Source organism: Mustela lutreola, chromosome 7 (assembly GCF_030435805.1).
Source record: "Mustela lutreola isolate mMusLut2 chromosome 7, mMusLut2.pri, whole genome shotgun sequence".
NCBI classification, from domain to species: Eukaryota; Metazoa; Chordata; class Mammalia; order Carnivora; family Mustelidae; genus Mustela; species Mustela lutreola.
Genome location: NC_081296.1, coordinates 40,481,533 through 40,603,428, shown reverse-complemented (window position 1 = coordinate 40,603,428; position 121,896 = coordinate 40,481,533). Strand labels below are relative to the sequence as shown.

The following is a 121,896-nucleotide window of genomic DNA, read 5'->3' as shown; positions in this document are numbered from 1 at the left end:
CCCTGTACCTGTCTCCTTTCTTCCTTGTCTTCCTCCAATGTATTCGCATTGACATGTCCTTGGCCTTCTTTTCTTTATCTTCATTTCCTTCTCATGGTATAGTCTCACAGTAAGTGCTGATGACCGTCAAGTTTACCTCTCCAGAGCTTCTCCTGGATTCCAGACTTATCCAGCCTCCTACCTGCCATCGCCACTTGGATATGTAATAGACATCTCATATTAAACATGTCCAACATGGACCCTCGATCTTCCCTAATCCCCCACCCTCATAACCTGCTTCACCCACAGCCTCCCTCATCTCCATATACAACTTCCAGGTGAGAAGATTATAACTGACTCTCTCACAGGTCATCTCAATCCATTGGGCATTTTTATTGGTTCAACCTTCAAAATATATCCAGAATTGGGGATGCCTGGGTGGGGACTCAGTTGGCTTGGCATCTGCCTTTGGCTCAGGTCATGATCCTAGGGCGCTAGAATTGAGTCCCAGGTGGGGATCCTTGCTCAGTGGGGAGCCTGCTTCTCCCCCTGCTTGTGCTCTCTGCCCCTTTGACAAATAAATAAAATCTTAAAGAAAAAAAAAGGTATATTCAGAATCGCATCACTTCTCTGCTGCTACTACCCTGGTCTGGTCACCATTGTCTCTTGCCCAGACTACAGCAAAACCGTGGTATGATTTCCCATATCCCTCCAAAGAGCTAGAAGCCCTCACAATATCCAACAGGCACTGCCTGATCGAGATCCCCGCTCTACCTTCCATCCTTCAGGCCATCTCTATCCTTCGTCCTTTATTCCATTCTGTTCCAGCCACCCCGGCATTTTTCACTTCTGAATCTTTCTCCTTTAGGAACAATCATCAGTTTCGAGGAGTCCAAACTGTGCCTGGCACTTAGGAGGCACCCAGTAAATATCTAGTGAATGAACAATGAATGTTCTTAATCACAAGATCTCGTCGTGTTGCTTGATTCTCCCTGTTTTCAGTGAAGCTCTTTACCACTTCACTGGTTATAGGACATGTTTATCTAAATCTCAATTTTGGACAGCATTGGCCAGACTTTTTTTTTTTTTTTAAGATTTTATTTATTTATTTGACAGAGAGACATCACAAGTAGCTAGAGCAGGAGGCAGAGAGAGAGGGGGAAGCAGGCTCCCTGCCGAGCAGAGAGCCCGATAGAGGGCTCGATCCCAGGAACCCTGAGATCATGACCCGAGCTGAAGGCAGAGGCTTAACACACTGAGCCAACCGGATGCCCCATGGATGGCATTGACTAGACTTTTGAGTGTTTTGGTTTTTGATTTAGAACGCAGTGCTCCTACAATACTAGGAATATGGACATCGAAAACAAAAAAACGAAATGAAACAAAACCAAACCCCTATAGGGATCATGTCTGAAACCTTGATTCTACCTTAGAGTCTTGTTTCCACCTGGCTCTCTAAACCATGCTTGTTCCGACTTGAATCAGAAACGAAATGGGAAAGATGTAATTCTGAAAGTTCACATGAAATCACCATGACTTTGTAAATGCTTGACTTTTGCGACTATTCATGTTCTTCGAACTGAAACCAGAAGGTCAATGAATCCTTTGTTTAAAATGGCATTAAGCTAAATCCCTTGTGTAAGAATTGTTTTCATTCAGAAAACTCAGTCACTTTGATTATCCCATAAATCAACACAGGTCGGGCCCTTGCCTGATGAAACCATGTAACTACTGCTCGCTACTGCTCGAGAACACGGGCCTGTAATTCCACAGGTGTGTTGAAACCCAGCAAGGGACCACTCTGAATCTCTAGACATGGTTATGTCTTATCTAATCCTTTCAATATTTTAGGGAAAAAGAGAAGATACAGAGAAAATGCAAAGCCTAACACAAGATGGTCTGTTACCATCTTGGTATCATTTTGCCCTGATACCAAAAATACATTAGAGTCAGCATAATTCAAAGAGCTCCCTTTCTATTCCACTTACTGGGCTCATGTGGGGGTGGGAGGACAATCATCTCAGACCAAGTGATGCTCTGAGATCTCAATGTTACCCTTGCCAGACCTGCTCGCGGGAACACTGATGGTCTTAGAAGGTTTCATACTAGCTGAGTTTAGTGATGTGTTGGAGCGACCTCACAAGAGCTGACCAGTCAATTTCAGAGGAAATTTGAGGCGGTTGATGTCACATTGCTGTCTCTCCATGCGAGAGTATTTACACATGGAAATTGACAGTTACTATAACTCAGGGTTTCCTCCACTGACCACCAGGAAAAAACATCAGGTACTACGAAACATCGTACCAGTACATCACTGGGTGAATTTGTTTTTCAACCGACTTGGTTGTGTCAGCAGGGGTTTCTAAATTTCCTTTTTTCCATTTTGGACTTTTTCTCTGAAGTATTTTAACTTTCTATAGCCAATCATTTAAAGGTCTTTTTAAGTTTTGGCTTTATAGTTTTGGTTTTCTTTTTCCCCAAGCAAATTATTTACAAGTGTGAATCCCTTATTAGGCTCTGGTCTATGACGACATGGCATGATTATAATGACTGACTCTCTGATCTGCCCCTTCTCTAATAGTGATATAATTTAGCCTATGTAAACTTCAGCATCATCATTCATAAAACTGGATTAATGGTGCATCATGCTTGTTTACTGGCGGCGAGGATTAAGAGAAATAACACATGTAAAGAACTCTGCACTGTGCTTGGTACATGATAATAACTCAAAAACTTTTAGTTACCGTATTATCACGGTGGTAATAGTACATTGTGCAATGGGGTGCCTACACACACAAGAGTGCTTTGGTGAACAAATATTTAGATCAATCCCTGTCTAGCTTAGGAATACAAATTAACCAATGTTTGCTGCTTGCTAGTTTAGATATTGGGGATCCCTATGTCAGCTGATCCCTTTGCTGGTAGAAAGACATCAGTTGAGAAATTATCATCATACTCTCAAAATCACGTGGGGGATTCCATAGATCAGCAGACCAATTTGGTATTTCAGAGCTATAAGACTGAAAAATATTGGCTACTTTATGCCTTCTTCTCCTCAAACATCCAAAAGCCTGGTTTCGTCATTACCCATCTTCCTTTTAACTGATGATCATAATTCTTGAGAAAACAGAAGCAATCTAGTTGAGACCTTCTTCTTTGCCTTCCACTGACTATACCAACCTATGTGCATCTGACCCTATATTTTCTGCTTTTTCTCGTGTTAGTAGAGATGAGGTGTCCAACCTCCTAGCTAAAGAATCACACACCCGTTTTCATCTTCTTAAGGTCTTAACTCCTAACATGTCTCTCTTTTCTGATGGCTCAGTCCTTCCCCTGGGCTGGCTCGTTCCCCTCCCAGCCTCCAAAAAAGTTTTAGTAGCTCCCACCTTAAAATGCAAAGCCTTCTACAGATTTCTGGCCTCTTTCTAGCTACTATCCCCATTTCTCTGCTTGCCTTCACACCATATTGGTCATAGTCTTCACCTCATTCCCTTCCATTCTCTCTGAACCCAGTTTCCTCAGCCTTCTGTCCCCCAAACCGACGGAAGCTGTTTTGTCACTAGCGGCATTCATGAGGCCAAACCCAATGATCGCTCATCTGTCTTCGTGCTTGTCCATCTTTCAGCGGTATTCAGCAGGACTCGACTTTGAAAAACCGCCTTCCCCTGGCTGTTGCTGGACCACGCTCTGGGTCTCTGGCTGCCCTCAAGCCATCCCTTCTCCATCTCCTAGGCAGTGCCTTCTCCTCTGATTCTTTTCTAAATGTTGCAGGACCCACATCTTGGTCCTTGATCCTCTTCTTCTGTAATAGATCTCACTTTGTCCCATGGCTTTAAGCTCCATGCAATTGCCCATGATTCCCAAGACTGTGTCTCTAGTTCAATCTTTCCAATGAGTTTCCCTCTTGTTCTTTAGGCCACATATGTAATATCTCCATTCTTGGCTCCTCAATGGGCCGCTCCAACCACCATGACCAAACCCTTGACTTTTCCTTCAAAACAAGGCTCCCAATATCATCCCCGCCCTGCAAACAGTATTTCCACATGTCTAGTTGCTTGATGTCTCCCTCTCCATACCCAGTCTACCAGCAAATCACATTCATTTCTAGTCTGTATCCCTGTTTATGCCTTCCTGCTTTCCCTTTTAGTCATTTGGGATCCATTCTTTCCCTACAAGCAGGAAGATTTTTTTCAGTATCTAAGTAAGATCCATCATCCCCTGTCTCCTTAGCTTCCTAGTAGAAAAACTTAACGAACTTCCTATAAGAAAACAATCCAAAAACTCTTACTCTGGCCTACAGTTCCTACTCGTGTTGGCGCCGGGCCGCCTCTCCAAACTCTGGTTCATATTTTTTTCCCATCATGCTTCATCCAACTTGGCCTTCCTGACGCTCCTCCCCTTGGGGCTTTTGCCTTTGTTCTTTGTCTGCTGTGAGCGTTCTGCTTCCACATCTGAACTTGGCAGGGTCCTTTCCGTCATTCCGACCTTAGCTCAGTCACTTCTCCACAGATAATTTCCTTGAGCACCCATCTACAGTAGCTTGTTCTCTAGCACATTCCTTCCGCCCACTATCTGCATTTATCTTGCTTATGTATTGGTTTACTTTGTCTCCTTCCCACCACTCTTGCTGGACTCCAGCTCCGTGAGAGTAAGCAGGTGCTTTGTCTCTCATTAGGCTTCCCCCAGGACTGCCTCTCACATCACCTGTGATGAACCAGCGACTGCTGTGTGACTGAGTGAACATTCTGGACACCCACAAAGGCATTTCTAAATACTATAACAGGAAGGATTGTTGAAGAGCCAGTCTGCTAGGTTGCTCACTGCCCTACGTAGAAAGCCATACCCATGGGAGAAATCTGTGGTAGAATGCAACATCGGGAAAACTTTACCTCGATGGAGAACTTGCTGCGCCTTTTCCTTTTCCAGGATTAAAACCATCACAGATTGTTCCCTGTTTTGTTTTGCCCTGGCTTTTAGGAACCCGAAAGCCAAATTTCAGACTTAAGGAGGCAATAATAGTTGTTCTAACAGTAAACATAAATTCTCCCTTCCTCAGATTCATTTCCTACTTTTGTTATGGGAAGTATAGTATTGACATTTGTTGTAATTCACTTCAATTTCTTTCTGGAGAGGTGGGATTTAAACAAAAGCAGGTGGGGTGCCTGGGTGGCTCAGGTGCTAAGCCTCTGCCTTCGGCTCAGGTCATGATCCCAGGGTCCTGGATTGAGCCCCACATGAGGCTCCCTGCTCAGCAGGAAGCCTGCTTCTCCCTCTCCCACTCCCCCTACTTGTGTTCCCTCTCTCACTGTCTCTCTCTGTCAAATAAATGATTAAAATATTAAAAAAAAATAAACAAATCATGTAAAGTGTTAATATTCCTGCATAAACTGGGTAGTGTTGACCAGGATGGTGGAGTAGTGAATGGGGGCTTTCTCATGATGAATCTTTTAAAAAAATATATAATTTTATTTAAACCAATTAATTAATATATAGTGTATTATTAGTTTCAGAGGTGGAATTCAGTGACTCAACATGTAACACCCAGTGCTTATTCCATCATGTGCCCTCCTTAATGCCCATCATCCAGTTACCCCAACTCCTACCCCCTCCCCTCCAGCAGCCCTCAGTTTGTTTCCTATGATTAAGAGTCTCTTATGGGGGCACCTGGGTGGCTCAGTGGGTTAAAGCCTCTGCCTTCGGCTCAGGTCATGATCCCAGAGTCCTGGGATCGAGCCCCGTGTTGGGATCTCTGCTCAGTAGGGAGCCTGCTTCCCCTCCTTCTCCCTCTGCCTGCCTCTCTGCCTGCTTGTGATCTCTGTCTGTCAAATAAATAAATAAATAAATAAATATTTTTTTAAAAAAAAGAGTCTTTATGGTTTTTCTCCCTCTCTGATTTCATCTTATTTTTATTTTTCCCTCCCCTCCCATATGATCCTCTGTTTTGTTTTTTAAATTCCGCATATGAGTAAAATCTATGATAATTGTCTTTCTTTGGTTGACTTAGTTCACTCAGCAAAATATCCTCTAATTCCATCCACATCATTGCAAATGGTTAAGATTTCTTTTCTTTTCTTTTTTTTTTTTTTTGATGGCTGAGTAATAGTCCATTGTACCCCCAATGTTTATAGTAGCAATATCCACAATGGCCAAACTATGGAAAGAGCCCCCGTGTCCATCAACAGATGACTGGCTCTAAGTGCCGATGTGAGAGTGTGAGCAGGTGATCTGCCATGATTCATATTCGGGAATTCCCCAAGGTTACTTCGGTTAGGGTTCACTTGCCTAATAAGAGCCCAGCCCACTGGATGTTAGGGCTTTCAGGCTTATTTGCATTTGGTGACCTGATAAATGTCACTTTGGAGTTATAAGCCAAGGAGTTGATGGATCTTGGGAGTTTATTTTTCTCCCAGAGCTCCCCGTCTCAGTAGTGGAAGAAACATGCTTTTTAGCTTAGCTTTAAAATGCAGTGCCTTGATGTGTGGCAAATTCATGGACCACACCCTCTAAGGTTCAAAGGAACCACTCTTAATTGTTGTTTAGGATAGGGATGGTTTTGAAGTTTGTGAAGCATAATCCATACATGTTTCTCCCTAGCATGGCCGAATTAAAACATAACTCTTTTGAAGTCCAGAATGTGTTGGTATTTTAGTTTATTAGTTATTTTATATCTTTTGGTTGTGGCAACAACATTCATAAAATGGAAAGCATGCATCGATCAATTATTACTGAATATATTTTAATGCTTGTTCTAAACAATTATAGACAATGTAAAGAATATATATGTGACTTATCCATGAGAGTAGGATAGTGGACGAATCTCTCTGAATAAAATATGCTTTTAAAATAACCCCTAATGGCTTTTAAGCAATGTAGAATAATGATGTTTGTACAACATCATTAAAAATTTTTTTCTTGGGGCGCCTGGGTGGCTCAGTGGGTTAAGCTTCTGCCTTCGGCTCAGGTCATGATCTCAGGGTCCTGGGATGGAGCCCCGCATGGGGCTTTCTGCTCAGCAGGGAGACTGCTTCCTCCTCTCTCTCTGCCTGCCTTTCTGCCTACTTGTGATTTCTGTCTGTCAAATAAATTAAAAAAAAATTTTTTTCTCAAATCAGCATTGTAGTTAAATACTATTGCCAATTTGATACAGATTATATTTTCATTTTTATGATAATGTAAACACTGATGCAAGTAGTTTTAAAGAAGGGGCATGCAGGAAAATTTTTTCACCAGCTCCTGTTTTCTAGAAAGTAAAAGTCTGACTCTTCTGGTAACCAAATCCTCACTGGATTTATTATCCATAATTTATTTATTTATGGATTTATTTATCCATAAATCCTGTGTGATATTGTGCAAGGAACTAATTTTTGAGATTAACCCTTTAAAATACACATTTTATCTACACTTATATGGATTTAATTTTTTACAAAAAAATCAGGACTTACATAGAGATATAGTGAATTATAAAGACATTTTATGAAATAATTCCAAGTGGTACATTAAAATATATAATATACAATATTATGTAACACAAAACACAATACATATTATAAGTTGTGTTTACATACAACTTTGTTAGAACATATACATATCCAGTATGTTGCCTGTAGCCTTTCTTTTGTCATAATTTAGACCACTGTAGTCAACAGTAATTTTAACTTAAGTGACAACATGATCATTATTAAATGTGCATCATAGGGGTGCCTGGGGGGCTCAGTTGGTTGGGTGTATCTGCCTTTGGCTCAGGTCATGATCCCACAGTCCTGGGATCGAGCCCCACATAGTACTGGGCTCTGCTCAGTGAGGAGCCTGCTTTTCTCTCTGCCCCTCCTCCCTGCTTGTGTGCAAGTTCTCTCTCTCTCTCTGTCAAGTAAATAAATGGAATAATGGAATCTTAAAAAAAAAAAAAAAAGCACATCATAAATCTCGGGTCATTTACCAAGTGCATTTGAACATGAGATTTATCTTGACTTACTTTGTCTGCAATGTTCTTTCATTAGGATGAGTAGCAAAGATTGGCATGTAGTAACTGGTGATATACTAGTCACATAATTTAACAGTGATTTAGGCTATTCAATGAAGAGTATTTACTAATACCTGGCCAGAATTTTAAAGATTTTATTTATTTTATTTATTTATTTGACAGAGAGAGATCACAAGTAGGCAGAGAGAGAGAGAGAGAGGAGGAAGCAGGCTCCCCGCCGAGCAGAGTGCCCGATGCGGGACTCGATCCCAGGACCCTGAGATCATGACCTGAGCCGAAGGCAGCGGCTTAACCCACTGAGCCACCCAGGTGCCCACCTTGCAAGAATTTTAAAAGTCCCCCTGGAGATCTGGAAGAGGGAAATTTTAAGGAGGACAAGTAAAACTTTCATTTAAAGTCTACAAAGATTTTCTTTAATTGCCATATTTTCAACTCAAAAGCAAGAAGCCTTTCTACTCTATTTACTCAGGAGTGCTGGAATCTCTGGAGTCTTTTGTCTCATTGTTTGTGTGTATCCTGGTATCCTAGTTAAGATAACAAAACTCCAAGGTCCAGGAAAGTTTTCTATGGACTCAGAGAGTTACTGATCCCTGAACCAAATTCCTTACATTTATCTGGGCTCCAGGATGAGTGATACTGCTTTAAAAGATGCAATCAAAAGCTTCTCCCTTTGAACCATGTACACGCTGGGCCATCGATCTCGTTAACGTGAGAAGCCAATGGTATTCTCATTCTCTAGAAGCCAATGGTATTTCTAGAGTTTGTGTAATCAAGACTTACTAACAAAAGTTTATTTTCAGCAAATGAAACAGGTTGGTCCTTTTAAAAAAATGTGTATATATTAAACCTGAATTCAAGGAAATAACTGGGTGTCTTAACTGTTTTTACGTGTAAGCGCAATTACAGGGAGGAAGTTCCTGACCGTGCCACTCCCTGCTTTTTGCTCCCTCTTTCATTTATGAAACCAAGGGCATATTTGGTGTGTCACAGGTCGAAGGCACTCTGTAAAATGCCACAGAGGACAGAGAGAGAAAGAAAGAGAGAGAGAGAGAGATGGAAAGCAGCCCTCTTTGGGAGATCGCTAGCAGGCTTAAGATCTCTAGAGCAGGGCGCCTGGGTGGCTCAGTGGGTTGAGCTGCTGCCTTCGGCTCAGGTCATGATCTCAGGGTCCTGGGATCGAGTCCCGCATCGGGCTCTCTGCTCAGCAGGGAGCCTGCTTCCCTTCCTCTCTCTCTGCCTGCCTCTCCATCTACTTGTGATTTCTCTCTGTCAAATAAATAAATAAAATCTTAAAAAAAAAAAAAAGATCTCTAGAGCAGAGCACAGAACAACTCTCCATGGGAGAAATTAGAGAAGGTTCTTTAAGAGGGATTGACCTCCCTGGAAGTTTTTAAGCTGAGTAAGAAAACGCACACAAGTGTCAATGGGGCAGAAGCTATCCTTGTTCCCACTTTTCTTCTTCCCACTCTAGTTTTCCAGGATGGAGTCATTGGAGAGCTCACTAGAAATGCAGATGGGTTTTAAATGAGTGCCAAAGATGACCTATTTATTTTTTAAAAGCTCTTATGCAATGTGTTTTAGTTTTGGATGTGGCAAGACACGAGGGTGTGAGAATTGCCTTAGGCCTCACATTCCTGGGGCTGCAGTAGGAGTTGTGGCTGGGGGTGCCCTTCCTCATGACCCCAAGGCCACACGTGGCTCTGGCAGCTATCGTCCTGGCATCTGAGCTGGGAGACAATGGCTCCCTCCAAGGAATTATTGACGGGCTTTGTTGGCCGGGTTCCCTGGGCTACCAGCAATGGTGGGAAGCTCTGCAAATGAAGAGGGAAGTCATTGGACACGGGTTTCCTATCTGGGGCTTGTCTGGAAGATCTTCCTGTTTCAAAAGTCATCTTTTTATGTGTGTCAGTTCTTTATTTCTTCTAAGGAATGGTCTTTGTCATCTTGTTGCCATTATCATCAGATTATTATGAGTGAGCATCTCCTGACTGTGCTCTCTTACCTGCTCTGGCTGGTCCCCTGGGTATCTTCTTCCCCACTGGTGTTCCTTCTCATCTGTGCACTCACTGAAGCTCCATCCAGCCTCAGGCACCATCCCTTCATGAACACTTATTTCCTGCTCTTTTCCTTCCCTGAATACCATCCGTATCTGCAGTCTTATTCTGTGGGTCCATAAGTAGTCTTTCTTCAATTGAACCCTGTTCCCCAGTCTAGAGCACAAGTTCTTTGACAACAGGGACCAAGGGCCAGAGGTGGTAAGGAAATTAACTTTTGCCCTTTCATATTATTTGAGATTTCTTTACATTGTGCATGTATAACCTATTAAAATAATTTTTTAAATTTCATTTCCCTTACTGGTTTCATAAATTATAATACATAAACAACAACAAAAAAACCCTTTCATACAGATTCAGTATGGTAACAAATAAAAATCCATGTAGGCTGGTAAGTGCCTTTGGCTCTTCAGGGAAGATAAAAATAAATAATTGTGATAATAGTTAATGAAACCAAACCAAACCTGTCTGGCTGAATGCTAAGAATAGTGGCTTTACTTCATGTGGGGGCTTCCAGATCAATATAAAAAGCCCTACTCCATATTCAAACCTCTGCTATTTACTTAGCTGTTCTCAAATGGGAACAAGCAGACATCAGCTATCAAGTTTCTAGCCTGGAAAAATCCACAAAGGCCTCTGGACACAGACACCATGAGGACATCATGCAGACAGTTCATAAAAATAACTTGCCCAACATTTTTGGAAACTGATGCAAGCTGGACTTGTGGTTCTGTCTGTTTCCTTGACTTTAGGCAGTAACAACAGAAAAGAAGCCAGTTACCAGGGCTATGAGAACTTGGGTGTTGCAGAAGATAGCTGGTACTCACAACAGGGGGAGTACCAGTCCTGTGTCACATGAATGCATGGAAAAATCAACCATAATTCACGTGAAAAAAAAAAGCATCAGTTCATTCAGACATATTTATTGAGCACTTACTATACGCTAAGGATTGAAGGAAATTCAAACATATGTCAGTTATTTCCTGGTTTAAAGGAGTTTGACATCTAGTAGTGAAATAACGCTTGTTCAGAACTTATGTATTAGTTTCCCATGAGATGTACAATTTAGCCATTTGGAAAATGGAGACATCGCTTTCAGTGGAGTGATCAGAAGAGGCTCTATTAGAAAGAAGGGCACTTTGAACAGATGTATGATTAAAGAGAGCTTTTTATTTAAGTATAATGTACACACATAAAAGTATACCTAGAAAGGCTATAGGCGAACTAAGTTTTCACAGAATGAACACACTAGTTCCATAACCAGCACTCTAGTTGTGTAACCACATGGACTATTATCGTACTCCAGGAGCCTTCTTCCAATCCTTCTGGGAGGGAGTAGGATTTTGTTAGATGAATGTAGATAGAATGTTAGTGAAGAAGACCTCATAGGATGTGGAAACTGAAAGGCAGGACCCATGTTTGAAGAATGGCTGGAAGAGTAGTTTGTTTGGATTGCCAGCTGGAGAACAGGGTTGGGTCCATGTTGTAGAGCCTTAAATGCCAAGCAAAGGAGTTGGATTTTATTAAATGCTAAAAGTTTTTGAGCAAGGGAGGAATATTTTGTAAGACTTTTAATGATGACTGGTAATTTACTGGTGATGGGAGAGGTGAATCTGGAGGTTGGGTGGCTGGTTGGGAAATTTCTGTAATATCCAGATATGGGATAATTTTGGCCCTGCAGTGGTAGGTGAGGACAGAGACACAACTGTCCACAGGTGCTATAAAGTGCCACCAAAACCTAAAGGAATGTGCATCTTGAGGAAGAAGGAGGAGTCAAGAAAATTTCCTTCCATAGAACTAAGCAAGACAAAATTTAATAATTTTCTCAAGTAGTTCGTTGTTATTTACTTTTTTGTTAAGGACTACCACAGTCTTTGAATGCTGCTTCTCCAAGAAAGCTCTGAAAAAAATTTTTTTACAGTATTTATTTATTTATCCATTTTAGAAAGAGAGAGAGAACGCGCAAGCATGAGTAGGGAGAGAGGCACACAGAGAGGAACAGGAGTAGACTCCCTGCTAAGCATGGAGCCCCACACCTGGCCAGATCCCCCAACCCTGAAATCAAAACCCAAGGGGAAATCAAGAGTCAGTTTTTAACTGACTGAGCCACCCTGGTGCCCCATTTACAGTATTTAAATAAAACCGTGAGTTACTCTAAGGAAACTCCAAAGAAAGCAAATTACCTTCCAGACAAAGAGCATCCATTGTTAGTCAGAAACATGGACTGTTCCCTTTTCAAATGGGTGCATGTTAGAATAAATATTTTGCTGTGAAAAACTGACTCCAGCCAAGACTTCTGAAGATGTCATTTTATTTTTTAATATTTATTTATTTATTTAAGATTTTATTTATTTATTTGACAGAGATCGCAAGTAGATGGAGAGGCAGGCAGAGAGAGACAGAGAGAGGGAAGCAGGCTCCCTGCTGAGCAGAGAGCCCGATGCGGGACTCGATCCCAGGACCCTGAGATCATGACCTGAGCCGAAGGCTTAACCCACTGAGCCACCCAGGTGCCCTGAAGATGTCATTTTAAAAGCAAATTGTTGGGTGTTGCTCATCCTTCTTTTAAATGATTCTTAATTATCCAAATTTCTGCATAGGATGAATTAACTAATTAGCTTTAATGTATTTCTACAGAAAATGAAAAATTTCTGGAAGAAAAGGCCATGATATGTTTTCCTTTGACAACTTTTTATCACTTTGGCTATGTGGATCATTTAAAAATATATATAAGTTAAAGTATCAAATTAGGCTTTGCTTCTTCCATCAGGTCTTCCTTGAACCCCTTAGACTAGAGAACTTGGCTATCTATGTTGTCTCCTAGCAACTGGGGCAAACTGCATACTTTAGTGATATTACCTGTTTTGTCTTACTCAGTAGGTCCGAAGCTTCCTGGATGCAAAGGACATAGGGTTATCATTTTTCCTCTGGTAACTAGCAATGCATGGTACTCCTTAAACATAGGTGTAGGTTGAATGAATGAATGGATTGGATTGTCTATTTCAAAGAGCTGCCATGATGAAACAAAATGAGATGAAGTCTGTACAGACTGCTATTAAAAGGCATCTAATAGGTATTATTAGTTAATACTCTTTTGGGGGGCAGGGCAATTATAGCTTAAGAATCAAGAAATATATTACTCTCCGAGTTAATTTATAAACTTTTAGCTGAAATGATATTATTGAAAGCCTAGATTCTCATTGAAAGACCACACTTTTTTTTTTTTTTTTTGAGGCTTATAAATTAATTCAGCAGCTTAAGTAGGGAATATTACAGCAGAGAGGGAGGATCAAGTGGGAAAGCAAAGAAGTATAGCAGACTGTGACCGTATGGAAAGCGCTAGATCTTGTTTCCTCTTCTGTCTGGCACAGCACAAAGGGCTCCAGGTATACTTTTTTGTTAAGATTTTGTCTTTCTCTCTCTCTTTTTTAAACCACTGTCTTTACCATTATGTTTTATTGATGCTCTCCCCGTCCCTCCATATCATCTCTTTCTCTCCAAAGCAGCGGGTTTTTCACTCATCAAGTAATTATTGATGATCTAATATTTACTGTAGCGTTTTTCAAAATACGTTCTTCGTTGTTTTTCCATAGCGCCAGCGCCTTATTCCTTAGAGGCTGCTGTTTGTTTCCGGAGTTTTTGATGCGTGCCGTCTCCAGGCACGGGGATCTGTCGGCGAATGGAAGGGAAGTTGAGAGCTGTCGTGTGTCCTTCCCGACACCGCAAGAGAGGAAGGGAACTGATCTTGGGAAAGAGCACGTGGGGAGGAGGGAGGTGGGTACGGCCAAGACGACAGCCGGCTTTGCCTGGACCCCATGCTCTCTTTCGACCTGAGGCTCTATCGCTAAAGCAGGATGGCACCAGTGCCCTGGAGCCTGGCTCTCGCTACGTCCCAGCCGCCGCCGCTCACCGAAGTCACTCGCGCAGCCTAAATTCAGAACTTTTCCTCCCGCAGGGAGAGGAAGGGTGTTATTAAGTTTGAAAGGGAAGTCCCGCCCTCTTCCCGGATTCTGACTGGTCGGGGCCGGCCCCACCCCCTCCAGGGCCGCGGCAGGATTGGCTGTGGAAGGGGAGTCCCGTCGCCGGCGGGGGAGCGGTGGGCAGCCTGGAGCCCCCAGGTGGCAGGTGGGGCCGGGACCGCCGGCGCCGCCTCCTCCGCCTTCCTGAGGGCTAGCAGCCCGCGCACTTGAAGGTTCGCGCGCGGCAGAGGCGCGCTGCGCCGCCGGGAGCCGGACTGCGAAGACTTGGCCATGAAGAGTCTGAAGTCCCGCCTGAGGAGGCAGGACGCGTCCGGCCCCGCGTCGTCTGGCGCCGCCGCCACCGCCAGCGCGGTGAGTCCCGCGGCCTCTGCGCGTCCCGGGTTGCCGGCGCTGCCTTCCCGAGAGTCGGGGGGTCGTGTGCTCGGAAGCGCGCGCAGCTCTCCTCAGCTTGCCTTCGGCCGTCCCGCTCCGTCTCCCGGGGACTCCTTCCTCCGGCCGGGGCCGGGGGTCGGCGCGGAGACCCTGGGGACCCTCCCAGTCGCCGGCCCGGCGCAGCACCCGCCCCTCTCCCCACGGTCTCCGAGCTCCCGGGAGAAACCCCGGCGCTCTGCGGGCCAGTGGGCCCCCTCCGCCATCCCGGCTTTCTGCGCTCCCCCCTGCGCCCTGCGACCCCGGCTCTTCGCCTCGCCCGGTGTTGGCCCGGCTGCCCACGCGCGCTCTGCCTGGCCAGGCCGGCGGGGGCCAGACGGGGGAGTCGCACCCCGCAGTCCGGGTGCGCCGGGCAGCGGACCCCGCGCCGGCCCGCGGCTCTCCGCACCCTCTGTGGGCCCGGGACTCGGAGGCTGGTGGCGCCGGGGCGGGCGGGGGGGCGGGTGTCGTCGTGTGCGGGCTGCCTTCGCCGTATCACTGGGGAAGTTTGATTTCTGACGGAGGCAGGCGGAATCGGGTGGCGATCCTGGAAGCGGAGGTGAAACTGGGGAGTTTGGTTGTCCTTTGAGGCCGAGTTTCACCTGTGGGACAGATCCGTGCGGGACAGGCATTCGCTGGTTCGTCTGCAGCCTGGCCTCCGTGTGTGCACGCTAAGGAGCACTCAGGGCCTCTCTTTCGTTGGCAGGAGATCAGAAATCTTGAGAAACAGCCTGACTACAGATGCTGGGGATTTAGATAATTTGGCAAGTCAGAAGAATAGCAATGTCATCAGCATTCTATAGTATTAAACGTTACTTAACAAGTCGTGAAGGGTCAGAAACGCCAATGAGATGTGATGCTCAAACTGCCCAGTTCCCCTGGGGAGTAATTAAAAAGGACCTTTATAATTAACGAAGTTTACCAAATGATTATATGTGCTTTTTATGAGAATACTAATTAATCTGCTTTTGGTTAGGAGTTAATTCAGAATTGTGGCTTACTCAATTCTGACTTTCTGGGATGATTTTACTTAGACTTAACAGGAAATTGTGGCAAAACTAGGCTCCTTAATTTCCAGTTAAAAAAAAAAGAGAGTTGTAGGTGGCATGATATTTGATGATTTGATGTTGATTAATAAAGCATGAAATTAATTTATAAGCATATAGGAGAGATTATTTTGTTTCACATTGTTTTTTAGATAATAATTGACAAATGTCGTTTAGTGTGTGAGAGGTCATTGTGGTTGAGTTAATAAAGATTCAGCTTTTTTGTAGTACAGGTTGTGTTTCATTTTTATAAAAGATAGCTTTTTTATATTTATTTGCTGTATTTTCCCATTTTCTTTGGCTTGCACTACAGATCCACATTCCACCTAGAGATTTTTATACCTTAATTTTATCCTGTTTTCTAGAAATGCAGAGTATTTTTTATTGCTATTATCAGCATGCCTGTTTGCATTGTATACATTTGGAACATTAAGTGCATCTCCCTCAACTTAAATCTTAGCACTTACTTAACTGAGCATTCTTTTTCTTAAAATAGCATAAAAATAAAGAGAAATACATAGTATAAAAAGGTAGAACCTGTCGGCTTAGAAAACATGAACATCTGTTTAAGTTAAATACTAGAATAAATTTTGGGAAAAATATTTAAATGAAAATAATTGAGTTGATGACTAATAAAACCAAACCAAGGTAGAATAAAGTGAATGTACAGGAGAAGTAGGTTCCTTTTGCTTTCAATCCATACCATAATCCCTAATGTCAGATTTGGTCACATGTGTATGTACTGTTGGTGTTACCAGTTGCTTGCCTCTTCCTCCAGGGAGAGTTTAGCATATGCAAGCCAATAGGAATGTAAATATTCACCCTTTATTAGAATGGTAGCACACTGTACTTGTTGTTCTATATCCTTTTTTAAAACTGTAAATAATTAGGCCCATTCAGAGCATCTCCCTTCAAATCCTGCTGTAATATACAATGATGAATAAGCCTGTGTGTATTTCAAGTGTGTGTGTGTGTGTGTGTGTGTGTGTGTGTCTGTGTCATAAAAGTGGAATTGCTCCGTTAAAGGATGTGGCACATTTGCAAACCTGAAGAATGCTGTTAAATTTCCTTCATCATGTACCCCATGTGTGAGAAATTACTTTTTCCATGCTTGTAAGACCCCACTGCATGTTCTTTTTTTTCATTAACAGTTTATCCTTTCCATTTTTCTGTTGGGTTGCTGATTTTTAAAAATTCATTTGTATGTACTCTATATGAAGGCAATTACTCATTTTGATATGAATAGTATGTTTTCTTAATTGGTTATTTGTCTTATGACTTTGTTTATGGTGGCTTTTGCTATGCAGAAAGTGGTTATTTTTATGCAATTGAATTTGTCATCCCTCTGTGACTTGTATTTACATAGTATCTTGATCTTTCTACTCTTCGATATTAAAAAGCAAAAAATTCTACCTAGTTTCTTTTAGTTTTTTAATTTGTTTCATTTTTTTTTTAACATTTAAGTTAAATGTTTGATCCATATAGAATCTATTCTGATATAAGTTAAGGGGCATATATCTTGCTTTTTTTTTCCTCCCCATGATTACTGAATTTGAATCTTAAAGCAGTCATTTTAATTATCATGGAAATAATCACAATATGCTCCCCACAACTTTGATTTGAGGACAAAAATCTTAGATGTGTATTTCATAAATATTTTTTCTTGTTTAAGCTTATGTATCTGAAAGAGATGCGTTAGCAATAGACCGATGTATATATTTTATAGTATGTGAAATACAGAATCTTAACATGCTAAATTATATGTAGGAAAAAATCATTTAAAATAGTCTGAATACTATCATAGTTTAGAGCTCACGCAACAGAAGTTATGCTTATACACATATATATAAGTGTAGTTCATAATTATCAACTGTGGGTAAAATACAGTTGAGAATTTGTCCTATACTAGCTGAATCTGGAGATAGCTGCCTCTTTTAATCATAAAATAAGACTATTTTGTTGTTGACATTTATCTTAATTACTAAATTGGAGCTTCAGATTTCTGAAAGGGGTAATTAAATGACTGTAAATGCCATTTCAAATCTAGTCAATTATATGTGCAATTATATGTACAATTATATGTGCAGTGAGAATAGGCTATTCCGTTTTCACCTAGTTCAGACTAGGAAAATTGAGTAATTAAAATTAAGGGGGTGTATTTCAAGAACTAGTAGATGTACTGCAAACAAATATTGTAAGCAGACACTTAAACGGTCCCTACACTTAACATTTGTAGTGGAGGAAACCCTTGATTGTTAGTTATCTCTGATATGGGAGACTGTGGTTATTTTTGCTGCCATTTCTCTAGGCTGCTCTGACTTTGGAACATGAATTCTGTAAATGAGCAACCAAATATGTACAAAAGCATCTTGTTAATGTTTCAGGACCCTGAAAAAATATTGCTTTTTCTAAAAACATTTAGAGTTACAAATATAGCAACTGAAAAATATCTTCAAAAAAATTTCTTTGGTTCCCACTAAGAACAGAAGTTTGAGATGTTTGGGGTGCCTGAATGGCTCGGTTGGTCAAATGTCCTACTCTTGATTTTGGCTCAGGTCATGATCTCAGGGTCATGAGATGGAGCCTTGCATTGGGCTCCCCGCTAAGTGAGATGCTCTCTGTCCCAACCCCTCACCCTGCCTTCTCAGGCACTCACATGTTTTCTCTCAAATAAATAAATAAATCTTTAAGAAAAAATAGAAGTTTGAGATGTTTAGAAAGCATAAAGGATTATGTTTTGTCTTAGTTGTGGTTTTGAAAATGAGGGTTTTGTGTTTCCCTCTTAGGGTTTGGAGTATGTTTGATAAGATGTTAATATAACAGTGATTTTGGGGTAATATAAATAAGATCACAGATCATTATGTTTAAACTCATGATACTTAATTGAGCACTGTTTACTCAATTTAATTAAAGCTGATGCCAACCTTTGATTAAAATGTTTAACTTAAAATTTTATTCAGACAGTTTCCTAGAGTTACCCCTTCCTTGTATTTCTTGTGTTCTTGAAGGAAGATCGCAGTAAAGAAGACCTGTATTTATACTTTTGATGTCAACCCAGGTCATCATGGTGATTTGAATTGCTGAATTTTATTATAATACCAAAGCAGAATGTTTGAGTTGCTTTGGTACATCTTTTGGTACACGATGGGGCCAATAATTTAAATGATGAGCAATTAATAATTTAAATTCTTTATTTTTATTATTATTTTAGATTTATTTATTTATTTGACAGAGAGAGAGATAGACAGAGATCACAATTAGGCAGAGAGGCAGGTAGAGAGAGAGGGGGAAGCAGGCTCCCTGCCAAGCAGAGAGCCCAATGTGAAGTTTGTTCCCAGGACCCTGAGATCATGAGCTGAGCCAAAGGCAGAGGCTTAACCCACTGAGCCACTCAGGTGCCCCAACAATTTAAATTCTTTAAATAAGAGTGTTACAGTGATTATATATCTGTACATATTCTGAAATTTAAAGTGATTACTTCAGGAATTGGACCTAGGTAAGCAGTAACCTTATTTAATTTGGAAAACATTTATGGAAAACATAATTTGGACTTAAGAGTGAATTAATAATTAGATCCTTTGTTAAGAAATAGATAATTCCAAGTTGGAAGCAGAAAATGTGCAAATTGAGCCTGGAATCTTTTGTTCCCCTTGAAAGCAAAGAGACTGTCAAAGATTAGGACTTAGGAGTCAACTTGAAGAGGTTCCCACTTGACCCATGATGGGACAGTTCCATCAACAGTAAGGATAATATGACAGTGTATCAAAATCTTGAAATCTGTGATTTCGTAATTATGATTAGAAAAACAGGAGGAAGTTGTCACTTTTGGAGGATGCTAGAGAGCTGATGTATTCTTTTAAGAACCAGAAAATAAAGACAAAGAAAGAGGTATGCTTTTCCTCAGGCTAACCAAGAATTTGATGAGAGAAGTTCCTCTTTTATGCAGGGTGTTTTATTCCAGCTAAGAGAAAAAGGGAGATGGAATTAGTATATCACAATTTTACACCTTCTAATGAATTGATGGATCTAGGGCAGAGACAGTGATTACAATTGGCTACTAATGTCTCAAAAAGAAAGAAAACCAGATGTAATTTATCTCCTGATGGAAATATTCATTACTGCCTATGAATATAGTCTTGCCAAAAGAATCAAACCTGAATATGACAGGCTTCTAGATCTTTCCTCCATTTAATAGAAAATGTAGGGATGGAGGAACAATGGGATGCAATGAGCGTAATTATGATCGTGGGAAATGCTTGGAACAAATGGCCTAGTTTCTTCAAAAATAAATTATAAGAAGAAAAAAATGGGGGAGAAATCTAGAGATTAAAAGAGACTTAGGGGCGCCTGGGTGGCTCAGTGGGTTAAGCTGCTGCCTTCGGCTCAGGTCATGATCTCAGGGTCCTGGGATCGAGTCCCACATCCGGCTATCTGCTCAGCAGGGAGCCTGCTTCCTCTTCTCTCTCTGCCTGCCTCTCTGCCTACTTGTGATCTCTGTCTGTTAAATAAATAAATAAAATATTAAAAAAAAAAAAAGAGAGACTTAGGAGGGCGCCTAGGTGGCTCAGTGGGTTAAGCCACTGCCTTTGGCTTGGGTCATGATCTCAGGGTCCTGGGATCGAGTCCCGCATCGGGCTCTCTGCTCAGCAGGGGGCCTGCTTCCCTTCCTCTCTATCTGCCTGCTTCTCTGCCTACTTGTGATCTCTGTCTGTCAAATAAATAAATAAAATCTTAAAAAAAAAAAAGAGACTTAGGAGACATATTGATTATAATGATAGACTTCATTTAGATCTTGATTAATAATAAAAATAGGGGCACCTGGATGACTTAGTCTGTTAAGCATCTGCTCAGGTCATGACCTCAGGGTCCTGGGATTGAGCCCCACATAGGGCTCCCTGCTCAGGGGAAGATCAGCTTCTCTCTCTTCCTCTGGGTAATGTGGTCGTATGTTTGCAAAGTGTTTTTATCTTTAAGAGAAACATTTAGAAGTGTACTATCTACAGATGAAATGATGTGAAGTGGGATTTGTTTCCAAATAATCTGTGAGTGAGCGGGTAGGAGAAGAGAGTAGGGGGTACAAGTTGAAATGGGATTGGTCATGAATTAATTGTTGTAGTTGGCTGGTTCATGACACTATCGTATTTACTTTTTGTGATGCTACTGTATATTCTATATATTCTAAAGTTTCTATCATAAGAAAAATCTAGTCATAGCCTTCAACTTTTAAGAGAGCTAAACAAAAAATAATAATACCTTATATTAAAACCATCGATAGAGGTGTATATAAATTGCTGTGGGAGCACAGATGTGTAGGGTGGGGTCAGGGAAGAGGCTGGAAGGTGAAGGTGAGTCTGGGCCAGATGGGCAGTCTGAAGGGCTTTCCAGGCAAGAGAACAGCCAAGTGCAGCGTGGTGTGGAGCTGTGAAATTAGAGTGCTCTGAGGGAGCACCAGATTTGGAAAGGAGCTTTGGTGTTTTGGTAGGGGGTGGTGCAGATGAGGTATGGACGAGAATTTGGATGGGGCAGCTGGGGCAGCTGGGTGAAATAGTTAAAAGGAAGGCTTTGCCTTTTTTTTTTTTTTTTAAAGATTTTATTTATTTATTTGACAGACAGAGATTACAAGTAGAGAGAGAGAGAGAGAGAGGGAGGGGGGAGCAGGCTCACTGCTGAGCAGAGAGCTGGATGCGGGACTCGATTCCAGGACCCTGAGATCATGACCTGAGCCATAGGCAGAAGCTTTAACCCAGTAAGCCTCCCAGGCGCCCCACCTTTTAGTTTTTTTAACTTGAGTTAAAAGTTTGGATTCCTCGACAAGTTTAAATCCTTGTTCAGAGAGATTTCTAATTGGAGCGGGTAAAGTTTCATCTGAAGAAGTTATTCTGTTGATGAGGTAACAAGTTCACCCTTTTCCCCTTCCCCCTAGAATTAGCTAATAGCCAGCAACATGATTATCAGCCCTGTTTAATTTATAGTGAAATGCTTGGTAAAGAAATCTACATCCAAGAATTTTGGACTTAAACATTATAACTCATGTATTTTATCTCTATCATAATGGAGGATTTAAGTATCCTGTTAGGAATCATGCAAACATTTGCCCAGACATCTAAGGAATGTAACAAATGGTTGAAAATTTCCACCTGCCCGAGCTTATTTATGCAAGAGCAATCAAATTGATTTCTGTAGGGAATTTAATTTGCCAAAAAATGTTGATTGAAATGTACTTACTGAAATTGTAAATAGAAAGGTGGACTAATATATGCTTATTGCCTCATTTTCCTAAATCATAAAATAACTAAATGCTTTATATATGTCTAGCTTAAATATATAACACAAAAATATAGGAATAAATTTACCTGTTGTCCCCAAAACGATTTCCTCTTTTGTATTTTTGTTAGCCTCAGAAATCTTGGCTATTAATGACGTTGACTAATTTATTCCTGAATGATATAGTCTCCAAAATGATGTGCAAATGATGAACTGATATAGTTGAGTTACTAAAGCTCTGGCAAAAGATGCGATATGATGAACTGTAATTACACAATCGAATCAGACCTGCTAAGTGCCCTTGAGAGAGAGTAGGTATGTGACTGAACCCGTCAAGGTAAATGGCTGTCTATTGTTTTAAAAATCTGGCCCCACCCTCCAAAGGGCATACATGGTCAGGGTAGAAAACAAAATATAGTTGAAGATAAAGAATAAAACATGTCCCCATGCCATATCATAAACCACTGCTTATGCTATTTTTAAATTTTCCAGATTGCCTCTTTGTTGTTCAATCAGCATTTAATTACCTTGATGCTATAGTAATGATACATGTATAATTTATTGAATCATATTTGATTCTAATAACCCCCATATTTAAAATTATAAGTCATTTGAAATGATTGGAGCAGATGTAAATGTCCCATTAGGAATACTAAGTAAATGCTAGTGAATTACTTGAAAAGAAGTTAGTTATAAGAAATCCAAGTGCCCATAGCCAATATTTATTGAGCATGTATGCCCCAGCATTGTTGCAAGTGCTTTACCTTAGCTTACTTAAACCTCACAGCAGCCCTAAGAAGTCAGTACCATTGCCATCATTTTATAGACATTTTATAGATAAATAGTTTACTTGCCTCAGGTGCCATACCTAATAAGTGGAGATCAGGTAGCTCGATCCTGGAACCCATGTTTTTAACTATTGTGAAATGGTAGAATTTCAAATGTAAAACTATGACATTTGTTCTTATATTGTTTATTGTCTTATATTCTTGAGCTATATACTAAAGAAAATTGGAGGGAGGAGTGTTTAGGGGGAAGGGAGGCATTTTATGTTAAGTCTCGAAACCAATTTGTGTTCCTTCCAGCACTGTATACAGTTGTTGCATTCACTACACCTTTCCAGTAATATGATTTAGAACATATTCGTCAACTTGATTGGAAAAATAATACAGCTTTAACAAAATACAGCTTTAATTTGTGTTTTTGATTTCTAGGCAGTGTGGACATACATCTCTATGCTTATTGCCACTTTTACTTCTTGTTTTAGGAACTGTTTGTGTTTGACCATTTTTTCCTTTTGATGCCTTGTTCTTGTTGATCTCTGGGCGTTATATCTTAATTTTTGCTACTTGGCTTATTATAGCTTTGAGGGTAGTGTGTGTCTCACTATAGCTGTGTTGCTGACACCTTCCCTTGTATTCCAGTTTTTGTTTTATGTACTTAATTTTGTGATAATTGGTACATTAAGACTGTTGGCTATTTTATATTCACTGTGGAGTGTAAATAATGGTATAAAAGTCCTTAATTTGTCCCATTAAACTTTTGTCTTGAATTCTACTTTGTCATATTATCTGTGATATTCTTACCCGTTTTGCTTTTTTGATTTTGTGTGTGTGTGTATTTGCCCAACACAGTATCCTACAGTTCTTGGTTTTATTTATTTTTATTTTTTTAATTTTTATTTTTTAAAGATTTTATTTATTTATTTGACAGAGAGAGATGACAAGCAGGCAGAGAGGCAGGCAGAGAGAGAGGAGGAAGCAGGCTCCCTGCTGAGCAGAGAGCCCGATTTGGGGCTCGATCCCAGGACCCTGGGATCATGACCCGAGCAGAAGACAGCGGCTTAACCCACTGAGCCACCCAGGCGTCCCCAGTTCTTGGTTTTAAATATTTAGGAGGATGTATGGGTGAAACCAGTGCTGAGAATCCAGTAGAACTGAAAAGTGGGCTTACTGTCTGGAGATGTGCACGTACAAGTGCGTACCATGGGGTATATACTTTTTTTTTGCGGGGGGATGATATGTTTTTAATATTAACCTTATTGATAATGTTGTCAGGATTTGACATTACCTCTGTGATAAGGTTTTCCCATTCAGGTGCACAAATAATTATTTTTTTCAATCTCAGTGACTTTTGGTTCATTTTTTTTTTTTTAACCAGATTGTGAAATAATTAGAGGGAAGAGGGGAAGGATATGTACATCATGCTTTCTAAACTAAAAAAGTGAGTGTATAATTTTTCTTCTAGCTTGTTTTTGTTATTCCATGATTTTCTCATCTGCAGGGTACTTACCTTGTACAGAGGTTGGGGGTCCTTGAAAAGAGTCTCCCGTGGAGAAGCCTAATTGGTATAGTTGGGTTCTAGTGAGGGTATCACACACTGATCTTTTTAGCCCTGTAAGGGAGGAAAAGCCCACAAACACTTGCTGATTTACATGTGAGAGATATTTTTAATGAGAGCTCTTTTTATGATTCATCTCTTTTTTTAAATGTTGGATTCTTTTTAAAAATTAACATTTTATTTTTAAAAAAAAACTTTATGAAACAGAAACAACATTTGTGGTAGTGGCTAAGTAGATAAAGGTGGAAAATGGAGTGTTTCCTCAGCCTTAGAAAAGCCAAATTGTGGGCCAAAGAATGTCCATTCATAGCTCCTGCAGCCCTGCCTGGGGCAGAATGGAGGGGGGGGCAGGGTGTCAGGTCACTTGGGTCTGAGTCTTGCTGCCCCTTTGTGACCTTAGGCAAGTTACTGAAATTTGTTTCCTCATTTGGAAAATGGGATTAATAATTATAGTTAAGAACTCAGTAAATGTTATTTCTCTTTATTACTAACTGAAAAATCTCACTAAGGGTCTTTCCACTTTTATCCTTCATAACCAGATGAACCACAGTCTTTCCTGATCTTTTCCTTTCCCATTTCCAAAGTCTCTACAAGAGACTTTTAGATTAAGATCTTCAAAAGACTATCTACTCTAGCCTCTTGCGCAAGAGGTGTCTCTACTTTTCATTTGTTAAAAAAAAAAAAAGTTTCTTGAAAGCCTAGGCTGAGCAGGAGGGAATGAGAAGCAGTGGAAGACAAGAGGCTCAAAGTATGGTGGGGGAGTTCTATAAACAGGTAATACAAAGTCATAACTGATGTGACAGGGGACTGTTCCAGTCTCCGGCTGAGGAGTTGGTGAAGGTGATTTTGTTTTTGTTTTTAAATAGGATGAGTTGCTGTTGCTGTTTTTTTAAAAAAGTTGAGGGGAGATTCACAGAATGTAAAATTATTTATTTTATTTATTTTAAATTTATTTTAAAAAAATATTTAATTTATTTATTTGACAGAGAGAGGGCATAAGCAGTGGGGAGGGGTGGAGAGAGAGGGAGAAGCAGAGCAAGGACCCCCATGCAGGGATTCGATCCCAGGTCCCTGGGATTATGACCTGAAGCCAAAGGCAGGTGCTTAATTGACTGAGCCACCTTTAGTGCCCCTAAAATTAATCATTTTAAAGTGAACAGTTCAGTGGCATATAGCATGTTCACAGTGTTATGTAACTGCCATCTCTGTCCAGATTTAGAACATTCTCATCACCCCAGAAGGAAACCCTGTACCCATTAAGAAGTTGCCTGTGTGATCCGGGAAAGGATGAAACTGCTCTCCCAGGCAACAGCAATAGCAAAGGCATGAAGTGAAGAGCCCTGAGTTGGGGGAGAGGGTAGTTGGTTTGCAGCTTAGCATTGGTGAACCCTAGAATAATAGGCAAGGGGATGGAGTAGGAGATAGGAGGGGAGATTGGGGCTAAATCTTAGAATGGCTTAAAATATGCCATATTTTCAGAGTGTTGAACTTTGTCCTGTGTGTTCAGAAGTTGGGAATCACAGGATCAAAGGTCTTCTGGGTTGATTACTTGGTAGCTCTGTTCAGGATCTTGAAGGGGTCAAGCTTGGCCCAGATGGCTGGTGTATGAGGCTGCTACCATAGTTAGGCAGGAATTCGTGAGGGCCAGAATCATTCTGCAAGGGACAGAGAGGAGGGCACCATGAGAGAAACTGGAATATGAGCCCCAGAGAAGTTGTGACTTGTGAAAGTCACACATGGTCAACAGATTAGAGCCCCTGCCTGCTGGCCCTGAGCCAGCCCCACTGAGCGCCCGGGGTGTGCTGCAGTGTTGCGGAGGTGCAGTCCCTGGCTAGAGGTAATTGTGTTCTAGAACACCACCTGTGTCTTCTTGTATGCTAGCACGTTAGCCTTGTTTTCATGTGACTTGCTGTATAACCAGGTTGGATGTGTAGCTCAATGTTCTGATGGTGTTGCTTGCAAAAATATTTCTGAAAGTTTAACTTACATTGCTAATAATCATAAACACAGATGTTGAGTATATATCGAATTTGTTTTCTCCAACTTTTATGAAAAATTGAAATAGAAAATTAGAAAGAATAGCACAGTGAACTAGGATCTGCCTGCTCAATTTCAGTATTCTGCCACGAAGTAAATATTTTCCTGTTTGTGGAATGATTCTTTTTCTTTTCTTTTTTTTTTTTTTTTTTAAAGATTTTTTAATTTATTGGACAGAGAGAGACACAGAGAGGGAACACAAGCAGGGAGAGGGAGAAGCAGACTCCTTGCCCAGCAGGGAGCCTGATGCAGGGCTCCATCCCAGGACCCTGGGATCATGACCTGAGCAGAATGCAGACGCTTAATGACTGAGCCACCCATGTGCCCCAGATTTTTTTTTTAAATTCCCTTTATAGGGAATGATAATTTGTTGAAATTCTTAATTAAATAATTATTAAGTCATTAGAATTGAAGAATGCACATTTTTAAAAAATCATATATTCTTTAAGTATTTACTGTATCCCAGACCCTGCATTGCCTATGGAATGTAAACACAAAATTCATAATCATATTCAAGCTTATTTGGAGTTTTTCTTCAGTTCCTTTTCTCTAAGCTTAACTATCACCTGGAATGATATTTTTTAAGAACATAATACCATTTTTGGGTGGACAGTAGCTTATTGAAATACTTAAATTCTTGTATGAACATGTAAATTACTAATGTGTCCAATATTTTATTTGACTACTAAATAAATATTCTAGTTTAGAATATTAGTTATATGGCCTTTTTTTTTTTTTTGTATTTCTTGTAGCTTTGGGTTTTTTTATTGGTCTATTTCATAAGAATTTTTATAAAAATCAGTGCTTTTCTTTGACAAATTATTCTATGATTTTACTTTTCCTTATGTAAATAAAAAATGTCATGCAATTTTAGAAACATCTTCCATTTTAGTGTCCACACCATTTAAGTAGAGATATTCCTAGGCAAAAGATCGGGAATAACAAGATGTCAGAAAATCTTGGTTTGAGTCCAGGCACTGTTATTGAAAAACTCTGTGACCTTGGGCAAATTAGGTTTTTTTTTTTAAGATTTTATTTGTCAGAGAGAGAGAGAGAGCACGCAGCAGGAGAGAGCACAAGCAGGGGGAGTGGCAGGCAAAGGGAGAAGCAGGCTCCCCCTGGGATCATGACCTGAGCCACCCATGCATTCCCTTGGGCAAATTACTTTTAAGTTTCAATTCTTTCTCTTGTTAGATGGGGATAATTTTACTTGCCTTTCTACCCTACCAGAGATTTTAAGTACTAAAAAAGAATGAAAACCTTTTGGAAGCTGTAGAACAATATAAATGGAAATGTAAGCAGTGGTTATTATTTGTCAGTTAAAATATTACATTAGTGTTTGTTAGGTGTCCCTAAAGTTGTAGCCAATTCTGAAAATGCAGAAGATGTTGCTCACATCTTGATGAGATGAAGAGTCAACTGTATTCTTTATTTGTAGAATGCAAAGATCTTCTGAATTCTAATTTGAATCGCTTTTCCTATTTATTGCATGAGTGGAGAATAAGAAGAGTACAACTTTTGTTTTGTACAAAGGAGTTTTGAGTTGGTTATCTGAATAACACACTTAACAGGGAAAAATCTTTGTAAGTTTACAAAAGTTTGCCTATTTTTCCGCACTGAACTTTCATTGTAGAGCAGCACAATGAATGAGAACCTTGCAAGCTGTAGAAAACATGACACTTGTGCATTTGATAAGAGGTTAAGCTATGTCTAGTATTTTATATTCATGGCTGTTAGGAGCTTCTTATTCTGTGGTGTCATTCACAGCTATCAATGTGTTCTTTCTACTGGTTAGTATCAATAGGGAGAATCCTGGCTTATTTTGCTGGAAACCAGTCTTTGGAATTCTGTTGAGAGACACTCTACTTGTATATTTGCCACTGTGTAAGTTACAATTACTCTGAGACTTAAAGTTTAAGCAAAAATCAGTTCTACCAATATTTAACAGACTTTTTTTTTTGGTCTCAACACTTTAATTGCCTGTACTCATTTTCCTGTGACTCCTAAGGACAGTTACCCAGCCTCTTGCAGACTGCCCCACCTTGGGTCCACTGTCAACCTCCTGGCAGGCTGCGGGCAATTTTTAGCTCAAGAGCAGCTGAGATTTAGAAAGACTTCTTTTCCCTGGCAAGGAGGGTGAATTTTCTGAAGGCTAACAAACATATTTATGATCTGTTACATTGTACTTGCATTCAACACATATTTATTTATTTAGCTCCTACTGTATGCAGGTTCTTTTCTTTTTCCTTCCTTCCCTTCTTGCTTGCCTGCCTGCCTCTCTTCCTTCTTCTTCTTCTTCTTCCTCTTTCTTTTCTTCCTTTCTTTCTCCCCTCTTCTTTTTTCTCCTCTTTTCCCCTTCCTCCTCTGTCACTAGATTTTTGTGTTGGGGATGGGAACGGTCTTATACCAAAATCAGTTAGCTGACTCTAGCCTGATCCTTAGTTATATCCTTAGTCCTAGGTATTTTTTTTTTAAGATTTTATTTATTTATTTGACATTAGAGAGAGATCACAAGTAGGCAGGGAGGCAGGCAGAGAGAGAGGGGGAAGCAGGCTCCCCGCCCAGCAGAGAGCCCGATGTGGGGCTCCATCCCAGGACCCTGAGATCATGACCTGAGCTGAAGGCAGAGGCCCAACCACTGAGCCACCCAGGCACCCCCTTAGTCCTAGTTTTTAATGAATTTTTGTGGAATAATCAGCATATGAGCTGGTTTTTCTTTTCTTTCTTTCTTTCTTTTTTGTTTTTTAAGAGATTTATTTATTTATTTGACAGAGAGATAAGAGATCACAAGTAGGCAGGGAGGCAGACAAAGAGAGAGGGGGAAGCAGGCTCTCTGCTGAGCAGAGAGCCCGATGCAGGGCTTGTTCTCAGGACCCCCAGATCATGACCTGAGCCGAAGCCTTAACCCACTGAGTGAGCCACCCACGCGCCCCTGGTTTTTCTTTTGGCTCGTTTTCCTCCTCTAATCTTTATATCTAGAATGAAACTGGAGTTTTGTGTTGTAGAAATTGCCACTGGATTCAGAGTTCTTTGCTTCTCATTTCCCAGGCATTCATTATGATTTGTCACTTAAGTGGCACTAACCTTTATTTCCATTTTTATGGTTCTTTATTTCCTAAATTTCAACCTCTTGTTGGATTAGAACATTGACCCCCCAAAAGGTGACAGTTTTGCAAAAACATCTTTCTGTTTTTAAACCAGGAGAAAATTCAGTTTTTTTTTTTTATTTAACCAATTTAAAAATCTGTATTATTTTATTTTCTCTCCAAGTTTTAAAATAACCTTCACTTTATTTCTTTAATGCATTTAAATAATTGATTTGTAGCATTTTAGAATTGGAAAGGACCCTAAAGGTTTTCTGGTCCAGTGGCAAAATTCCCTTCTAGCTTTTCAGGCACAACCCACGGTTGGAAGTACATTTTCTATTGTGGTACAGAGATGTGGTAGACAGAATTCTAAAAATGACTACCTGTGAACCCCCTCCCCCAACCCAGGACTTTGGCTATGATGAGATAATATGCCTATGATTATGTTGCTACATGGCAAAAGAGATATTGCAGATGTAATTTAAGGTTGAAATCACTTGACTTTGAGGTAGCCAATAAAGGAGATTATCCAAGTGGACCTATTCTAATCACATGAACCCTTTAAAAACAGATTTTTCCCTGACAGCAGAACTGAAAGAGAGGTTTAAAGGACAAGAGAGGTTTGTTATGGTTGCTGGCTTGAGGGTGTATGGGCTGTGGGAGAAGGAATGCCAGTGGCCTTCAGGAACTGGGGGAAAGAGGCTCTGGTGTGACAGCCAGCAAGAAAATGGGTGCCTCAGTCCCGCAGTGGTAGGGAGCCGAATTCCACCAACAACTTGAATGAGCCTCGGGAAGCAAATTCATCCCCAGGTAGGAGCCCAGACTGGCCGACCTGGCTGGCACCTTGATTTGTGAGACCCTAAACAAGGAATCTAGTCGGTCCCACTTAGACTTCTAACCTACACAAACGTGAAGTGATAAATAAGTGTTGTTTTAAAGCCTCTTAAGTTTGTGGTGTATTTTTACACAGTAGTAGAAGACTACTATGCAAGATCATTTTGCAACCATATGAAGAAGTTGTGTGGAAGAGATGGAATTCTTGTTAAGAGAAAAAATCAGAATAAAAAAATATAGTTACAGCCTGATAATAATGATATAAAACATTCACTTGGGAAGAGACCAGCAGGGGATATGCAAAGATGATCGTTACGAATTTTGACATTTTTATTTTCCATTTTTTGTCATGTTACTTTTTGTAATTAAAATAGTTTTATCTTATTAGAATTTATAGTAAATCTATGTAAAACTAGGAGCTTAATTTTATTTGGGAATTGATTACTGGAGCATGCAATTCATGGGCCTGAAAGACTTACTGGCAAGTGTTACATGTGAAAAAGTTCTGAATGTTCCTCCTAATTTTGCTTAATTATCAAATACCACGAAGCTCATTGGTAGCAAGACCCCTTGTTATTTCCTGACATTTACCATATCACTCATCTCTTGAGGAAGTAGCTTTTGGTGGCCCCTCTTGTATTGATGAGGAGAATGCACAGGCCAGCATGTTTTTTAAAGAGTTTCTGAGTAGAGGTCTAGGAATGGCCCCTGGAAAGATAGATTTAAAACTGTCATGTATGGCCTTTAAGATAAAGATGTGAAAGGACTCCCCCTTATTATTACTCATCTTCAAGCCACTTTAAGTCCTTCAGCCTTATTAAAGTTAAAGCGTTATTTAATGCAAGGAGTCCTGTAAGTTAAACTCTTATGTCAGAGTGTTTTCTAGATACACACTGAGCAAGTAGAACAGCAGTTTTCTTAATTGCCTAGATCTAATTACATTCCTGCTGTGCAACTATTCTGAGGGCATGGGAAAGATGAGTCACAAAAGAGGAAGGAACTCCACTTAGGACCCAGAATAAAGATTTTTGGGTGTGGTGTGTTTGGGTGTACTCCCCAAGACAAATGAAGTGTCTCATTTAACACAATGAAGCTCTCCTGGAGAGTTTTTGTTGTTTTTGGGTCTGACCTGTAAGATAAAACTTTCCTGTGTCTGCTCCTGACTGCTGAGCAGGGTTGATCCTTCACAAAAAGGATAACAGGGGAAGGAATGCTGTTGCCTCACGAAGGTGAAACTGTATCCTCTTAAGTTTTTCTTAAATCACACTGGTTTCTTAAAACTAGCATTGCTAACCACATGGGATTCTATTGCTTTTCATTGTTCCGGGGTGATACCATTGATTCAATTAAATGGCAATGACTGGAAAAAATGATGAAAATGATAACATTTCAATTTGAAGCGTGAATACACATGGTTAACAATGATAAACCACTTTAATTTTTTATTTTTTAAAGATTTTATTTATTTGTTTGAGAGAGACAGAGAATGTGAGCAAGGGGGAAGGGCAGAGGGAGAAGAATCAGCAATTTCCCCGCTGAGCAGGGAGCCCAGCAGACCTGACAATGCAGTTCCTGATGTCACAGGCTCATCCCAGGACCTTGAGATCGTGACCTGAGCTGAAGGCAGAGGCTTAACTGACTGAGCCAACCAGGCACCCCTGTAAACCACTTTTAAACACCAGGCCAACTTGGTAAAGGACAGTTCTAGAAACTTCCTGGAATGCCTGATTTTTCCACCTTCATAATTTCAAAATATTTAAGTGGTCCGATTATATGCTTGTCGGTGACCCTTTCTGCTGAATTTCCCCATCCTTGTTTGGTATCATCATTCTAAACAGGCTAAGCAGACCTCGTGGTTCTTTGAGGGGACACAGATGGTAAGATGAGTAGGGTGTAAGTGTCATGGCTTAGTACAGGACAGACCTTGGGGATGTGGGAATCAGGGTGCTGTTTTCTGCTAAGTGCAGTTCCTGCTGGACTGGAGGTCAAATTAAAACAACAGGCTCTTGCCTCATATTTTTGGCTCATCTTCTACTTCTAAGAATGAGTCTTTCCTTAAATTGGTACCCTAAACAATTTCTCCCCAAACCCTAGTCCTGGCTTTGCCCATTGATGCATCATGGGAGTAGCAAGTTATCCTATCTTCTTTTCTTTTCTCTGGAGGAGAAACTCTTCTCTTTGCTCAGAGAATCTGCACTGAGGTTCTTGTATATATGGTTTTTGTATATATGACTTGGTTGGTTCTTGTATATGTGATAGCTCTGCCAATGCTATCACAGATTTATACTTTAATTTAAGAGCGTATTCAGCTGACAAAGATTTGCAAGATTTTTTAACGCAGCTCAAGTAGTTTGGTTTATATATATCATTTTAGCAATGCAAGTATTGTGAAAACAGTTTAGATCAGTAAGTATTTCATGACCGACTGCTAGCTTTTCTAATACATTGTTTGGGTTTGTCTCTTTTTTAATTGTCAAGGCGATACTTTGAGTTGTTGTGCTTGCTTTTTAAATGAATACACTCTGTTTCTGTAATTTATTACAGAACCTTTCTGTGGTGTGTTTCACATCTGTAACTGGCACTGGACTGAGAGGTGGAATTGGGAGGTGCATTGCCATTGTCGCGAAATGGGAAGAGGAGTAGACGTGAGACGTAGTTCTGAGACAGAATTTTGAAGGTTGGGAGAGAAACAACACGATTGATTGATTGTTCTTCAAAGAAACAAATAAGAATCATCCTGGGGCTTAGATGTGCATTACATACCAAATTCTAGAGTATTAGTTTAGTTTAACTGCTGACACAATTATTTTTCGTATTGATTTTAACAACATGTTAATGTTTTTGGTTAAATTATATAAGTTAGCAGGAATCTATCATCAATGGACTTTTGAATGTTTAATATGTAGCCCCTTGAAAGTTGGTATATATCTTACATATCTATAAGGTTTGCATTTTTAGAATCACTTGAATAGCCTTTTAAAGCAAAATTAGTTTATTGGCAAATATAGACCATATTATCTTTACCTTAATTCATCTCCTTATAGCAGTGGTTCTCAACTGCAGGCAGTTTTGTTTTCTTGGGCACATTTTGCAAAATCTGGGTTGGTTGTTGTAACTTGGGGGGTACTACTGATGTCTAGTGTAGATGCCAGGGAGTCTGCTAAACATTGTATAATGTGGAGGATAGCCCCTCCACAACAGAAACTTCTGAGGTTCCGAATGTCAGTAGTGCCAAGTCATAACAAAGTATAATTTATGTCATCCTTTGCATTTTCCATTATTCTGCCATCTTAGGTGAAGTGGATTTTTTTTAAAAAGTGCTCTTACAATATTTGATAGATTGATTAGAAAAAGGGCCCCTTGCATCCACACTCTGCAATGTGGCGGTTTTCCTGTCTCTTGATTCTAGGTTGTGCTTTACTTTGGACAATAGAAAGTGTTGGAAATGATGTTAAGTCTGCTCTCAAAAGATCTTTCGTGCTTCTGTTCTCTCTTATGAACAAGGCCATGCCGGACTGCTAGTTAGCAGTTGCTCCTGTTACCCCGACAGTCAGCAGGCCGATCACCCGACCTGGGAAAGATGCCATCCTAGACCACCCAGCCCCCAGCCAGCCAATGTGGGCAGTTGGTAGTAGATGCACACATAGTCCTGAGATCCCTCAGTATGGCCCAGCACAGCGCAACTGCCCAGGTGACCTGTAGACTCGTGAGCAATAACAAATGGAGCTGTTTTAAATCACTGTATTTTGGTTTTGCAGCAAGAGAAAACTGATACTTTATGATAGAGTAATGCTTTTGTGGGGGAATGGACATACTTGCTTTTTTGTCTAATTATTACTAATCCCAGGCAGAGGGCTTGTTAAAAAAGCCTTGATATGGGGTTGTATTTGTTGTCTTCATGTTTTAAAAACAGGAAAGCCATTACGATTGGAGTCAGGTGAGCAAAAGGGAGAAAGTGGAAAGAGATTAAATCAGTGATCTCTTGGTATCTGGATCATGTTTGGGTAATGGTTTCTGAATGTATTTGGATTCCAGTCTGAAGAATTCAGCAGGGCAGGGTTTTTTGTTTGCTTGCTTGTCCGCAGAACATCCATATGTTGGGTTTTTTTTGCTGCCTAATTATCATTTTTAGGTTCAATATTTGTGGTGAGAATATAAACTACTAAGGGGTTTTAAACGTGATCTGACTTGTTTTAAAAATGATTCTGACTCTTGTGTGGAGAATAACTGTGGGGAGCAGGGGACAAGGGTGGAACTGAGGAGACCAATTAGTAGATTATCGTAATCCAGTCCAGGATGCAGAAAGACACTAGAAAAAATGTAATCTGTAATAGGTCCCATTGCCATTGATTAATCTAAATTAATTTTTTACTAGGCTATTTTTAAAACTTTTTTGCATCTTATACATACTGTCACTTGAGAAATAATGCAATTAAAAAATTATTCTATTAGAATAATGTACTCCTTGGTCTTTTTAAAAACTCATCTTTCCCCAGCACATTAATGACAAGTTCAGGAGGTGTGTGAGAAGGGAAGGCTAAATTGCATTGTGAGGCTCTGTTATTATCTGTATTATTGGAAAAGCTTAAGCAAATTATTTATTTGTAGTAGCTGGCCTCTAAATGTGGCTTGGTTCTCTGTTTAAGGACTGTGGACTGTGGCTTTTTTTTTCTCTTTTTTTTAAAGTAAAAGGCTGTGATTGAGGTACAAAAGATATTCTTTTAAAAGATCCAGACATCTTCTATATAACAAAATTATTATATTTCATAAATATATATAAGCAAATAGACTAAAAGGTGTTTTTAAATATAGAAGAAATATAAAAACTGAAAAAAACTTACTAGAAGGACTCTAACATAAAATTTAAGATTTTGACCTCAAGAAAAACACCATTTTTCTTCTCTAATGTAGACATTTATAAGACTCCGTATGAAACATCTCACTCTTCTTAATCTGTTCATGATACAAGAGTGGTTCTCAAATAGGCTACTGCTAGCATTCAAAAGGGACAACCTTCCAAGACATTGTGCCTCAGACACTTAGGAGACCACCGATTCAAATTAGTCTGCCGACTCTGAAGAGTAATGATTTTAAATCACCACAACTATTCTGGATCTCAGATCTCAGATCTCAGATCTGCTCATTATAAAACATTTTCCACATCCTTGAAATTCAGAGAAAGAAAATAATGTCTGTGAGACAATTGTGAGATACCTCTCACAATACCTAAGAGTATCACTCATCAGCATTTGGTAACCAGTGAGCTGAAACTCTTGTGACACACAGTGCCTAGCCCTGCCATTAGCAAAGTTCATGTGCTCTGTCACCATCAGCCAAAAGCTTACAAGCGGAAGCATTTGTTAACTACAATTAGAATAATCACCCCAAGGGGCACCTGGGTGACTCAGTTGAGCATCAGGTTTTTGGCTGATTTTGGCTCAGGTCCTGATCTAAGTCCCAAGTTGGGCTCCACACTCAGAGCAGAGTCTGCTTGAAATTCTCTTCCTCTTCCTCTCCCCCTGCTTGAATATGCATGTGCTCTCTCTCTTCCAATAAATAAAAGAATAATCACCTCATTTTAAGTAAGTACAGTCCCTTTGTTAAGATGATAATAAAGATAATTAAGATAAAGATAATAAAGCAGACTAATAAAGATATTGACAATGAAGATATTGAAGCTCCATTTCTCAAGTACAGAAAATATTATTTGAAGACCTTTGATTATGTTGGCATTCTTTTTTTTTTTTTTTAAGATTTTATTTATTTATTTGACAGATAAAGATCACAAGTAAGCAGAGAGGCAGGCAGAGAAAAAGAGAGGAGGAAGCAGGCTCCCTCTGAGCAGACAGCCTGATGTGGGGCTCAATCCCAGGACCCTGGGATCATGACCTGAGCTGAAGGCAGAGGCTTTAACCCATTGAGCCACCCAGGTGCCCCTATGTTGGCATTGTATTAAAATGAGTACAAAATATTTTAATTCCAGTTGTATAATAAAATATAATTTTTAGAATAATTCACTATAAGAATTTGACAATAAAAACAAAATAGTTAAAATATCCTACCAAATATGGAAACTACTTATTACTTCATGCCATATTTAAATTATTCTTCTTAGCTGTTTAGTGGAATGATATAAAATAGAATGTGAAACACTCAAAATTACTTTTAATAGTTGTTAAATATTTTTAAAACATGAAAATTAACTAATTTAGAAATTTGGCAATTTCTTTCAAACCCCAAAGCAGAGGTGTTTCCCATAAAGGTATCTCTCAGTACAATATTAGTATTATGATCCACCCAACATTAAATTTTAAAATCAATTTAGAATACCTGAAATAACAAAGATAGTAAAACTAAAGCATTTGTTATTTGCTCCTTTTAAAAATTTTTGTTTTCTCTGATCATGGAAAATTATAAATCTTTAGAAATTATCATTTAGACTTTTCAAGATGTCCAAAATATATTTATTATGTGCAAAAAGCAAGTTGGAGGATGGTCCATTAGTATAATCCCTGTTTGATTAGTGGATTTTTTTTTTTTGAAGGTTTTATTTATTTGTCAGAGAGAGAGAGGAAGCACAAGCAGGGGAAGTGGCAAGCAGATTCAAAGATGCTGAGTTACACCTCAAGTTCACTGTGGTGTTAAGTGTCATCTTATTAATGTATACAAGGAGAACTAAATAGCTGACCAGTGGACTGACTACTTCCATCCAGTCTGTCCCTAATCAGGAAGCAAGTTTACCCCTGCAAATATTCAAGCCATGGTGTTTTGATGACTAGAAGGAGTGCTAAGATTGATTAATCCATATTCGCCATGGGAATAGCCACATCCACACCAGGTTTTTACCATTCCTGGACTCAATGATTCCCTGAGGTCTTGTTTCTGTTAATCTGAGATATATTTTAAAATTTAATTTCCTTTAATATAACAAGGGAAGCAATTAATTTCTGGATTTTCTACGTATAATGGGCTTGTGGGGAAGAAAATAACTACTTTGCAGTTATAGGATGTACTAACAACCCTCTATCTCTCTCTGCCTGCCTCTCCGTCTACTTGTGATCTCTCTTTGTCAAGTAAATAAATAAAATCTTAAAAAAAAAAAAAAAGTAAAACTGCCAGGGCCACCTGGGTGGCTCAGTCATTTAAGCATCTGCGTTAGGCTCAGGTCATGATCCCAGGGTCCTGGCATTGAGTCCCACGGCAGGTTCTCTGCTCAGTGGGGAGTCTGCTTCTCCCTTTCCCACTATGCCTGCTGTGTTCCCTCTCTGTCAAATAAATAAAATAAAAGTTAAACTGTCAGTTATTTTATCAGCAAAAATGAGTTTATTTGAGGATAGTGGAGAATTACAATTTAGGGTAAGCAAACTGTTGCAAAACCACAGGGAAGTCCTGATAATCAAGGAGAGGAACACTTTCATAAAGGAAAGGGTTGGGGGCAGTTAGAAGGGCCGTTATAAACAAAAAGTCCATTGGAGTAAAGTGGAGCTTGGTGTATGGTGGCTTTTCATGAGTTGTGACTCTCACTGGCTGGCTGGGACCTGAGGAAAACTTCCCCCTCCTGTTGAGGTAGTAAAGTAGTAGCTAATAGTACTGATGTGCAAGTGTGTCTTTTGCTGTTGGGTCTGCAGTTTGAGGAGTGGTAGAGCCTGAGAGCTTCCCTTCGGACTTCCTGACTCTGTTTTAGTGAGCTTTCTCTTTATTAATTTTCACCAAATAAGTCTATCAAATAAAGATTTTAATCTGAGAAATGTATTGCAAACTCGTTGCCTGGTTTGGACTTTCCAGATTTTATTTTTTGGCTTGGTGTAAATGAATAGAGGAAAAAGCCATTTGGGGCCAAAATTTACCATATATACTTGGGAATACTTACTATATAAAAAAAGAATATAATCTGTAAAAGGGTCAAACTCTTCAAGGCAATTGTAGGTACACCTTGGTTTAAAAGAGTGCAGTATCCCTACTTACCAAAGAAACCACGAAGTACACCTGTTAGGTTATTGTTAGCTCTAGGAATTCATTTACCACAGGTTTCCTTGAAAAATGAAACTCCCTAGTACAGTATGAAACACTTAGTTTCAGACACATTTCAGTTGCATAGTTGTTACAAAAAACAAACCACACACATTAAAGTTTTTAAAAATTTGAGTTCGAAGTATTAATTAAGACTGTCATATATTAGGTTTCTATGTCCTTAAAGATTCCCCTCTTGGAAGGACACAACTTTTTCTGAGTGTATGTGTATTTTCTATCAGCTACCCTGACCTAAAAAGCAATACAAAGCCAAATATTTGTAAATATTATCTATATGGTCACCTTCTATCTGAAGTAGTTAGGTTTAGAAAGAATTCTCTAATTTCAGTATCTGTTAATTTCAGTGTCTTTAGTCACTCAACAGATACTTAATTGCCTACTTAATGCAGAGAAGTGACTAGGTTGTGAGGACACAGTGCTCTTGAGGAACATGTAGACAGACGAATGGGGGAGACCTTATTACAATGCTCACACACTTACATATCAAGCTACCACTCTACGTGATAAGCTCTATGAAGGAGAGGTATTCCAGAATACATAACAAGGAAGGCCTGACTTGGAAGTCAGAGAAAGTTTCTCTGAAAAAGCTGAGCTTTTCAGAGAAAACCTAAAAAACCAGGTTATTGTTAAGTAGCATAGGGGAAGGGAAGGGTGTTCTCAGGTACGTTGTGAGAGTACTCGGTACTTCTGAAGAACTCCCTCTGAAAAGAGATTGGAGGGCTGGAGAGAGAATATCCAACTTCAATAATTATACTTCAGAGGTCAACAGGGGCCAGACCATGAAGAATATTTGAGATCATGTTAAGGACTTTGATCTTGAGAGCAACAGGAAGTTTTTAAAAAGTCTTAGGTACAGTAAGTTTATATTATGAAAGTAGACCTGTTCGAATTCTTTAGTACTTACTCTTTCTAACCATAGCTGAGCACCTTGGTGGTGATAGAAGTAGTTGTTGTAGTTGTAGTTGTAGTAGTAGTAGTGGTAGTAATACTTAACTGCCACTTATCTTGCACTTACTCTGTTTCAGTACTTCGGAGCAACCCAAGGCATAAATATATTAACTCTATTTTTCTAACTAGTGAGGTGGTTGATCTTTTACAGATGAGCATACTGAAGTTCAGAAGGTTTAAGTAATTTGACCAAGGTCATTAGCAAATAAGTGATCAAGCTAGGAACTCAGTCCAGGGTTTTCTGATGCCAAATCCCTGTTGGCTGATAGGAATTCACTCAAAAATTGTCCACTGTACACTTTCTCGCCAAACAGTACATTCAGACAGGTTTTTAGTGTTTTTAACAATGATTAATTAATGCTTCTTTTCCTTCGATTTTTCACACTTATTTGCAAAGAAAAAAAGCTTTTAGTTGCCAGCAGAGGGAGCCAGAAAGGTTGATACTTTAATAAAGATTTGGAATTCTCCAAGTTAGGAGTATTCACTCATAAGCTATTCTGTTGAATTCCTATTAAGAATAATTGTTTATACGAAATATGTATATAATATGTTCTCATTTTGATTTTAAAAGTAAATGTGTATCGTGTATTGAGAAGTATGAAGAGACGTAAGAAAATATAGTTATTTATCTCTTAGTAGTGGTTTTGCTAGGTTATCGTTTCTTATTTTCCACCTTTTTGGGGGGCATACATATTAGTTATCTAGTTTTTCTACAATGAACGTGTATTATGTAGCAAGAAATAACTCTTATTTGTGGTTTATTTGAGCAGTGTAGGGGCTATAAATGGTTTTTAAAGTGTTTTTTTTTAGTCTAAGATGCATCACTCATTTTAATGCATTATTAATTTACCTGGGAAATCTTTTTCTTATTGACAAGGTAAATTTAGGCCATTACTTATCTGAATCTTTAAAATTCTGAATTACTATAGCCTAAATTTAAGAAAATGTACCAAGTAAAAATAAAAAATGTATTGTTTTAGACTCCTGGTTGTCACACTAATAAGAATATTATAGAGTATAAAAGAAAACAATTCATCATCAATAATATTTAATAGAATTCAGATTTAGAACTGAGTTTATGGTATCAGCTTTCTCTTGCATCTATCTTATAGAATTAGTAAAAAGTATAAAACCCAGTTATCACTTCAGTGGAATGATTACTAAATAATATGTTCCTTTAATTGAAGTTTAAAATTAGTTAGTCTTGGAATTTGAATTTTAACTCTGCCACTTAATAGTTATTTAATGTTGGCAAGTTACTGAACCTCCCTAGGTTTCTTTTGCTTTATATGGGAAATGAAGATGGTAGTAAAATTCTTTTTTTATTATAGTTGAGGACTATGTGAAGTGTTTATTATTAACAATGAGTGTTAATTTATCAGGTTTGCAACTTTAGTTTTATTTTTGCCACAACCTTACTTCCAGCAACTAAACGGAATTGCTTTATCCTCTATAGAATCCATATTTACCCATACCGTATTTACCCATACGATGTCATAGAAACATCGATCCATCATGAACTGTACTCACCTACAACTGCAGGTGTCTCATACTATCGTCACCTACCAAAATAATAGCCATGCATCTCATATTTCTTTTTCTCTTACTTTTTTTTTTTTTTTTAAAGAAAGAGGCCTTTCTTTCTTTCTTTTTTTTTTTTTTTTAAGATTTTTATTTATTTATTTGACAGAGAGAGTTCACAGTAGACAGATAGGCAGGCAGAGAGAGAGAGAAGGAAGCAGGCTCCCTGCTGAGAAGGGATCCCGATGCGGGACTGGATCCCAGGATCCTGAGATCATGACCTGAGCCGAAGGCAGCGGCTTAACCCACTGAGCCACCCAGGCGCCCTTACCTTTTTGTTTCATTCAATTTCTGTACTAACCAGCTTTCCTGCACAAACAACGCACAAATTTTGGTGATTTATAACAATATTACATTACACGTAGCCTTTGAGCTACCTGTACAGAGCGGTTCGCTCCCCTCCACACGTTTTCATTCAGAGACCCAGACTGAAGGAGCAGCCTCTGTCTGGATCTGCCATTTGCATGGTAGTGAGAACTCAGAGGGCTGGCTGCAACCAGCCCGTGATGGTCGTTGTGATTTAAGTGATGGCTCTTAAAGCCTTTGCTCAGGTGTGCAGTGCGTCATGACTGCCAAAGCATGTTACGTGACTGGGCTCTGAGCAGGGAGGCATAGGGACAGATACTCTTCCCACTGGAAGTGAAAACAAGTTCTAAATCAGAGGCAGGAGTGTGGAAGCCTCTTCCAAGGATGGGGTTGGTAAAAAGTGAACAATAATGTCACCTACCATGATTTGTCTTCTTCATCACAAATGCCAACTGTCTTCTCTTCTGCTTACAAAATATATTTTTCCCTTTGTCATGGGAAATACCTCAAGAATTCTTTCACTCACATTACTTTTGAAGTCTAGAACCTCATTAGAATTTGTATGTCTTTTATGTATATAGATTTCCTTGATCCAGAAACCAGTTATCTTCTACTCTCTATCTTTCCAACATAACAGTGATGGAACAGTGTTGGGACATTGACAGTAAACATTTCTGTAAAGAAGTGGGAAGGAGGGAGACACCCAGCAGTCACTGGGTCCCTGATATTTAATTGTAAAAGTCCTGTTGGGTAAATATAATGAGGACTCCTTTTCTTGGCAGTAGGGGATGCTCCTTGATTTTGCGCTGGTTATGCTCCTGTGTATAGCCCCCTAGTCCATTGTTTTCCATGGCTCTCGACCATGCCCTTTGTAGGTGTTTCCTTTAATATATCATCCTTCTCTGTATTTGAATAGAGTATTGAAGGGTATGCTCTTGTTGGCTGGAGAATGAGGTAAGGGTTGAACAGCTTTTCCTGGCCTGCTTCTTACCTATAGAAACCTGGAGACCCAAATAGGATCTAGAAGAGTAACAGACTCAGCCCAGGCTGGGTTGTTTTAGAAGCTGCTTTATGTCTTTTATTTTATTTATTTATTTATTTATTTTAACTATTTTGTTGAGTCAGACCCATGTGCTAATTACTATATCCTTGATTCTTTGGCATATAACTTATTCTCTAGACTTCAATACAGCTATCTTGAGCTTATTAGGCTTCTGTGGGACCACATCCTTAGTCTCTTCCTGTGGGGAGTCCTCTTCCAAGCCATTTTGTTTCATTGAAAGGGTTTACTGGGTGAAAGGAAAACACTTGTTTCCTTTCCTCACTATTCACTGAATGGTTCTTTTGTACTTCAAGTGTGTATGTTTTTTCCACACCAAGCAATTCCCCAGTTCTCTGTGAGAATCAACCTGGTGTTCTGTAGTTTAACTTAATCTTAATACTGACTACCTAGAGTTACCTCAGACCCCACAGGTTAAGGGCTCAGCCCTACAAGACTGTCCCCCTCAAACTTCGGACGCCAATCACAAGTCCAGTCTTTTCACCAAGTTATTTCATTTTTTACATGTTAAACAGTTTCATTTACCACTACATGATGTGGTTTGCCATTTGCCAACCTCCAATAACCGTTCCTTGCTATCCATCACCCAGCTTTGAAGCCCACATCACATATTTTTATTATTTTTGGTCGTGGTAGGTTGTTAAGGTTACACCCTGCTTCTGGTGGCAATGTCTGCAGGGTTCAGCTTTGTTGCAGTAATTACAACTGTGGTTTTTCAAAATAACAAATTTACATTTCCTACTATATGTTGTAGACTGTGTGTAAGCTCTGTAGAAGCAGCCTGTGGCTCCCCTCCAGAACCAAGGCTAAAGGAAAAGCCCTTATAATAGCCCTTAGCTATTATAGCTATTATGCTAGTCTCTTGACTGAATCAAGAAGGCTGGCACAAACTTGGATTATTGCTTCAAGTTTTTGCTTAGAGGTGATATGTATCACATCTGTTCACATTCTGTTGGCCAAATCATATCTCCTAGGTGATCCCCAAGTCAATAACCTAGGGATGGCCATTCTTTCTCTATGAGATGATACACAAATCACACATCTACATAGGGAGAGATACATAAATATATATGTGTGTGTGTATAATAATAATCTTGCAAGGAAACAGGAATGAATAGTTTCAATAATAATAATACAGTCTACCACAATTTAATTCCGGATGATGGACAAAAGATCAGAATTCTATATTTTAAATTTAGTCGTATATTACTTTAATATACTGTATCTGGGTTCTCCAGAGAAATAGAGCTAGTAAGAGATACTTGTTTATGTATCTATATCTATCTGTCTATATGAGAGATATTTATTTACTGTAAGGAATTAACTTACACAATTGTGGGGGCTAGAAAATCCAAAATTTTGTAAGGCAGGGGGGCAGGCTAGGAACTCACGCAGGATTTCTATGTTACAGTCAATGAGACAGAATGGCTTCTTGTCAGGGACTCTTTAGCTCTTAAGGTTTTAAAGCGATTGCTTAAGGCCTATCCACATTATCAAGGATAATCTCCTTTAACTCAAGTCAACAGATTTTAGAGGTCAGTCACATCTACAGACTACTTTCCTGGCAACATCTGGGTTCATGTTTGACAAAACAATGGGCACCATAGCTGAGCCATGATGATACAGAATTTACTGTCCATATATACGTAGTGCTATTTTGCAGATAGTAGAATATGAACACAGTGTTCTCTCTTATTGTAAAGGACAAACAAATTAGCTTGATCATAGCTAATAAACGCAGTATGTTTTGGCTGAAGATAATTGAGCACCGAAAACAGGGCTTGGCAAACTATGGCCCACTGCTTGTTTTTAGAAGTAAAGTTTTATTGGAGCACAACCGTGCTTATTCTTTATATACTGTCTATGGCTGTTTTACTCTATAATGGCTGAGTTGAGTAGTTAAAATAGAGACCGTATGGCCTGCAAATTCTAAAATATTTACTATCCAGTCCTTCACAGAAAATGTTGGCCAACGCTTAATATATAGAAGTGTTTGTCAGTCATTAATATTGGGGTTCCTGTTTTGTCATGGCCTACTCCTAGTGCAGTGTCTCTGTTCAAGGATAAGTATATTCTCATTAAACACTACAGTAGCAATATTTTATTGTTTAAAGTCACAGACTTTATTAGATTCATAAAAATTAGTGGTTTCTTTTTTTTTTAAAATATTTTATTTATTTATTTGACAGAGATCACAAGTAGGTAGAGAGGCAGGCAAAGAGAGAGAGAGGAGGAAGCAGGCTCCCCGCTGAGCAGAGAGCCCAATGTGGGGCTCGATCCCAGGTCCCCAAGATCATGACCCGAGCTGAAGGCAGAGGCTTTAACCCACTGAGCCACCCAGGCGCCCCAAAAATTAGTGGTTTCTTAATTTTTATTGCATAGCCATTCAGATTTTCTTTTAGATCACATGTAGATTTAGTTTTTATGGCTAAAATGCATATGAATGCTGTTAGTTTAAATGAATGCTGGTGTATCTTTGGGAATGGAAAGTACTTTTTGTACAAAATTTTATCAGTTTCATATTACTATAATTACAGATTTCAATGTATCTATTTTCTTTTAAGGTGGTAGAAAGGTATATTAGTGTGCTTAACTCATCCCCTTTTCCAATTAGTTATTTTTATTTTTCATGCTCTTTTTTAAGATAATGGGTAAAAAAATACTATTTCTCAACTTGACTGCTTTTGTATACTATCAATAAAATTGAATTAGACTACAAGATATATTTGTTTCCAAACCAAAGAAGAAATTGCAGCTTTAGTTAGTGGAGAGAGCATAAGCCCTGGCGTCAGACAGCCCTAGGTTTAAATCTAGTGGCTTAAAACAACAGCTACTTTATTTGCTGTTTACTGCATGGGTCAGCAATTTGAGCTGGGCTCTGTTGCATGGTTGTTCCGCTGGTCTTCTCTGGAATTACTCATGCGGCTGTTGTCTTTTGGAAGCTCCTCTAGGGGTTGGTTGGTCTAAAATGGCCATACTGATATATCTGGCATATTATGCTAGCCAGCACTGCTAGCGTCATGGTTGGGTGACTGGGATCCTGCTCTCTCAAGATCTCTGGTGCTCTAGGATAGCTTATTCATGCCGTGCTGGTAGTATGTCCAGATGGGGAGCTACAAGATCTCTTGAGACCTAGATTCAGAAGTCTTATAAGGTCTTATGCCACATCCTATCTGTCAAAATAATTTACAAGTCCAGCTCAGATTTAAGGGATGAAGAAATAAATACTATCTCTTGATGGGAAGCATGGCAAGGTCACATGGCACAAAGATGGGCTTATAGGTGTTAAAGGAATGAGTACTGGTGGGGGGCACCTGTCTGGGTGGCTCAGTCAGTTAAGCATCTCTCAGGCCATGATTCCAGGATCCTGGGATCAAACCCCACATTGGGCTCTCCACTCAGCAGGGAGTCTGCTTCTCTTTCTCCTGCTTCTCCTGCTTGTGCTCTCTCTCTTTCTCTGTCAAATAAATGAATCCTTAAAAAATAAAATAAATAAATAAATAGTAGCTGCACAATTCACCACTGTAAACTACTTAGTTTCTTTATGCCCAATTTGGAAAGAAATAACAATAGACTAGAAAAAAACAGTATGACTTGAGTTCTTCTTAAAGTTTAACAATTATGTATATATAATGCACTTAGAAGTATTTCTGAAACAATTTTGAAGTTGAATCTTTAATTTAAATATTGTGCTTTTTATTATTTATGTAAGTATTATGAAAGTAATTATTACCTTGGCTATGTATTTTTAACATGGGAGACATTTATTAAGACTCAAAGGAAGGATATCCTCTGTAAAATAAGTGTGTACGAGGAGTTGGACTTTTGTATAGAACTGTTTTATTCATTCAGTAAGTAAAAAAGAAAGCAATTAACTTCTGATGTGTTTGCAAAACCACACATTTTCCTAAAACCCTCTGTGTGTTTATATTTCTCATTTTAGATTTTAAAAATATTGGCCTGTAGTGTAAGGTTTCTATCAGGTTACTTCTTGAAGAGTCTTTTGAGTATTTGCAACATATTTTTGTTTAGCTAATGTTTCCTTACAAAGCCAAGAAAAAAATAGCCAAGTGAACAAAAAAATAGCTCTTATTTTTCATTGCGGTCAAATCTCATGAGAGGCTTTTTTATAAGTGTATCTGTTTTGCTCTTGACTTTGTTAGGAATAAACACAGAATGCTTTCTAAATCTGTCCTGTTTTGAGAGAAAAAATATATATATATTTATCTCAAAACAGGACAGATATATATATATATATATATATATATATATATATATATATATATATATAATCTATCAGACATTGGTGAAAACGTTTGTTAAAACTCACCAGAAGTATTACTCTGTTCATTGGTTGTGTGTAGGTTTGGGTAGGAGTCATAATAGACCTTCCTAATAAACCTTATATTTAAATAATTTCACTCCTGGCACTTAGGCACTTAAAGAACTCTAATTTGAATACATTTTTCTATAACATTGTCTAGGGACAAAGTTTACTTTTCCCAAATAACCACTTGGTTAACATTTTAAATCTACTTCTGCAGCTTGAAAGCTCTATTCTTGTATGATAAACATCATTTATTGTGTTTAAGATCTGCATTTATTTGGAATTTAATGCTTCTGCTAGTGAGGGAGGGTAAAATAAATGATATTACAAAATGAATGATACTTAATAAAATCAGAGAGGTGATATCCTGTCTGTATTTGTCATAAACTCTTTTGGGTGCCTAGACAAGTTTAGTAAAGGGACATTTGTTATAGGAACTTGTTAGAGGAATTTGTTAAGGAACCCCTGCAATAGGGAGGGGTATTTATACAGCAGACTAGAATAGGCCCAAACCTGGTGGTCAAGAAATCTTATCAAAGCAGTGCTTGCTAAATCTTTCTTCTCCAGTTCTTCAAAGATTTTTTTCCCCTTCAGATTTCATACCCACCTTCAGTTCTGAAGATGTTAGATTTATTATTTAAATAGTAATAATAACATTATTACTACCTTTTTGGTCTCCATGGTATTTTTATGAGAGAAATTCCATTAAAGAAAGATTTCGCTTGTTACTGTCTTGGTCAGAAATGTGCTCAATGGCTTATAATTTTCCCTTTCCCTTATTTGTTTCACTGAGTCCTAAGTACATACTTCCAGTGGTGCAGTGGCAGGCTTGAGAGAGAAAGAAAAGCGGATGGGGCATAATTAAATAAAGATTAAAGAAAAATGAGAAAGGGAAGAGAGAGGGGCCAGGGATAGAGATGCTGGATGGATGTACAGCTTTTGTTTTTCTGGTTTATTTTAACATTCTTTGCTTCTTCTATTACGTAAGCTCTAATTTGCAGGTTATATAAGGCGGGGGTGGGTGATAAATAACCTTTGGACCACATGGAATGAGGGAAATATTTTTAATTATCACCAATCCAATGAACTGTAGAACAGTTCTTAATTGTGCAGCCTAATCTGTAAGGAATGTTTATGCTTTGTGAGCTTTGCTTTCTGCTGTTTGCTCAGTTTTCAGCTGCGGCAGAGCTTGTCTTGGGTTTAGTAACCAGGATTGTTGATAATTGTAGAGTACTATCAGTGCCTGTTCATTGGTTCAATTAGGTATTTAGGGCAGTTTGCCTAAACGTACATGTTGTTTAGTTTATATTTAGGATTTTTTTTTCCAACTGGAGAAGACTTTATTTAGTTGCCCCTATGTTCTTTTTATTTGAGGAGACTTATCTTGTAGATGTGATTGTGAAATCCTATTTTTGGAGGTGCTGTCATTCCTTTTATGGTGGATTTTTTAGTGTAGTTCATTGCCAGGTTTGTTCAGCTCTCTAGCTCTGATGTGGGCGAGGTGGATTTTAATATCTATGATGTTAAAATAATTGATTAATCTTATAAACATTTCAAGGCTAGTTGAGATTTAGCTGGTTATTTTTAAATTCTTGGAAGTGAAAAAAAAATAGTAAGCTGGGATGAATTTTTCTTTTTAGTCTTGATTCTAAAGTGGCCAGAAGATCCCTATGAAAAAGAATGGTCTTTTGAAAAATGTGTAAGACACGTGGGGAAACCTACTTTTAAGTTTGGTGGTACCTGCCCTCACCTCCCTCATCTCATTCTGTGATCCTTTGTACTCATTATATGTCAACTATGTTGGCCTTCTTCCAAATATGCTAAACTGCTTTCACTAGTTGATGCCTCCATCTGAGATGGAAATTCTCACAGGCCGGCTGCTACTTTTCATTTGAATCCCGTCATCAATATCACCTTCTCACAACTTTGGGGTTACCAGTCTATCCACTCTAATCAATCGCCAGCATTCCATCATATCTCCCCCTCTGTTCTCACCGGATACTTTCTGGGTTTCCTTAATTGCTTACCTTATCTTATCCTATTAGAACATCAAATTCCATTAGAAGAGAGCCTCTGGTAGTTTAAGGCTTTGATGGTTGTGATGGTTTTACGGGTGTATACTTATCCTCAAACTCACTGAGTTTATGCATTAAATATGTAGAGCTTTTTGCACTTCAGTCATGCTTCGATAAAGTGGTTTTTTAAAAAAAGAGACTTAGGCTGGCTTATTCACTGCTGTATCCCTCGTGCCATTCATGACATGTAGTGGGTGCTTCTAAAAGTTTAGATATGCAAATGTGGAATTTTTCATCCTTTTTATTTTTTTATTTTTTGCTATGAAGGACATCTAAACCTATGTTTAAAATACACTTGCATTTTTACATCAAAAATTTATTTTCAGGTGATTAGAGAAGTGGAAACGACATAATTAATGGAAAGCACTGGACAAGAGGTTGTAATAATAGGATTCTCGAATTATTCTGCAACTAATTATAATGGACAAAATTTCACTAGGAGTAGTGATTCAGTATCTGCATTTACAACATGAGAAACAGTGTTCACGTTTTCATGTGATGAGGCTGAAGAGATTTGTAGGGGCAACACTGCTCAGGAAGTCATAGACTCCATTAAGGAATTTTGTCTTTGTCCTACAAGAATAGAAAAGTGCTGAAGCATATTAAGTGGGGTGGGACAGTGTACATGGAAGGGAGTGCTAGTGGTACTGGTATGACTAGGTTTACATTTCAGAAAAGCCACTCTGGCTACAGTGTAGAGAATATAGAGAAGGGTTAGAATGAATATGGCCAGACCCGTTCAACACTGTGGTCGTCCTGGTGAGAAATGCTGCTAACTTGAAGTAGGATAATAATGGTGTACATGACAGTGAGCTGTGGGGTTTGAGCAATAATGGGGAATTGAAATCACCAGGATTTGGTGATGGAAGACCAAGGGGATGGAAGGTATTAAGACTTGATTTTTAGATTTCTGTCTTATATAACTAGATAGATCATGTCTTTGTTTGATGCATTACTGCAGTTTAGAATACGATCAGATTTCAGGAGGATCCCTTTCTGCATAGATGCTCAGTAAATTTTTATTGAACAACTAAATTATCCAGTCCTCTGGCAGTTCTCCAGTACTTGTTTTCTAAACCGTATAAAAGACAACAATATCTTGCTACTTCTTTTTATGTTATGGGCTTTTTATTTTGGGGTTCATGGACTCCATATTTGTAGGGAGATCAGTGAACTCTGAAAATAAATGTGAATTTTTCCAAGTATGTGCTTATATATAATTAAAGAAGGATTCATTGCTTCCATCAGATTCTTAAAGGGGTCCATGACACCAAAATTATTAAGTATTTTTGTTAAATAATTAGATATTTTGACTCCTCTTGGTTTTAAACAATTTTCTTTGAAAGTTTTACTGTTATCCTGTATATTTCTCTTTGGAATAATCAATAAAAAGTTGCCTTTAGGTTAAAATGGGCCATCAGTCATTTTGACTGTAATCTATCGAGTCTACCTCTTAAATATAAGTATTTTATGTGGATTTGCATATATTTTAAAGTCTCCTTGATTATTAACATCTATAAATTTCTTCTCAGGAGACCTTCTATCCTAAATATTGAGTCAATGAGGCAACTGTTGGATTCAATGTAGGTTTAAGACAAATCTTGATTAGATCTTCTATAGAATAGAGATTAGAGATTAATATACAGCATTTTTAATAATGGTCTTTCTGCATGGTGGAATTATACGTTCTGTATTTTAACATACAAACTGAAGTGTATTATATATTTGCTACACTGGAAGTGTATTACTTTTATAGCATTTTAAACATTTTATAATTTTCAAAAAAGGTATGAATTTACAATTGATATTAATATGAGGGAGTCATTATCAAAACTTTTAAGTGACTTCCTTTATGTTGATTTGGAGTTTAAAGTTACCATCCCATTAGGTCTAGAAAGCAAAATAACTACTTGTGTTAGAATGTCCTGTGTATTCTCTAGAAACAGCTGTATTTTTACATTTACTGTATATATTTTGGCTTTCTGTGTTCTGAGTTTGATGAATATCTTTTTTTTTTTTCAAAAGACTGCATGCAGTCCCTGATTTTAGAAGGGTATTTATTGTAATATCCAATAAACATTAGTGCTCCTTAAAAAACTTATTGCTTCTTTTTAGAATGCTTCCATTTGATATCACAGGGCTTATCTTGTTAGCATATGCCTGTGGAGTCATTAAAGTATGTTAAAATGTTAATAGTTTTAATCCAGAGAGGATGTGCTGCATTTCCTGCCATATCAATGAGTCTGCAAAGGGCATTGGTGTTTAAGCAATATAATGTAATATAGATTACAAATTTATACGCCAACCAGATTTATCAGACCCTGTATCAAGTGTGTGAAATATATAGAAGTTGAGAGAATAACTTACTATAATGAATCCAGATGAACCTATAACTCAGCTGGAACAGTCAAGCTATAGCTAATCTTGTTTGGTCTATACCCTCACTGCCTTTTTTTTTTTTAAAGATTTTATTTATTTATTTGACAGACAGAGATCACAAGTAGGCAGAGAGAGAGGAGGAAACAGGCTCTCAGCGGAGCAGAGAGCCTGATGTGGGGCTCGATCCCAGGACTCTGAGACCATGACCTGAGCTGAAGGCAGAGGCTTAACTCAGGCACCCCCCTCACTGCCTTTTTTTTTTTTTTTAAGATTTTATTTATTATTTGAGAGAGAGCATGAGCGAGGAGAAGGTCAGAGGGAGAAGCAGACTCCCTATGGAGCTGGGAGCCCGATGCGGGACTCGATCCCGGGACTCCGGGATCATGACCTGAGCCGAAGGCAGCCGTCCAACCAACTGAGCCACCCAGGCGTACCCCCCTCACTGCCTTTTTAAAAAAAGATATTAATTATGTTATTGTGAGAGATTACATTTCTTTCATTTTATTATTTCTATTTTTAATTGTGCTAAAAAACAGGTACAGTTTACCATTTCACCCACTTTCAAGTGTATAGTTCAGTAGTGTTAAGTATATTCACATTATTGTGTAATTGGTCTCCAGAATTTTTTCATCTTGCAAATCTGAAAAGCTATTTCCATTAAACAATAACTCTTCACTTCCCTCTTCCTCCAGCTCCTGGTTATCACCATTTTACTTCCTTTATTTTACCACATTATGATTTGACTATTTCAGATACCTCATGTAAGTGAAACTATACAGTATTTGTCTTTTGGGGGACTGGTCTGTTTCATTTAGCATAATATCCTCATGATTTATCCATATCATAGCATGTGACAGGATTTCCTTCCATTTTATAGCTGAATAATGTTCCATTGCATGTGTATATCACATTTTGTTTATCTTTTCATTCATCAGCAGACATTTGTGTTACTTCCACATCTTGTCTATTGTGAATAATGCTGTTGTGAACATCACTGGACAGATCCCTCTCTGACTTTGCATTAATCATGTACTAGTTCCATTTTAAATTTTTAAAAATTTTTTGAGGAAATGCCATCCTGTTTTCTGTTGTAGCTACACCATTTTTCGTTCCCACCAACAGTGCACAGGGGCCCCACTTTCTCCACATTTTTGTCAACACTTACTGTTTTCTGTTTTTTGATAGTTATTCTCATTATGTGAAGTGATAGCTCATGATTTTGATTTGCATTTCCTTAATGATTACTCATGTTGAGCATCTTTTTGTATGTTTGTTGGTCATCTGTGTATTATCCTTGGGGAAATGTCTATTCAAGTCATTTGGCAATTTTTAATTGGGTTATTTGTTTCTTTGTTACTGAGTTATAAGGGTTCTTCATATACTCTGCGTATTAGCCCTGTATGTAACATAATTTGCAAATATTTTCTCCCATTCCATAGTTCGCCCTTGCACTAATTTATTGGTTGTGTCCTTTGGTGTACAGAAGTTTTTGTTTTGATGTACAGAAGTTTTTAAGTTCAGTGTAATCCCATTTGTCTGTCTGATTTTGCTTTTGGTGTCCTATGTTAAAAAATCATTGTCAAATCCAGTGTCATGAAGTTTCCTCTCTATAATTTCTTTTAACAGCTTTGTGGTCACATCTTAAATTTAGGTCTTAATCATTTTAAGTTAATTTTTGTATATGGTGTAAGATAAGGGGCCTAACTTCATTATTTTGCATGTGGATATCCAGTTTCCCCGGCACCATTAGTTGAAGAAACTCTCTTCCCCAGTGAGTAGCCTTACAACCTTGAAGATCATTCGACAACATACATGAGGGTTTATTTCAATAGTTCTCTATTTTGTTTCATTGGTCTATGTATCTGTCTTTATCCCAGTACTGCACTTGTTTTGATTACTGTAGCTTTATAATATGTTTTGAAATCATTAGTATGAGACCTCCAATTTCGGTTTTCTTTTTCAAGATTATTTGGCTATTTGAGTTCCCTTGAGATTCATATGAATTTTAAGATGTTTTCTGTTTCTGCAAAAAAAAAAAAAAAACAACAACAAAAAAACACAAAGGCATTGGAATTTTGCCAGGGATTATATTTAATCTGTAGATTGCTCTGGGTAGTTTTGATATCTTAACAGTATGAAGTCTTACAAGCCACGAACACTACCTTTCCATTTATATGTGCATTCTCTAGTTTCTTTCAGCAATGTTTTGTAGTTTTCAGTGTACAGATCTTTCACCTCCTTGATTATTTGTTTTTAATGATTGTATTTTTAAAAATATTTTTATTTATTCAGAGAGAGAGAGCACATGAGAGTGCACAAGCAGGGAGTGACAGAGGGAAAAGGAGAAGCAGGCTCCCTGCTGAGCTGGGAGCCAGTTGTGGGGCTCAATCCCAGGACTCTGGGATCATGACCTGAGCCAAAGGCAGAAGCTTAACCAACTGTACCACCCATGTGCCTCAAATTATTGTATTCTTTTTAATGTTACTCTAAGTGGAAATGTTATCTTAATTTCGTTTTTGGGTTGTTCACTTTTAGTCATAGGAACACAGTTGATTTTCTGTGTGTTGATTTTGTATCTTGAAACTTTGCTGAATTTGTTTATTCTAACAATTCTTTTTCTTGTGGAAATTTTTTTGGGTGTTTTTACATACAAGATCATGTCATCTACAAACAGAGATAATTTTACTTCTTTCTTTCTAGTTTTTATAAAATTTCCTTTTTTGTTTTGCCTAAGTGCTCTGGCTGGGACTTCCAAAACTGTGAATAAATGTGGTGAGAATGGGAAAAGCTGATCTTAGAGGAAAAGCTTGCTTCTTTCACCACTAAGTTGTCAGCTTTTCATATATGGCTTTTTAAAGCCCATATATGGGCTTTTCATATATGGCCCTTATATGTTCAAGTGGTTTCCTTCTATTTCCAGTTTGTTGAATGTTTTTATCATGAAAGATGTTTGAATCTTATCTAATGCTTTTTCAGCATCAAATGAGATGCTCATGTGGTTTCTGTCCTTAATTCTGTTAATGCGGTGTATTACATTAATCAGTTTTCATATGTTGAACCATCCTTGCATTCCAGGAATAAACCCCACTTGGTCATGGTGTATAATCCTTATAATGTGCTATTTAGAGGAAAGCAAACTGCACCCCGACCTCCCTCTCAGAGAGAAGCCTCAGTCTGTTCCCCTTTAGGTGCTGCAAGCACTTAAGTTCGCCCTTGGAGAACTCACCTCGCTGGGAGAGCACGTTTCTAGTGACGGTCCCTGGAGACGCAGGAACTCCTGCTTGTACCCAAAACCACAACAGCGGTGGCTGTCTGGGCAGCTCTGGACCTCCAGAGAGGTTCCAAGCAGTGATGGCACACTGAGATTTTCCCGCTGGCCTGGTCTGGGAGTGCCTGGTCTTCCTGGGTCCGAGGGCACTGGGCTGGCGCCTCTGCGCACCTCTCTCAGGGGAGGGTGGGGCACGCACTTCTCAGGCTCTGATAGCACTGCATGGCACGCGTGTGGAGACTGCAAAAAGGCTATGCTTCTGCTGTCTGGCGAGGCTCCCAGCCCCTCACTAGACCCAACGATCTCTTAGGCACTCTGGCAGTTCAGGGACCAAGACCTGGTTTCTCCACTGCACTCTCTCTGGCTCAGCTCCAGGGGTGGCTGTCCTGGGTCCGGGGACTTAAGCCCCTAACTGCCCCGATTCCCACAATTTCCCCTTGTGATTTTTTGCTCTTTTTGAGCGCTTTCAGCCAGACTCCAAGTTAATGCTGGTCCCCAGACGCAGGGCACTCTTGTATTGGAGTATTACTTTCCTATGGATCGCCTCTCGTGGCTCCCTCCCCCTTTTGTTTATCTTCCGATATCAGTCCCATGTTCCCACTCCGCTTTACCTACCCACTGGCATCTTCTGCCCCCGTAGAGATCCAGACGTGTATAATTCTGATCTCAGGCTGATTTCTTGGGTGATTGGAGTTTTTTGGTGGGTAATCAGCTCACTTTAGGGTACAGGTTGAAATGGCGCCTCCTCCTACTTCCCCGCCATCTTGTCTCCCCTCTATAATGTGCTGTTGAATTCAGTCAGCCCTCTGATTGTTTTGATTCTTTTTGAAGCAAAAAGCAGACATAAGCAGTAAGCTGGTAAATAAACATGATACGATGGCAGATACTGATGGGTATTATGAAGAGAAGTAAAACAGGGCAAGAAGGTTAAGAGTGGTAGGACCAGGGGCACCTTGCTGGCTCAGTCAGTAGAGCATGCAGTTCTTGATCTTGGGGTCATGAGTTCAAGCCCATGTGGGGTGTGGAGTTTAAAAAAAGTGGTAGGAGTAGAGTAAGGCTAGGGTTGTTTAGATATGAAGTTTGGGAAGCCTCCTGAGGAAATGTCTTTTTAGAAAGTGAGAGAAGAATCTGTAGGCAGGGGGACAGTAAAATGGGACTTCGAGCTTTTGAGAAATAGCTAGCAAGGAGGGTGTGAGAGTAGGAACAGGAGATTGTGACAGAGAATGGAGAGGCTCAGGAGGACGACAGTAGAGGAGGGCACATAAATCCTGTCTTCCTGAAGCTTAACATGCACAGTTGCTTACATGTTTTTATTACTTGTTACAGATTTCCTCCTTTTTATTTCCTTTGCAGTCCTATTTCTAGATAGAATGTGCTTGCTTTGTTAACCTAAGGACAGGGCCCAAGTTTCATCCCAGATTTCCTCTGTAGAAGAGTGAAATAGAGTGGAGTCTTAAGGTCTAGCCAAGACTCCATTGTGATGTCTAATGTGATTTGGGGAAAAAAAATAATTGTCTCAATATATTATGGTGTATGAACTTACATATTTTATAATTAGAATATGTGCCTAATATTATAAAGTTAGTAGGAAGTGGATTGAAGTGGATGAAGTTCATAACAGTTTTTAACTGGCGGCATGATCTATATAGTATAGCAGTTAACCTCCTTCCTATAAACACTTGTGTTGGAATGTTTTGCATTGCCATGAAACAGTTTTCCCAAATTCGTCTTTTTGGAGGAAGTATAAATTACTGTCATGCTACCATGGTAACAGAAGGTAAGAAACAGCCTGGAACTCACAGATGTTTGTTGTTTTCCTTGATAATGGAAGGAACTTTGGTACAAGTATTGTTGAACGTCATAAAGAATGTAAAGTGGTCTGCTTTGTCCCCAAATGGAGTTGTATTTACAGTCTGGCCCAGTGTTCAATATGCATTTGCCTCCTTTAGTAAAAATCTGCTTATTTTTTTTGTAATTCCTAAATCCAGATAATTTGATTTTCAACTGATAAAATACTTACTTGTCATATCAGCCAGGGCGCTAAACTTAGAAATTAAGAGTAGTAAGTTAAATTTAAAATTTGTTGAAAGTATTCATCATAACACAGTCTACTTAGTGTCTTGGCAGTGCCTCTGGCTCTTCTCATTTCTCATGTTAGGAGACAGACTGGCAGCGGTTGTAAACTGAAACCTGGTTGTATGCAGCAAGCCTGATAGGACTATGAAGGAAAATGGAGAAAATTTGAAAACATTACTCTGTGTGTGTGTGTGCGTGTGTGTGTTAAATTAGGGTATGACACATTTGCTTAAAATAGCATTTTGTATTCTGTTTATCAAAGCAATTATAACTTCATGATAGATCCTAAGACTGAAACTGGTTTTAAACACCGTCTTGTGGAATAGCCAAATTTGCCTCTTAACAGTATTGTCATAACGTCACTCGATGTATAAGAAGCACGTTTTACAATGTGTTCTGAGTCGTTTGTCTCCTGTAGACCTGAAATCTATTACTCAGAGGAGAAGCATGCGTTTACAGTATATTCTTAGCTGCCCCTCTCTATCACTCAGCTGTCAAGGCCTATGGAATCTGAAATAGAACCTGACCAATGGGAGGCTGTCTCCGCACTGTTTACGGGAGGATTCGGAGGTGGACGCTTTTGTCATGCACAGCAGCCTCTGTGTTGCAGTGTTGAGGCAGCAGGATGTAGAGGGCTGGTCAGCTTTTCCAGTGGAGTCCGTGAGGGGGACAGCTTCAGAGAAAGACAGCTTCTAAACATTAAGAAATCAGAGGAGTTACAGTACCTGACTTGGGGCTGCTCCATAAGGAAGATAATCTTCAAGCGTTATGAAGGCGGAGAAGGATCCTGAAGACGAAGAAAATATCGCTAGAGATCCAAGCTAAGTGTAGCCCAGCATGAAGACTGTGGAACAGGAAGATTTGTAAAACGAGGGACGGAGTCACTGGTTAGGAGTTTGTCTGAGGGCGTGCTTTGTGAGCCACAGAGCTTTGTAACTTAATGCCCAGTAGTTTGCTGCTCGCAACCAGAGACTAAATCCTGTCTATGATGAACTGTTGGTTTTCTTGTGCTCCCAAGAACAGAGTAGGTATCCCTGCTGTCTAGTGTCATGAAGGACTTGCGCTTGGGCTTTCTGAGCTGTATTTTTGTAAAATGTACTGCTGTTTAATTAATTTTAGTCTCTCTGCCTTCTCTTCTTTCTGATGTATTTGATGAGCAGCAGATTGGGGTTAGTGATAGCAAACGACAGTTCTTGTTTCTTTTTCTGGGGTTTTAGAAAGCACACAATAGAATCTTAGTAATTGAGCAGTATTTCTGTTAACTGACAGTGGACAGGAATGGAAAACGGTGCTTGGTGAAGTGGAACTGAAAAATCCCATGATAATATGAGACTTGCTTTAGGCTTTTACAGGTTTTTTTCCCCTTGTTTTAGAGAGCTCCTTTCTCCAGCTGGCGTTTTACTTGGAAATAAAGTTGAGGTGGTTTTAACTGCAAGGATAAACTAATCAATTTCAAGCAAGTATCTCTGTGTTAAACAGGACTTAATCCCTAAGGCATTTGAAAACCTAAGTCTTATCTTAAGCCTGCTTCTATGCCACTCCCCAATTTAGAGTCTGTAAACTGTTTTGTTTTAAAGCTAAAGAAGGGGGGATGCCTCAAATGTAGTTGAGTCTTTGAGCCAGTAAATAGGCCTAGTCTCCATGCTGACAATTTGAGCTTTTCAAGTTAGAATGAAGTGGGCTCATCTCCAAATTTAACTAATTTGGAGACAACGATGCTGAAGTCTTTGTAGGTATTTGAACTGGATTCCATGGAAACATTGCTTTTCAGAAGTAGGTTAAAATTTTAATGTATCTATCTTTTTTCATATTCAATTTTCATACTTATTTTCACTTCAAGTATTTAATGAAGACACTGCTTACTTAGCTAGAAAGTTGGTGTTTTGTGTTGCTGTTTGAAGGGGAGAGGTAATAGAAAGTTAATCCCACTGATCAGACAGAGGATATGCTTCATATAACAGATTCATTTCTTTTCTCCCTCAGAGGTTCGTTTTGCTATTTGTGGACACAAGAATTGCTTTGTAAGTTTCAGTGAAAAATAGGTACATCTTTCTTTGTTCTAGAAATAGTACTGGGCTTAGTACAGAATTTAGCAATAAGTTTACATATATTTTAAAAGGCTAAAACCTTAACATGGTTAAATAGTGTGTATTTTAGTTCTGGGTTCTACATTTCCGCCTACTAAGAAAAAAATCCAAGTTATTGGCCTTAAAATGTCTTGCATATGTTTTCTCCAAAGTTAAAAATAACCTTGATACGGGGCGCCTGGGTGGCTCAGTGGGTTGGGCCGCTGCCTTCGGCTCAGGTCATGGTCTCGGGGTCCTGGGATCGAGTCCCACATCCGGCTCTCTGCTCCAAGGGGAGCCTGCTTCCTTCTCTCTCTCTGCCTGCCTCTCTGCCTACTTGTGATCTCTCTCTGTCGAATGAATAAATAAAATCTTTAAAAAAAAAAAATAACCTTGATACAATTAAAATATATATTATGTGGTACATCCTCCTATTTAAAAAATTGCCTTTGATCTTCCTCTTAAAACATGTACTGAGTTTTTATTAAAACCAAAAATCTTTTTTAAACAAAAACAATGTATGTTGAAAGTAAAAAAGAAGGAAGAAAATGAAAGTCACCTGAAATCCTATTGTCTTAGGGATTTTAAAATAGTTAATACTTTAGAGTCTTTGTTTTTTCTATGTAGAGGTTTCTTTTTATCCTAGTGTATAAGATTAATGAATTGCTTCCTCTGTTGAGACAGAGACAGAGTATATGTGAATGTAGGTAAGTGTCTAATTTGCCTCCATAAATATATTTCCAACAGTACTTTTTAAGCAGGCTGTGTGAGTCTGTGGATGTCTTAAAATGTGTACAGAATTCCATTGCATCTAAGGTCTTGGAAGATAGGTGACCACAGCCAAATATGAAAGCAGGAGGTAGAGACTAGGAGAACTGATTTTGGAAATCACTGGAAAGCACACTGATTTTGGAAATCATGAGAAGTCTTGGTTGGGTTTGGCTGCTGAGGTCTTTTAACATCCCTGGAGTCTTGACTTTTCCCATCTGTTAAATGGGGATGATGATTTTAGTTCACTGGGGTCGTTTGGTTGATTCCTGCCTGGCACAGATTGGTGTTCAACAATTACTAATTTCTTTTTTCTGAAGGCAAAGAAAACAGAGAACATGAGAAACGTGCTTTTTCTCAAAATTAGACCTTAAAATATTTCTTGAAGGTCATGTTCTTTGGAGAGGCTCTTCTCATGAAATGTGGGATGCAGTGGAGATTGAGTGATGTTTTATGCAGTACTGCTCTCCGTTCTCTTTTCCTTCCTTCTTGAGAAAGTCTTAAATATAGTATAGAGAGTAGGCCATGTTTATATATGTTTTTCCTTTTTGTAGCATGCAGCAGATTGGAACAAATATGATGACCGATTGATGAAAGCGGCGGAGAGGGGAGATGTAGAAAAAGTTTCCTCAATCCTTGCTAAAAAGGGCACCAATCCAGGCAAACTAGATGTGGAAGGCAGATCTGCGTAAGTATTACTGATGACAATTCCCTCAAGGGAATTTGGGTAGACCCTTGGGACACAAGTGAAATTTGTGAATTGTGGCTGTCAAGGTATCAACTTAAAAAGGCTTTATCAAAACCCATGCTATAAAATCCTTCAAACATCGCTTTCAAACATTATGGACTAATAATTTGTTCTCAGTGTTTAAGAGATTTTCAATCTAGAGAGAATACTAAAATATTACCCAGTGGTCTAGTTGTTTAGTCTGAACTCCCAATCTGTTTTTATATTTGGGTCATTATTTTAAGTGAGAATGTTCAGAACAGAAAGGGAGGCAGAACAACTAGAGTGGCTTAGGGAAACATAGGTTGTGATCTCATCCTTTGGTTTTTGGGTCACTGAGAAGGACTACTGGCTTGTTTCCCTGTTTAGCTTTTCTCCCACCCCTCCCCATCTTCTTCCCTTCCCTTCCTGTTGAGGATGGGTTAAAGGGGAGGTGTACATTCTGTTACTGCCCTCTGTGATTACAGCGGTTAAAACCTTATCTGGGAAACCTTCCAAAGTTAGAGGTTAAAAGTCTCATTTCCTAAAGTTCCTCTCAGTCTTGCACGAGTTTATTTAGAATATTATAACTGGAAACCAGATACTAAATATAGAAATGAATATTAGGAAGTGGATAGTTAATGTTTAATGTAGATCACTACCTTAGGATGCTTAAATATTCAAGTATAGGAAAAAGAGCAAAGCATGACATAAAAATCAAGTAGCTTTTAATACCAATAAAGTTTGAAAAGTTCAAATTTTTTAATACTGTTTCAATTTTTTCAAATGGTTGATTTGATAGCCACAGAAACATTGCTTCAGTCCTGCTCCTGTTTTTGCTAAACTTTGAGCTATTTCTGTAAGGCTCACAGTATAAGCAGTGACACTTTAATATCTAAAAGTGACTTTATTTTTTGTGTTTCTTTTTTTACCAAACGTCAAGATGTTAGAAGATGAAGGAAATCTTTGGGATGAAAATCGTCAGTGAAACCTTATTTCTTCAGTTCCGCCCAACCATGCTTTGAATGTTTTGAGTGAACAGTTGCTTGAGTTACTGTTCATATTTTTTCAATCTGAGATTCAGTTTTGAGTGAAATTATTTGTATTAATGGTCAGAGTTATAAAAATCTGGAATAATTTGATGAACTGTGAACTTCAGTTTGTTAAGACGTATGAGTAGTATTAGTCTCTGAGGTTTTCACTATAGGAAATAGAATTCTTTTAGGATTCATGGGATAAGATATTTTCCTTTTGCTACTCACACACAGACTGTATTCTTCCTTAATTAGAGCATTTTGTATTTAGTCAAGTATGGGACATGTTACAAACACTTTCTTTTAGTTCAAATGACTTTTGGTTTGTTTTAGTTCTGAAATTTAAGACAGAAGTAATATGTGCTTCTTGACCTCGATCCAGTTTCAAAAATGAAATATTTGAAGCCTGGCCAGAGCACTGCAAGGATTTGTTTTCTTCCCTGTTCACCTCTCTCCTGGGGAATAGCCCATTGCCAAAGCAAAACAGGGCAGATTCACCAGGAATCCCCACTGCCACTTGGAAAGCCGGTTACCAATTCCTGTCTCGCCATCCCCTCAGGCTGTCAGAAGTGCTCTTTGGCATCCCAGCTGTTTTCTCTGGAATCAGCAAATGTTCCTCGGCAAAAAATGGCTTCAGATACCAAGCTTACCTCTCAGGGCCTCTTTCCCTCCCCGTGTCCTGGCCTAGTGGTTTTTCACTGTCTTAGCTCACTGATACCTTCCAACATATGTCTTACAGTTTACGTGGCTCTTCTCATTGTTGTCAGAAATCGTCCACATTACCTGGATTTCGTATTATGGAAGCAGTAACATGCGTCTAGTTTAAAAAAAGACAAAGTTGACTTTTTAAATTAAAAACGAGTATTTCTGTAAAGTAGTTTTTCAGATTTCCTTTACAGCTCTTTGCATACACTGTAGTGATCGATAACATCTTCCTTCTGAAGTCTGCTATTTATATCACATCCGCATTAATAATGTATTGTAGATGTGTTGTGATTTCTGCCCTTTAGGACAACATCAGCGTAATGTTGATTTATTTTGAAGAAAAATGTCTTCCAAATTTTTGGAGCTAAGAAAGGGAAACAAGCAAACAAAAAAATGTTCCCTCCAAGATTGTGAAACCTTTACTTGAAGAATATTACCATTTCTCAGAAGGTTCTAACAGTGTATGGCATAGTATAATTAATGTAATTCCATACTTTGGTGTCACAGAGATCAATACCCTTAGCCTTACAGCAATTTAATTCCACTCTAAGAAGAACTTTCTTGGTTCCTATGAACATAATTATTCCTTTTATTAGAAGCATCTCTGTTTCTCTAATTCAACCTATACACAAACCTCCTTTATTTTACTTAGTAGTGCTTGGTCTCTGGTTTGCATTTACATCCGTCATAATACGAGTAGAGATACATGGCCAAGTGTTGTAATATCTGGAAATGAATTTGCAACCTAGCTCCAGATTTTGTCTCTAAGCATTCAGATATTCAAATATTTGAGGGCCCATCATCTGTCTGGTACGTAGATTGGTCTGGGAATATAGTAGGAAGCAAAACAGGCAAAAATCCCTGCTTTCACTGAGTGTAGAGTTGAGTGGGAAGAGACTGGTACACTTATAAAGATAATAAATCTTGAATTTATATATCATTTTGAAAATATGTGTTTCGATATAGAATAGTAAAGGCAGGGATTGGAAAAGTTGGAATACTATGGTTTCAGGAAATGGGGAAATGTAAAAATTTTAAACAGGATGTTTAGGGAAGACCCCTCTTGAAAGTGTGATACAGAGTTTGTCTGTATCTAGGCCGCTTGCCGAGCACTTGTATATCCTTTATCTCCTGGCATCTTCATAGTGGTTATTGTACTTGGTTACGGGTCAGTTGTATTTTGACCTGTGGTCAGCATCCTTTGTCGGCAAGCGCTCCTCTCCTGTCCTTACTTAACAGTTTGGATTTGGTGGCGTATAGTCAGTCGGTCACTGTCCATTCTTAGGGCACACAAAATATTTCTGTAAATGTTTGTTGATTAATAAAGTATTAAATGATCAAAGAAACAGTGGGATATTTTCTCTTGTATCTTGAATACCTGATGGCTTAAAGTCGGTTTTTTAAGCAGGCTTTTCTTGCCTTATTAGGAAGTTTGTCATGGCTGTGTGTGCAAAACTTCACCTACTCATACAGGTCTATGAACAAAGGGGAAGAATTAGGTGGCAGTTGTGGCTACTTTGGGGGAAGAGGACACCAGCTCCTCCACGGCTTTCCAAGTATAGCTTAGTTTGTTGTTTTGAAGGCTTTTCCATGTGAATTCTAAAGAGAAGGGACAAGTGTTTGATCTGTGTTTGGCCTTAGCGTTCTGCTCTAACTTCATTTGTTGTGGCAGTTTCGGTATACTTGAAACGAAGCAAAATGATCTGGTAGAAGTTTTTCAGTGCATTCCAGCATTGATGCCTGTACTACCGAGTACTAATAAGCTATAGAGTTAGTGGTATTATTGTATAAATTTTCTTTTATTACGACTGTTGCACATTGGAACATTCCATTGGTTATAAGGAGGTATTTCTGGAGAGTATTGACTCCTTATGTAAATTTGGGTTAAAATTAATTTTTCAGCAATAAGGGATAGGTTTCTTTTTTCTAGTAGAAAATACATAGATATTTTATGTAGATTTTAAAATATGTGTGTGTGTGTGTGTGTGTTGAATAAAAGGTGACATTCTGTAACATTTAAGTCGATGTTTCATAGTTTCTGTGGCATAACATATATTTTCTTTTTGTTCAGCTTCCATGTTGTGGCCTCCAAGGGGAATCTTGAATGTTTGAATGCCATCCTTATGCATGGAGTTGACATTGCCACCAGCGACACTGCAGGTCAGTTGCTGCCATAGTCAGTTATTAAACAGAAAAGGAGGACAAGCCTTATCCACTGCCAGCGTTTTTCAGACCGAACTGTGATTTAGAGAGAGACACCCTCAATTTTCTGTTTTTTAAAATGGTTTAGAAAACCATCATTGTTGGTCTCGGAGAGGTAAAGCACAGGGAATTGAGACAGGATTGCTGATCTGATGAGTATTTGGAGACCTGAGGTCCAGTGCTCGTCTTCGTAATATTATAGGATCCTAAAGTCTCAAGAGTTAGAAGAACCTGTAGGGGCCATTTAGTTTGTACTAATATACTCTTGACTCTATGAATCCTTGCTGTCATAATGTTGTTCGGTATTTGGTTGGACATTTCTCATGATGGGAACCTAATTGCTTTGCAACAGCGACGGCACGACCGAGAACGATGATAGCAAGAAGAGCGGACATGGCACATGGCACTCTGCCGAGCACTTTACACACACTAACTCCCTGTCTCCCCATACCATCGCAATGAGGCTGCGAGGCCCTGAGTCAACTATTTAGTAACTGGCCCGGGGTCCTTCAGTAGATGCAATGCAGTCGGAGTCTGTGTCCTCACCCAGGATGCTTTTTACAAGGAGATCTGTTCTGTGTTTGGTTAGCTCTTATTTGTAAAAAAATTATTTTTTTGTAGGCAGTTTTAAGTCTCTTTCTTACTATGCCTTCTCCTTAAACTTAGTTGTACCATGTCTGGCTTTTAAAATCTTACAGTGTATAAGTTTGTCTGCACAGCACCAGATAGACCTCTTCAGTTCTTGTGCTGGTTTTCTTAGGATAACCATTCTCAGTTCTCTTGACAGCTTCTTTCTCTGCAGTTCTGCTTTGTTATTCAATCAAGTATAGGCGGTGACCTAGAACCAGAATTTCCTTAACAACTTTAATATTTTATCCTGAGATTCCGTATAGAGACAAATAATGAACACATTACAATAAAACCAGCACTGTGTTTAGAAATGGAAGGGAGGCAGAGGAAAAGAGAGATCTCAGTGAGGAGAATCTTTACCTAAAGGTCTATCAAGTTTTGTATTGAAGACCAAACTATCTGCCACCTTTGAAGGAGGAACAAAAGCATATGTTAATTACTGGGACTACTGGGTGGCTCAGATGGTTAAGCATCTACTCTCAGCTCAGGTCATGATCCCAGAGTCTTGGGATCAAGTCCCACAACCTGCTCCTTGCTCAGCAAGGAGGCTGCTTCTCCCTCTGCCTGCTGCTTCCCCTGCTTGTGGGCTCTCTCTCTGACAAATAAATAAAATCTTAAAAAAAAAAAAAAAGAATATGTAAATTACTTACCAAAGCATTCCATTGATGTAGAGGAATATTTATAGAAATTTTGGACTAACCATATACCTCTTTAGACTTTATTTATTTGTTGTTCTGATTCTAATTTAAACAAGTATCTACCTTATTTTTTGTCTGTATTTTTTCTGCTCTGGATATTTTTGCCGAGTAACTTTTGCCCTCCCTCCTTCAGTGCAGATCAAGCTTAAATGCTTTCCCAGGCACAGCAGACATCATTTTGTATGCTGCAGCCTGACATACTGTGCCTAAAGTCTTTGTCTTCTGTTTTTGCTATTGTTTAGTTATATTTGTATTTGCCTTGTTTTACTGTTTTTGTCTTTAGTGTTGTCCTTTCCTGAGGACAAGGACCTTGTCTTATTTGCTGTAATATTGTCTATTATAATCCAGAGGTGGATATTCAATAATAATTTGATAAAAAAATTTATATTTATATATTTTATCTAAACTCCTTCATTTGCTAACAGTATGAAAGTATATTGAAAGTAATCATATTTCAAGTAAGCGTGGTTTTGGTTTTGAGGTATTTATGACTCAGGTCTTACCTGATAGGCACCTTGGGTGTAATTCATAGTGTTGTACTTTAGATTTGATATTCGTTTTTTTTACTGCATTATCTCAAGTGGCTGGATTTGGGTTTGGCTAAGGAAATACCCCACCGGATGTTTTTATGTGACCCATTGTGTTGAACACCAGGGACTGTTCCTACCATCCTACTCCATACTCTCTCTTACTTTGCATGTAAATGATAGTTTTCTTCATCACTTTTCACAGTCAGTAGCAAATTGAAACATGAAATCATTACATCTGACTTATTTGTAACTAGAGAATGTTTAGGTATGGATGAATGTGTTATACCTGTACTTGGTTAAAAAGGCTTGGCCTTGGGGCACCTGGGTGGCTCAGTGGGTTAAGCCTCTGCCTTCGGCTCAGGTCATGATCTCAGGGTCCTGGGATGGAGCCCTGCATCGGGCTCTCTGCTCAGCGGGGAGCTTGCTTCCTCCTCTGTCTCTGCCTGCCTCTCTGCCTACTTGTGGTCTCTGTCTGTCAAATAAAGAAATAAAATCTTTTTTTTTTTTAAAGATTTTATTTATTTAACAGAGAGAAATCACAAGTAGGCAGAGAGGCAGGCAGAGAGAGAGAGAGAGGAGGAAGCAGGCTCCCTGCAGAGCAGAGAGCCCGACGTGGGTCTCGATCCCAGGACCCTGGGATCATGACCTGAGCCGAAGGCAGAGGCTTTAACCTACTGAGCCACCCAGGCGCCCCAAGAAATAAAATCTTAAAAAAAAAAAATAAAAAACAAAAAGGCTTGGCCTCACTGCTGTTTGTTCTAGAACCTGGTTGGTCAGTACACAGAAGTGATCAGATCCAGGAAAACTTAATCCACTTATCAAAACTCATATAAAACCTAGTGAAGGTTGGAAGTTGAAGTCGGTGTATTCCTTCACCTAGGATGAACAGAATACAAATGACTTCTCTTCTAGCAAAAGGGTCTGTCAGTGAAGTCAGATCATTTTTTGAGAGGTTTGAGAAGTGAGAAGAAAGTTAAGAGCATGAAACATTGAAAGATGGAATGGCCCTTTTATCTCTCACTATCCAATGAGATGTATGCATGAAGAAATACAATTAGGAGAAACCATGTTTGGAGGTAGAATGTTGCCTGCAACTTTACCTTTTTCAGTGTTCACAGTTAACTTTTCTGATGATTTGTTTCCTTTAAAATGGCACATTTTAATACACATTATATTTGAATGAGTTGTCTGATTTTCAGAGACACAGTGATCTTTGAATTTAAGTTGAAAATTAGTTTCTTTGACTTACCTCTCTTAACTTCCTGTATTTTAGCGTCCACACTGACTGTTTAGAAATATTATGAGAAATCTAGGTATCTTTCTTGCTCTCCAGTTCCCATTCTCTTTTTCTCCTCTTCCTCTCTCTCCTTCCTATTTTTCCTGGTTGACTTTAATTACTTACTCTGTCCCAGGCACTGCTCTAGGTATTGGAGATAGAGTGGTGAATAAGACAAAGTTCTTGCTCTTTATGGGTTTGTAGATTTAATTTTTCTTCCCACCTTCATTGTTTTGGTGTTTACATTATCTCATACTACAATATCAACCTGAGTGAAAGCATGCTTACAAATTAAGTATCTTGTCAACTAATCTTGAAAAAATGAATCACATTTCTATGGAAAATTTGCTTGTGAAGAAAATAACTGTTCACATATGTCTTAAATTATTATTATTTTTTAATAGGAAGAAATGCTCTTCACCTGGCTGCGAAATACGGGCATGCATTGTGTCTACAAAAACTTCTACAGGTAGTAAAAGTGGTTAATACTTTGTCTTTACTATTTTGACTGTTAATAATGTGTTTTCAGTGTGTTTTTGGAATTTGAGATCAAAGAAAATAGTAGGTTAATTCTGACTGTTAGCTTACATAATTTCTTTTCCATCATTTGTGAAAGAATGTGAACAATAAAAAGCAAAAACTCTGAGGGAAGTGAATCGCATAACTCACTGTATTAAAAATAAATAACAAAGGCTTGACCTTCCTGTTGACATTAGCAGGAGACTGGAATTTTCTGTTGTCTGGTCTATGACATAAAGTGATACGGAATAGGAGCTATATATTTCTCTCTAAACATCAGTCACTTAGACTACATGATATGATATCAATACCTCTAGTTAAACTTGTAGTCAGGCAGCCACAGAATTCTTTGAACTAGTGGACTGAAGAAAGTTTTCAGTTAAAGGGTCCAGTCCTCCATTTCTAGAAACATTGTTACCACTAAGTTTCATAGCAGAACTCATTTGTTTTTCCTGATTCAGTTGTTCAAATTTTAACTCTTGTTGAGAAAAAAACCCCAAACAATAACAGTTTCTACATCCCATGCTATTATAATGTACCATATGGTTTCCGGTTTGGTGGAAAACTTGAATTTACAGTATAATGTTATTAGATTTGTTTCATGTCAAAATATTTAGTGGCTTGTCTAGTAGTCCTTAGGTTTTTTGATAAATGGAATATTTTAAGATTAAATAACAGCTGTTCATCTGAGTCTAGTTGTTTAACTTTAAAACTCTCCCAGCTAAGTTTCTGTGTTTTAACAGTACAATTGTCCCACTGAACACGTAGATCTTCAGGGAAGAACCGCTCTTCACGATGCAGGTAAGTGAGGGTTTTACTGGGATATAGCCAGTATTTGTTAAAACGGCTCGGCATTGAAATTCATTTCCAAGTTTTAATATGCATACATTTGTATTCATGGAGAAACAGAATATTACAAAGTTTTTGTATACATGAATATGAAATTTATTTGATTGTACAGCTTAAAAAGATTCATTCAGCCAAGGCTGGTTTGCTAGATCCTAGAAGTCCAGAGATAAACACACATGATCCTGCTCTCAAGGAAGTTCTAAGCACTGTGTCATTGTGGGGATTGGGTGCGGGGGAGGGAGGGAGGGATGTGGTAGGAGAAATGGGAAGATGATTTTTTTTCCTTAAAAATTACATTTACCTAATTAACATGTCTGAACATCATTTTTCTCATCTGCAAAATAAAGTTAATACTACTGCAGTAAGTGGTTTATAATTAAATTATAAATAGTGCCTGGCATGTCATAATTTCTTAATTAATGGTGGTGGTAGCTGTTGGGTTAGGCCTTGGTGCTAAATTTCATATCACTGTTATGTGCTGTATTTAAAAAAAATTATATTCGTAATTTCATAGATTTTATTGATCATACTTGTGTATTTAAATTTATCTGCATTATTCTTCAGTGGTCTTAATGACAAAAGTTAGATATTAAGTGTTTTTGGACTATACCACTGTCTGACCTCTGGCCTGACTCTTCTTAGTCTGACATTCCTACTGTTTACTGGAAAGCCAAAGTAAAATAGTTACCCTCTTTTGTCATGTTTATGGAATATCTGAAGTAAATAAAAGCGGTCTTCATTAAAAATGGAATAGACTGCAAATTTCCTTCAAACTTCGGGACCTTAATTTATTTCAGCTTTTTTCTTTTTATGTTTTACGTGCTTTTGTGATAGTTTAATTTTTTACACAAGTGTTTTTTGTTGTTGTTGTTTGTTTGTTTGTTTTGTATAAAGTGGTGGTATTTGCAAAGTATTTTCATATGCATTGTTGTTTGGGCCTCACAATGACCCCCAGTGTGGTTTTTGTGTTTGAGGAGAAATGCCTTATCCCTTGTTCTCTATGGGCCCTAGCTCTGCCTTCTGGGAGGTTCTTACTTGTCCATTATTCTCTAAGGTCACAGGTAAATTGAATGGCAAACAAGCATGTCCTCTGTAGAGGGAGCTTAAGGACTGGAACAATCATGAGTGTTAGCAAGGACCTTCTGGGACCTTGCGTAGTACAGTTCCCATAAAACCTTTGTCGGCTTTCTGGTTTATTTGTTGCCAGCTATTTCCATTTGTCCATCTCCAAAGTTACTTCCTGGACATGAAGTTCTTAACCATCCTTTAGTTCTCGTTCTTGTTTGTAGAGTCATGACTCTGCCTCGTTTAATGGCTGCCGCCTCACAGCCATCTGAAATAATACTTTTGAATGGGATTATAATGTCCTTACCATGATATTTATTCCAAGACTAAATTTTTTTTTTTCTCCTTGGTGGGAGAAAAGTTGTGACCAACAATAGTGGTATATCTTGCTGTTTGACACAGAGAAGCAGTTGGCTTCCCCACATCTCTGAGGTCCCAAATATATGTGTTCATAAACTGGCTAATTCTTGCTTGACCTGTCTCTTTCTTACCAGACCTTGCTGAAAGTAAGCAACTGCCAATGTGCACTAAATTTTTGGCTGTTTTCTATGGTTTCACCTTGAAAGGCTTCATCGTCAAATGGTACACCTAAATAATGATCGATGATATAGCTCTTTCAAATGTTTTGCCATAGTGTGAGAAAAATCACAAGATTTCTAGCCTGAAATATGTTTAGTCACTACTTAGTTCCCAACCACTAAATCAGTGCCGTATGATTTACAGATTTATTGTAACAGCACCGAACTCCTGATAGCAGTTTTGTCTCCGCTAGAGATAAGACTAGGCTTCTGTGACAAAGACATTATAAAAGAATACTGGCTTAACAAACCCCACAGGATTGCTTTCTTTCCTGTCGTAGTCCCAGTGTTCAGAGGGGCTTGTGCCTCTGCTCCCTGTGGCCATTCAGGGACCAAGATTCCTTCCATTTTTCCGTTCTGCCTTAAGCTAGGGTGTTGTGCTCATCTTTAAGGCTGAAGCTGAAGCACTTCTGTTTTCCTGCTCACAGGAAGGGGAAAAATCATGGAGAAATGTATAAACCATTCTTTTAAGCCCTAGAGTCAGAAGGTAGCACACATCTCTCCTGTCACATTCCACTGGTGAGATTTAATGCACATGGTCATGCCTGCATGCAAGCATGCAAGGGAGTCTGGGAACTGGGGTCTCCAAGTGAGCCTCCAGTTCCCCCCACCCCCACGTTCGTTACCATGGAAGAAAGGGTGACCACGCTTGGGTGAATGGCTGCCACTCTCCACCATAGCACCTTTAATGCTGACTTTACTAGTTCAATATATTGTAGCTCTGGAATTTATTATGCTTTACATTGTTTCATTCTTATTTTCAATTGGGCCAGAATGGCTGTTAGTTTTAGAATTCCTGGATTAATGTATTCAGTTTCAGTTTATCTTTTTTTAAAAAACTATATTTTATGTAAAAGACTTGTTGGATTAAAGACAGCAGAAATGAAAATTTACTTGATTTTCTTATGTGTATTTTGTTTTAGACTGTGAAATATATCACACACACACACACACACACACACACACAAGAATGCTGACTTCGTCAGTACTTTTGTGGCTAATAATCTAGTCTTAACTCATAATAAATACTCACAGGAAGTATTTGTTAATAATAATATAAAAACTTTTAATAAAAACTCGTGAGGAGTTGAAACACAATCCTATTTTATGATGTTAACAATAATCTTTTTCCTAATACAAATATGAACTCTAGTGTTGGTTGGAAAAAAAGCATTGTGTCGTTTTACAATATAATTTTCAGCAAAATGACCCTGCTTTGCATCATCAAAGGCAGACATTGAAATCTATGAACTATATGAGTCAAACCTTTTTTACTGTGACTCTTCTATAAAGACCTGAATATGATTCATTAAAAAAAGAAAAAAATTGAGCTAACCCTTCAAGGATCAAGTCAGTTGTAGCCACATTTAAGAATATATTCTAGGGGCGCCTGGGTGGCTCAGTGGTTTAAACCTCTGCCTTTGGCTCAGGTCATGATCTCAGGGTCCTGGGATCGAGCCCCACATTGGGCTCTCTGCTCAGCCGGGAGCCTGCTTCCCCCTCTCTCTCTGCCTGCCTCTCTGCCTACTTGTGATCTCTCTCTGTCTATCAAATAAATAAATAAAAATCTTTAAAAAAATATTCTAAGTAGAAAATTTAAATTTCATTTTTATTTCTATGTTTACACTTAGGGTAGAAGTATATTGTCTTCTTTACAGGTGACAATATTCGTTGGTCCCAATAAATTGTACATTTATAAAATGATCTGGTCTAACCCATTTTCTACAATAGGTACTTAAAATGCTAAACTAAGAAGTGGATGATGTGAAGCTTGGTAGTTTAGAAATTGTAGAACTTATGCCTTATATGGATGTAGCAAAGCACCATGTGTCTTACCAACAGATGTTCACCATTTATCATTTTCCTTTGCTCCTCAAAGCCATGGCAGACTGTCCTTCCAGCATACAGCTGCTTTGTGACCATGGGGCCTCCGTGAATGCCAAAGATGTGGTGAGTCCGTGTATGTTTATTGTCATTTCAACTCGTGTATTCAAACTTTTATGTTTTAGGAGATTTGTTGTCTTAACCTTGTTTTATTTTTCTTGTTGCTTAGGATGGGCGGACACCACTGGTTCTGGCTACTCAGATGTGTAGGCCAACAATATGTCAACTGCTGATAGATAGAGGAGCAGAGATTAATTCCAGAGACAAACAGAACAGGTAATTCTTTTATCACAGCTCTACAGACACCAGCTGGATTCACAGTGACTCTGAAATTCTGCCGCTGTGACTTGTCTTTTCCATCCCCCTTTGGATCTTTCTTTTCTTGGAATTAGCACCCACTTCTTTTTTTCTTTCCCTTTCGTTTTTCCCCAGAGTCTGATGAAGGAAGAAAAGGAAAATAGGGTAAATGTGGAATACAAGCAGTGATTAGAGCCTGTCTTCAGGTCAGAAAACCGAAGAAAGGAATTATATCCCAGTTATTTATTTTAAAGCTTTAAAGCAATCTTTAGTGAAAAATGGGCTCAGATAAGATAATGAGGGAGAACAATAAAAAATCACACCTACGGTCTGCTTCTTTGTTAGTCAGTCTTTTGGGAGTAAATGTTCTTGGGTGTCCTGGAGCTTGATGTTTTTTCCGTTTTTCCATATAGACTTTCTCCATGTGTTGGTTCTGCTTACCCTGCCCAGGCATAGTGCTGTCTCCTTCTCTGGAGCCAAGTTCATTGCCACACCCTGAGGTTCCCTACATTTTTGTTACTTCTGTGTTCATGTCATTTTAGTTGGTGCGCACTAATACTTTTCTGTCTGTAACTCTCTCCTTCCCTCCTCCAGGTCCAGTGTATCGTGGTGCTGCTATTACAATTTTCATGTTCATGGTCCTGGTGTTTCCAACAGTGATGTATCTGAAATACATCCTATCCCCAAGTTGGAGCATTATAATAATTCATAACAAATTTTTGGGATTTTGTAAATGATTCCTAGTAAAACTGTTGGTTTCTTCTGACTTAATTTTATTCTTCTAAACATGTATCCTTTTTTTTTTTTGTAGTTCACTGGAAGTAAATAGGTATAATAAAAGTCTTCAGATGTCAGATTTTATAGCTCTACTTGTTTTTATTGTTTAGACCTCTCAAAGGAGGAAATTCTTAAGCAATTAAGTCATTAATGTGATTATTAAGGAAGTGGCTTTGTTACATTACTTTGTTTTTGCAAATACTATAATCTGGTTTCAACCATTACTAAGAAAATTGGGTTTAAAAATAAAGTTTAGGATCAGAGAGGGATGATCTGGTTGTTCCATGTATAATTCCTCATTTTTTTTAAAGATCCTATATTTTCTCAAGCACTTTGGAATGGCACGCGCGCGCGCACACACACACACATACACACACACATACACACACACATATACACATACATGATGAGGTAGGACAACGTGTATTAAATAGGCTAGGTAACAGATAACTTTAAAAATAAATTTAAAATTTGGAATTCCTGGGTGGCCCAGTCGGTTGAATATCTGACTCTTGGTTTCAACTCAGGTTATAATCTCAGTGTCATGAGATCGAATACTGTATCTGGCTCTGTACTCAGCATGGAATCTGTTTAAGACTCTTTTTCCCTCTCCCACTGTCCATTCCCCCACCTTCCAACTCATGCTCCTTTTCTCTCAAATTCAAAATCTTAAATATAAGAAGAAATGAAAAATAAATTAAAACTCTGTATTTTTTTCCTGGTCTTACTTATAACATTTTTTTCTCTAATAAAAAAAACTTTGTTGGTGGTTCCCGGTGTTTATAAAATTGTATTCCAGCAACTATTGGGAAGTATAAAAGAGAAATAGGATATGCATAGAATAAAAGCAAGGATCCATTTTCTTATGAAATCCAATATTCACAAAGACTGCATTAGGTATAGGATAAGTCACTTCATTTCATGAGGTATTTTTTGGTTTCCAGCAGTAAAAATAGGAATGGAACAAAATAATTTCAAAGTTCCTTCTAAATTTCCATGATGACTCAAGTGTTTAATTGCGTTATTGCTATTTGTTAAGTGTTTCAGTGCTGATGATCCTGCCAAGGCATAATAAACCAGTGGTCCATGATAATGGGGATAGTTAAGGTTGATGGAGGAGGCAGGTTTTATTTATTTATTTATTTTTAAAGATTTTATTTATTTATTCAACAGAGAGAGATCACAAGTAGGCAGAGAGGCAGGCAGAGAGAGAGAAGAGGAAGCAGGCTCCCACCAAGGCGAGAGCCCGATGCGGGGCTCGATCCCATGACGCCAGGATCATGACCTGAGCCGAAGGCAGAGGCTTTAACACTCTGAGCCACCCAAGCGCCCCTGGAGGAGGCAGGTTTTAAAATGAAGTGTGAAGATATGAAGATATGAATGTCTCCAGTTAGGAGAAGGAAAGCTCTTTTAAGGAGATTAATCAGAACTGGAATCTGATTCTTGTTTTGGAGTGGAAGGGATTGGTTGAAGAGGTTTACATGATGAGGTTTGTTCATGAAGGACTTGAATAGTTTGGGTTTATAGCTGTAGGTTTTGAGCAGATGGAGTAACAGTATCAGTGATGGGAGAATATTGTGGTAATTTACTTGTAGAACACAGAAGGACTGGAGTAAAGGAGGTTAGTTTGGTAGTAGAAGTAACACGTGTCTATAAGTGATGCCAGATTTTTAGCTCTACAAACTAAGAAAGCAAATGTTTTATAAATATGATAAAGTTAAACTTTAAGATAAAAATAGGAAATAAAATCTGTATAACAACTATTACTTTTTTTTTTTTTAAGATTATATTTATTTATTTGACAGAGAGATCACAAGTAGGCAGAGAGGCAGGTAGAGAGAGAGGAGGAAGCAGGCTCCCAGCCAAGCAGAGAGCCTGATGCGGGACTTGATCCCAGGACCCTGGGATTATGACCCCAGCCAAAGGCAGAGGCTTAACCCACTGAGCCACCCAGTGGCCCAACAACTATGACTTTTTAAAGTAATATCTATTTAAGAAGGGGCCTCTGGAATATTTCTGGAGTATTTTCTTGGGTCTTTCTCAACATCTTTTATGCTTCTGTCTTCCCTCTTAGAACTGCTCTCATGCTAGGCTGCGAGTATGGTTGTAAAGATGCTGTAGAAGTCTTACTTAAAAATGGTGCTGATGTCAGCCTGCTGGATGCCCTGGGCCATGACTGTTCTTACTATGCAAGAATCGGGGACAATCTGGACATTCTAACTTTATTGAAGACTGCGTCGGAAAATACCAACAAAGGTAGATAGCAAAGTAGCTAGAAAAGTCTAGCTTAATAAAGAACAGCTTTTAAAGACTCAGACCGTGGAACTGCAGGTTTTAAGAAGCAAAGCAGTCCTTAATGCTACACATCATTGGTCTTTCTCCCTCTGTGCTGTGGCTTTGTGTATTTGCATTAGTCACTTTGAGGCAGTGCCTGTTGTGTATGTTTGCTAGTTTATCAAGTAGACCCTGTTGTACTATGGAGTAGGTTAAGGAATGAGGAGAAAGAGCCCAATCAAGTGTGTTTTATTAATATATATATAAAAATATATATGTATATATACATATATATATAAAAATATATACATATATATTTTTATATATAAATATAATATATAATATATATAATATATATATTATATATAATATATAATATAATATATATAATATAAATATAATATATATTTTTATATATAATTAAAAATATATACATATATATTTTTATATATATATAAAACACACTTATATATACACTTATATAAAACACACTTTATATATATATAAATATATATGTATATATTTATATATGTAAATATATTTATATATATTTATATAAATAAATACGTATATATATTTATAAATAAATAAATATATATATACATATATATTTTTATATATATATATTTTTTTGGATGAGGAGGAGTGTAGTACTTAGCTTTGATACAAAATTTTAAAGAAAGAATCATTGTTTGAACATGTGTATAAAATATTCAATCAGTATTTATCAAATACTTGTATCAAGTATTTTTCTGTGTTTATTAAGGAGAAATATCCTTCCAGTCTTTTCCCTATGCAGGAAGGAATATCCTTGTCTTCACCCTATGCGGGAAATTGAGGTCACTTGTAGTGAGCTGCAGATTACTTTTTGTGTAATAGATTTTGAAGTGTTTTCCCTCATAGATAAACATTTTGTGTAAAATTTTTATTAATGTATGAAATTCCATATATTTAATTGAATTAAGCAATTTTCTGTACATTCATTTAAGTTGTTTACAGTTTTTGCTAATATACATAACAATTTCGTGACTGTCATGATGTGTAAATATTTTAGCGTTTTTTTATTATAGTCTTAGGATCAACTCCTAGAAATTGAATCCTATATTTCAGGATATACCCATTTCTTTAAGCTTTTGGTATATATTGACAAACTGCCGTCTGTTAGGAGTGTTTAAAATTTTCTATTTTGCAACTGCTTACCCTTCTAGCATTGAATATTATCCATCTGGATGTAAACATAACAAAAAAAAAATTTTGCAGTTTGATAGGTAAAAATAGGTCACTGTCATTTTAAATGTAGAGCAGTTAAGCTTTAGAGGGAGCTTTAAAACTGATTTCTTTAGTGACTCAATTATATAGTTAGAGAATTCATAATCTGTTATCTATCCAAGGTAACCTGCTGTTTTACTGTTCCCCCCCCTCCTCTCTTTCTCTCTCTTTAAATCTTTAGGGAGAGAACTTTGGAAGAAAGGACCATCTTTACAGCAGGTAGATCTTAATTTTAATTTTTTAAAAATTATATATATTGTGCAATTTCAGTAAAGAGTTTACAGATTAATGATTATACGCAGCTGTTTCAAATTTAAGTGCATGTTGTTCTCTTTGCTCAGTTAATCCTGCCCATGTAGTACCCAGGTATTAAGATCCTGAGGCTTTGATGCAATCCCTCAGCATGAGACAGTGGACCTCAATGACATCCAGTAGGAAATATCCTCCTGATTGCTGGCCTTGAGCCTCCAGCACTTTCAAATATGAGATATGGTACCTTGTTGACATTCTTCAACGATTAATTTTAGCCCAGTAGATCATAAACATAAACATTTCTCCCTTATTAATAGAGCGTAATGTTTACTGTTATAGGAAAATTCTTCCAGTGCCTTATGAAATGAAGAGAACAGAGTTCAAAACTGATTATATATTGTGATTTCAATACTGCTGTTATGATTTTGCTTTCTTTGTACTTTTTCCACCTTGTTGGTAGGACCTCAAAAAAAACCGCAGTATATGAAAGAATTCATACTTTGCCGTAACTTTGTTATCAAATCACTATTTAACCCTGGTTTTGTGTTCCAGTCTCAGTAAATATCTTATTGTTTCCCCCTAATCTCTTCAGGTTAGCGTAAGTGGGGCTGGTTTTCTGCACTGTCACCATCTTGCTCAAGAGCTAGCGTAGTAGGCACCTTTCCTCTTCTGTTGGCTGTTCCCTTCCAGGCTTTCAGCTTTTCTCTAGTGAGAGGAACCTGAGCCCTTCCAAACCCTGAGGAGAGTAATCAGGTACCTGCTGAGAAATTCTGACCATCATCCTCTCTGCACATCATTTCCTTGACCTCTCACCGGAATCTGAAAGCTATATGAAAGCATGTTTTCCTCTCCAGTCCATCAGAATTAAGTAATACATTCATGCATGGGTCATGTCTGCCATCACTTTACCTTTCTATCTGGAGCAGCCGTTTGTACCTTCTCTCCTGTTCCTCAGATGATCTAAGTAGGAGTAGAGTGGATAAAAATGCACTCCGTAATGTCTGTACCAGCAGACTTATATGGGAGCAGAGAAAGTGATTTCTGAAATATACACATATTTAAAATAAAGAATTATTGAATATTAATGTGAGAATGGTAATCTGCTTAGGGCTCTAGGAGTTTTCTAAATGAATACACAGAGTTAATATTCTGCTAGGAACAGTAAAACTCAATATTTCCATTCTTTGTTGAATACATTTTAAAATAGCTACCGTAGATAGCATTTGTTCCTGTGCTAAGGGACATAGAGTCCCTGTTATCAAGAAGAGTACAGTATAGTTTTAAAAATAAGACTTATTCAGTTGTTTGCTTGACAGACCTCTCTGGGGCACCTACAATATGCCAATTACTATTCTAGGTGCTGGGGAATCATAGTGTACAAAGTTCCTGTCTCATGTTGCTCCCAGCCTGGTGAGCGAAATGAACAATAAACAGATGCTAATATTTAGTATCATAGCATCTGCTTTGAAGAAAAGTGGAACAGGATTAGGGGATGAAGAGAGGAGAGGGCGGGAAGCTATTTTAGATGGCGTGGTCAGCAAAGGCCTCTCTCAGGAAGTGACATTTGAGCAGAGGCATGAAGGAAGCGAGAAGGGAGCCACAGGGCTCTGTAGAGGAAGCCTTAGTGGGCAGAGGGAAGGACAGGTGCCAACCCCCTGATGCAGGAGTGTGTTTAACACATCCAGGGGGCATTAGAAGGACAGCATGGAGGAGTGATGTGCGCATGACCGAGGAGGAGAGGCAGGTGAGGGAAACATCTGCCCGATGATGAAAGACCCTCTAGAGGGAAGATGGGGATGAAGGTAGAATGAGGAAATGGATCAGATCCCACACAAAGAACAGTCCTTTGCTGGAAGGAATGAAGCTAGAAATGTAGTTTGGGCCAAGTTGTGGGTATGGAATATCCTCCTAATAGGACCTTTCCTTTCTAATTCTAAATCCAAACTGATTAGAATAACAGTTAAAACAAGACTAAATAAATAATGTAAAACATAAAAAAAATTTTCTTGGAAAAGTAAAGTGGTAGTTTTTTTTTTTTTAAAGCTCTCAGAGAGACCATAGGTTTTTAAATTATTATGTAGAAGTAAAGGTCAGTTTGGCCAAAAAAAAGTTAAATACTCTCTTGCTTATTGATTGTGTTATGGTTTTATTAAAGCAAATCTTCAGGCTGGCATAAGGTTTCAAAGCAGTAAGTGTACAAAACAAGTCGTTTAGAGGATTGAACCAAGTCGTTTAGAGGATTGTCTGTCTTCCTGACCACATACTTTGATATTTTATCAGTGGTTAAAGAAATAAATGATTTCCGTATCTCTTTTCAACATTACTGTAATTCCCCGTCCTTTTTAAGTACTAGATTTTTCCTTTGGGGATGGTTGCTGATGTCTTATAGTGCAACTCTAGATTTGTGTTTAGTATAAATTCTACTTTCCAAATCTTGGGGACTTTAGTAAAAATAAATGTTTAACAGTTGGGATTTTAAATTTGATTATGTCTTCGTATTTTTAAATAAATCATACTTGATTTATTTAAAACCTATAATCAAAGATGCGCTTCACTTGGAGTTCCAAGTGCAAACACTGCCACCTTGTGTTGTATACAGTAAAATGTCATGTTGGATAAGCCGCACATCCCTAACTGGATATGTTGCCTACTGAGGAAAAGTATTTCTGTATTTTCATACTTGCTAACCCGTGTTCTCTTATATGTTTCACCAAAGCGAAATTTGCCATACATACTAGATGAAGTAAATATGAAGTCAAGCCAGAGGGAGCATCGAAACATTCAGGTAAAAAAAAAATTAGTATCCTCTTTGTAAAGAATTACTGTGTTGTTTGTAGTGGGGTTGGGTGGGAAGAGGAGCATGAAATGGGGAAATGAACAGGGGAAGGAAGGGCAGCCTGCTATGTTTTGTGATTCTGTTTTCTTGCCCAGTCCCTTCCAAAAGAATTGACTTTTGTTAGGAATGTTTGGGATATATTATCTTACAGAAATGATTGTTTTAATATGTATTAGGAAGGAAATAATTAAACAACTTTACATAACTTTCTGTTGATTTAAATCTGTTTGGGGCCATAAATCCTAAATTTGTATTCATTTTAGAAAACAAGTATTGGGATGAAAAATGATGATTACTAATGTAAATAAATGTGTTTAGTTTAATACAACTTTTTTTTATTTTGATAAAGAAAAATCATTTTGTTTAACCATATAATGTTCTATGTTAATCAGAGTGTTCAGAAAATAATTCTTATGTGGATTATGTGGGAGGAAGATTCCATAACTGAATGGTTTATTTTATGACTAAAACACATTAAAATACAAGTTGTAAAAAAAAACAAAAACAACAACAAAAAACAAGTTGTATAGCAGTTTTCCATATGATAAGACAAAAGCATTTTATTTGGGGTTTTATAGTTTATTGTTTATATAACTGTAAAAGAACTCTCAATTGGAGCCTTAAAGACTTCATCAGAGCATGGAAATAATTAGTGGAGCGAAAGCATTAGAACCCAGTCATAAACTTGAGAGGTGTTAAGCAAAAGTTAAAATGGCATATTCTTCTGCTATTTTCTATTTCCAGGTAATTTATTTATTTTGTTAGAATCATGGTGCTTTGCTGTCTTGTATATACTCATATTAATTAGATAAGAGGACCATAACCTTCTGCAGGCACACCTTGGAGATAGCGCAGTTCAGTTCCAGGTCATTGCAATAAAGCGAGTATTGTAGCAAAGCAAATACAGTAAAGTGAGTCAAATGAATTTTTTGGTTTCCCAGTACATGTAAAAGTTATATTTGCATTATACTGTAGTCTTTTTGTTGTTTTTGTTGTTAAGATTTTTATTTATTTACTTGAGAGGGAGAGAGAGAGAGAGAGAGAGAGAGAGATAGAACACCAGCCAGGGGGAGAGGCAGAGGGAGGCACAGACTCCCTGCTGAGCAGGGAGCCCAATATGAGGCTGTAGCCCAGGGCCCTGGGATTCATGATCTGAGCTGAAGGCAGACGTTTGACTGACTGAGCCACCCAGGTGCCCCTATACTGTAGTCTGTTAAGTGTGTAATAGCATTATATCTTAAAAAAAAAAGAAAGAAAGAAAGAAAGAGAAAAGAAAGAAAGAAAGAAAAGAAAGAAGGAAAGAAAAGGAAGAAAGAAAGAAAGAAAGAAAGAAAGAACGAACGAACCCCACTGTGTATACCTTAGATTAAAAATACTTTATTGCTAGGGTGCCTGTCTGGCTCAGTCAGAAGAGCATGTGACTGTTGATCTCGGGGTTGTGAGTTCAAGCCCTACGTTGGGTGTATAGATTACCTAAATAAATATTTTTTAAAAGAGAAAAAAATTAAATAAAAATACTTTATTGCTAAGAAGTGCTAGCCGTTATGGGAGTTTTCAGTGAGTTGTCATCTTTTTACTGGGCAGGCGTCTTGCCTTGATGTTGATGGTTGCTGACTGATGAGGGTGGTGAGTTGTTGAAGGTTGGGAAGTCTGTGGCAGTTTCTTAGAGTAAGATAGCAAGGAGTTTTGCCACAGCGATGAACTCTTCCTTTAACAAAAGTTTTCTTGGTAGCATTTTCCCCAAAGTAGAATTCCTTTCAAAACTGCAGCCAATCCTCTCAAACCCTGCTGCTGCCCTATCAACTAACTTTATGTCATATTCTAAATCCTTTGTCACCATTTCAATAATCTAATAGTGTCTTCACCAGAAATAGATTCCATTTCAAGAAACCACTGTCTTTGCTCATCTGTAAAAAGCAGCTCCTCAATCATTCGTTGTATCATGGAGTAGCTAGCAGTTCAGTTCCATCTGCAGGCTCCACTTCCTTTTTTTTTTTTTTTAAATAATTTTTCAAGTTTTTTTTTAATAAACATACGATGTATTATTAGCCCCAGCGGTACAGGTCTGTGAATCGCCAGGTTTCCACACTTCACAGCACTCATCATAGCACATACTTTCCCAAATGTCCATACCCCCACCACCCTCTTCCTATCCCCCTCCCCCCTGCCACCCTCAGTTTGTTTTGTGACATTAAGAGTCTCTTACAGGCTCCACTTCTCTAATTCCAGTTTTCTTGCTATCTCCACCACATCTGCAGTTACTTCCACCGCTGAAGCCTGGAGCCCCTCAAAGTCCTCCATGAGGGTTGGAGAACACTTCCTTCCAACTCTCGTTAATGTTAGTATTTTGACCTCTTCCCATGAATCAATAAATGTTCTTAGTGGCACCTAGAATGGTGAATCCTTTCCAGAAGGTTTTCAGTTTCCTTTGCTCAGATCCATCAGAAGAATCTCCTGCAAGGCAGCCATACAAAATGTATTTCTTAAATAGTAAGCCTTGAAAGTTGAAATTACTCCTTGATCCATGGGCTGCAAGGTGGATATTGGGTTAGCAGCCTTCACAGAATTCATAGAAGAGAGTTAGGGCCTTGTTCTGGATGAGGCTTTGGCTTAAGGGCATGTCGTGGCTGGTTTGATCTTCTATCCAGACACCTAAAACTTTCTCTGTTTTGGCCATCAGTTGGTTTTGCTTTCTCATCATTCATGTGATTGCTGGGGTAGCACTTTGAGCTTCCTTCAAGAACTTTTCCTTTGCATTCAGAACTTGACTGACTGGTAAAAGAGGCCTAGCTTTTGGCTTTTTTTAGTTCGAGACATGCCTTCCTGACTAAGCTTAATCATTTTTAGCTTTTGATTTAAGGTGAGAGACGAGTGACTCTTCCTTTCTCTTGAACACATAGAAGCTATTGTAGAATTGTTAGTTGGTCTAATTTCAATGCCATGTGTCACAGGGAATGGGGGCCTGAGGAGAGGGAGAGAGATAGGGGAATGGCCAGTGGGTAGAGCAGTCACACTGCTGGTTATTTACTGGTTAAGTTTGCCGTCTTTCATGGGCGCAGTTCATGGTGCCCCTAAGAAAGTTACTGTAGTGTCAGCAAGGGTCACTGATCACAGGTCACCATAATAAACAGAATAGTAAAAAAGTTTCAGAAATTTTGAGAGTTACCAAAATATGACAGAGATACAAAGTAAGTGAAAGCTGGTAGAGAAATGATGCTGATAGGCTAGCTCAATGCAGGGTTGCCACAGACCTTCAATTGGTGAAAAAACATAGTATTTGCGAAGTGTAGGAAAGCAGAGTGCAATAAAATGAGTATGCCTGTATATTATTTCTGATCTATCAATTTTAAGCCATTAACTATTTAAGCCACAATATATTGTGTCTTTGGACTTAAGGTATATATAGGTTTTATATAGGTATATAGGTATATATCTGACCATGATAGTGAACTGCTTTTGAAAATTTCTTCCATAAGAATTGCTCTTTTAAGGCTGTTCTGGCACCTGTTATCTTTACTGTTTAAGGATCTGGAGATTGAAAATGAAGATTTGAAAGATAGGTTGAGAAAAATTCAGCAAGAACAGAGAATATTACTGGATAAAGTCAATGGTTTACAACTACAGCTGAATGAGGTAAATAATCTACATAATATAAAAAAAATTAAAAAAATGTTTTACCACCAATAATCATCATTGAAAACAAATCATTAATGATCGCCTGCCACATCAGGTCATGGTGCTAGATGCAAAAGGAGGTACAATGAGGTCATTGTCCTTCAGAAAAGTTCTGTCTCCCTGGGATCTTCACATGAAATTTGGAGTGTCACATGTAGGAACAGAGATTACTGGCGGTGTATGGTAATAGCAAAGCGCTGACCTATGGTTGGGGGCCTTGGGATTGGAGAGAGAGGAGTTGATAATGGATGGGTTCTCAGAAGAATCGAAGTGCTTCTTAACCTGGTCAGTGAGAAGAATGAGTGATGGCTCAGACCACAGAGCTGGTCATTCAGAGACATTTTCTCCTCACCTCTTTGTTCTCAATCTTAAAGATATGTGCTGGCCTTTTACAAAGATACTCGCTGAGCTCATGCCTTTCAAAATTAAGCTTTGCATAATGAAAATACATTTCTTCTTTTTAAATTTAGGAAGTAATGGTTGCTGACGATCTGGAAAGTGAGGTAGGCTGATAAATTTTACTTTAAAGCTATAAAATGCTATGTCAATTGAAGATGACATTGCAGTAGAGTTTTGAGTCCCGTGTTGAGATGGGGGTGAGGATTCGATTTCTGGTTATTGCTTAAAGGAAAAAAAGAAACCTACATGTGACTATAAAAATACGTTTTTAGGGATAGTAACATAGGTCATCTTTTTTTTTTTTTTTTTTTTTTTTAAAGATTTTATTTATTTATTTGACAGAGAGAGATCACAAGTAGACAGAGAGGCAGGCAGAGAGAGAGAGAGAGGAGGAAGCAGGCTCCCTGCTGAGCAAAGAGCCCGATGTGGGGCTCGATCCCAGGACCCTGAGATCACGACCTGAGCCGAAGGCAGCGGCTTAACCCACTGAGCCACCCAGGCGCCCCAACATAGGTCATCTTAAGCATTTTGTTGTTATTGCCTCTGAATGCCTCATTTTCTCTGAAACTTCTAACAAAAAGATATAAAATTCTAAACATTGTAAATAAAATGTCTGAAAATAATAAGATTTGAAACATGCAGAAATGTGAATTTTTCATAGTGTTTTTATATATTTTATATTTTATTGTATATTTGTAGAAACTTTCGACTCTGCTAATAGTTAAAAATCCTAAAAAATCAAAGTTATTCTAATTCACATTTTCTGAAACATATTTTTAACCTAGTTGCAAGTGATTTTGCTCTGTATTTATTCCTTTCCATTTCAGAAAGAAAAGCTGAAGTCCCTTTTGGTGGCTAAAGAAAAGCAACATGAAGAAAGCCTAAGAACTATTGAGACTCTGAAAAATAGATTTAAATATTTTGAGGTATAGAAAGCTTAAATAAATTCTTTCATATAACATATAATGGGCAGTGGAAGGAGCTTGGAGCCAGACTTGAATTTGAATGATCGCTTTCTTCTTTATTGTATGACCTCAGGCAGTTTATTTAAAGTCTCTGAGCTTGCTGCCGCTTTTGCAAAATGGGGATGATTGTCCCTTTCCCCACAGAGCTGTTGCAAAGGTTAAAGGACACCACTGAAACTGACCTGCATGGGTCTGGCATTCCATACCTGTTTCTCTTCCCTGGCTTTCCTCTTTGTCCATTTTATCTTTACAAAACTTCACACTCGTACCTTTGAATTTGCAATGTGTATGATGGTGAAAAGAACAAAGCCTCATAAATGAATAATATATTTCTAGGATTATCTCAGAAAGAATTTTGTGTATCTTTTCATTAGTTATGACACTTAAGGTTGAGCGTAGTGTAGTGTGTCAGTGTGATTCAGTTCATAAGCTCAGCTTTGGTTGGATAAGTTAGGACTTAGTTTTTCCAAAGTCATGGTATTTTTAAGTTTTTATTGAAATACAGTGTACATTATAAAGCACACATGTTAAAGTGTATATGTTGAAAAATTTTCATAAGTCAGACACACCATGATCAAGAAATACAACATCCTGGTACCTAGAAACCTCCTGACACTTGCTTCCTGTCACAACCCACACTCCCAGCACCGATGGTGACCACTCAACTGATTTTTACCTGCAGAGGTTTGTTTTGCAAGGCCATAATATATATTTCATATCATTGGCGCCACTGAAAGGTGGCTGATACAGTGTGAATCTTTTTTTTTTTTTTTTAAAGATTTTATTTATTTATTTGACAGAGAGAGATCACAAGTAGGCAGAGAGGCAGGCAGAGAGAGAGGAAGGGAAGCAGGCTCCCCGCTGAGCAGAAAGCCAGATGCGGGGCTCGATCCAGGACCCTGGGATCATGACCTGAGCTGAAGGCAGAGGCTTTAACCCACTGAGCCACCCAGGTGCCCACAGTGTGAATCTTTTATCTTTACTGGGGAGTATAACCCCAAAGTACGTGATGGAAGCAGTTTTTTTCCTTTGGAGATGAAAAACGTGTGCAGCTGTGAAAAAAATTCAGAATTAGACAAAAAACTGATCTGTGGTGATGGAGGTCAGAGTAGAGGCCACCCTTTGGTGAGGGGTTACCGACGAGAGGCATGAAGAAGTGTCTGAGGGCACTGGGAATGTTCTCTGTCTTCATCTGGGTTGTGATGACATGGGGTATACATATGCGGACACTTACTGCAATGTACATGTAACATTCATGTACTTTACTGCAGGCGAGTGAGTTTTGCGTTGATGCATGTTCACACTGATATGACTAAATTCTGAAGATTATTCAGAAATACACATTTATAAACTAATGAACTAGTGGAGTGGCTTCTGTCTTTCATGTCTGAAGATGTTTGTTTTTAAGGTTAATAGTGAAACTAGTAATAGCTAACGTTTCGTAGCCTTGCCCATTTGCCAGGAAACGGCCCTGTTTACTATACACGCATTTCATAAACACATCAATCCTGTATGGTGTATCTTACTGTTATCTTCACTTTGTGAGTGAAGAGACGGAGGCCCAGAGCAGTCTACCCATGTGGTGCTCTATAAATAGGAAGTGGCAGGACCAGAACTTGAACGCAGGCAGTCTGACTAGTTTTATGCTCAGAGTAGCTTGAATGAGAAAATACAGATATGCATATGGGATTTTTGAAGTGTCCGCCAAAGTTGGGATACGTGAAATTGGGTACTTTTATGTATTACTTTTCTGCTAAGAGTGGGCTCTCACATCTTAAGAATAAAAAATTTTTTTTGAAGATTTTATTTATTTACTTGACAGATCACAAGTAGGCAGAGAGGCAGGCAGAGAGAGAGAGAGGAGGAAGCAGGCTCCCCATGGAGCAGAGAGCTGGGTGCAGGGCTCCATCCCAGGACCCTGAGATCATGACCTGAGCTGAAGGCAGAGGCTTTAACCCACTGAGCCACCCAGGTGCCCCAAGACTAAAATTGTTTTCTGTAGCTTTCAACAAACTTTCAGCCAAGTCTATAACTTTGAATGAGGTTATAGTATATTGTAGAAAAATAACATGTTTTTTCTTATAAAAACAACACATTTATTTTAGGAAGCCGAGAAAATGTAGTTAAACTAAAAGCAGAAAATAAACACACCTATAATGCCAGCACTCTTAGCCCCTGACTGATCTCCTTTGACAACTTCCTTTGTGCATAGCTAGTGATACATACACATTCAACAGGTGGGAATATTGTTTTATAACTTTCTACATATTTGCTAATGGGGACATTTTCTCCAGTCGATACATATTCATTTTGATGAATTTTTATACTAGAAATGAGTTTTTTACTTTCAAGAAGAAAATTGGAGGGTGCACTTTATATGTGACCCAATATTTATGAAAGTGGCCATTAAAACTAAAAATGCATTATTTATAAGTATTGAGTACTCACTCCCGTATCATCTCAACGTGCTAAAAATTCCTCATAAGCTGCCAACAGAAATACTGCCTTATGTGTAATATATAGCATATAGGCAGTTCCCTTATGTTTATAGGGAAAATATAGGCTAATATGGGTACTTTAGAATGAAGCTGATTTTGTGTTACAACTCATCTGTCCCTGTTTGAGTAATCTACTAAAGGTAATAAACCCAAACCAAGTTTTTTGAACTCCTTATGTATGATGTAGGCCTCCCCTGACCCATACATGTAGAAGCCAATTTAGCAACTATTGCAAGCTCTTGTATTCAATATTACATAGAACAAAGAGCTTAACTAAATTTGCAGACATTTTTCCGTACCCTTTGGTGTGCTGTGGATTAGTTGGGGTGGCATTAATTTAGTCACAGAACTGTGGACCGTTTTTATTTTGGTCACCTCTATGAGTCTGACATACAGCTCTTAGTACTAATCCACATAGATACACAAACATGAACTACATCTGCCCAGCTTTTCTTAGAAACTGAAAATCGCTGACGCACAATGGGGCATTAGTTTCAAGTGTACTACATAGTAATGTGACAACTCCGTGCATTATACTATGCTCACCACAAGTGTAGCTACCACCATACAATGCCACTCCAATACTCTTGACTGCTTCCCTATACTGTAGCCTTTATCCCCATGATTGATTCGTTCCATACCTAGAAGCCTGTATCTCCACTCTTCTTCATCTGTTTTACCTGTTCTCCTACCTCCTCTCCTCTGGCAACCGTAAGATTGTTCTCTGTATTTATGGGTCTTCTTCTGCTTTTTGTTTGTTCGTTCACTTTTTTGTTTTGGGATTTCACATAGGAGTGAAATCACACGGTATTTGTCTTTCTCTGTCTGATTTATTTCACTTAGCATAATACCTTGAGGTCCATCCATGTTTAGCAAATGGCAACATCTCATCATTTCTTACAGCTAATATTTCTTTGTGTGTATGTGTGTGTACACCACATCTTTTTTTTTTTTTTTAAAGATTTTATTTATTTGACAGAGAGAGATCACATGTAGATGGAGAGGCAGCAGAGAGAGAGAGAGAGAGGGGGAAGCAGGCTCCCTGCTGAGCAGAGAGCCCGATGTGGGACTCGATCCCAGGACCCTGAGATCATGACCTGAGCCGAAGGCAGCGGCTTAACCCACTGAGCCACCCAGGCGCCCCACACCACATCTTCTTTATTCTCTCTTTTCTTGATGGGCACTTGGGCTGCTCCCATATCTTGGCTGTTGTAAATAGTGCTGCTGTAAACACAGGGGCTTATATATTTTCTCGAATTAGTGTTTCTGTTTTCTTTGGGTAAATTACCCAATAGTGGAGTTACTGGATCATATGGTATTTCTAAATTTTTCAAGGATCCTCCATGCTGTTTTCCACAGTGGCTTCGGAAAATTTACATTCCTACCAGTAGTGCACAGGGTTCCTTTTTCTCCACATTCTTGCCAACACTCGTTTTTTCTTGTCTTTCTGATACTAGCCATTATGACAGGTATGAGGTGATATCTCATTGTTATTTCAATTGTATTTCCCTGATGATTAGTGATGTAGAGTGTCTTTACATGTGATGGCCATCTGTATGCCTTCTTTGTAGAAATGTCTATTCAGATCTTTTGCCCACTTTTTAATTGGATTATTTTGGGGGAGTGTGTTTAAGTTCTTCCTATATTTTGGATATTAATTCATTATCAGATATATGATTTATAGATATCAACTCCCATTCACTAGATGGTCTTTATATGGTTTTCTTTGCTCTGCAAAGGGTTTTTGTTTTGATGTGGTCCCAGCAATTTATTTTTGCTTTTGTTTCCTTTGCCAGAAGAGACCTATCTAGAAAACTATTTCTATGGCCCATGTCAAATAGGTTATGGCCTATTCTTTTCTACCAGTTTTATGGTTTCACATGTCATATTTAGGTCTTTAATCCATTCTGAGTTTATTTTTGTGTATGGTGTAAGAAATGGTTCAGTTTCTTTTTCTTTCTTTCTTTCTTTTTTTTTTTTTTTGCATTTAGCTGTCCCGTTTTCCCAACATGATTTGTTAGAGACTGTCTTTTCTCCTTTATATACTCTTGCCTCCTTCGTCGTAAATTAATTGACTATATAAGCTTGGGCTTATTTCTGGGCTCTCTGTTCTGTCTATGTGTCTGTTTTTCTGCCGTCCCTGTACTGTTTTGATTACTATAGCTTCATAGTGTATCCTGAAATCTGGGGTTGTGATCCCTTCAGCTTTATTCTTTCTAAAGATTGCTTGGGCTATTTGGGGTCTTTGTGTTTCCATTCAAAATTTACTATTATTCTAGTTCTTTGACAAGTGCTTTGGTATTTTGATACAGATTGCATTTGATAGGGAAGCCATTTTCTTCCTTTTGAGGTAAAGAAGCAGTGAAGAGTGTGTATTGAAAGTTGTTTCAGTTCATTTGGGGCTCACTTTTTTTGTTTGTTTGTTTGTTTTTTGTTTTGAGCAGAAAAGTTTTTCCTTGAACCACTTGGCTGCTTTTATTAAAATGCTCAGTGAAGTATTTTATTCCCAACTGGTCTCTCGAATTGTCATCAATGCTGTGTCTTTTTATGGTTTCAAGTAGAGTCATACTCAGGAGAAACAAGTAATCTTGAAATGTGACTTTAATAATTGGATCATTTAAGAGCTAAAATAGATACAGAATTTAACAAAATGAAGCAATATTCATCGTAAATTTATGCTTCTGATTTCAGACCGATCATTTAGGATCAGGAAGTCATTTCAGTAACCGTAAGTACAAAAGCATAGATTATCATTACCATTCACCCAGTTAAAACAAAGAAGAATGTTTATACCTATTCATTTTGTCTAACTGTATATGACATTCTTGCCACTCAATTTCAACTGCTTGTGTGTTATACCTCAACATACGGGAGTAGGAAGAGGTAATGATACTACTGTAGCCTCTAGCATAACATCCGGTAATGCTGAGGCTCTGATTTTCCCTAGCCACTTGTATTTTTAAGTTGTATCTTATATGAGTTACCAAACTTACCTTGTTCATGAGTTGACATTTATTTTGTGATATTTGGGGCTTGTCTTTTATGAAAAGAAACATAACTTCTGATTTGGAGAAATCTTTGGATATAGTTTCAATGCAGGGAGGCATCTAAAAATTAGAAGTTACATAAACACTTATTTCTTAGTTATTTTAAGACTGTGTAATTAATATTAACTTTTATGTATTATTTGCTAATTCTAAATAATTCCTCTAGAAAATCCATTTTTTTTCCTTCCCAGGAAATATTAAATTATCCTCAAGCTCATTTATCCTATAAATATAAAGAACACCATTTTTATTTTGACTGATTATAAGATACATTTTATAATAATCATATAGCTTATGTAATCTAACAGTCTTACATATTTCTAAAAACCAACTTAGTATCTATTTAGAAGAATATGGGTACTTTCCTTATATATGTAGAAATAATAATGAAAAACGGGAATATTTTAGAACAAGGATAATTTTATGTTGTAACTCATGCCTTTGTTTGACTACTAGAGGAGAGATAATAACACCAAATCAATTCTTAGCCTACTTTGGTATGGGTATTTAAGTTAAGATATCATTTATTTGGATTTATGTAGGAAAAGAAGATATGCTTCTCAAACAGGGTCAAATGTACATGGCAGATTCACAGGTAATTGTTTTTTAATGTAAAAATATTTATTAAAAACATTTGTGCCTTTTTAAAAAGAGGAAAACAGCATTCTATATTAGTACATATACATTGAATAAGGTTTTCATTATCAAAGAAAAGTTGTTGGTGGTGTTCTGAGTTTAATAAAAGCAGATATTACTGTTTCTAGTGCCCTCTAGAGTGTTTCTGATGACAGTAGCTTAAATAAGAGATTTGAATTACAATTTCATTGTCTTGGATAGTAAGCCTGTATTTATTAACAGTGATTGGTTACCTCTTCATATTTGCCCATATAGAGGGGAAGACAGGTTATGAATAACTCAGAAGTAATTTTTTTGGCTTTGAAATGTATTTTTCCTTATGTTCAAATATCTGTTTTATGTGTTGGAAATTTACCTCAAAATAAGAAAACCTTCCAAGAGATAGTGTTGTCTGATTTTCTTGCTGATATCCTTCTCATCTTTACTTTCCAGGAGATAGAAGTTTGCATTTTTAGCACCTCCCGTGGACTGAAGACATAAATATTTGGGCTTTTGTTTTTATTTTTATTTTTTTAAAGATTTTATTTATTTATTTGATAGACAGAGATCACAAGCCAGCAGAGAGAGAGGAGGAAGCAGGCTTACTGCTGAGCAGAGAGCCCGATGCGGGGCTCGATCCCAGGACCCTGGGATCATGACCTGAGCCGAAGGCAGAGGCTTTACCCCACTGAGCCACCCAGGTGCCCCAATATTTGGACTTTTAAAGGCTTTTTTAACCTTCTGTTATTGATAGGCAGAATGAGTTAGCCTTTGTGATGTCTTAAGATCACTTTAAGCTGCAGGGACACCTGGGTGGCTAAGTCAGTTAAGTATCTGCCTCAGCTCAGGTCATGATCCCCAGGGTCCTGGAATCAAGCCCCATATCGGGCTTCCTGCTCTGTGGAGAGCCTCCTTCTTCCTCTCCCTCTGCCTGCCACTCCCCCTACTTGTGTGCACTCTTTCTCTCAAATAAATAAGTACAATATTTAAAAAAAAAAAAAAGGATCATTTTAAGCTGGAAACTTCTAAGATTCTAGGTTGAGAAAATGGATATCATCTGAAAAGTATTTAAGATTAGATAAATATTTGATTATAATAAAAAAAGTCTGGAAATTGTAAAGATGTATAAGTAATTGGTAAATTTTTGCAGTTTTAGTCTAAAGATCATTGGCAAATTGAAAGATAATTTAGAAGCAGAGAGGCCGGGAAATTCTTCCTTGTTGTTAATTTTCTTTCTTGACCCTGGGGAAGGCAGTATAGATTTAACTAAACAACAGTGAAACCTGCTTATTAAAATAGTGGAATGTGTGCACAGCACATAGGTTTTATCAATGAGTTAGTAGCTGTAAGGGGCCCTTACTGTGATAGGCTGTATGGGAAAAAATAAAATTGTTGAATTTAGTGTTTCGTGCTTATATGTTCTGTTTATGAACTATTTCATGAGAAGTTTAATTATACTTTTTTGTGTCAACTCTTAGTGGAGGGAATGAGATGTCAGTCAGATTTTGTACTAAGATCATATGCTAAGTTCTCATTCACCCTACTTGACTGAAGAAGACTTGGTTTCATTTTTGTAAGCTAATATTCTCTTGACAACTCATACTAGCTGTGCTGCTTATTTTGGTGGTATTTTTATAACTTAGAGAACATTACATTGGAGTTAACGAGGATATTCAGAAATTATATATCTTATTAGAAGTTATATAATGTATCATTCTGTGAAATAATTTGCAGATTTAAAATTGTAATACTTGTTTTGATTCGAGGGTTCTGATGACTTTGTTCAGAATTGAAAGTTCTAAGCACATTATGTGCCATAAAGCATAGAAATAATAATGAGTTTTGATAAAGTTGTTATCACTTGTGGGTAGTTACTGTGTATGGAGAAAGGAAGAGGAAGTAGTCCCCAGAGGTCACAACTATTTACCTTCTTTGTTCTGACAGAAATACTTAAAATGAACAGACTCTCTAAGTATCACTGCTTGAGAGCATATGAAGGGACTCATACCCAGAATCACTACTGTAGTTTTCCAGGGTGCTGGTCTGAAAACCCCTTGACTGCTGATGATGTAGGAACTTTGTAAGTTTGGCAGTTAAGTCGTTGTCTTCTTTAGGCTTTTGTGATTAGTATCTTTTTTTTGGTTTCCCTTTTCAGTGTACTTCCCCAGGGGTCCCAGCCTACATGCAGAGCAGGTCCATGTTAAGACCACTGGAGCTGTCATTAACCAATCAAACCTCATATTCTGAAAATGACATTTTAAAGAAAGAGTTAGAGGCAATGAGAACTTTCTGTGAATCGGCAAAACAAGACCGCCTCAAGCTGCAGAATGAGCTGGCGCACAAGGTGGCCGAGTGCAAGGCGTTAGCGCTGGAGTGCGAACGGGTCAAGGCGGACTCCGATGAGCAGATAAAGCAGTTGGAAGACGCCTTGAAGGACGTGCAGAAGAGAATGTATGACTCCGAAGGTAAAGTAAAACAGATGCAGACGCACTTTCTTGCCCTTAAGGAGCACCTGACAAGTGAAGGAACCACAGGGAGCCACAGGCTGACGGAGGGGCTGAAGGACCAGCTGAAGGACATGAAGGCGAAGTACGAGGGCGCATCCGCTGAAGTGGGGAAATTGCGAAACCAAATCAAACAAAATGAGCTGGTAGTGGAACAGTTGAGGAGGGACGAAGGCAGGCTGGTGGAAGAGAATAAGCGCTTACAGAAGGAACTCAGTACGTGTGAAATGGAGCGAGACCAGAAAGGAAGGAGGGTCGCCGAGGCGGAAGGCCAGGTGAAAGAACTCTTAGCCAAGTTGGCCCTCTCGGTTCCGACGGAAAAATTTGAAAGCATGAAGAGCTTGTTGTCAAGCGAAGTAAACGAGAAGGTGAAGAAAATAGGAGAGGCAGAAAGAGAGTATGAAAAGTCACTTACAGAAATCAGACAGTTGAAGAGAGAGCTTGAGAATTGTAAGGCCAAACTTGCTCAGCACATCAAGCCAGAGGAGCACGAGCAGCTCAGAAGCAGACTGGAGCAGAGAGCAGGAGAGCTGGCGAAGAAGGTCACCGAACTCACGTCAAAAAATCAGATGTTGCAAAGGGACATTGAAAAGGTTTATCTGGAGAACAAGGCCCTCAACCAGCAAGTCCAGAACTTAACAAGTGAAATGAAAAGTCATTACGTTCCTCTACAAGTCAGCGAAGAGATGAAAAAGTCACATGATATCACTGTTGATGAGCTGAAGAAACAGCTTTTAGATGTAACACAAAAATACGCAGACAGGAAGCTGGAAATGGAGAAGTTGCTGATGGAAAATGACAGTTTAAGTAAGAATGTTAGCCGCCTGGAAACCATGTTTGTGCCTCCCGAGAAGCACCAAAAAGAGGTCTCGGCTCTGAAATCCAGTGTCGCTGACCTCAAACAACAGCTGTCCGAACTGAATAAGAGGAGCGGTGAAGACCGAGAGAAAATAAATGCACTCGTGTCTGAAAACACTAACCTGAAAAAGACCCTGAGTACCCAGTATGTGCCGGCTAAAACCTATGAGGAGGTGAAAACCGCGTTGAATGGCACAGTGGATAAGGCCAACAGAGAGTTATTAGACACGAAGAAAAAACTCGAAGATCTCAATCAGGAATTTGTAAAAACTAAAGGTGAGAATGAAATCCTCAAAAGAAACCTGGAAAACACTCAGAGCCAAATAAAAGCCGAGTATATCAGCCTCCGAGAGCATGAGGAGAAGATGAGTGCCGTAAACCAGAGCCTGCAGAGAGTACAGGATGACAGCACGGAAATACTGGCCAACTACAGAAAGGGCCAAGACGAGATTGTGACCCTGCATGCCGAAATCGAAGCCCAGAAGAAGGAACTTGACACGATACAGGAATGCATTAAGCTCAAATACGCTCCAATCGTCAGCTTCGAAGAGTGTGAGAGAAAATTTAAAGCAGCAGAGAAAGAACTAAAAGAACAGCTCTCAGAGCAGACGCAAAAATACCACGTCAGGGAAGAAGAGGCCAAGAAGTGCAAGCACGAGAATGACAAGCTGAAGAAGGAGATATGCGCTCTTCAGAAGGATTTAAAGGATAAGAACGTTCTCGTTGAGAACTCTCATGGCACAGAGAGAGCACTGAACAGGAAAGCAGAAGAGCTAAACAAACAGTTGAAAGACCTGTTACAGAAGTACACGGAGGTGAAGACTGAGAAGGAGAAGCTGGTGGACGAGAATACCAGACAGGCTTCGGAGCTTCTTACCGCCCAGACCCTTCTGCAGAAGCAGCATGTTCCCCTGGAGCAGGTTGAGGCCCTGAAAAAATCTCTTAACGGCACCATCGAGCATCTGAGGGAGGAACTGAAGACTAAGCAGAGGTGTTACGAGAAAGAGCAGCAGACGGTGGCCAATCTGCGTCAGCTGCTAGAGAACCAAAAGAACTCTTCGGTGCCCCTGGCAGAGCATTTGCGGATTAAGGAAGCATTTGAGAAGGAAGTGGGCATCATGAAGGCCAGCCTGAGGGAGAAGGAAGAGGAGAGCCAAAACAAAACGGAAGAGGTCTCCAAACTCCAGTCTGAGGTTCAGAACACTAAACAAGCATTAAAAAAGCTAGAGACGAGAGAGGTGGTAGATTTGTCTAAATACAAAGCAACAAAAAGTGATTTGGAGACCCAGATTTCCAGCCTCAATGAAAAACTGGCCAATCTGAATAGAAAGTACGAGGAAGCCTGCGAGGAGGTGCTGCAGGCCCAAAAGAAGCAACTTTGTGCCAAAGATGAGAAGGAATTACTACATTTCAGCATCGAGCAAGAAATCAAGGATCAGCAGGAGCGGTGCGATAAGTCCTTGACCACAATCGCAGAGTTACAGAAAAGAATACAGGAATCTGCCAAACAGATTGAAGCGAAAGATAATAAGGTAGGCTACGAGGCGTGTGCATGGCTTGGCGTTGGCAGATCCCAGGGCAGAGCTGCCGGAGTGGGACAGGGCCCTTTACCGCAGCATCCCACGGGATGGGGTTACAAAAGTATTCACTACGGGACCACTAAATGCCACCTTTCCGGTTAGACTGCTGGTGTGCAAAGAAATTCAGGATTGAAAGAAAAGTCAAATCATACAGGCAAAGCTTTTCTCCTTTGGTTTCCTCAACTCGTAGAGCCAAGAATTGAGGAAAGATGGGGAGACTCCAGATTCCTGGGCTTCATAAGCGAGTGGTCAGTGCAATGGGTTTTAGAATATGGAAGGGTGATGAGAGAGAGGAGGAAGAAAGCTGTTTCGGGGCTCCGAGAAACGAAGGACATGGGGGAGCACCCCAGACTTGATCTTGGCACTCACTCATACCAATAACCGAGCCCTCCAGTTCCTTGCACAGTCTGTCCTCGTGTCTTTCCACACCCTGGTCTCCTCACCCAGAATGCCCTGCCCCTCATGCCTGCCGAGTTAAGTCCTGTACATTCCTTCATGCCCACTTCAACATGTGTCCTCCTTCCTGAAGCCTTCACTGTCCTATCTAGCCTCCAGTAAACTGTTCCCCTCCCAAAATGCATGGTTTCTGTTAGTGCTGCCATCCACTTCAAATGTCTCAATTATTGAGTTATGTGCTTGATCGTCTCAACCAGCTTATAAGCTCAGGTTTGTAACTTACCTTTTCTTCTTTCATTCTCATGCTACAATCTACAGAACAGGTGCCCAACAATATTTTTGAAACTGGTAGTTGGCGTGAAGTGTATATTGTGAAGACGAGAAATCAGGGTGCATTTGGATGCATTTTTATCAGTTCAGTAAATAACTATTGAATGCCTTCTATGTGCAGGGTGCCGTGGTGAGTTCTAGGGGTACAGTGACACCCGAGAGCAGACACATCCCAGCCCACCTCCTTGGAGAAGTGCCAGTACTAACCTGACCTATCTGCTCCGATGACCCAGAATTTAAATGCCCTCCGCTTATTCAGAAGGATGTTACAAATGTACATTGAATAATTACAAAAGCAAGTTTTTAATAACTATTTAACATTTTTGCCACTTATTTGAGCTTATACTACATACCAGGCATGTATTTATGATTGCATTTGATTTTCTTAACTATGAAAGAACTTCTCCCCTTTCATTGATAAAGGAACTAAAGCTCAGAGAAAGAAAGGAAACTGACCAAACTCACACAGCTAATCACTAACAGATCAGGCTGATCTTAAATAAAGCCTTTGCTCTCTCCACTGGTCTGAAGAGCCTCCTGATTTTTCCCCCCCTTTTTAAGATGAAGTAGTCTAAAATCATATGTTCTTGACACAAACCAGGGACATGAGTTAGTGCTGAACTTAAATGAGCCATGCTGTCTTTTCAAACTTTGTTGGAGGCAGTGCCCCATAAGTTCCTGTTCAGATGACCTAGAAGATAATCTATAGACTTTCATAAGTACTTAAGTATTATCTAAGAATAAAAAGACTAAGGTCACAGTCCAATCTTAGGATATATATTTATTCTTAATTTGGTAATGCGTTTATAAGGAATTTATTGAGAGGAATTTAATGAAAAAAACCTGTATAGTTTATGTACTATTGATCATAATATTGACAATATCCATTCCTCAATTTTCTGGTCTATAAAGATAAATTGTGTGCCTCAAGGAGGGATTTTTGTGTAAAGGTGTTCATTAGAATCGAATAAGTGAATAATACAGGTTTCTCCCATGCCTTTTTTCTTTCTTTATAAGATAACAGAACTGCTCAATGACGTGGAAAGACTCAAGCAGGCACTCAGTGGCCTTTCACAGCTCACGTCCCCAAGCGGGGGCCCCAGCAAGAGGCAGAGCCAGCTGGTCGACACCCTGCAGCAGCAAGTGAAGTCCCTGCAGCAGCAGCTGGCTGTGAGTAGCCTGCCCTTGGAGCCTTCATGCCCGCATGTGCAGGTTCACATTAGTTGGTAAAAGTTTATTTAGAAGGCACATTAATTTGTGGCTATGCTCAGGTCCAGGAAGGTAATCACGTTTGCTCAGAGTTACTTGTACTAGTAGTAGATGTGCTGCCTTTGATATGCCAGACATGGCCCTGAACACTTTACATACTTTGACCTTGATCTTTATCACAGCCCTACAACAATGCCATTTGTCCTCCATACTGGGAAATCACTGCCTTAGCTGACATCTCATGCCAGAGTTATGTTTGTGGCAAAACTGCCAAGCCTGTTGAGAAGCAAGTGGATGAGTTTGGATTCTCTTTTATACGGAATGAAGTTTCTCCTGAGGTTTTTGAGCCAAAAGTGATATGAGCGAAGAGCTACCTTAATTTCAGGAGCATGAAAAGAAATAAAATTTAGAGGCAGGGAGACAAAATGGGAAGCTTTTGCAATAATCCGATGTAGAAGTTAGTAGGTATCTGGATGATCTGGTGGCATGAGATGTCAGCTAAGGCAGTGATTTCCCAGTACGGAGGACAAGTGGCATTGCTTTCACTAGGTTCCCACACATTGATTAGGAAAGTCTATGTTACTGTTATGCTACAAGGTTTTGCATCATGGAGCCCAAGGTGATTTGTTACAAGGTGTGGCAGGAGCATAACATGGTGGGAGCACACTACTGTTGTGTAGTGTCAAGCCTGAAGGTGGCATTCCCACAAGCCTCTCTGTGTTTGAAAATGTGAATGCCGATGCTCTGACCTGTCTGTCTTTTCACATTTCTAGGATGCTGACAGACAGCACCAAGAGGTGATTGCAATTTACCGTACACATCTTCTTAGTGCTGCACAGGTAAAAAAAAAAAAAAAAAAAAGAATACTCTTCCTCCTTTGGAAAAGATTTCATTTCATTTGTATTTTCATCCTAAGAGTCCTTTCCATTTTATTTTTTAAAAATTCCGGTGTCATTAACATGCAGTGCTGTATTAGTGTCAGATGTACAATACAGTGATTAAGTAGTTCCATACCTCATCTGTGCTCAGCACAGCCGCACTCCTCGATCCCATTTTGGAGAAGACCATTTTTTATTTGCAAGTACATTTATGAGAAAGTCATTGATGTATAAAGTAATTGTACCCCATATGCTTATTTAAAAATAATTGTGTTTCTTTTAATCATGGCTGTGTATCTCCCAGCAAAATTTACAAAGCTATATGGTAACACAACATCTTCAATTTCGTGTTCTCTCCATCTGCTTGTCACTCATTTTATAGACCATTTGGCAGCATCTGATGGCGGCCCGTGCTTGTGGCACTGCTAGCTGGAGATAGCGTCTTGACAGCCATACCTGGCTCTCAGCTCAAGAAGTGAAGGACTTCACTGTTTCTCGGGAGTATTTCTTGGACATGTAGTACTATAAAAGTGCAAAAATGACAAAGTGTGCACAAAATTGTAAGAATGTAAGGAAAAAATTGGTTCTGGTAGGAGATTACCAATAACATTTATTTATTGAGGCTTAAACTCAGTGAAGCGTAAGATTAAGAATTCCCTTCTTTGGGGGTATAATGAGAAAGCTTTTTTTTAGAAGGATAAGAAAATGTTTGACATATGAAGAGTGCCATACTTAATGCTCTGTAGAAATCCTGTAATCAGCATCTCCAAAATTCTCAGAATAGATTTTTGAGGAAGATGTATTAAAAGAGACAGTGTTAGAATGGCGGGTGAGATATAACAGGACTTGGTTAGAATTTGAAATGTCAGTCCACATGTTTTTTTTTGTTTATTTGTTTGTTTGTTTGTTTTAAAGAGGTGTTGAGATGAGAGAAAGCTTCAAGAAGGTCATTTTTTAATAAAAGGAACCAGGTGAAATAATAAAAAGGAAGAAACTTTACAGTGTCAAATTCTTAAAACCAAAAAGCCTTCCTTTTCTATAGGAGATAAAGGGGTAACAAAAGGAAAAGAATGGATTATGGTATGATTGGCTACTTTCTTTTGCGGAGCTAGAAGATGAGCTGAGATTTCACAGTACCATTGACGCGTGAACAGTGGGAGGCAGGGGAGCCAACCCTGCAAGGTTGAAAACTCCGCATATAACTTTTGATCCCTCCAAAAACTTGGCTATTAATAGTTTATTGTTGACTGGAAACCTCCCCAATAATATAAGTAGTCAATTCAATTAATATACATTTGCTATGTTATATTTATTATATACTTATTATATACTATATTATAATAAAGTCAGCTGGAGAAAAAAATAGTATTAAGAAAATCATAAAGAGGGATGCCTGGGTGGCTCAGTTGGTTGGGCGGCTGCCTTTGGCTCAGGTCATGATCCCAGGGTCCTGGGATCGAGTCCCACATTGGGCTCCTTGCTTGGCAGGGAGCCTTCTTCTCCCTCTGCATCTGCCTGCCTCTCTGTCTGCCTGTGCTTGCTCGCCCTCTCCCCCTCTCTCTCTCTGATTTAAAAAAAAAAAAAGAAAGAAAAGAAAATCATAAAGAGAAAATACATGTATTTTGTATTAATATCATAAAAAATCTGTGTCTGTATGGAGCCATGGTTCAAACTCCTGTTGTTTAAGGGTAAACTGTATATTGCGGTTGTTAGAGAGGACAGTTGATGGATAGCGGAATGGGACTTTTAGGAGGGAGAGGGTAGAAAAGTGTCGAAGATGTGTATCAGAGAGGATGAGGAACTCATTCAGGTCTGGTATTGGCCAGAAGAGGAAGAGTGTGCCTTCGCCGAGAGACACTGCAAACTAGCGAGCCTTTCAACTTTGTCTAAAGTCTGCTTCCAAAAGTTGAAATTCTACTGACTCCTAATGAAACATAACAAAAACAACTGGCATCTGAAATAGTCTTGCCTTCTGGCATCATAAAGTTAACTAAGAAATTCAGTTTAGTCAACTATGGCTAATGTTTGAAATTTAAACATCCTGCTGTTATAGAAACAGATTTTGGAAGCATAACTTTTTATATTAATAGGAAGTGTTATGCTAAAACCTGTTCAAGTGTTCAAGCAAAGAAAAAGGGGAAGAGGGTGTTGTAAGCTTACCATATTGACTCGCATTTAATCAACCTCTTGCCATCTTTTTAAGTTCAAAGTGTTTCTTCCTAAATATAAATGGCTAACATACATATAAAAAAGATCTCAACCTCGTCAATAATGGAGAAATGCGAATAAGCAAAGGAGGTACCATTTTTCACCAAGGGGATTGGCAAATACTAAACAAGATGATCGTCTGGAGTGTTGGCCAAGGTGTCTGGGAAATTGGCATTTATACCCTGTTGGTGGGAGTGTAAATTGTTACAACGCCTGTAGGGGAAGTTTTGTAATGCTTAGCAAAATTAGCAATTGAGCCTGCTTTTTGAACAGGCAATTAGGAATCTGCCTGTAAAGATGGGTGACACCTTAAATGGGCATCACTGCAGGACCAAGTAAAGAAATGATGATATATCCGTAAGTGTTATTATCCAATAACTTAAAATAATTAGGGATACAGCTGGGGAAAGACTTTGTGACATTAGGTGAAAGGGCAAGTTGGAAAATCATACATGTGATCCTACTTAGGATAAGAATATAAGTTTGGGGTCTTTTTCATTAATTACTTTTCTAATTACAAAAACATTTCTCAGCAGGAGCAGGAAAAAAACTTAACTTGTAGCTGACTTTGCTTATCTACAATTCATGCTGCCCCTATTATCTAAACCATTGTTAAAAAAAGAGAAAGAGAGAAGTTTGTCCATCTGTCTTCTGATAATAAGTGTTAAGAGCAGCTGGTTTCTACTACTTTTAAGCTGACTTTCTTTCTTTCCATCACACAGCTCTGCCCTCCTTCCAGGAAATCCTTTAGAATATCTGCAATGATGAGGCTTTAGCATTTGGTGAATCACAACCACTTAGGCCCTGTTTCAAAGCCTCGGGCTTTAGAATTCTTGTGTCCGTGAGGATGACATAAAATATTTCTGCCTTTCTTCTTTCTCTCCAGGGTCACATGGATGAAGACGTGCAGGCGGCCTTACTCCAGATCATACAAATGCGGCAGGGGCTCGTGTGCTAAAGGCAGTCCCGACCAGGTGGGGCGTGCTTTAGCTGCTGGTGCTCAGCAGTCCCAGTACAACTCCATGGCCTTCCTCAGCTGCCTTGTGCTGGTTACAGTTGAAATAAAATATATTTTGTTTCATCAGCAAGTTTCTTTTTTTTAAGATTTTATATATTTATTTGACAGAGAGAGATCATAAGTAGGTAGAAAGGCAGGCAGAGAGAGAGGGGGAAGCAGGCTCCCTGCTGAACATGGAGCCTGATGTGGGGCTTGATCCCAGGACCCTGAGATCATGACCTGAGCTGAAGGCAGAGACTTAACCCACTGAACCACCCAGGCACCCCAGTTTTGTTTTGTTTTGTTTTTAAATTAGATGGGTATGTTACTGAGTTTTTCCCTATCAGTTCAACTCTTATATTCTATATATGTTAATTTTATGGTCGGGCAAACAACCTAACACTGCCTCAGATGGGCTATGTATTTTTAAACTGTTGAGTCCGTAATAAAGTACGCCACCTTCATAGGGCCATATGAAGAGGGGTCAGACTGAAATAATTTTTAAAGATTTCTTTTAGAGAAATTAATTTGGTAAGTGGCTCAAAAGATCTTTCTGGTCTTCAGCTAAGCCATGAGACCGAATGTGATTTTAAGGAATGCATCATAACTTGGCTGGCCAAGTTGCATTTTTATTGAAGTAACTTCATGAGTGCCTTTGACTTGTTTTAGAGGTACAGATTTTTTTCTTCTTATCTAGTAACTTTTATGCCCCTTTAAATACACTTCTTTTTATAAAGCGGTGTGCAGTGCTAAATTACATTTAGATTAAAAACAGGCAAGGGTAGAATGTATCAGGAATTTATATTAAAATGGCCTCATAATATCCACAACAGCATTTTAATTTTCACTTGTGATTTCTCTTGCCATAGTATTTAGAGAACTATGATAAATGGTATACTAGATTTTTCAAAGTGTCAAAAATTATAGGCTTTTTTTAAGCAACTACTTTGACATTTGCTACTATAGTAACCAAACACTCACTATACACACATCCTCCAAATGCTTTGTACTTACTTATAGGAAAATTGCACTAATGAAATTAATAACGTGCAGTTTTCCTGCGAAATTAGAGAACAGATTTTAGAAAACATTTTTCAGGTTTTAGGTGAAAGGGCAATAATAAACCGTAAGAACGTAGCTCACAAGGAAAAAAATAAAATAGGCCATGTTTTAGTAAATATTGTAACCAACCATTTTTATTAACTATATCTCATTAAGAAGAGTTTATGTGTTTTGCTATTTTGTTTACCATTCAGATTGAAGATTACTAATTTGACTGTTAGCAAATAAACTGAACAAATGAATCCTTTCAACCAAGTTTTCTTTTCATCGCAAAATGTGCCTTAGCAATAATCTTTGAACATTCTGGACCAGATTTCTTATTTATTTATTTATTTATTTGTGCCCAACGTGGGCCTTGAGCTCACGACCCTGAGATCAAGAGTTGCATGCTCCACTGACTGTGCCAGCCAGGCACCCAGATTTTCTGGTTCCAATTTTGTATAGTAACAAGGACAAAGAGCCATCAAAATAGCTTCTTCCACCAGAAACCATCACATTTCTTCAGTGTAGGAACAACAGTGAAAAGTCAGAATTGGATTTATTTTTTAATTCTTTAGATATTTTTTCATGTAAAATTTGGATTCTTTAATTTTCATATTTAATGTTGTCTTTTGGCACGAGTTCTGTTTCATCGGTTTTATTTAGGTCTCCTTTGAAGCTCTAAAGTAAAAAACGTCCCTTACTGAATAGTCACATTTCAGTGCTGCATTTTCCTTAGTAGAGCTGGGAGGGAACCTCATGTGTGCTTTATTTTGTCACCAATCACCAGTAAAATGTGGAATATTGTTTTGAGCATCCTCGTAAAAGGTTTACAAGGTCATTTATGCCATGTGCCACTTTGGAGAATTTGGTGTAGAGAACGACGGGGTCCACCGGTGATGTCGCCCATTATTAGTCCACCACATGGAGGAGCAAGGAACCCCCTTGAATTAATCCCATGTTCTCCTTCACCCATCTTTTGATATCAAAGGCAGAGATAGCCTTTATGACACTGAAGGCTGAAGCTTTTTAGGTAGTAAACAGTGGAATGTACAGAGTAGGTACATGCTGGTCTCTTCTGTTCTGTGTTCAGAAGAATTAGGACAACGAAGATCAGTTGTGCTGAGATGGGAGTGGGGAAAAGTCACGAAATTCCTATTGGGGCACGTTCCTTTGTTGAAAGCTTTATTACTTTCCCACTGTTTTATTCTTACCATTCCTGCTTCATTGGGAAAGCTCATTATTTTTGCCAGAGGATCCATGTTATAAAGAACTTTTAAAGTCGAATATTCATTCAACAAACATCTTAAATTGTAATATTACAGTGACTTATTCACTAGCTAAACCTGCGCTGTTCTAAGACTCCAGGCGAATGTAGCTTCATCTTTCTGATGGCTTGCTTTTTATTTCCAACCTTTGCTCTTGACCCTAGCCAGATATTCCATGGTTTAAAACTCTTAGGTGTTGGATCTTTGCTGCTTTAGGGATCTTGCCGCTTCAGAACACAAGTGCATTACCAGCTTTCCTCAAACAAGCACCTAAAAACTTCTACACATGCTTCTCATCTACCTGAAGGGTTCCTGTTCTTGGTTGACTTGCTTCAAAGTAGAAAAGGGAAGGTTCATTTTTGGTGCCCACGATGACAAGGCCTATTGGTGCCTGCCCACATAAAGCTGAAGCTTAGGCAGCAATGGCCAGAAGCTTCTCTTGATTTCTGCTTCACCACAGTGGGAGACAACTACTCCTTGCTGCCTCTGCATTCTCCTCATCACTGGACTCTGCAGCCTCGCATGATCTTTTTTCTTCTCACAAGTTCTGGGCGTCAAAGTAATGGCGGTACCTCTGGCACCAATATAGGGACAGAGAGAGACTTGCCTGTGATGAGCAGGCAAAAATATGGCGGCCCACGCCTGCCAGAGAAGGAAGAGCCTCGGCCTCGCTCCTGGCTGCTGCATGCTGTGAGTGATATTCCGCAACGATGACGTTTCAGAAAAGAGGAAAAAAATGGCACCATCAAATATGTATATGCAAAATACAACACAGAAAATGGGCATCTCCGCTCCCTTCCATTCAGCTGGGGAGTCTTTGTTGTTGGAAGTTCTTTCCCAGGTTTGGGCCTTGGTGCCTTGAAACATGACTGCCTAGATCAGACCTCTCCAGGTAAATCGTAACCTGCAGTCTGAGCACGGCTTAGGTCTCTGGCCACATGTAGGGGCCTCCACCTTGCAAGAGACATGATGGTAGAGATTAAAAAAAAAAAAAAAAAAGCCCGGAAGCTGCAGCAGGGGTGGCATTCCAGGGCATGGAGCACCGAGTGCCATCGTGGTGAGTGTTACTGGTCATGTGGTGTCGCTTATGCATTAGAGGCTGGGTTCATTATTTATACCCGCAGGAACAAACTTCGGTGAGGGATGGATTCAACCAGAAAGGAAAGGTTACAAAAATGTCATATGTAAATGAGAAAGAGCCAAGACTTGTGAGGATTGCTTCCCCAGTAGCTGTGTGTGTGTGTGTCTGTGTCTGTGTGTGTGCACCTACATATACTTATGTTCTACTCCATGAAATAGTAGAAGAGACGTCGGTAAAAATAATGCCCATTATAATTGCTATTTGGTCTCAAATTGTTGTACTGAATGGGCCTGATTTTTATATTTTAAACAGCTTTGCAGTTTGTTTTTCGAGATAGCGGTCCTGGAATATTCTGAATTCAGGAAAGAGTTTAGAGAGGTTATTGCCTTCTTAATAATTTAGAGCTTCTATTGCTCTGCCAAGTCAGAAGATTAACATTTAATAGGAAAAAAATTATATATCTTTAATTCTGTCACGGCTATTAGATCGGATGGATTTTACATTAAGTGACAAAGATGTTGAGCATTTAAGGACCATTAAGCTACAGGACTCTTTTATTGGGTTCTGACGCCTCTGAGTCCAGGTCCCACGGCGAAGAGTATTTGTGTCATAGATACAGAATGCATTAAGGACGAGGAAAAGGGCATACATTTTAAAAGAAAAGAAGCTGTGAAAAAAAGAGTGATTTTCCACGTTGTGAACAGCTACCATACAGATTCAGTGTGACTTTAATTAGTTTTGTTCCTCATCAAGTGGCCGCCTCAGAGGCTACGAGACGATGGTGAAGGGCACTCTGAAAGTGGGACTTGCAGGAAATCCAACTCCCTGGGCATCCCCTCTCGATAGCCCACTTTGAGAAACTAGGTTTCCAGTAGTTTCCAGGTCACTCGAGATCATCAAGATTTTAAGTTCAAAAATGCCTTATCTAGTGGTCCTTAAGGACAATGAAAGGAAACAAAAGAGAAAATTTACTTCTAATACGCATTTACTTTTTTTTAGTAATGCCCAACTTATCAAAGAGGGGATCCACTCCTGAGAAGACCCATGGGGATAAAGTCCGCGCCTTCCTTTTAATTAAGTGCTTGTAACATACCTCACGTTATGGTCATTAAAGCACGACAAGCAGTATCTTAAGCATTAGAAACGTTTTTTACTTGTTTCTCCGCCGTGCCTCCTGTCCCATTTCCACCTCCAAAACCCTGGGAAGAGTAAAAAAGCAAAAAAGATAACAGGGAGGATGTAGGAATGGAGTTCATCTCATGCGTAACTTTTCCCCCTTGAAATGTCCAAACAAATGGTGTGATTTTTCTTTCCTGCTATTCTAGGCTGTTTTTAATTGCCTCTGACTAAAGTGGCACCTTATGGGCTGCTTCAGAAATTGTCTTCAGGATTTAAAATTGAAGCCCATTCATATTCAGTCTTCCTGCTAAAATCTGTTAAGCCAAAATAAAAATGACTGCTCCTGAGATTTTGTTTTCCTCATCCTTGCTGCAAACATTGTCTCACAGGAGCTGTGCGTTCCCATTTATGCACAATTACAAACTCTTCTCTATGCAAATGGAGAGGCCCGAACCATCACGGCAGGGCCGCCAGCACCAGTCCTGAGGAAGCCTCCGTGCCTCCATCAGATAAAGGGGAGCTGCTCTCTTGAGCTTGGAGCCTCTTTTTTTTTTTAAAGTGAATTGTTCCAGTTGGCCTTAATCCCTAAGCAATATGGCTCCCTGAAAACCATCTTTATTCATTCACACCAATTGACGTTTTAAGAAATTCCTCCAGCTACTGTTCATCTAAGTCTAAATATATCTGTTAGAGTTGAATGCGTTTAAGAGGATTTGCAATCTGTGATTATCCAAAATACTATTCATTGTCAATATTTTTGGTGTGCCATAGCCAATCTTGTTATTATAATGTACATAACTACTTAACGGCAGCAGAGCCCAAATACATCACAGCAATCCGGATAACCTGAGCGGGGGCTTTTCTCCTGTCGCCTCGCTACCGCTTCAGCACTGCTCGTGTGGTTCTGAGCATCGGAAAGAACTTAATAAGCTCTTGCTCCCCTTCCAGACCCTTTTGGGTAATCTCGCCCTCATGTTCTAAGTAGAGAGCAGTTACCAGGACGACAGAGAATTTGAGGAAGATTTAATTGTGATCTGATGTCTAACCAGCATAAAGAGCTGGTGCCTCGAATTTACAATTCGAGGTTCCCAAGCAAATGTCAATATGCACATTTATTATTTTTGCCCAGCCTCATAACAAAAAGGAAGTTAAGGTGGCTTGCAGTGTTTCCCTTAATATGGGAGAGGAGAAGGGAGGATGTAAATACCAAAAGGAGAGGAAAAATCAGCAGCAGCTTGGGATCCAGAACTCATGACAGAGACACCGTAATATACCGCTTACTTTTCTGGAGCTGCCTCGATGTGACTCAACTTCCTAGCAGCCACTGCAAGGACTGAGCATCATGGATGGGAACATAGCATCTGTTCCCTAGAGCGCCGCTGGCCCTGGTGCTCAGGCGGGCCAGTCCGTCCCCCAAAGGGTCAAGCACAGCCGGTGGTGTTCCCCTCTGGTGTTGCCCCAGAGGGAATGTGTGCTCCCCCTGGGGCACGTGCAGGGGGATGGTAGTGTGTCTTACTTTCTAAGTGCTTGCATCAGACTGGATGGTAAGCGGAAGCTAGTTTAGGATAATATTTTTGGTTTGTAGTCGTTTGTAGCTGGTGAGATGATGGAGTCAGCAATAATGGCCCACATTTGTGGTCCATTTGGGTCCATGAAGAAGGTTTTTTCCTCTCCTCTTATTCTCGATCCCCAGTGTTTCTATTATAAATGATTTTTTAGTTTAAAAAAAAAACAACATGCTTAGCTCCCCATCATGTACTAACTGGATAATTTTAGGGGAATAATAAAGAAGAAATCACATTTTAAGGAATGAAGAAGAAAATTTGCAGCAGGTAGAAGAGGACTTCGTCCTCAGTTGAACTTTGCTCACCCCATCTTCGTAATTCCCTCTAAACTATTATTACTTGTCACAGAGTCGTCCCTCCCCCTCTATCTTTGGTGAAGATTTCTTCTTTAAAGTGTACTAAAAAGTGGACGTTCACTGTTCTCTTGACCACTCAACATAAGAACCGTCTTTCTGTGTTTAGGAAATTATCTTATGAACCTTAATGAGATGAAGAGAAGAGACATCTACCCACTATACAGGCTAAAAATGCCAGATGTTTGCTTTTCCCTGGCATCTCGGGATGGAGACACATGACCCAGGCCAGGTCATTTTGCAAACTGTGCCCTCAACTGTGGGGCACTAAGTGATGGTAAGAGGCAGAGGTGATGTCTTTCCAGTAGCTGGGACAGTTTGGTGTGCTCCAAGATCAAGTTCCTGGTGCAGAGATGGAGGGGACCCAAAGATTAGCATCTATTGCTTGGTTGGGAAGGCTGCTGTTTTCTCCCCAGACAGACTCTGCTGTATGATTTGGAAGCTCTGTCTGTTGGGCCCAAGCCTGGTCTCCTGCCTTCTCTATAATTTAATGAGCTAGCCTAGTACATTCGTAATAAATAATAAATCCCCTATTTGGTTAAAACAGACAAGATTAGTTTCTGTGTCTTACAAATAAAAACTTGAGCTGATATAAAAATTTCCCTCTTATCTCCAAAGCAACGTATATTCAATTTAGAAACTAGGAAAATACAATCAGGAAGAAAGGAGAACTCAAGTCGCCTCAAACCCCGATATCAATATTTTTAATGCTTTGGTGAAGTATCTTTTCTAATACCATTGTATATATTCAGTTCAAGGAAGACCGTGCTGTCGAAAAATAATGATACAGGATTTCGGGAGGGCACTTTCTGCCTTGTCCAGGGAATCCAGTATATAGTCTTCCTACCCTTGTCTTAAGAGCTTAGGGTTAAGAGTGCTTAGTCGGATTGGACTGTGTGGGCTGGAATTGCTTTTAAGCCCCATAACTAATGAAAGGATCACTTACAAAAGGCTGGCACCTCTTTGCTGTGTAGGTTGACAATTTTTTCCCTCTAATGTTGTCATTTGTGCTTAACTTTGTTTTTTCTCCCACTCAGAAGTTTAAATTTTGTGTAGAAATTTGGCCATCTTTTGTGGTTTGTGACATTGGTGTCATGCCTTAAATATCCTTTGCCAACACAGAGATACACATTTTATCTAGTGCTTTTATGGTATTATTAGTTATATTAAATACACAATCCACTCAGAATTTGTCTTAGGATATCATGTGAGCTAAAGATTCAGTTTAATTATTGTTTATATTGCTACATAGTTTGATTAATTCAATTACCTTTTATCTTCAATGCAGTCATTTGCATTTTCGCCACTGATTTCTAATGCCACCTTGGGAACATACTAAATTTCTATCTGGGGTTGTTTTTTTACTTTTTGTTCTGTTTCGTTGGTCTACCTATCTCTTACCTCCACTTCAAAATCTGTATGTTCTTTCAAGTTCCAAATCTTTCAGTAGTTGCTCTTAGGGGGTGGGGAGAGACAATCTTGGGTTAAATAGGCAGGGATTTGGTGGGACCTATCAGTTGGGGATTGTCATTATGGAAAACTCTGTTCTTTAATGTAGACAAGGAACGGAATGTTCTGGTTAATGAAGAATTCCTGTAAATAAACAGTTGTATTGAAGTAATTTGATTTTGACTTTGAGAATTCATAAGACCTGTCAAGACCTTATGGTGTCTCAGGGTCATCCGCAACACCACACACACATTGGTTATCCTTATGCTATACATACAGTAATGTGCTCATTAACAGAGTCTGAACAGGATATTGGATAAAATAGAATTGACTATATTTCTTTTTGGATGCCAGGAGTGAAATGAGTACTAGGGTCCTTGGAGACAGAGGACAAGTCTATCAGTTTGCTCTGTAAATTACCACATCCACACAAAGCTGATGAATGGACTTGGTGAGTTAGACCCATTACAGAACGCTAGCTAAACAATCATAAACAGTTGGTGGGAAATTTAGAGAGCCAGTTCCCAGAGGAGGGAAAAGTATCTTTCTATCCTGCTAGGTTCCAAATAGCCTCCTTGCAGGCGAGTCAAGGAGACCTGTTTGGATTTCTATAGTACGCCACAGAACAGCCCTGCTGGTGCCCAGTCTTCGAAGCATAATCTGTACATGTTTCCCACGTTGGTAGTATTGATCGTATTGGAGGAAAGCAAATGAAAACCCATACAAGGGCTGGTAAATGAGGGAGTCAGGACATCTGTATCTTCCATTCAAGCCCAGCTGGGTCCACGTCACTGCCCTCACCGTCCTGGGCTTTCGTGCCTCTTTGTTTTCCCATTTTATCCCATCACTTGAAATGATCCCCTACTCTATTTCTTGCCATTATAATTCACCTAATTCTTCAAGGAACATCCCCAAATCCTATTTCCGGGCCGATTTCAAGGAATCCCCTTTTGGAAGAATCTTACTTTTTTTTTTTTTTTTTAAAGGTTTTATTTATTTATTTGAGAAAGAAAGAACACACAAGAGGGGCAGAGGGAGAGGGAGAAGCAGGCTCCCTCTCTGCTGAGGTCCTGGGCTCCATCCCAGAACCCTGAGATCATGACCTGAGCCGAAGGCAGACACTTTGCCAACTGAGCCACCCAGGTGCCCCTGGAAGAGTGTTAGTCTTTCCTTTTATTCTGAACTCAAGATATTCATAAAACATTTCTTGAGTACTTGCCATGTATCTGAAAGGCGCTGTCCTAGTTGATGGGGCAGATATCAATTTCGTACGGCTGCTCTGACAAATTACCATAAGCACAGTGGCTTAAAACAACAGAAATTTATTCTCTCACAGTTTGGGAAGCCAGAAGTCCAGCATCCATTTTATTGCCTTTTAATCTCCTAAACCAAAGGATAAACTGCTGGGCTTAGGGATACTCAGAAAACTTTGAATCCCTCCAGCCCTGGCTACCCTAGCCCAGAAGCTTCCACTTGGATAAGCGAATGTACGGATAAAATAGCAAATGAAAATGATCTGGAGAAGAGATGCGTGAACAAGATGTACTTCAAAAATACATTAACTTTCCCATACTGCATGAACCCATTTATGTATCATTCTCAGAATGACGAAATTACAGCAAAATTAGAGCAGTGGAGAACAGATTAGCTGTTGCCAGGAATTGAGTTTAGGAGTGGGGAAGTGATTAGAAAGGAATGGCCCAAAGGAGGTCTCTCTGGGGGTGGAATGTTCCGGGTCTTGACCTCAGTGGAAATTACATAGTTACACAGATCTGCACACACACACACACACATACACACACACACACACACGATAACCTGATCTGGAACTATACACACATTGTACCAACATCAGGTCCCTGGGTTGGATATTTTATTCAGCTGAAGTGTAACTGCTGGAGGAAACTAAGTAAATGGCAAGCAAGACCTCTCTGTATATCTTTAAAAATTTTGGTGACTGTAATTATTGCACAATGTTAAAATCATAAACATAAATTCACTTTGTTCTTCAGAAAAGTAAGCACTGACTTGCAGAAACATACATGACGTAAAAGTAATTACATAAGGAAATTGAAGGTTCAGATAAAGGTAGGGGTATAGTCCTCATATGGTAACTACACTTAGCCTGCAAAATCACCTCTGAGCTTTCTAAAGACCAAAGGAAAACTAGTCTGCTAGGGTTTTCTGTCCCCGCCCCCCAGCTACTTCTCTAATCCAGAGGACAGCGCTGTTAGGACCTGGGCGAATCGAAGGGCCTTTTCTGTCATTGTGTGTTACATTGAAAATATTGGCCCATATCAATCCTTTCTCGTCTGTGTGGGGATTGGGATGTAGTCAAGAACTTGGATGGCCCCATTTTTGCTATGGCTGTAATGATCAGCAGGAAAAGCCAGGGCCCATGGTGGAAAAACTAGCCCAATAAAATTTCCAAAGTATGAAGCTTGCTGAGATCCTTCCAAAATGGCACTTTGTAGAAGAGTTTCATGTCTTGGGGAGAGAAATTAACTGTAAATAAAGCGAGGGATGTCTTTTAAAGATTAGTGTGGGCTCAGTTGGAAATTGGGCTTGCCTTTTTGTAGAAAATCTTTTCATCTTACTGAACACTGTGTGTGTATGTGTGTGTGTGTGTGAGAGAGAGAGAGAGAGACTATGTTAGGTCATAGCTAACACATTTAATGATGAAAATGTATAATTTTGTGAAAGTAGAGATAGAAGCACGATTTGGTGCTGGGTCCTGGGTATGCTCCTGATTACCAGTGTGACCTCAGGTAAACACTTGAACTCCCATATCTAGACCTGAATGGAAAAGAGACCCTTTGATTCTTACATAAGTACTTCTCAGCCTAAAACTTTTATGAGGTTCTATTCCTGGAGCGATTGTTGGTTTGTCTTGGCATTTGGACCACTCATGCTCTTCCTGTTTTCTCTGAATTATGGATTTCAGGTTCCTTTTTCTGACACTGTTTGGTTGAGATGTGTGTGTGCTTGCATGCGTGTCTATGAACCCCTCGCCGGTGGTGTTGTGCGGTCAGTCCTTGCTCATGCGTGTTAACCAAGAGAGGAGACATTCGGGGATAAAACAAGCCGCTGAGACACAAGGGCATCTCTCCTGCCTCTCCAATGGTGGCTGGGAGACCAGCCATATGAACAGAGGAGAGATTAAAGCCCGGGAGTTCACAGAGCTCCCCAACGAAGTAGCAAATGGATGCTGGAGGCAGACTCATTCAAAAAAGATTTCACAGTAGCTCAAACTGGCTCATCCCTTCACTCCAACCCAGAACTCTGTTGTGGGGGGTGGGGGGTGGCCCTACATCCTGGGCCACTAGTCTGGGAGTTAGAATGAGACTGTTACTTCCCCTCAGAAATTATGCATGTAATATCCATCAAGGATTTTAATTACAAGAACAGTTGCCTGATTGGAGAATAAACATAAGTCATTGAAAAGAATATAAGGAAGCTCATAGAATCCCTGGAAAGACGGAAAGACAAAGCGCAAGGCCTATGCAGCAAACCATGTTGTAGAGTTGGTTCAGCATGGACACCACTGTCATTATCGAGAGCTGGTTCAGCGTAGATGCTCCCTGTCATTCTCACGCAGTGCCTGGTCCTGGCTGCACCTGACTGTGTGAACTGGGAGGAAGGCTGGAAAGTGGGTCTTGGGCCTCATCAGCACTGGCTCAGTCTAACACCCACAGGGTGGGAATTTCCTAATTCTAGGCATGGGCTCAAATTCTGGGAAGCCAAAAATCAAACAGAGCACAAGTATCCGCTAACTTCCCTTTGGTGTCCGATACCATAATACCCTATTGTAATACTAGGTATTTACTAAGTGTACCATTGTGTACTAAATGCAAATACATTATCCAAGAAAATTCTTATAAGATGTGAACTGTATGTCCGTGAAACCAATTACATAATGGTGAGGCAGCGGTTGGCTGGGTGGCAGCTCTGAGAGCCTCCCCACCACATGACCCAGCTGGGTCCAGGTCCTGGCTGCTATACGGAGCCATTTGGGGCAGGCATCAGCTCCAGCTTACATAGCAAGGCAATGATTCTGGATTCTGCAGCAGGAAGGGATTCTAAAACAGGTGCAGTGATTCTAAACCTCCCCCCACTTCATCGGTTCCTGTTTCATTGTCCTGATCTGGAAGGAATACCAGTGATGGAACAGAGTAACCCCTGTCTCTCTCCTTTACCATCCAGGGTAGCCTGCTGTTCCTGGGCCTGGCTTGGTCCTCCTTCCGTGTTCCTCAGTCCTGCTGCAGAAGCAGAAGATAAGTTATACCTGCCCCCATTCGAGAACAGAGGTTGGGCAGAAGACAGAGCAATTGTTCATCATGCTATATCCAGGGCTGCATCATGAGGTCACGTGTTACTGTATATCGATATCATTCCTTCTTCCCAAATGACTGCTTCAAAAACAAAGTATGACAACACAAACCGCCCTCCCTGTCCTAACCCTCATATGATAAAAATTGCATTCATCCATTTGTCAAAGGGAGACCACCCAGCATCTCATTAGGTCTGTAACCAGTTCCAACTCCACATCCCAGGTCTCTGGGGATGCCCTCCTCTTCCAGTCCTGACACATTCTTCCCAGAATTCTGTGACCTGACCTAGAGACTAACCTGTGAAGTTCATTACCCCAGCTGGGGACAGTGGAGCAAAGACAAGGAAATGAATCACAACACACGAACGCATACAAGGACTGGAAGTAAGAACGGGTAACCGCTCTAGCCTTAGTTTTTGCAGATGGACCCAAGGCCAGAATTGGGTTTTGTGACTTTTATCCTCCATAGTATTTAAGATTCTCTTTGCTTTCAACCAGGACTTCGGTTGGATTGTTTAACCAGGAAAGGTGATCCAAACTTTCATTTTCTTCGGAGGCATCTGAGGCTAATGACCCTTTTTCTAGGGAATTGCTTATCAGTGGTGTGCTGGATTTACCTTGCTCTGCCTTGTAAGAGTGGTAAATTTTTGGCAATGGAAGGACTCACTTGTTAAAAATAGCCATTATTAAGAATTAAATTATACTAAATAACTTATATTAAAAACAATGTAATAAATACCCAAACTCATCACTTCCTAATTATTTGACCACTCCCTATCTTTTGGAGATCATTTTTATCTTTTATACACATGGTAGGAATGCCATATAACAGTGTGTTACTGTTCCCCTTTCCCCACGTATGCATTCCTAACGTGGCGATGTTTTATCGCTAGCTTGAAATTGGCCCGGTAGGAGTCTTTAAGGAAATGGGCAAACACAACAATCGTACCACTGGCTGTGGTTTCCATTCATTTTTACCACTGATCATTGCAGTGTCCAGAGGAGTCCTATGGGATCTTCTACGATCCAACTTCACCTTTCTCCTCTTGCGTGATGCGGTAACTCTGTTCCACCACCACAGCAGCCTGAGGAGGTGAAATGGTGAATTATACGAGAAGCCATTTTTTTGTCTTCTGGTGGAAGCATTCTTCTTTCAAGACTGAAAGCTTTTAACCAAAAGAGCTCTGAGTTCTAGGGGTGGGAAGCAAACACTGTGAGTGGGTCAATACTGACATGATACTGACAAGCCAGAGCTGGTTCCCCTCCACTGCTCCGTTCTGGGCACCATGAAGTGGTCGCTGGCTTAAGACATGTACTGTATATTGTAGATCAGCTCCCTGACCTCAAAGATCTTGTTTCTCCAATGACGCTGTAACTGGGATTTTCAATAGGTGACACCCTTCTGGAAGGCCAACGGTCTCTGGGTGATTTGGTACCAGCCAAAAACTAATGAATGAAGACCATCAACCAATTTTTTTAATTTTGCAGAAAAATGAGTTCCTTAGAAGCGATGTTGTTTTTGATATGAAGTCCATGTAGAAGATGAGTCTACGGACGGCTATGTTGGCAGAAGCATCGTGGGCACAGGAAGCAAATCAAAATGTGTTTCAGTGAGAACGAGGCATCACCATCTCCATATGGCACTGTCTGATGTCTCAGGTTGGTCATTGCCAGCAAGGGAGCCCATGAGATCAAGAATGTAGGGATCGGGGCACCTGGGTGGCTCAGTTGGTTAAACATCTGAATCTTGATCTCAGGGTTAGGAGTTCAAGCCTCGCTGGGCATGAAGCTACCTTAAAAAAAAAAAAAAAAAAAAAAAAAAAAGTAGGGATCAAAGCTTTTCATCCTTTCAGTTGGTCTTCACCACTCACCTCATAGTCCTTGAATTCTTCAGACTTCTCATACAGCTCTCTGTGTCTCCCATGGCCTTCAGATTGCAATCCAAGTTCGTCAGCATGGCTGTTCTCATTAGGAGCCCCGTCTGTCCCGGCAGCCTCGTGTCATCCCCCGCTCAGCCCCAGCCAGGCGGCCGTGTGCCATATTGAATGCTTTCTTTCCCAGCAACCTGTCCCAAGCCCCTGTGCCTCCCTGTTTTTGCACATGCTCTTTTATTATTATTATTTTTTTGACAGCCACAAAGCATCCCAGAGCTGATGGGGAGGGGACGTGGGGCCTGTGAGCTCTGCCTGCCAGGCAGGGAGAGTGGAGGACACTGTGCCTCACTCCACCCCAGGACTGTCCTAGTGAATGAGACCAGGGGCTGCCCCACTATGCCATGCCCAGCTCCTCGTGGTGCAAAGTCTGCCTGGGGTTTGTTCAGGACTTGCTGGGTCTTCCAAGGCCTCTGGGCCCCATTGATTCCAGGCTATGAGCTGCATAATGAAGATTCACCAGTGCTCACACTTTCCATAGGTGTTTGAGTGTTCTCTCTCTCTCTGTAGTCACTTAAGTGTGCACAATGAGCATGTGGGGGTAGCAATAAAATCTTGGAGGCCTAGGGAATCCCATCTTTTCTAGAACCTTGCCAGCTCTGGGCCACTTACTGCCAGTCCTTTTCATAGGAGGACAACTCCCGTTATAAAACTTTTTCCTTATGTTGACCTGAAACTGCCCTCCTGTGACATCCCCCTGTTGGTTCTAGCTGGAAATGAAATGAGCCTTTTTCATTTCAATAATGCAGCCACACTGCATTATTGATTCTTCCTGGGCTTATTACCAAGGAAAACCTTTAGGACTATTTTCAGAAGCAGTGAGATCAGGCCTCTCGTAGTGTGAATAAGTAGATAACTGAGAACAAAGTAAGTACGGGACTTTACCGCAAAATACGTCCAATGGCGTCATGTTGGCTCAAGCCTGTCCTTTCCCAGTTAGTTCTAATGCCGTGGGAGTGAAGCCCACTGCCAGACGTGTTGCAAACGGGCAGGAGATGGCAGGAGAGAGCCGGGAACGACCAGCATGGCCTCCAGGACTGTGGAGAGGTGCAGTTCTGGAAACTGGCTGGTGGGAAGAACGTGGGAACCTAGGCCAAGGGACCCCCAGGATGGGGAGCAGGGCAAGGGGGAGGCTGTTCATGGACCCTGAGCAAGGTAACCGGAAGAGGGGTGTTTGCAGGTACAGAGAGCGGGCAGGGCAAAGGGGAGAGAAGCAGGTAGCTGGGCAAGGACTCCTGAGCCCCACGGTGTGGGGGAGCACAGGTCAGGGATCCCTGAAGCCAGTCCCCAGACCCAGAGGCAACCTTCCCCAGGCAGGGAGAGGAGGATGGGCCAGTCAGTCGGGTAACCTACGTACAATGGAACACTTTGCCCCGATTATAAAAGGTATTTCCGAAGAGTCTGAACGACAGAAAAATGTTCCGTTGAAACTGAAAAATGCTGCTGTTGACCCAGTTATGTAGTAAAGATATGTGGGCTACGTGTACATAGACTAAATACGTGTTTTATATGTGTATGAATGAAGGAATATTCTGAACACACATTCTAGATTGAGAGAGAAAGAAATTAATAAAAAAGTTAACATTGCTTACAGTTTCTAGATCGGCCTTGGAGAGCAGATGCGACTTCTATAGTTAAAAAATTACAGTGCATGTCATTAAATTTCCGGTTTTCCAGAATTAGTGCACAATGAGTAGATGGTAGCGCTAGGACCCCTGCTTGCTGCCAGGAAAGGGGGACTCCCCGTTTAGGGCAGGTGCCCTTCACCAAGGTGGTGTGTGCGTTCATGTGCCCGTCAGCTGTCTATGGAACACTTAGCATGGGCCAGGCGTTCTGCTGGAATGGATGGGGACAAAATGAAGAAATCACTCTTGTCATGCTATTGCTACTTTGTTGATCACCTGTTGTCTACCAGGGCGTGGGATAAATTCCCGCACACAACACAGGCAGGGTTCAGGGACAGACTTTACAGGGAGAAACACGCAAGTAGAGATCTGCAAGAAGAGACACGAGGTCTCCATCTTCCCCGCATCCCATGGATTGGCATGCTAGGCTTAAAGATGGAAGAAAGCAATTACCTTCCACTTGGGGACCTTGGGGACCCATGGGAGTTTCTGGCAGCCACCAACCCTCCTACTGGAGCACAGGGGCTCCTGGTCCCCTAGGAAGCTGAGAAGAGGAGGCCCCAAAACCCAGAGCAAGCTACCAGGGTCAGTTTCTCATGAACCCCCTTGGACGCGGCAGACACTGTCTCGGTTCTCAGCATCACGGGAAGAGACAAGGATCCAGAAAAACCACAGTCCACTGGCATTTTTAGGTCTCCCCCAAGAGCTGCCTGGGTTCTGCCATGATTCATCATTTGAGCTTGCCAGGATTTTTTTGAATTTGGGCATCCCAAATTTGCTGCCCCTTATGGCTTTGTGTCATCAGCACAGTTGACAGACTTGTTCTCAGTGTCTTCATCCCTCTGGCCTGTGGAGCCAGCCTCGGTGCCCCCCCCACCCCCCGAGGGTCCTCAGAGCTGACTGGATCCGTGGACATTCCGCGCCCTCAGCCGGCTGTGAATCTGTCCAGAGGGGCCCTCGGCTCACTTCTCCCCTTGCCCACCCAGCCTCCTGTGAGCGAACGGCCTCCAGTCCCTCCCTCTCTCCAGGCCCACTGCCACCCTGGTCTCCTAGAGGGTCTCCTGGCTTCTCAATTCTTCCTCCTCCTCCCCATGTTTCGTTCCGTCGGCATCATCTTTCAGACATCTCACTGGAATATCAGTCAGCAATAAAAAGGAACAGACGGCTGATTCATGCTCGCACACGAGCTGAGTGAAACACAGCACTGAGGGAAAGAAGCCGGAAGCGAAAGACCACATATTATACAATTTCATTACGGGAAGTATCTAGAAATGGCGAATCTATAGCAATGGAAAGCAGATTGGTGGTTGCCTGGGAGTGGGGGTGGTCATGGGGATTGTCTACCAATGCACACGCGGGACTCTTTGAGGTGATAGAAATGTTCTAAAATAGGATTTTGCTAATGTCACACACTCCTGTAAATTTACTGACAATTATAGTGTACACTTAATCTGGCACGTAAACAGGGCAATGGGAGGGTTTGATGAGGATGGATGGGGCGATGTTTTGGCGTGTTCTAGAAGATTCTAGTGGAATCACTGTGTTTTGGTCATTATGGTGCATTTATGAATATGATTACTGTTACAATAGTTCTTTACAGAAAGGAAGTTTTTTTTTTTTTTTTTTTTAACGAAAGAGACAAAACATATATTCTTATTTTAAAAAGATCTGATCTTATCATCTGCATCACAACTTTCTTGAACCCTGTGCTGGCATGACTCCATCAAGGGGCCCTACCAAGGCATATGGTGTCCCCTGCTCTGTCCCCAGTCATTCCTCCTTACGAGCACCCTTGTCCCACTGGCTTGCTTGTGGCATCCCCAACACAGAGGTGTTTCTAACCTTCATCTCTGCCTTGTGTCCTGGATACAGTTCCATTCATCTTTTAAAGCCCAGCTTGCATGGCACCTTTGCTCTGGTGGGATTGGGGGTTCTTGTGTCTCTGTTCTCATGTCCCCTCCATGAAAGCACATTTCATACAGTGAGCAGCCACCTGCTTCTGTCTCCTGTACTGAAGGGCAAGCTCTCGAGGGGACAGCCTGTTTCTTGTTCATCTGTGTAGTCCCAGGGCACGTTGTGGACGCTCAACGGCTCACTCATTCATTCAACAGTCGCCCATTTAGAGCTGGCTCTCTCAGCCTCTGCATGATCAGCCTGTTAGGACAGAGAATTCTTTGTGGCTAGGGGGTTCTGCTGTGCCTTTTAGGGAGTCAAACCTCCCTGGGCTCTGCCTGCTAGATGTCAATGCACCCCCCCACGCCATACATGACAGCCATATGTGTTCTCCAGTCCTTGTATGTCCTGGGGAGAGAATGCTGGCTAAGGGCCTTTGGTGTGATAAGCACTATGCCTGGAACCTTCCTTACGCTTCTTGGAGAGCATGCTGGGACTCAGGACCGAGCACTGCAGCCCACTCCTAGTAACCATTCGCCCGTCTGCCCTCAGAGCCCAGATTGTTGGGGGCCGCACAGCCCAAGCCAACCTCCCTCCTGCCTGCGGGCACATTAGTTGAGTGCTGATTTCTCTTAACTCTGTCTTCAGCTTTTATGCTTTTAAAACAGTTGTCTTGATAGGAAAGATAGGAGTCAAATAGGTTCTGCTTTCTCCCTGTCACCCATGAGGAGCCCACTGTGCCACAAGCACAGGCCTGTCCCTTCCTCCCCCTCGAGCTCCTGTGGGGCAGTCTTGAACAGAACTCTCTCCGTTGTCCTTGGTCTGTTAGCAAGTCATGCGCATTTTGGGGTTTGGCCTTCTAATGCCAGCAGCTCGGACTGGGAATGGGAGCCTCTGCTCTCTGCTTTGCCAGGGTCACTCCTTCTGCTCTTTGTCCTTTTAAACACCTGCCCTCCCTCCCCCAGAGCATCCTGGGAAGCCAGAGCCTTTCTGGAGTTGCCTCTGAGGAATAGATTATTTGTGTTTTCTCAGAATTTGTAAAAGCTTCCCTCCCATCCTTGAGTTACCTTCCTGTTCCTCTAGTTCCCAGCTCTGCCTATTCTGAAATCCACTTCCTCAAATCTCTAAATAGCATTCATTTTACTATTAAATGTTTATACACTCGTTGAGGCAGATTCAAACACAGACTGTCTGACTCCGCAGCCTGTAGGATACCTGCTCTGCTACTAGGCGTCCAGGTTTCTTTCCAGATTTACTTTCCTGGTTATCACATTACTTTAGAGTCCCTCCAGACAGAGACCTGGAGGGAAGGATTTGAGTGAAAGTGGTTTTTTTTTGGAAAGCGATCCTGGGAAAGGCAGGCAAGGGAGTGGGGAAGTGAGGCAAAGAGGGAGGAAGCTTCTAGAGCCTGGGATACAGTGTACGTGTGCACTTGGACAGCGAGGGCTTAGTCCCTGCGGTGAGACCTGGGAGGCACTGGAGCAGCCACACAGAGGGAGAGGGCGCTGGGCGGTGGATGCACCAAATCCTGGTCTCTGGTGGCCGTGGGTTGCTCTGTTGACCATAATTAGGTCCACGAAAGCAGGGTCTAGTTCCTTCACTTTCTTTTCTTTCTTTTAAGATTTTATTTAATTATTTGACAGAGAGCGAGAGTGCATAAGCAGGCAGAGCAGCAGAGGGAGAGGGAGAAGCAGGCTCCCTACCCAGCACAGAGCCTGATGTGGGTCTTGACCCCAGGACCCTGGGATCATGACCTGAGCTGAAGGCAGTGGCTTAACCAACTGAGCCACCCAGGCGCCTTAGTTCCTCAACTTTCTGAGAGATTTAGCCCTGAGGGAGGATCAGAGACTACACTCCCAGGAGTGGAAGGAGGGCGGAGCACCCAGCCCGCTTGCCTGGGAGGAGATTCTCTGTGCCCCTGCACCTGCTTCTGCGCAGACGCAGTGACCCTCCTCCTAGAGGTTCCACCTTCTCCTCCCTGTGGGCTGGACCAACGTGGAGAGGGGGTGTGTGGTGAGTGAGGGGGCCCTGCTGCTCCCTGTTCTGCACTTCAGAGGGCTCAGAGAGGCTTTCCTGAGGCCCGTGTGGAAGCTCACTGCAGGGAGCGCGCCCCTCCAGATGGCGCCAGCATTGGCCACGTGCGCCCACCCCCTGCTCCTTCCAGGGAATCCCACTGCGCTCAGTCCCCACGGAGGGCTCTGCCGGCATGGCCGCTCCCGGCGTCTCAGCCTGGGAGTGATCCCAAGTCCCTGTGAGGACTCCTGCTGTTTTTCTCTGCCAGAATTCCTTTTTTTTTTTTTTTTTTTTTTTTTCCTGGAAGAAGGAAGCGTCCCTTCCCCATTGCTTCTATCCTCTGGAGGGAGCTAAGGAGCAGCTCCTGCCATCCCAAAGCACGGGCTGTCCCCTGACCCAACTCAGGAAGGCCCAGCCCTGGGTACTCATCATGGGTGTGAACACCCAAGCAAGGACTCTGAGTCCTTCCTGAATGGACACGCAGAGACTAGGAGAGAGAGAGAAATGCCTTTCCCCTCCGTCTTCCCCCACCCTAGGCTTGCAAAGAGCTAACTAGAGATGCCCACCATGGATGAACTTGGCTGCCAGTCTCTTCTCCTTGCCCCCCCCCCCCATCTTTTTTTCCCCTCACCTTTAAAAACAGAGCCATGACCGTGGGTGAGGACAGTGTCCTTTGTGGAGCGGGTTGGGATCTGGGAGTCTGTGGCTGCAGTAGTGGGCAGTGAACCAGGGTGGAGGTTGGCTTAGACGCATTTAAAAGCAACAGACCAGATGTTCACTTAGAAACATGGATG

General features: G+C 39.7%; 1 protein-coding gene across 4 annotated transcripts; it reads left to right on the top strand.

Moving 5' to 3' along the window:
• The first annotated feature begins 14,116 nt into the window (after positions 1-14,116).
• UACA (uveal autoantigen with coiled-coil domains and ankyrin repeats) lies at positions 14,117-101,521 on the top strand. 4 transcript variants are annotated; one of them, XM_059180540.1, is made up of 19 exons: positions 14,117-14,345; positions 59,449-59,582; positions 63,411-63,499; positions 67,080-67,144; positions 67,938-67,995; positions 71,566-71,636; positions 71,740-71,846; positions 74,719-74,900; positions 76,369-76,406; positions 79,156-79,224; positions 82,801-82,908; positions 83,421-83,453; positions 84,177-84,275; positions 89,504-89,540; positions 90,402-90,454; positions 92,630-95,368; positions 97,160-97,312; positions 98,125-98,190; positions 101,324-101,521. In XM_059180540.1, the coding sequence occupies exons 1-19, from the start codon at positions 14,265-14,267 to the stop codon at positions 101,393-101,395; spliced, it is 4,254 nt and encodes a 1,417-aa protein (XP_059036523.1). In that variant the 5' UTR covers positions 14,117-14,264; the 3' UTR covers positions 101,396-101,521. The 4 variants fall into 4 exon arrangements, with proteins under 4 accessions (XP_059036523.1, XP_059036524.1, XP_059036525.1 ...); XM_059180541.1 differs by lacking the exon at positions 14,117-14,345 and adding an exon at positions 56,645-57,084; XM_059180542.1 differs by lacking the exon at positions 14,117-14,345 and adding an exon at positions 57,814-57,833.
• Positions 101,522-121,896: the final 20,375 nt, after the last annotated feature.

Coding starts and splice junctions, on each gene's coding strand:
- UACA (XM_059180540.1), top strand. CDS start 14,265: ATGAAGAGTCTGAAGTCCCGCCTGAGGAGGCAGGACGCGTCCGGCCCC. Junction 63,500..67,079: donor TGCCACCAGCGACACTGCAG/GTCAGTTGCTGC, acceptor ATTTTTTAATAG/GAAGAAATGCTCTTCACCTG. Junction 74,901..76,368: donor GTCGGAAAATACCAACAAAG/GTAGATAGCAAA, acceptor TTAAATCTTTAG/GGAGAGAACTTTGGAAGAAA.